This window comes from Sturnus vulgaris, chromosome 17 (genome assembly GCF_052056855.1).
Source record: "Sturnus vulgaris isolate bStuVul1 chromosome 17, bStuVul1.hap1, whole genome shotgun sequence".
NCBI classification, from domain to species: domain Eukaryota; kingdom Metazoa; phylum Chordata; class Aves; order Passeriformes; family Sturnidae; genus Sturnus; species Sturnus vulgaris.
In genome coordinates this window covers 840,628-953,878 of record NC_142259.1, presented here as the reverse complement: position 1 = coordinate 953,878, position 113,251 = coordinate 840,628, and the positions used below count along the sequence as shown (strand labels likewise).

The 113,251-nt window shown below is 42.5% G+C and overlaps 5 protein-coding genes and 1 non-coding gene across 18 annotated transcripts; 5 read left to right on the top strand and 1 right to left on the bottom strand.

Annotated features, from left to right (window-relative positions):
- Nucleotides 1-6,979: 6,979 nt before the first annotated feature.
- Nucleotides 6,980-7,051, top strand: TRNAE-UUC (transfer RNA glutamic acid (anticodon UUC)). Its single transcript has one exon. It is a non-coding gene; the product is annotated as a tRNA-Glu (tRNA).
- Nucleotides 7,052-9,134: 2,083 nt separating this feature from the next.
- Nucleotides 9,135-39,956, top strand: RBM39 (RNA binding motif protein 39). Of its 9 annotated transcripts, none has more exons than XR_015807301.1 (18): nt 9,135-9,363; nt 12,437-12,499; nt 14,354-14,403; nt 17,202-17,396; nt 22,739-22,804; nt 22,914-22,964; nt 24,358-24,475; nt 25,063-25,215; nt 25,692-25,829; nt 27,344-27,409; nt 28,414-28,618; nt 28,825-28,902; nt 30,429-30,609; nt 34,412-34,444; nt 35,492-35,567; nt 35,720-35,825; nt 38,798-38,876; nt 38,964-39,956. XR_015807301.1 is itself a non-coding variant. In XM_014886208.2 (17 exons), the coding sequence occupies exons 2-17, from the start codon at nt 12,449-12,451 to the stop codon at nt 39,062-39,064; spliced, it is 1,566 nt and encodes a 521-aa protein (XP_014741694.1). In that variant the 5' UTR covers nt 9,135-9,363; nt 12,437-12,448; the 3' UTR covers nt 39,065-39,956. The 9 variants fall into 9 exon arrangements, 6 of the variants coding, with proteins under 6 accessions (XP_014741694.1, XP_014741693.1, XP_088030893.1 ...); XR_015807302.1 differs by having other exon boundaries at nt 22,911-22,964; nt 30,486-30,609; XR_015807300.1 differs by having other exon boundaries at nt 22,911-22,964.
- A 1,406-nt stretch (nt 39,957-41,362) lies between these two features.
- Nucleotides 41,363-43,412, bottom strand: ROMO1 (reactive oxygen species modulator 1). Its single transcript, XM_014886215.2, has 3 exons — nt 43,351-43,412; nt 42,665-42,795; nt 41,363-41,554 (listed from the first exon to the last, which is right to left on the bottom strand). The coding sequence occupies exons 2-3, from the start codon at nt 42,793-42,795 to the stop codon at nt 41,446-41,448; spliced, it is 240 nt and encodes a 79-aa protein (XP_014741701.1). The 5' UTR covers nt 43,351-43,412; the 3' UTR covers nt 41,363-41,445.
- Nucleotides 43,413-43,419: 7 nt separating this feature from the next.
- NFS1 (NFS1 cysteine desulfurase) lies at nt 43,420-57,764 on the top strand. Of its 3 annotated transcripts, none has more exons than XM_088174770.1 (13): nt 43,420-43,606; nt 43,704-43,771; nt 44,467-44,583; nt 45,933-46,016; nt 46,669-46,821; nt 47,750-47,843; nt 50,362-50,496; nt 51,865-52,022; nt 53,418-53,523; nt 53,687-53,768; nt 55,138-55,221; nt 55,348-55,437; nt 56,024-57,764. In XM_088174770.1, exons 1-13 carry the CDS (start codon nt 43,456-43,458, stop codon nt 56,085-56,087), a joined length of 1,386 nt encoding a protein of 461 aa, XP_088030896.1. In that variant the 5' UTR covers nt 43,420-43,455; the 3' UTR covers nt 56,088-57,764. The 3 variants fall into 3 exon arrangements, with proteins under 3 accessions (XP_088030896.1, XP_088030898.1, XP_088030897.1); XM_088174772.1 differs by having other exon boundaries at nt 43,441-43,595; nt 43,705-43,771; XM_088174771.1 differs by having other exon boundaries at nt 43,441-43,601; nt 43,705-43,771.
- A 2,721-nt stretch (nt 57,765-60,485) lies between these two features.
- Nucleotides 60,486-109,117, top strand: CPNE1 (copine 1). Of its 3 annotated transcripts, XM_014886204.2 has the most exons (17): nt 60,547-60,604; nt 63,283-63,366; nt 87,692-87,820; nt 88,294-88,473; nt 89,226-89,300; nt 89,516-89,587; nt 90,240-90,323; nt 90,774-90,863; nt 95,617-95,715; nt 96,716-96,802; nt 96,884-96,943; nt 97,385-97,518; nt 98,109-98,163; nt 98,243-98,294; nt 104,348-104,481; nt 106,983-107,219; nt 107,965-109,117. In XM_014886204.2, exons 3-17 carry the CDS (start codon nt 87,692-87,694, stop codon nt 108,079-108,081), a joined length of 1,605 nt encoding a protein of 534 aa, XP_014741690.1. In that variant the 5' UTR covers nt 60,547-60,604; nt 63,283-63,366; the 3' UTR covers nt 108,082-109,117. The 3 variants fall into 3 exon arrangements, with proteins under 3 accessions (XP_088030887.1, XP_014741690.1, XP_014741692.1); XM_088174761.1 differs by lacking the exon at nt 63,283-63,366 and having other exon boundaries at nt 60,486-60,604; XM_014886206.2 differs by lacking the exons at nt 60,547-60,604; nt 63,283-63,366 and adding an exon at nt 67,847-67,989.
- On the top strand, nt 67,869-72,396 carry RBM12 (RNA binding motif protein 12). The gene has a single exon (XM_088174760.1). It carries the CDS (start codon nt 67,869-67,871, stop codon nt 70,506-70,508), a length of 2,640 nt encoding a protein of 879 aa, XP_088030886.1. The 3' UTR covers nt 70,509-72,396.
- Nucleotides 109,118-113,251: the final 4,134 nt, after the last annotated feature.

Genomic DNA, 113,251 nt, shown 5'->3' with positions numbered 1-113,251 from the left:
TGATACATACTTGGGAGATCAAGCCCACCAGTCACAAGGCTTGTTATCAATACACCAAAAATGGCAGCAGGAGGTGAATGTGAAGTGACTTGAGAGCATGGAAAAGAGATTGCAATATCTCTGAGAACTGAGAGACATGGCTTTTTTGCTAATAAAAGAAGAAACAGCCTTCATGGATTGTAAGGCTGTGAACACCAGACCACTGTAAGATGAGGTAAGAGATGTATGATCAATGTTTCCAGGCCAAATCATCTCATTGCTGCCTGTTCTTGGTTGAAGGATATACTGTATCCCTGTCACTTCAGAGCTGCAAAATAAGGCAACTCTCTGAGATCATGCTCGAATTGTTCCTCAGATACTGCTCCCAAATGGAAGTAACTGTATTTGGAGTTATACACCTTTTCATAAAGCTGCTCATCTGGTGCTCATACTTGGGCACACACTTCATGTCAGGAAATGGCAGGTCCTGGCATGAGAGGCCTTCCTCATGTGGAGGTGTGTTAGAACCAGTGATGCTAAAGCTATGGAAAGCTTAGTATTGCAGCACTGCTCTTGTGTCCCAGGCTGAGAGTTGTAGCAACCCCCGAGCAGATATGCTAGAGGTGTGAGCACAGACAGCACATTGTCCTTGAGGTTTGGGCCAGCAGGCACTACCCGTGCTCTGCCTGTGTTAACAAACTGGGTTGCACAGCTTGGAACCAGTCCAGTCTGTGGGACACATATAGAGAAAGTAAGAAAATTACAGCCTGAAAAATATTCCAGGCTGGAGCTTTTCAGCTCTGTTCCCAGCCGATAAGCTGGTCCAGCTCAAGGCTAGGGAGAATTTCTCCCAGGGTGATCATTTGGTCAAAATAAAAAGGAATTAATAACAAAGATAGAACACCTGTTGTGGTGTGTGACCAGGCCCTGGGAATGGGGTGTCTTCTCTCTGAACCAATCACCTTTTCTCTACTCTTAGAATTGCGAGTCATGCTATAAAACCAAGTGTGTTTCTGAATAAACTTGTCTCTTTCTTCTTGTCATGAAAGACGACCGTGTAGCTGTGCATCTTATTTCTGCCGCACTTAAAGGGTTAAAACCCCCTTCCACGGCTGCACAGTCCAGCACCAGAACCACAGTAACTGTCTCCATGTACAGCAAGGAGGGGAGTAACAGCTCCAGTCAGGTCTGACAACGCTTTATTGAGAGACTCGTGATACTGGGAGTAGATGCCTAAAATGCTTGGCAAGGTCTGTATGGCTATGCTTACAGCCAGCACTGCCCCAGTGTAGCTACACCTTCCAGGGCATCAGCAATGATTGGAAGATGAGTTGGGAGATGCTTCACTGGGGCTTCCCTGTGCTACTCCTGAGCTGCATTTGAGCTCAGGTCCTCAGCCTTGATCTCACCTCAGCTAGGCCCAGTGCCTGTGCCAGGCCCACTCATTGAGTCAGCAGTCACTCGACCCTGGTTGACCCTGGTTACTGACACCAAACTCTCTGCTCCTCTTGCATGGTGAGTATGGAGCTGTCGTGCTGTCTCCAGCTCATCTGTCATCCTCTCCTGCCTCCCGCACCCAGGGCTGGAAGGGAGGGCAGGAGCAGCTCTGTGTGCTCTTGTGATGAGGGAGCCAATAATACCAGAAAACATTCTGTGAAAGCCCTGTGTTAAATAGGTCAAACTACTGCCCAGATACTCCTAACAGTGTTTGCATGTGGGGTCACCACGGGGAGCTCTTTGCTGCAACAGATAAAGTGCTGGGGCACAGTTCATTCAGATGGGTGATGAGATCTCTGTTCTTTGAGATTTTCAAAGTTTGGCTATGCAAAGCTATGGTTTACCTGTTCTAATATGATGGTCTCATTTCAAGCAAGAGTTTGGGCTATTGCTCACGAAAGGTCTCTCCCAACCAACATGTCTGTAACTCCATATCAGAAAGCTAGAGGTTTGAGCTGGGCAGACATATGTGGTGAATTCTCGAGTATTTCAGCAGAGACATCTTGTATCTTGTGTCTCAAAGACCTTATTGAATGGAACCAGGCTGACCTGGGTGCAGGCATTGCTGGCTGAAGTTCTTTGGATTGTGTGCCATCACAATTCTTTCTGCCAAATGGTCTTAGCAAGTATGATGAGAAAAACATCCCTGTTCTTCTGTAATCCCGTCTGTTTTGTGAAGATGATGACATTAAATAGCCTTTGGACAGTCCTTTGGAAAAAGATAGTTGGAGATATTTGACCATTTGTAAAAATACATGTTTTTAAGCACAAATCAGCAGAATGTTGTGGTTTTGGTTTTGTTTTGTTTTTTTATAGCAGGCACGATGTACATTTATATAATTAGCCAGGTTCTGCAATGGGGCTTTTTAAACATCATCCTGTCCTGATTTTTTCTGCCTTACCATCTTTAGCTCCTTTTCAGAGTAAGCAGCAGCGCTGTCGCGTTACTGCTCGACAGTGCAGCAGCTGGCTGTAGTCCAACCATGCAGCATGGGACAGGGAAACAGATGGAGCAGCAAATGCTCTCTGTTTCCTCTCCTGCTTTCTAAAACAGATTGTGGGTAAAAACATACAGAGGAGGTTTTTGCCATCTTGCCTGCTACCGTGGCTTCCTCCCTGGCTGCTGACAAAGCCATGGCATTATATAGCAGGGGTAACATCTCCTTGCAGCAAAGGAGAGCTGTGTCCTTTGAGAGGAGAGCTGCCAAGAGGGGAAGGGCATTAGATGCAACGCCAACATGCCCTTGGATGGGAAAGAAGGGTGCAGTGGGTGAAATGGCTGAACTGAGCCAAGGACCCCCCCATGCAAAAAGTCCTGCTTCTCTTGTTGCTCTGAGTCCTGATTCTGGTGTTCATCCGAGCTTGGGTGAACCCCATCAGCTCATTAAACTGGCATGGAACAAAAGTGAGTGGTATTTTGACAGTTAGGAACCTGTATTGGCCTGATGGGTGATCTTGCAACACTGGGATGAGAATGAGGAGGGTAGCCATACACCAGGATGGGCTAGGAGAAGAACAGGGGAGGAAGGTGGAGGTGGGATGTCCCTTGTGAACCAGATCGACTCTGCTGTCCAGGGTAGTCCTTGTCCCAAAGCTAAACAAGACACAGGGGGGTCCATGCTCCCAGGTGACTTTCTATGAGCCAAACTCGGAGGCTGCTAGCAGTGAAGGTAAGGAAAATCGCCCCAGCAGAGGTTTGGTTGCCTTACTTTAAAATTTGCATGGGATGAAAACACCTCAAAATAAGGTACTTCTGTTCCTGACACCAAATCAATTACAGGTTCCCAAAGGTCTTCTGTCTACTGTATCACAGCCTCCCATACTTCTCTGTTTCTGGTAAGCTCTGCTGCTCTCAAATATATGTCTGCTAAGGATTTACTGGTCGAGCTGGGCAATAGTGCTCTCTGCCCTACAGGAGATGTTATACTCTGGAAATTATGAAACTGTTTCCCCACCAGCAGCCTTGAGCTGGGGTACATCTGCCCAGAGCAGAGGAGATTGCTGAGAGGCTTGTGGCCAGGGCTTATGACACAAGACTGAGCTAGTACTTGCAGTGCACCCAAACAGCAGCATGAGCTGTAGAGACAGAGTCCCTGTACCTCCCTGCTTGCTCTCCCACTGGGCTGCACGTGCTGCTTGCCCATCTGGCTTTGCTGTGGCTGATGTTTGTGCCACACAATGTAATATTGTAGGTACTTGGCAAGAACTGAGTTTATTGTTTGGCCACAGGCAGAACCTGTAACTCCTCAAGTTAATCCTACAGTCTGATGATTTTTTCTCACAAGCCTTGACAAACTAATTGAATCCCCATTTCTATGAGTAAGCTTGAAGGAAGATCTCACATTCAGGTCTCATGACATAAAGAAAGATGGGGATTTGTGAGATAATTTTCACTATTTCTGACCAGTGCAGAGGCATTTCTGGAGGTATTTATTTTTGGCCTTGTTGTCTCTTGGGGTGACCATTCAGACATCTGTCTGAAATCCCACCAGGGTGTTTTGCCTAAGTTTTCTTGGCTTCATCCCATTATTCCTGTTCTTCTTAACTAACACGAAAAAATTCTTCCATTTTCTTGTTTTTAGGTGTCCTCAACTGAAACATTGTTATTTCTTACTTATTTTATTTTCAATAAAATAAAACAGATTTCATTTTTTGAAATTCAGTCTCTTTTGTTCTCAGGCATTGTCTTGAGCTCTGCCTGCACACTGCCTGCTTACTAATGCATAATGAAAACAGAAGTCCTATAATGAGCACTAGAAATGGGTTATAACTCTTTATCTGCTATCCTTTCTCTTACAGTCAAGGGTTTGGGGACCAGCCATGTTCCTGCTGAACTCAGTGGGAACAGTAGCAAAATCTTTGCTCTACCACGTAACTGCAGAGGGAAGTGAAGTTTCCAAACCTGTTATTGCCAGCATTGCAATGCTCAATGTCCCCCTGTACTGCACTGACTTTGTCAGGCAAGCTGGGTTGCTCTCAGCATGCAGGTATTCAGCTTTAGGCAAACCCCTCTAAAAGCTGGTCTTTGCTAGTTTTTTAAACATCTTGGAGATCTACTAAGCAGATCAACTCAATGAACAGGTTCTTATATTTTAATTTGAGTGCTGTGCACTCAGGCTGTGTGCTGACAGCTTGAACTTGTGCATCTCTGTCCATGTACCTCTGAGGCTGCTCTTTGTGAACAGCTGCTGTTAGAGGAGAGAGAAAACACTTGGGATTACACCAGAGCATGTCTCAGGGGACCACCCCATGCAACTGTAGGTAGTCCCCCAGAACAGCACATCTGCAAGAGGCCATGGTTAGCCCCAGCATGGTGGGGCTGTCTCATGGGCAGCTCATAGGCAGGAGGTGGGTCTGAGGTCAACCTGGAAAGTCAGTCTCCAGGTTGGGATCAGCATGAAGCCAATGATGGTGACCAGGGACAGACCCAGCCCATACAGATCTGTAGTAACAAGGCAGAGCTGAGGTTAGGTCAGGCAGGCTGCAGGTCAGGGTCAGATAGACTCAGGGCTGGGCACAGCCATGGGCACATTGGTGAGAGCACTGGAGACAAGCACGCCTCAGCACAGCTCAGATGGGGACTGAGCATCTGGGGCTGACCTGAATTGAGGCTCCTGGGCAGGGCTGGGGTGCAAGCCCTAAGTGAGGCTAGCCTAAGGGCTAGTTAGTGCTCTTGGGGCCCTGAGAACAGCTTCACAGGCAGGTGAGATAATAGCATGAGCATGGCCAGTTGAAATGAAGCCAAAGTTCTGTCTCCCCCAGGTCCCAATCTTCAGGGATGGTTGACAAAGGAAAACCTTTGCTCTTCCCTCACATGCAATTCCTAAGCAAGCAAGGGTGGAGGGGTGGCACTGCTGCTCACATTGACATCCCACCAGGCCTTCTGGAAGGAGAAAGATATTCATCCAGTACTAAAACTAGAAGGGAAGCTGAGGACAAGCAGGTTGATACATGGAAGAAACGCAAATCTCTCCACCAGCAGTGTCAAGTCCTTGGGGAGCAAATTGCCCCCTCATGTCAGAGATGGACTAAGATCATTGTGTGCCAAAAAACCTGGGTCCTATGGCTGTCAGCCAGTCCTTGCCTGTGTCTTTAGCAACTTCATGCAGCTCAGTGGGCTGCAGCTGGGATCCGTGTGAGGAAACAGAATTTGCTCAAATCTACCTTGTGTAGTTTTCGTCAGATTAATTTGATAGTTTATAACCTATTCAGGATTTTATCTGCTGGCATATGGATGTGGTCTACACCACCTTCACATTTTGAAGGGTATTTTATCTTTGATTCAATATTTCCTTAGCCTTTTTTATGATGCTTTGTAGCCATAGCTTTTTCTTTGTGGTGATAAAACTGTTCTGGGTAATTTTAGAATCTCTGTGCTTCTTACAACCATGTTATCCTTTTGGTTTATTAATTTTTTAATAACCTCTTGAGGGAGGAATTTCTTTGTTGATATTCTTTCAGTGCCACCAGATTGAATGCATTGTACTCGCTGTTATGCAGGACTGTTCTAATAGCCCCTCCCGCAACTCAGCATTAAACCCTGTTGCTTCTTTTATGTTCTCCAACCAGCTGCTCCAAAAATCAAGTCTTTGTGGTATCTTAATGTAGCAACTACATGATACGCTGATGTGACATTTACCCACTTGATATGGGGGTAATTGGAGACATTTCATAACGATGTTTTCTGCCTTGGTAGCCACTCTGACCTCCTAAACACACCACTGTCACCACCACCGGTTTTACACTCCATTACAATAGTTCTAATTCTCTCCTTTGCCTATTTAAGTGTGAATTTTCCACACACAGGGGTTCAGTATTACATCTTGGAAGATTAAAAAGGTTCAGGCACATTGATTCTGAAGTTTCTTCAACATCCAGCATTACCCCTCCACATGCTCAGTAGTCGGTTCTTCTTGTACCTCTGCGGCCAGCTACTGCAGTGTGCCACCTGTTACCTGCCTTGTACCAGTGTCTGATACGGTTGTTCTCAGTCAAAACTGGATAGTGCAGTTGTTCTGCCTGCTTTTGTGATTGCTCAAATTTGTTTCGGAGCACGTTGGTGGCTGTTACCAAGTTTCTGTGCCTTTTTGGCCGGACTTCATTTGTTCATCTTCCCATTAGTCAATTCCTACTTCTCCGGTTTTGTCAACCTCCAACCTCATATTTTAACTAAGTGAGGGGGCGGCCCTGCACGCCTCACCCCACTCTGACCCTGGTGCGGGAAAAGGTCAGCGAGCAGTGAACGGTGGGCAGGGGGCAAGGAGCGGTGGGCAGGGGGCAAGGAGCGGTGGGCAGCGAGCAGGGGAAACGAGCGGTAGGCGGTGGGCAGCGGACAGAGGGCAATGAGCATTGGGCGGGGGCAGGGGGAACGAGAAGCGGGCAAGGGGCGAGGAGCAGTGGTCAATGCAGATAGGCAGCGCAGCAGGCAAGGCAGGCAGGAAATGGTGCGGAAACGAAACAAAGCAGGAAGCAGTTGCTGCAGGCCGAGCCATTTACTATGCAATCCCACATGGTCTAGCGGTTAGGATTCCTGGTTTTCACCCAGGCGGCCCGGGTTCAACTCCCGGTGTGGGAAAGCATACACTTTTTGTTTTGTTTGCGTACTTACCTTTTAGTTGTTAATTCTGCGCCATCCGTCCTACCCCTCGCAGCGCGGGTAACACAAGAAAACTCCCACCGTCAACCCTGGTGCCTTATGCGAACGCCCTGGCACACGTACACAGCCAGATGTAGAGGAAGGAACATCAGTTTGCATTATGCCCCAGTACTTCAGGGCCAGTCTCTCCTCTAGATCAAGCCATCCCACAAACAAGAAAATTTTTTTTTAGGAAGTATGTTACTGAGAGCTTCACCTCAGCTCCAAAGGTGAATCCAGCAGAGTGCGTAGTGACCACACCAGCAGCCCTGCGGAGCTGAACGTCGACAACCGACAGGCCAGGGTATTGCTGCCATACGCCGAGGCTGACAGCAGCGTTGGACACGCAGCTCGTGCAGCTATTTGCTACTCCAGACCCCTCATTAGCCACCCTCGCCCTTTCTGTGAGTACTCTAAGTGTCGGGGTGCATCCTTTCTCCCACACTGCCTGAGCAGCAGTCAAGTGGAGTAGACAAAAAACCCATGTCTGTGTACTACTTCCAGAGCCTGGCTCCACAGGCAAATGATCACAGAGAAACGCCTTAGATAAATCCACCAACACTAGCCTATGCATATATTTCAGTCACAACCACAAGGTGTGGGGGAACAAGGAACACGGAGGTGTTAGATCAGACCTGGTGGCTGACTGGAAGCTGAGGGGTAAGGGGCAGGCAGCCAGAGCAGTGCATGGGAACAAATACAATAAACCTTGTTTTGCCTGTGAGAAGACTAGTAATTTTATTTACAACCAAACTGTACAGAGATTATTAGGTTGGAAATAACCCTATTTTACACATGCTTTGTTTTTAATTTTAAACAGGTAATTTTTCCTAAATGTTCCAAACTCTACTAGTTGACCACTTTATCTTAGAAAGACTTGGACACTCTGGGCAAGGGCCCCAGGATTATTTCCTGCTATCAACATTTCAGGAACTTTGTTAGAAATGACATTAAATGAGACAGTAGCCTGTGATTTTCAGAAAAATTATCATTTCAGGAGGCAAAGTTTGTTTAGAATTTCTCTATATTGTTTCAGATTTGTAGTACAACAACAACAACAAAACCCTAAAATTCTCCAGCAACAATTTATTTCATGCTGATTCCACCAGAAAATCCACTTAATGTTATCTGTCCTACCTTGAACAATTGCCCTAAACTTACTACATATTATTAAATTTAAATACAAATGAGCCATTCTGTGAGCTATGAGGGAAACAAAGCACTGTTAATGAGACAAGAGGGGCCTTTTCCACAAAACACTATTTCCCTTCTGAGCTAAACTTTCAGATTCAAGGCTCCAGCAACCTGCAATGGCTTGGGCCAAAAGCTGCACCAGAAGGGCAGGTCACTGACAGATTGTCTGACTTGGTACTGAAGTGGCTAAAAATTCTGCAAAACACTGCTAGACCATGAAGGGAGGTGTAATTTCTGGCAGAAGTATATGGCTGAACACCTTCAGACATTGTTAATCCGACTGAACCACATCAAGCCCTCAGCCAAACGGAAGATCAAACCACAGACCTTATTAAATTGTCACATCAGCACAATCTCTGATAAAGGAACACAGTAATTTCACAGTCCTGTCCACTCCATAACCTAATCCACTTTAGTTTGCTGGAAAGCAAGTGCCTATGACAAGAATCTTCCAGAGCCAGGGAAAAAAGAGGTGCTGCGAACGCATCGGAGTCCCTCAAGCCCGCAGACCCTGCGCCGCAGCAGCAGCCCCACCCCAGCGGCCTCAGGTTCGCCCCCTCCCGGGACTCGGCCCCTCCCGCCGGGCATTAGGCGGGGGAGCCAAGCCCTCGCGAGAGCTCAAAGGCGCGTGACAAGGCCACCTGTCTATCCAACTCTCGCGAGCATTTGAACCGCTGCTTCCGGGCGCGATATCTCGCGAGAGGCGGAGAACCTGGCGTGCAGCGGCTTGTTTGGCTGTGCGTCTCGCGAGAGCCCCTGGGCGGTGCGCTGGGTACCCCCGTGCCGTACGCGGAGCCGCGAGCGGCCGGGCGCCATTTCGGGAGCAGCCGCGGAGCCATAGAGGGGGCCGGACCGGCACCGAGATCAACTCACGGCCGCGCTGCCCCTCGCCGCCCGCTCCCCAGGGCTGCCTGAGCGCCGCCGTTCATTTAAGATTCAGACACCTGGAGAAGGTGCTTGAGCCTTCGGGCCCATTCCCCACCGCCAGCGCAGTGACGCCGGAGCCGCCGCTGCCGGACCTCGGGGCCCTAGCGAGGATCGCACTGCCCGCGGCGCAGGTAACTGCGGGTGGGCCATGGGCCCCGCCGCTCAGCGAGTGGCAGCCTGGTCCGCGGGGTGCTGCGCCCCTCCCGTCGCCATGGCCGCCTCGGCCCTTCCCGTGAGGCCGTTCTGCGCTTTACTGAGGCCAGAGCGCCCGACGATCCCCGCCCCGCGGTGCGGCCCTGTGCGGTTCGGTTGTTCCTGTGGCCACGTCGCGGGCAGACCCGGCTGCCCCCGGCATGGCGCTGCCCCGCCCCGGCTCCCCCCGGTCTTGCCCCCCCCGTCCTCTTCCCTTGATGGCGCTGTGCGGAAGGACCGGGCGGGAGCGGCTGCGGGGCTGTTAGCGCTGGGAGACGGGGCGGACCGACTTGGGGGAGCGCCGGTCACCGCGGGCGGGTGGGGAGTGAAGGCCTTTGGAAGGAGCGAGGTGGGAGGGCAGCCACGGCGGGGCAGGCAGCGCTGGGCATCACTGTTCCTGGGAAACCGAATTCGCTCCGCTCGATCGTGTCAGGACGTGGGGGAATTCTGGCTGGGGACCTGGCGGTAGTTGTATGGAGCCTGCTGAGAGGCGAGTTTTCCCTCTGAGGCGTCAGAGTCCTCTGTAAAGTTTCCTGATGCTTTTCTAGGACAGTACATGCAAAACGTATCGAATTAATTGGATTTCTAAAAAAAATAATGTTGAAAACGAGAGTCTTAAAAATTCCTTTTATGTGGTAGAGCACAAAGAGAGTGTTTTCTTTCAGAATAGTGACTAGCTCAGTTGCAGTACATTTCCTGTCCTCTTACGTTTTCTGTAGATCCACAAAGTTTCAAGTGTGGTTCATTCCACTTTTGTTTTGATGGTTTGGGATGGGGTTTTTTTTGGTGTTTTTTGCTTGCTTGTTTGGGTGGTTTTATTTATTTTTTTTTTCTCTGTACAAATAAGTTAGTCACACGTAGCTTTTTTGAGAAAGCTGAAAGGCTTTTAGGAAAATTATTTGGAACGTCGGCGTTTAGTGAAAGGTACTTGAAAATCTGTCAGGACTTCCTAGTAATTTGAAATTACTAGGCTTTCATTTGTGGTTTTTAAAAAGAATACTTCCAACGTTTCAACGTTATATGTAGCATCATTATTGCATTACATCTATGCACTGCAGGCTGATAACAGGACTGTTTTACACATAGAGAGAAGGTATTCTGATAACATGGTATTGTCCCAGTGGAAATGTTTTGTAAAGAGTACAAAGGGTACAGATTGCTGGGGTGAGGCCAAAGGTCCATGAAGCTCAGGAGATTGTCAGTGATGGTGGCCAGCAGTAAATGCCCAGAAAAGAATGAACAGCACAGTGACACATTGACAGTTCTCTCTGTGTGCTTCAGGGTCACGCGGCATGCCTTTGTTTAATGAAAACCTTTTTCTTTAAACTTTTTGTTTTTTAACAATGCATGTGCTTCTTTTTCTTTAAGATCCACAGTGCCCTTCAACAGTGAATTTAGTGGCTATATGTTTTGTGAATAAGGACCATTGTTCTGAATCCACTGGCTGATAGTTCATTCACTTATTTGGGTGAACGCAGTAATAGTCAATCCCTCTGCACTTTACCATGCCCTTCAGGATTTGATGGTCCCTATCCTGACCACTTCTCTTCAGGAAGAATTGCTCCACAAATGTAGCTGGATATGCCAGCTAAATGACACATCTGTAAATGTAAATTTGAGTGGGAGTTGTCACCGGTGGAAATTTTTTTGTAGAATTCTGGGTTTGCCTTTTTCATGGCCTTTAATTGTAGTGATGTACTATTTATACTATGTACTGGTAGAACAGCTGTGAGTTTAATCACGTGCATGTATGTAGATGGCTTGAAAAGCTGAATATAAATACTGTAGTAAAAAGTAAAATTGAGCCATTACACTTAAATCAAGGATGATCAGATCTGTAAGAGATAGCACTATAGCCCAGAAGGTAATAATTTGAAAATGAGATTAGTGTGCCTCAGTTAAGTAATTAAGTGTGAACTTCCAGTATTGTGATCCTGCTTGAGGGTTTTATTCCAGAATGTATCCCTAGGCCAAGGTTAGATGTGCTACAGCTCTGGTAAAGCATTCTCAATTATGACATTTTAAGTGACCAGTGTAAAGGATCTTGATGTGTTGGAGCATTTTCATTATTCTGCTCAAGTCTTGAGACAGCACAGTTCTGCAGCAGTGCCTTTAGACAAGGTGCAAGAACTACCTGTATAATTAAAGTCCATTTTATTGTGTACACACAATTCAGTGTTGGGTTGTCAGACTTGGCTCTAGAGGACTGGCCATTCTTGAGCTTAAGAATGAAAAAGAGAAACTTCACTAAGAGATTTGAGTAAATTGAGTATCTTAAGTTTAATGCCAAGACTCTTGAGAGGTGTTTAATAGCATATCTGGATAGGGAGAGGAGTGTCAAAGTGATTCAGAGTATAGTGAACATAAAATTATATTAAGGGATTGAAATCGAGAAATAAGAGCAGCAGCTGAACCTAAAATTAAAATGTCTGTGGTGTCAAGTGTTACCTGGTGTGGTGGATCTTTTTGTTTTGAGACCTGAAGTTCTGGACTGGATGGACTTTGTGTATGCATTAGTAGCTCTCAGTGCGGGAATCAAAACTGTTTCTGTGACCCCTGTTATGCAGGAGGCTACATTTCGTGAAGCACCATGGTGTCCACGTGCTGAGATGGGTAAATGATGGTGGTAAAGGCTAGGAGCTGTTAACAGGTTTGCCTGATTGTTCATTGTCCTTTGGTGAAGCTCTAGCACTACTCAAGATGGCCACCAGAGCTGTGTTTCTGTCATAAATACGCCATGCTCTTTGTTTTGAAAGAAATTGATGGAATACCTCTGGGGTTTCTTCTGGCTGATGGTGTTTAATCATGTTCTGTTGTTTGCAGCTGTAATTACTTGGCACACATTCGTTATCATCTCGCTGGTTAAAACTTCATTCCAGTTTTTGTTGGAAGTACCTACCAAAGCATGGTTTCGTGAATTTGAGCCAATGCAGTGATGACCTCTTAAGCAAAAGCTTTTGGATATAAAGTGCAAGGGTGTTTTCCAACTCAGGTGGAATTTTCTTCTTTCAGGTGTCCTGAAAAATGGCTGATGATATTGATATTGAAGCAATGCTTGAAGCTCCTTACAAGAAGGTGAGAAAGAATATGCCAGTGAGGTCCTGTTTTCCTTAATTTAGCATTATTCATGAAACTACTGCTGAACTGTAAACTAACATCCCTGGAGCCCTCATGATTTATCTTATTGGACATACATTACATGTAACTTTCAAGTTAATATATACTGTTAATGTAATTATATTGTGCAGTAGTTTCACTTCAGCGTGATGAATAAATGCCCATCTATCTCTCTTTGTAGACTTGCCTAACGATATCTCACCTCTACTCCCATGAATTCACCTTTGATTCCAGTGTGAACTGTCAATCATAAGGTAGTAATTGAGTGACGTATCGCTGTACCGTGGTCCCCTAGGTTAAAAACAAAACCACCAAACACAATCAAAACAAAAGCATTCCACCCAAAAACCAACTAAACAAAGCCAAAACAAAAACCAAAACAAACCCCAGAAACCAAAATCCTAAAACCTTTCCTCTAAAATTGTGAAGTCTAGTTTGGTATAGCAACAAGGTGAATGCAGTGGTTTGGGAAAACAGCAGGGTTCCAAGAATAACCTTTTCACTAGTCCCATGGCAAGTAAATATTTGAACTGTCTGCTCAGTGCAAGAAGAATGGGACTTGCTTTTAATGCAGAAGGCTGCTGGCGGTTAATCTTTCAACAGGGCAGATGAAAATCAATTGCTGAGTGAAGGAATTTACAGAAATTCTTGGATCCCTGAATAGAATGTTCTTAGCAAGTAAAAGACAGTATCACAGTCTGCGGTGTCATTCTAAAATAAGCTCTTTTATTCTTCTGTCCTAGTTGTTTAATTAGGAAATGTCATTTTTTCTGTGAATTTTTTATCAATTAGTTTAGTGATGTCTTTGAGTTAAACCAGCAGCAAATGACTACTGTCTTTTTTTGTTTTCCACCAGATGGTGGTGAAGTGTTAACAGACTGCATGCTTTAGCACTGATTTTGAAAGAAATGTGTATAAGTTTAAGTCGCCTAGGAATTGTACTTTTGATGTAACCAATGTGATTAAACTGTAAAGCCAGTATTTAAGTTATATAGCAGGTATTGTTAGTCTGTTCCACAGTGTTTATTACAACCGTGTCATGAATTTTGGATGAGCATTTGTAAGTTTTAAGTGGTATGTTTAGTTTATGTAATATCTAGCAGTTATGTTTACATCTTGAAGAGAAATTTGTGAACTGTTGTTTTAAAATTCTTGTGTCCTGGCTTAACATGGATATTTTCCATGTAAACAGGTATGGAAATAGGGAATGTTTAGGCTGGACTGGTGGATTATTGATGGCTTTCTTGGGAGTCGACGTTACTAAAGCAGTGTGAATCCCTGTTTGCTTCAGGGCGAGATGTGTGACAGAGGTGACATCAAGCTCTTACAACCCTTCATCGAAAATGAGTGAAGATCTCGGGAATGGCATCGGTCACAGGAAATCCATAGTGGCTGGCTGCTAGTGTAGCCACGGGGCTTAGGCAGAGATATAGCCTTGGTACTAATCAGAGGGGCTCGCAAACACCTCAGACTTCCTCTTAAATTTTATAGAAATAACATTTAGCCACTTGAGTGCTGAATTCTACAGGATAACTTGCTCTCTAAACCATGTAAGGAAGTATCTACAATTTAATACACACTTTTAAATGATGTAAGTCTTGTATTTTGTAATTGTATGACTTAAATTTAAGCAGCAAAGTGGTTAAACATGCCTACCTAAATTTTCTAAAGCTTTCCACATTAAACTGTAAACAAGTAATTTAGTATTAAAATTTTTGTTTTTTATTTTCTTATTCCTATTCCCATTACCCTTTGACTACTTGAAATATTTCCGCTTCGTCCTCACGATGTTCTTCTATCAACCCTGCTTAGGATGAGAACAAATTGAGCAGTGCCAATGGCCATGAAGAACGCAGCAAGAAGTAAGTGTTTTCTCAGCTCTCTACATTTGGGTAGAGGCTGCTGATTTTCGTGGACTTGTGAATCCATGTCAGTAGTATTTAAGGAGATAATTTGAAAAAGCTTAATGTTTGCAGTTGCAGCAATTTGGAAATTTTCTTCTGTTTACAAATGTAATTAATACCCTTTGCAACTGATGTAATCAAAATTGTGGAAACATTCATGTAGCATCAGACAAAAATACAGATTTGGTATGTTCAGCATATTTAAAATTTTGTTACTTTAGCTGTGCAGTGGATTTTGTATTTTAAATTTTCTTTGGTAGAATTGTGTTTTGGAGCAGTTGAAAGCGGTTGAAGACATCAGTGCTTTCTTGAAACGATTTATGATGTTGAATCGCTTTGTTCTATTCTCTGCATCTCTACCCTTTGAAAACTTAAACATTTGTAATACCAGTTTTTAAAAAAACTCTTAAGTCCACCTGTTCAGCAAGCATAATTCCAGGGTGGAAACACGTGCTGATATCCAAGAGGTTTTTAAGTCTGTAAAATAAATTTCTTACCATACAAGCATCATTTGGCCAAGAGGTAATTGATGTAAAAAGAGCAATTACGAAATTGCTAGTTTGACTCGACACTAACAAGTTAGCTATGTGTATGAATGCACTGAAGTAAGCATGTATGCTGTCATCACCTTCTGAAATCATACAGATGACATGCTGAAGGACTCCAAAGGAAGTTTCTTCTCAGGTCTATAAATATTTGGGAAATGATAAATCCCTTTTCAAGGTCAGACTGAGGCTGGAATCAAATTATTTAAAATTGATTATACCTTTTACTTGTGTTCTAAATCATACTGTGAAAATAATTTTCACGCTAAATACTTAGACCTCTAAAACCCCATCAAAAGCAGCTGCTATCAATATTTTAAGCCCTAGAAATACATTTTGGTACAGTTCTTGTTCCCCATAATCTTTAAAGAACTATTCTGTTTGTGATGTGTGACAGTGTACTCTGTTGCTGAAGACAAAGGTGTATGTAGGGTTTGCAATCTTCCTGCTTTGCTTTAAAACAATCCAGTTGTGTGCAAATGATATTCGTCTACTTCAGTTGGGCAAATACTGAAGGAAGATTTAAACTCAGGAAAAACCACAGCAAACATCAGCAACTTAAAAAAAACCAATGTGGAGCTTTCAGTAATTGTCAAATCATACTTAAATGTCTATTTTATTGATTGGACGAATTAAGGGTCTGCATTTTTATTAGATGTCTGTACTGTAGGGTGCAGCTCAGTCGTGATTTGAAGGCTAGATGGAAGTCCATGGATCTGGACTGCTGGGAGTCTGTGCCTGTAAAGCAGGTTTTCTCTGTTGGATAGGGAATAGCTGCTGTCATTGGTGAAGAGTGGCTGCATTTATTAGTTACTGGTACTGGCCAGTATAGTGAGGTCCAGGGAGTGTTTTTCAGAGCTATTTTAGTAGTGAGTGTTTTCGGGTTTTATCTTGGGGAAACGTTGGTAAATTAAGGATCCTAGAGGAGAAGGGACAGTGTGTACCTAGCCATCACATACTGCCTTACATCAGGAAGTGTGGTTAAGTGATGCTGATGACACCACCCAGAAATAGAGAACTATCAGAATTGTGAAGCTTCTGAATATCAGGTTTTGATGCAGCAGCCTCTCTGTCCATACGAAAATATTAAAGAAACTAATGGACTATGGCAGATAAGAAAAAAAAAAGGAAATATTCTGGTGTTTAAAACGTAATTGCAAAATGTTTTTCTTTAGAGATAAATACTAAGATAGTTTGAATGGGCCTTCCTAGGTGGTGATTGGAGAGCAAAAGCTATTAGTACTTAGGCTCAGATGTCGCAGGTGAGAGATTTTTTTACTTCAGAAAATGAAACTGACAAGAAGTCTTAGTTTATACATGGCCATAGAAACTCCAAAGGGACGAGCTTTTTGTAATTCAGATGCCCTTTTAAAAGAGTTTTTAAGAGTGTGAGTGACCACGTTGAAAAAGGATGATATATGCAATCAGAAGGCCCAGAAGGAGGAAGAGGAAAAAATCAATGACAAAGGATATTTCCAACTTCAAAAGTTTAGCAGCAAAGTTTATTATTTGGCTGTCTGAAGTAATGGCTTGAGCATCTGTTTAACAAGTGTCTTGTGTATACATACAGATATATTTTAGAAGCTAGGAGATGGTAAACTTTGGTGGTCTGAGGGCTGAGATGGAGGAAGAAGGTTGTGAACAATCCAAATGAAATAACACAACAGTTGCTCGCTGTGTTTCAAATATGAGGTATAATTGACATGCAGGTTTTAGAAGATTCAGTTTTCTAAGTAAACTGGTAAAGTTACTAAAATCTGCAGTTTGCCCCAAATGTTTAACAGCCATAGACTTGAAAAAGAAGCAAGTGGTTTATGAGTAGGAGTAACAAGTAGGAAGCAAAACTCTTAAACAGCATGTTAAAGACGTTTGGCAGGGAGTATTAAGAGGAAACAACATTCCTTTCCCTTAGACTTGCCTCTTCCTTTCTATTTTTGTTGTTTTGTTTTATTTTACTATATAATTTATTCTTAGAGTCATGATGCAGTGTTTAAAGTATATTTGAGTGCCACATGAAGTCTCCAACTGCATATATTTGTTTAAAAATTTTTAATTGCTAGAGAATGCTATCAGAAGAGCAAAAGGACTAAAAACCTCTTTTCTGTGTTAGAACTAGTACATAGCAGTTGAAGTACTTCATGTGGAACTTGGAATGTGGGGTGAATAACACCGACCTATGTGTGTAACTGAAGGTACGCTTTTCTTTGTCAGGAGAAAAAAGAGCAAGAGCCGAAGTCGAAGCCATGACAGAAAGAGGAGCAGAAGTAAGGAACGCAAACGGAGCCGAGATCGGGAACGGAAAAAGAGCAGAAGCCGGGAAAGGAAACGGAGCAGAAGCAAAGAACGCAGACGCAGCCGGTCCAGGAGTAGAGATCGCAGATTCAGAGGCCGCTATAGAAGTCCCTAGTAGGTTATTTCTTCAGAGTTGCATGTGGGCTGCTTCAGTGTTATAATGTGGAAGGTTAAAGTTTCACTCTCTGCTTTCTAAATTGGTCAATAATTATCATAGAGAAGAAGCTGAGAGGTTAAGTTTGAAGAATGTCAATTAAAAAAGAGTGAAAAAGAGGGGACAGTAACTTTCCTCTTCTAGTTTTCATTCTTAGCCAAACGTGGAGATGGGAAAACAAATGAAGGAAGGTGTACAGCTGAGTGGAAAACAAAGTTTATCACAGAATCAGTATAACAACCAAATTCTCTCCATGTCCTAACGATCTTAAGTATATGAACTTGATGGCTTAACTGTCAAAAAATTAATAGTAGTCTGCTAATTTGGTTACAGGCTCATACCTCCCCCCCCCTTTTTTTTTTTTTATCACTGAAGATTTTTACTGTCTTGCTGTTCTTGAGCATTAACTCCATAAATGGGAGTTCACACAAACATATTCCATGTTTATGCATCTAAACTGGGAGCATCTTGTCTTAGCAATGCCTATGTGTTACATGTTTGCCCTGCTTTTTTCTCGGACTTATTTAGAGGCTGACAAGAATTCTTTTGTTCCTCTCAGATATTTAGTTTGCTAGAACTTCAGCAATAGGTAGTTCCAGGCACTTGTAAATCAATTCTCAAAAAATGTTTTTTCATCAGTATAATTTCTGATGGCTTGTACTGCTGCTCTTCCCTTTGCTTCCCATTGCCTCTTTCTGCAGAAACACAGTGAGAAGTGGGCTGTATGCTTGACTGTCATTGATTACCTGAGGCTGCTCTTTGCTGTTGTCGGGGTCTTATCTCAACTGTTGTCAAATCTTGGAGTGCAAGATCATGTAAAATGAAGGCATTTGAAAAGGATTTTTTTAATCATGACATGTAATGCCATCCATGATAGAGAAATCTCTCAAGATGTTTGAGCAGACAGTGTTTACCTTCTGGTAAATTGTAGGCTTGTGCAATTTTATGCACATGAATGTTTTTCTTGGGGCTTTTTGTACTCTTGGACTACAAACAAAACTTTCTGAGGTCTCAGAATCTCTGCTAAGTCACCCGAATGTTCACATTTTCGTAATGAAAGCCTACTGCAGTTTCCGAGTCCTCTAAGGTGCGGTGGCATGCTGTGTATCATCAGTCCCGTGTGTGTGGGGATCATAAAATATCAGCCCTGCTTTTCCTTTGTCTTGAGTATCAGAGCCTCTGTACACTGCTTGCTCTAGGCTTTCGTTGTAAAGTTTACAGCAGTGCAGAGTTGTTTTCCTACAACTCTTTGGCACCTGTAAGATTACTGTAGCTAGTTGGGTTGTGCCAGTGCCACTGTTGTGGCTCAAGGTACAGAGGCCCTTGATCAAAAGCTTCAGCCTTCTGTATATGGAGCCTGCTGGTCTCCTTCCCTCCAGTGCAGTGTTATGTGGAAAGGATATCCTTTGTCTCATCTTGTAGTTGGGAGTTGCTGCATTCTTTGTGCTGTGTTGGAGGTTTTATTCCTGTCACTGGGTGAGAAGGTCTTTCACCTGGAGAAATTTAGGGAGTTCCAGTGTTCTGGTCTTCCAAAATAATTTCTGCAAGTAGAGGTTGAGAGTATTGATATTACTACAATAACCCACGCCTGTTCTAATGCACTATGTTATGCCAGAAAGGTAAGTAGTTGCAAGGGGTCTTTGCTCTCCTGACACTCTCCCACAGCTGTTTTGGGGATTCCTCGGTGTTACAAGAAGCAGGGATAATGTAGTATGCTCTGAGGATACACAGTTGTGCTTATTCATTTCATAGCTTGTTCGCTGCTTCAGTTGCCAAATCCTTGCTTTCATTTAACCAAGCAGAATTGTAGTGTGTTTAGATGTTTTGTGGAAGACTAGTGTAGGGGCAGGCACATGTGTCCCAGAAGCTTTGGTGTTGACTGCTGGCAGTCAGCAAGCAGTTGCTGTAATTCAGTTGTAGATGATGAATAGTCCTGTTAAAATTATAAACATGCTAATGTGATTCCAGAATTGTAGTTTTGAGCTCTAAATTTGTGAAAGAGGACCTCAGAAGATGCAATTGTGAAGAGTTCTTGTTCCTGGCTCTTAAAATGCAGAGACCCACCTTTAAATCTCTACAATAGGTGCTGAATTTCAGAGGGACAAAAATTTTGGAGATAAAACTTCCCACACCACCAGCCGCCTTTGGGTTTACCAATACTGAGCTTTTATTTGAAGAAGTCACCTCTGTATCAGTGCTATAAGCTCAGTGTTTCAAAAGTGACTGCCAGAGTATTCTTTCTGGCTGGAGAATTTACTTCTGGAATCTCTCCTTGTGGGGCTATTCCAGTGGTTCTAGGTTGGAGTTACTGCTGACAGGTTGTAGCTGACTGCAGCATCCAGATCAAATTGCTTTATAGCTCCTATTTTTTTTATTTTTTTTATTTTTTAACTAGTGGTCTTCCTCATGAGCTTTATAAAGGCACATTTTCAAGCTGAGATGGTTTTGATGCTCGGAGCAATTATGAGGCATCTCAGCAGTAGTGAGAAAAATGTTTAGTATAGGTAGTTTTGAAGGAACAGGAAGAGTGAGTGTTACTGAGAACCTGAAAACTTCAAGTTTATCACTGTAGGCTTGTAATTGTGGTTAAATACTTTAATTTTTTAAAATTAGATTAAAATTAGGTGATTGGCTTGCATTGCTTAGTGTTCACAGGGATTTTTTTTTCTCATGTTATTTTCTCATATGCTGTCCCTTAAGTGTTATAGTGTATCATTAGGTCTCTTAGGAGGAAGAACTTGACTGACTAGTCCTGCTTAGACATCTGTCAGGCAAATCCCAGCTGCTGCTAACATACAGTACAAGTCACTTAGATCATCCTGTTTCTATTCTGAAACCAAGAATTTAGACAAAGCCTTTAGGAAAACGTGTTTATTACACTGATGACTGAAAGCTCCTTCTGATTTTCCTGGACTTGGTTTGCCTTGGTTGGCATTGTTTTGTCAGAGTATTGAATATGAATGAGCAGGTAAAAGCTGATAATTTGCTGGCTGTCTTCTGACCTTACCATTGTTGGGCCTATGTGGCATCACATAGGTTTTGTGGAAGTGTGTGATGTGGCTGCGCACAGGATTTTGGCTTACAAAGGTGACTCCTAGACGTACAGATTAATGGCTTGTGACGTGGTGCTTCTGTACAGGTTAGCAGGAACTGGGCAACAATTGTAGAGACAGTAGAAGCAAAGAAGAAACTTTACTTGAGATCTACAGCTTTACAAGCAAGTCTGCTTAGAAAAAACACAGGGAGAATTCTGTTGAAAAGACATTTTGAGAAGGTAACTTGGACTCTCACTTGGCCTTAGGCAGCTTTCTGCTTGGTCTGTTCCAATGGTCTGGGGTTTCCTAATGTTGCTCCCATGGAGTTCTGTAAATAAGACAGTACTAGTCAGGAGTGAAAATGAAGATTTTTGGGGTTGTGGGGGGTTGTGGATTTTCCTTACCCTTTTTTCCTTTTTCCTTCCCCCCCACCCCACTTTATGCATGTATTTGAAAACTGTTACTTCTCAGTTGTTTGTGTTTTGGTTTTGTTATTCATTAGGTTTAGACAAATACTTAAAATATTTCTTTCACCATTTCTTCCAAAACTTATGATCTTAATTATTTATTATTGTTTAGTTGGTCTGCATGTTAGTATTCTGGAATCACTGTACTTGGTTTGTCTGGCTGCATTTGAATTTAAATGAAGAGCACCATGTTTCAGATGTGAAGGTGCAAGGTAATCCCACGTCTGATAAGAAGGTAGCCTCTGATATGAGTATCAGCATTTCCAGATGCAGTTTTTGGCAGTTGTCCCATAGATACTGAAGACCCTGAAAGGCCATTCCTAGCAATAATTTGTCTGGACTTGAGCAGGAAATGGACTAATTTATCCTAGGCAAAAAAAAGTCTGGTTTTGACCAATACTGAGCTCATCTTGACATGTGTCTGTGTTCTGTGTCTTATTTTCTCTTAATAAGTAGTTACCTTCTCTTAATAACTAGTTTCTAAATGGTCTTTTTTCTTTATTTTTTTTTCCAGTGTTGTACAGGGCCATATTTTCCTTGCTTTAACCTGGCCAGCACGGTTTTGGATCTTGGCCCACTACTTCCACCTGTGTCATGACATGTTTAAAAAATGGGCATCCTCCTCCTTACGGTGGATGCTGAGTTTAACTATAAGCATTACTGCTCCACTGAGGAGCAAGAAGACGTTTTTCAGACAAATTGCGTGGCTAAATGGATTTAGTGAAAGACTACTTAATGTCTTCAGCCTGCCGTGTCTTTCAGGGTGTTTCACATCAATTTGTAGCCACAGCAGAAAGAATCAATTGTGTACAGATGGAAAGCCAAAGCCCAGTGCACAGCATTCAGTCTGTGCAGCAGTGCCTCTGCGTTTGGTGGAGATACAGGAAGAATGTGACCAGGTGTTGTTCTTTGCCTTTTGAACAACTCTCTACCAGGACATCAAAGTCAGGGAGAGCACGCAGGATGAATCTTACTGCTCATGTCAGAGTCTGTTCCTGGGTGCCCCATGAACTAACTAGCAAGAGGACTGTCCTTAACATGGAAACAAAGGGCAGATTAGTTTGTTTGAACAGACTCTTATGATGCCTGGAGAATTAAATTAGATTCAGTCAAGAGATTGGATTCCTTTTGTGGTTACATGTCTGTTTACAGCTGACAGCTGTGTTCACTGCTTCTGTGGTTTGATGGCCATTAGGAATTTTAAGGAAGCTTCATTTACATGTTTGCAGCACTTTGGTGGTGAGAGCCGAGGCAACATTAGTGAATCCCTTGCAGGTGTCTGCATGGAGCTACTTTGGTTTGCTCTTGCCCCTTAAATTTCATGGAACTTTTGATTTTAAAATGTTATACTCAAGCAAGTTATCCTTCCAGTGCCACTTGGCATACAGCTCTCAGGCTGAGTTTCAGGCCATGAATGCTATGCTTTGCAGTCATCAGTATGTAGAACTTGCATGTGGACAAAAAAAACAGGTGAAAATGGTTATAACAGTAGTTGTAGCTCAGAATAGTTTGCACATACAAATGTGCCATGGCTGAATGGCTCATAAAGAATCCTGCATATTCTGGACTTTTGTGATATAGGTGAAAGTGAGAGGGGATCTTATGCTCTCTGCTTTATGATCTGAAGTGCTGCCTGTATTGATAACCAATTGATAATCTTGTGCATGCTGTGGGTGCTGCTAATGGAAATGCTGACAAGTTCAGAGGCAAGGGTGGGTGAGCACTTGCAGTGTAGTGTGAGTACAGACAGACTATCTTGAATTCAAGTACTCAGGTGTCTTGTCTTTTCTTCTGCCATAGTTCTGGTCCAAAATTCAACAGTGCCATCAGAGGGAAGATTGGTCTGCCTCACAGCATCAAATTAAGGTTTTTGACTTTTCTGTTTTTCATTGCATCATTAATAGGTTTTGTTTAGAACCAGGGGTGGTATATTGGAAGGTTTTCTTCTAATCTTGTTGATCTTTCTTTTTAGCAGACGTCGCTCCAGAAGCAAAAGTCCTTTCAGAAAAGACAAAAGCCCTGTTAGGTATGACTATATATATGTATATATATATATGTTTGAGTTTGTTTGGTTTTGTACAGTTGGAGCTGGAAGAGTGATGGTGGAATAATGTATGACTACTTGCTCTCCAGTTTATGTTCATAAGAGATGCTGGAATTCATTGAGAAAGCCAGTGAGAGAAGAGCATTGATAATATGTTGCTTTCTCCCCATGTCATAAAAGGTTGGAAATAATGTCAGTTTGCAAAACCAGTCTCAATTTGTTTGTTTTTTGTGTTTCTGTATTCTCAATCTTTTCCCCATTAATTGAGATTTAAATTTGCTTTTCTGTTAGAGTGCACTTAGTAATCTAGAGTATGGAATGGGGAAGTACGAATGCTTTTTTTTCCTGTCCAGTATTTATTCATGTCATTTGTTGAGAAGCTATAGGCCTTTGCAATCTAGGAGCTGCTTATCCATTCTTAGGCTTCTCATTTAAGGGAATGGGATTTAGATACCTGCTAATGAGATTATTCTCTTACATTAATGCAGTTAAATTTAACTAATCTTTTTGTTTTTCAATGACTGACAAGCTCTTACTGAGATAATTCGGTTTAAATTTTTACTGTGTTTTCTCAGTGATTAGTATCTATGCGATTATTTTAATAAAAATACAAACTGCATGGCTGAAAGCTCAATCCATCCACCATGCTACTTCTTGTATAACTTGTACTTGAGTAGAAGTTAGATCTGTTTAGATTTGAAGCTTTAATACATTAGAAGTGGAGCATCTAATTTCAGCTAATAGTTCAGTATTGAAATAAAATTATTCTAGTTCTTAATGTATCAAGGTTCAAAGTAGTTCACTGTTCATACTTTATGGGTTAACAAAATGAAACTATGAAATGAGGACTGGGAGTTCTGTTTACATGGATATCAGTCATGTTTTAGGCGTTGGCTGTAGTGACTCCAAAGTGACTGGGTAAATGCAAGGTTTGTGTTGGCAAAGCCTAGCTCACACTACTTGTCTGAGAATTTGGACAGCCAGTCTGTGCTAGTTCACCCTGTTTGCCTTTACGTTCTTGTCCTTCTATCTTTTTGATGAAAAGGACATATAAGCTTCATAGCGTATCTGGTACCAGTTCTAGACAGTAGCAAAATAGTACCTCTGTTTAGTTTATGCTTCTGCACTTAAAATAGAATTTTCCAGTAATGTTTGGTACTCACAGTTGAAATAGGATATTCAATCATTTTATAACTTACCATGTTAATACTTGGTACTCCCTACAGTTCTTAACTCTGCCTTTTTTTTGATACACCAGGAATGTTTTTTTCCCATTAGACTGTGAAGTACTGATTATTTAGTGTTTCATGTGTGGTCTAGAGATGAGTTCTCTTAATTCAGTTGATTTTTTTTAACTGAGCTTTACTCTTTCCAGAGAACCTATTGATAATCTTACCCCTGAGGAGAGGGATGCTCGAACAGTGTTCTGCATGCAGTTGGCTGCAAGAATTCGACCAAGAGACCTAGAAGAGTTTTTCTCTACCGTAGGGAAGGTAATTGATAGGGAAGTTAAAATCATTCTGAATTCTGCCTCAAGCTGTCCTAGTACAGCTTAAGTACAAATTAGATGATTTTTCAGAATTGCAAGCATGTGGCTTTTTGGAATGTCCTATACCTGTGCAAAGGGAGATTAGCAATGAACTAATTATTAAAAGCTTTGAACACGAAAATACAGTTTCTCAGTAGTTCATTATTAATGTGATGTGAGGCAAAACATGCTGATGGAATTCTGACTCAAACAACTTCATTTTTCATATTTTTTTTCAGCTAGGTCTGTCAGTGTAATTTGAAAGTTTATGTAACTTCTAAGTTGGAAAAGCTTCACTTGTTCTATCAGCTATAAGTTTCTTGTGTAAGGCATTAGAGTGCTGCAAGCTCTGTCACATACAAAAGCACAACAGCAGTTTCAATGCTAGCTTGCCTCTGGGATATGTTTGTTTAAAAAGGGTGTATGCGCTGTGGAGTTAAAGCTGTTGGCTTGGCAAATAATTGTCCGTATTAATATGTGTCTGAGAAATAAGCTGATTAGGTTTTTTCCTTTTTCTCTAAAAGTATTTCTGTCTGTGTTCTTGCCTTTCAGGTTCGTGATGTGCGGATGATTTCAGACAGAAATTCCAGACGTTCAAAGGGAATTGCTTATGTTGAATTTGTTGATGTTAGTTCAGTGCCCTTGGCAATAGGACTGACTGGACAGAGAGTCCTGGGTGTACCTATTATAGTACAGGCATCACAGGTAAGGAATTGTAAACCACATTTTTGTTAATGCAGCGTTATACCTCTTGTGTCTTGATGAGAAACGTCATGTTTGAAAATGTGCTGACCACTGAATGTTTGAAAAACCTTAACAAGGATGATTATTTAAGCGAGTGATAATGGACTTCTGTTTCCCATAGACAACAGTCAAATTCAAGTGATTCAAAGTAACAATGTTACAAAAATGAAGGCTATATTGTGTATGCTTTCCAGATAATTTACTTAGGTAGAAACCAGAATTCTGCATGAGGTTGTTGAATTGGAAGGCTTTTGGAATCTGTCTCTACTTGGTCATGGTCTTGGCTTTTGTAGCTCTTCAGTTCAAGTCTGATGAATAGACTGCATGTCATGAAACAGCTTCTGTATGTTTGAATCTTCTAGTTTAGGTCTGATAGATATTCTTATATTAGGGTTTTTTTATTTCTAATCAAAGGTGAATTTTTATTTTCTCCTCAGGCAGAGAAAAACAGAGCAGCAGCAATGGCAAATAACCTGCAGAAGGGCAGTGCTGGTCCTATGAGGCTCTATGTAGGATCATTACACTTCAACATAACTGAAGATATGCTTCGAGGAATTTTCGAGCCATTTGGCAGGGTAAACTTTAATTTGGCATGTTGTGTTAGTTTATTTGAAAAACCCAGCTTAGTTGTAGAGCACTGTCAGTTTCTGGAAATAATTCAGCTTCATACTCACAAAACACTTAGTTCTTTCTTGCACTGCTGTGCCTATGCATCCACAGGCCTTGGGGTATGTAGGTAGCATTGGAGAGCAGATGAAAACTTGGATTTGTGGTGGTGTCCAGTGAATTTGAATGGCAGGTCTTAGAAAGTTCAGAATTCAATGAATATCTGGAATTAGGGAACAAGGGAAAAAATACTCCGAAACCACACAAATTCTCTTTGTTGTATCCTGCTCTGGCAACTTGTAGTATCTTTCCCTTTCCGGATTGTGAATGAGAGCCCCATTTCATGGGTTAAAGCATGAAACACAGAACTGGAGCTGAAGTCTCTGAGAAGAGTACTGTCTATCATCTGTTTCTGACGACTTTGCTGCAGCTTTAGCTGATGTTAAGACCATGAAGTAGCAGTACCTATAGACAGCTCTGACTTGGGCCCATTCTCACTCCTGAGCATTGGGCAGCAGGATACAGCTTATTATAATAAAATTATTATATAGAGAGAATTATGGAAGTGAGCAGATAAACCCTAAAGTTTCCTGTGGAGTTACAATATGTTAGCCCTACTGTGCTACAGTACTGGGGTATGTATCATTTAAGTCGGGGAAAAATTAGATATTCAACGTGCTTCTTAATGGGTAAAAAGTCTGTTAATGTTGGAGGTTTTTGCCTACTGTCTTTGGATATGAACTCTGCCTCATATACACATACTATATGCTTTTCACATGCTTTATTCAGACTCAGTATGCACATCCCTTTAAATCTCTTGTGCAAAACCCTCAATTGCTACAATTGATTAAATTTTAATCCACATGGCTTCACTTCTGGTGATTTGGGGTTGTTTTTTGCCATCAAGGTCTGGCAGTAGGATTAAGGTAGTTTAGGCGGCTTATATGGAGCCCTGTGAAGATTTTTCCTTCTTATTCCCTGTATTCGGGTCCTTCCAGTGTTACTTTATGGCTAATGTATAACTCAGAGATGTGTTTTAAATTCAGCAGCTGTAAACTTCTAGGAGTTCCCGTGTACCAATAATTACTAAAATATACAGCTTTTTCTTAAAGATCCTTGTCAGTCGTGCATACTGCTTTTCTTAGCTTGCAATACAGTCTTCTCAGCATATGAGGTGCGATGATCAGTGTGTTTCAGTTACAATCTGATCATGTCTGCATGCTCATTCTGCTAGAATTCTGCATCAGGATCAAGCCTCTACCTGTAGATGAGCTCAAAACCCTTATGTTTACCTGCTTCTGTGTTAATATCCAAGTACCTTGAAATAAGGAAGGAATGTGAAACTAATTAAAAAAAAAAATCATAGTAACAATTTCACATTCACGTGTGTATTTGACACAGAGCTGTTTTCGTGTTGTAGTCTGGGTATCTTGGGGTTTGTTCCAAAATGTCTGATAATAAATAGCTTTATTCTTGTCTTTAGATTGAAAGTATTCAGCTCATGATGGATAGTGAAACTGGACGCTCGAAAGGATATGGATTCATTACGGTATGACTAGAATTGCCACGTTTCTTAGACAATTTCTGAGTGTAACCTTCCCACATAGGAGAGTAACTATGAATCTTCCTGTGTATCTGTGTGGTTATATAGTAGCAATCTAAACATAATGAACTGATCATAATCTAAATTTGTTACATCTGCATAGGAGCTACTAAATTGCTACTTGATAACTCTACATAGCTTATTTTTGAAGTGTCATGTTGCAGGATGCAGCACTGGGCTTTTTCTTTGTTTCTGATGGTGGTGTGGGCATGAGCAATAAATGTGTTTCGATGGGAATAATTTCGTTTGTACTCAGTTCCTGCAAAAGCAAATGCTGGCTTCTGCAGGCAAAGACACTAGTAAAGAGTGGTGTTTTTTATAGCTGAAAATAATTGAATTTGAGCTTGTTAGGGGAAATAAAATTTTAGAGGCTGAAACTTTTAGTTGAAAACCTCTTTCCTCTTTACCCTCAGGCACACAATTTTGTGATCTTGGGTTTCTTGGCTGACCAGATAATTTGTCATGGGGAAAAATGTCTCAGCTGGGACCTCTGGCATGTGGACACAAATGAAACCAAACTTAATATATAGTTCATACTTGATGGTTTTAAAAATGATAAAATGCTTGTATCTTTATTTTGATGTTTCTCAGCATAAAGCAGAACATCTCTTAGGAATAACCAGTAAATACCATGGCAGTTGTAAGGTTGCAAAGGAAATTGAGTGTCACTCTTGAAGGAGAACCACAGCCATGACTTCTATTGATTGCAGTACCTCGATGCTATAACTTCAACAATATATTTAAATGTATAGTACCTACATATGAGAAAGTAAATGCCAAAGTATGCATGTGTTTGGTTTAAATGAAAAATACCAAACACATTTGCATTAGCTTGTTGCTGTTACCTTACCGGGTTTCTCCTATTTGCGTAACTGTGGATATTACATAAATTAGAAGTGTTGCTGAGTCCTTTAGGCAAGTATTTCTGAATTTGTTTTTCCGATCTACAGTTCTCAGACTCTGAATGTGCCAAAAAGGCCCTGGAACAACTCAATGGATTTGAGCTGGCTGGGAGGCCAATGAAAGTCGGCCACGTAACTGAGCGTACTGATGCTTCCAGTGCTAGCTCGTTTTTGGACAGTGATGAGTTGGAACGGACTGGAATTGACTTGGGAACGACTGGTCGCCTTCAGCTGATGGCAAGACTTGCAGAAGGTACAGTGCTGCATAACAAGTGTGTGAAAAAGTTTGTAGAATTTTAGTTAAAACACTTCACAGAATGTTAGCATCAACGTATGAAACTGTTAAATGCATGGTATTTTTTATCTGTTGATAAAAGGAAGATTTTTTTATACTTCTGTTACTGCATCCCTAACTGAGTGAAAAGACTTGTTCCAAGGTCTCTCTGTGTTCTGTTCCAGGTACTGGTTTGCAGATTCCTCCAGCTGCACAGCAGGCTCTGCAGATGAGTGGGTCTTTGGCCTTTGGAGCTGTGACAGGTAAGAAATTACAGCCTATATGTATTTTTTTTAATTACTTTTTAAATTTGAGACAGGAGGTCCTTAATTATGTTTTTTTGGTCTTTTAAAATGAGAACAGAAGTATTGCATCATGTTTTACAAGTGGTAAAACACTGCAAATCCATAAGCAAATAACTAGTGACAGTGTATCACAATTTGGATGGGTATGATTCACTTTGCATATTTTTCCAAATCTGCTGTTTTTCATCCCAAACCTTTATCTCTTCACTATTCTCTGTGCTAGTGAGGATTTGAAAGTTCTACTGCAGTGTAAGTATTGACTGTTAAAAATGGCAGGCTCAGAATTGGAAGGGGATTGACCTCTTTAAAAAAACCAAAGCTGTGAGAGACACAGGAAGGTTATAGGGACTTGATGGAGGACACATCAGAAAGATGGCAGCAGTGTTTTTACAGCATATGTCCTTGTGAGAAAAGACATTTTATGTCAGGGACCATGTGTGTTGCTTGGATTTGGCTGTAATTCTATGTGTATTCTGCAGGTGGGCATGCTGGAATGAGGCTGAGGGATGTGATTGCTGCAGCTTAGTTCATAGCTGGCCTGAAAAACAAACTATTCATGGGGCCTTCAAAACTAGAGCAGGGGGTAACCTCCCTGAAGTTTACTTTTTTTTGCTACTTTTGATTAATACTATAAATAAAAGATAAGCAACTGTCATAGCAGTTGAAAAGACCTGAATGTCACAAATAACCAGATGCTGGAATGTGTGGGAAATGGTAGGAAAGTAGCAAAGAAAAGGTGGCATTGTTGTTTGCCTTCCAGCAGAGCTTGTGATGGAAGTGATTCAGACTTAGTAAGATAGGCCTGAATCATTTTACTGAAGATCAGGTGCAGTCTTAAGAAGAGCATACATATGAAGCTGTAGACAGTTGCTTAAAGAATATAATAGAGTTGTTCTACAGGTGTCCCCTTGGAAGGAAAAGGAACTGGCCTGTGACAGAAAAATGTTGGTTGTCTGTTTGAGAAGGATGAAAAACGTGAGGAAAAGTGTATCTAGTCCAGAAAGAGAAGGAAAGGTAACCAGCGCTGAAGTTAGAGCAACATTAATGGTTATAAAGTAGTGTGGCAGTCTTGTGTAGAAATACATGTTGGCAATTAGAAACGGGTGGTGTTTAAAATAAACACCAGTCCTTTTCCTCCCCTGCATTTGAAACAAACAGGGTCAAAAAAATCCATGGCCAAAATGTCTTGACACAGCTGAATGGTTCAGGTAGGATGAAATCAGCATGAGAAAACATGGCTGCAGAGAAATAAATGATGAGGCTGAATACAGGTGTTAGAAGAATATGCATGTTTAGCAACTGTAGAAGCAAAGGTCGTAGGGGTAGTATTGTTCATTCCGCTTGTATTGTACTAAAGGAATAATGCAGACTTGTGCAACTTAAGTAACTTGGGAAAAAGATAAAGCTTTTTGCTGCCGTAGAGTCATGAGCTATCCCCAAAGTGAGATTTGGTTATGGATTAAAGATCTCTTTACTCTTGTTAGAGAAAATTACTACCAGGAATTATGTCATTGTGGGAGACTTTAACTTCCCCGATACAGATTGGAGAAGAATTGCTAGTAATAATGGTGGGGCCCAGATATTCCTGGATGTGATATCCGACAAATTTCTTCATCAAACACTCACTGACTCATGAAGAGGGGATGCTATTTTAAACTCAATTTGGTAAGTAATGAAGATATTATGGATGAGAATAGAAATGACCATTGACTTGAGGGATCGTGAGTTGCTCACATTTAAATGGAAGGATACACAAATAGGTCTAACTGATGGTTGAAGAAACAAGGCAATTTAGTCTTCCGATCTGAGCAACTTGTGTGTTTGAACAGGCAGGATGTGAAAAGTTTTTGTTTCACATTGTTAATCCTGTGTTGGATCTGTATTCTACAGAAAGAAGTCCTGCCCCCTTTAGTGTGGGCTCCATGGTAAACCTGGGTGATCAGCTACCTTAAAAGAAATAATGAATGACCACACAGCCTATGAAGAATAGGAAAAAAGACTGATAATGGAACAATATTTTTAGTTTGGGAAACAGATAAAAAGATAATTGATTATTGTCTGCCAAACAGATTGAGTTAGACATTGTAAAAGTCTTGAAAGCAATAGATGGTTTATCAACTCTTGAAGGAAAAAAAAAAAAAGGAAGTGGGATGCAGGTGAATGAAAAACTACTCCCAAGATGTTTCTATGTATTTTGTTGCCTTTATTTGTAGTGGGGATACGGGTCATAAAGTTGGGAATTTGAGGAAGGTAAGACAGGAATATGTAGTTCAAAAATGAAAAAAAAGAAAATTACTCCCGAAGTAGAAACAAAGCTAAAAGAAAGAGGCTAATGTAAGCAGTTCAGAGGAGTAAAACTCCCATGAAATGAGTGATGGAATACGTGTGTGAAACATGAGGGCTCATTTCTGGTATTGTCAATAAACATTTTAAGTCCATGATACACGTGACTCTAAATTATGTACACTTAAAGGATGAACAATGTGGTCTGGCCAGATTCTGGTCCTGTTACTGACTAGGCTTTGCTCCTTCAGAAGTCATACCAAAGAAGTACCCTTCTTACCGGAGAACATTATGAAAGTGTAGCACACTGTCAGAAACTGCATTTAAAGACCAACAGTCTTTGATAAAACTGCCTTTCCTTGGCAGAGGAGGAGCAGCTTCTTGCTGATCTTTATACTCCTGTCATTTGGAAGTTATTAAACTGGAAAAGTGGGTAATACAGGAAATACAAGGTGTGTCAAGAAGCTGGCTCAGATTTTTTTACAGGTGAAAGCTGGGAAAGTTGGAGGCTGTTGTTAAAGCCAAAGTTCAGGTGTTGGGCTGGTCTTCTGTATTACTTATATGAATGAAAATGGTCAGCAGTAGGAATAAGGTGAATAAATGTGTAGGTGCTATTGACAAGAAATTCTTGGGGTGTTGTTCATTGTCCACTTCTTCAGGGTTAAATAAAGTTCCAGTCACATAGTCTGGGAGCTTAGCAGTGAAAAAATGGCAAAGGAGGAGACAAATATCTGAATACTTCAGTTTATCAGTGCCAGAATATGACCTGGCAGCATGATGGGTGCATCGTTAAAATATCAGCTGTGTTCCTAAAGGCAAGTACACCTGAGCATCTGAGGTGTAATGTATACATCCACAAACACTTTGGACAATCCATCTTTGAGAGGGAGTCAATCAAACTAAAGCAGGGAAGATGAAGAATTAGTTTTAGGAGACACCTGAGGATTTGGCCATTATTTGTATTGAGAACAGTCCAGCAGGAAAAAGAATTTGAAGCTGAACAGTTGTAACTGTGTACTCTTTGTTCTCTTTCTGAACATAGGAAATTTAAAATAATCAGCCTATAGAACATTCTTCTAATGCTTTGTGGGACAGAGCATTCCTTACTTGTGGAAGGAGCTATCTGTTTATGGAAAAACTGAGACGGTGTGCTGCAGGTGTAAGGGATAGGTATTATCATCCTGGACTTCCATTTGGCCTCTGCTCAAAGTAAATGACTCGGTACACTGGGCAATACTTGGCAGGGTTTGGCCTATTTAAAGCCATCTGGATTTCAAAATAAACTGTGTCTTAAAATAAATAAAAGTGTTTTGATAGATGTCTGTATTTCTGTTTTCTCTGTACACTAAACATGTATTCCCATCATGCTAAACTTGATTCTCTTACAGGTGATATACAAGAACATGAAACTGAAAGAGTTACTTGGATCTGAATTTGGCAGATGTATTAATTTTAGTTTCCGCATACTATTTAAACTGTATGTAGGGAAACGTGAGTTGTCAGTAAAGAGTGACAATGAATTTCTTAATTCCGGATGATTTTTAAAGTGAGAGGAAAGGATCACTCTTTAGTGATGAGCAACAAGAGAGTCCAGTTAGTTGATAAAAGATCTGGTGAGCAGCAGGTTATGTTTCAAAGGTGGTAGATAATTAGCCTATGAAACTGTTGCACAAGACAGTGGTAGCAGAGTTTGCTGTGTTTAGAACACATCTTACTTGGCCCTGGACAGAATTTGCACTGATATGTGCAGGTTTACCATGTTAGGTGCAGGAGTTCTGGAGCGTTTGGCTGTAGGGCCTTGGGCTGACCCATATAGACAAGTTCTGCTGGACATGATGGATTAGAATTGCAGCAGAAAAAGTGTCTGTCCTCATCTAAATTGAGAGAGTTAGGATATTTGTGAATTTCTTTAAAATGCCTTTGTTTTCAAAAGAGTCTGAGTATTAATTAACTAGGTAATTAGTTACAGATTTGGCCAAAACCATGCAGTTTCTGCAGAGAATACAGGCTAAGGCAGCCTTTGCTATTGTGATATTTCTCATTCTATGGAGATGAGGACTTGCTGTGCAGATCTGGATGGAAAACATGCCATAGCCAGCTCTTTTTACAACTCGGCCTTCAGAGCTTGCTCCTTCCAGCTCTTGCTTTTCAGTATGGTTCCCAGTATGTGTTCTTCTTTTTCTTCTTTGCAAGGCAGTTGGAAAGGCACATGAGGAAAATCTAGAGTGAAAACATTTACTCCTATTGCTTCTCCAGTGTTGTGGAGGAGGTTTTATTAGAAAGGGAAAAAGTGTGTTAATACTTGGGGCCTTCAGGTATTTCCAGGTGAGCTTGGAAGCTTACTTGGTGCTCATCACTTTTGCTACTCTCTAAATGAGTGAATTAAGGTAATGGTTTGCTTCAGTCTTCTCACACTTACTGTCTCATAAATGGAACCATGATTGAAGGGGCTTATGCTTACAGTTCATGAATTCTGAAGTTTTGTCGTAGTGCAAAGATGTCAAGTATTAAAGTCATGTACTTGGAATTGGCTAGAAAGTCTGCATTTGTTTGCTCTTTTCACTTTGAATTGTGACAAGTATATGTTGTTAAACAAGTAAATGATGTTTTCTAGGCAAATTACATGTTCTGAACACTTAAAAGCATTTTGAATTTGAAAAATACTGAAGTTACTTGTATCATTATGCCATCTATATGAAAGGACAGCAGATGAAGTACTGCCTTATTCTACTTGAAGTGAAATTTGATAACTGCTTTAAGAATGTCAGGTTTGGATAGCTATGTGCTTAACTGCTTTCTGGTAGTAAAGATGTCAAACCTCTAATGTATGTCAGAATTGCTGTAATTAATTTGTCATGGAGTAAAACATTACTGTCTTGTAAAGAGCTCAGAATCACAGCAAAAGCAAGTTGGGAGTGATACATGAGTGATAAGTTGAATTAAAGGACATGGTCATGTCTGCCCTTTTAAGGTATTGTTTTTCTTTAAAATGCTTTGTGGTCATGGAATCTGTCAAGTACACAAGAGAAGCTGAAATGAGTGAAACTACTCACAACTAGAGAGAAACTGTGGGACTGGAATAAGCTCTTAACCACAGAAATACAAGCTGAACAACCTGGCTGGCAGGTGATGATACTGTGATGCTAGCAAGCATACTAATTAACTTCTCTATATTTTTCTTTAGATTTACAAACGAGACTGTCTCAGCAGAATGAAGGTAAACTAGCATTTGATGTAATTGACTTGTAATTAGTAGGTTTTATTTCAGGTGTCCGCAGGGGAAATGCTCCTGGTATAGGGTTTGCCCATTCCTGAGAAATTGTCCTGTTACTTAAGTATCTGTGGGGAATTATGCTGTGGTGGTTTTTTGTTTGTTTGTTTGTTTGTTTGTTGTTTGGTTTTTTTTGTTGTTTTTGTTTTTTTGTTTTGGTTTTTTTAATGAAAGTTTTTTGTAGCATTCTCTTCGGTGTTGGTAACATTCCCCAGCCATGTCCTAGTCCAGGAAAATGTGTGGGCTGGTTTTTTTTGGTTGGGTAGGAGTGTTCTCTCTGCCTTAGAGGGGTCACTTAGGAATCAGGAGTTCGGGTTTACTGTCTCCAAGTCACTCATTATCTGACTGCATAACCCTTAATAACCCTTAATGTCTGAAGTATATTGGGAAAGGGGCTTCATTGATGGCAGCCTGTGGGACAGTGTTTAATAGAATGTACTGAGATGACAAGCAGCAATAAATTACAAGTAATAATTTCACAGTAATAGGCAAGGGGCAATTTTAGTTGTCAAATGTTTCCTGCAATCTGCATTTTCAAGGGATGAATTATGCTTTTGAAGCATAATTCAACATGCTTAAAACGGGTTTTAAGAATTCCCCAAGGTGTCTGTCCTTTGCTGTGCAGTTAGCTGGGTAGTACTGTCCTGAGCTGCTGCTGGGCATCCATGAGGATCAAAACATTAAAGGTGCTGCTGACATACAACTCAGGCAGACATTTTAGATGCATACCTTTTGATGTTTAAATGGAAAATCTGCCAAAATCAATGTACACGATTGTAGTTTTACTTTTCAGCTTCAACTGTGATTCATAATGTGCTGGTTTTTGTATTGATCAGTTTAAATGTATCTATCATCAGTAGTGTCTGGTTCTGAGTTTTACTTTCCTGCGTTCAGTTTCTGTTTAGTCAGAGCTGTTTCTACTATGCTGAATAAATTAGAGCCATGCATAGCAGGTTCTTAGATATGTTAATGTTTTTTTTTCCATTACCACAGTTCTGGCTGCAGCTGCTTCTGTACAGCCACTTGCAACACAGTGCTTCCAGCTTTCCAACATGTTTAATCCTCAAACGTAAGTGATCTATCATTATCTGTTTGGCATTTGTCAATTACTTTAACATGTAAGAAAGAAATCAGAATGTTGCAAGAGTGTGTATAATGGGTTTTGGGGGGTGGATTTTGTCTGAGTGTTATCTCTGTCCTGTTTTGCCTTCCCCTGTACAGTGAAGAAGAAGCTGGCTGGGACACAGAAATTAAGGATGATGTGATTGAGGAATGTAACAAACATGGAGGAGTTATCCACATCTACGTTGACAAAAACTCAGCTCAGGTATGCCTGCTTCTAGGAGGGACACACTGAGCAGACGTTAGAAGTTCGTTGCTCTTTTTTGTCTAGGGGGAGCATTACAAACATGGAGCTTTTCCTAAACTGTACCTAAATTTCTTCCTTTGTGCAGAATGTAGGTGGTTCCCTCCTGTTGTGAATCATTGTGTGTAACTTGGATTTGTGTATTTCTGGTGCTCTTGGAGGTTTACCCAGCTGAAGTTCCTGTAGAAGAGCAGTGACCAGTTCAGCCATTTGACATTTTCCTTAACCTGTGCCTTTCCCACAAGTCAGGGACTTCTATTTCCTCTTTCTAGAGCACAGGCTTTAGTAGAAAGGGTCCTTGCTCCAACAGAATTATGATGTACAGGTAAATGGGTGCCTCATCCCATGCTTAAAAGTTGTTGTGGTCACTCATAACATTAAAGCTTTGCAGTGGGCAGTCTGAGGGCTTGGAGTTAAAATAGGGAAGAGAGACTGCTGGTGCTGACTGAATTCCAGATTCATGCCTGCATCTGAAACTGCTGAATATATTTTTCTTGTGATTTCACCTTGTTTACATTATCTCCAGAATGATTACCTCTTCTCTGTATTTCAGCTCTTAAAATGTATAAACTCTGGAAGATCTGTAAATAGATTAACTATCTGGAACCCTTTTTTTAAACAATTCACAGCCCAAACAGAAGTTCAGTTTTCAGTTGGTTTCATAGTTGGGTTATCCATCAGACCCTAAAAATGTCCTCTTGTGATCCATGCTCAGGTATAAGGCTGAGACCCACATTCCTATTGGTGTGCTTAGGTGGGATTGTTCTACCATGGTGATCCACTTGGTGCTCATCAACCATTGCTGTCTTGTGCAGCTGCCCCATTGTCACCTGAAACCCTTTCTTGTGGGTTACTGACAGGTTAGATTGGAGCTGCAGTCTAGCACATAAAACAATGTGGTGCCTTACCTGGCATTTTGTAATCTTCAAGATCACAGCTGTGATCTTGGACCGTTGGATTGATGAGAGGAAGAAACATTGCCCACAATGTGTTTGTTATTTAGAGAAAATTAATGGTTCTGTGGGAAGTGTTCTGGGTTGTTGGTTGTTCTGGGTTTTTTCCTACCTCCAGAAAACCCTCCCAACAGCCAAACACAAAAAAAATCACTGCACAACCCCCCAAAAAAACCACCATCCCCAAAACTACACCTGCCCTCAAGATACCTCACATAGGTTCTCAGCACATGGAGCTGCAAATTTGTTTCACCTCACCAGGTGGATTTGAAAGAAGAAACTACAGGCTACTATGTAATGCGTTAATGTTTCATAAAAAAATGAAATCTGTTTTTTCGTAGTAGCACAGCAGTGACCCAGATATAAAATATCCACTGATAGAGTTTCCGTTGTACCATTCTGTTTTTCAGGCTTAGATTCTGGGCACCTTCAGGGCTCTGTCCCAGACAGACTTCCATGCTGAGGACTGTCAGGCTTATGAGGGTGTGATTTGTTGTGGATGAGACAGTTACAGTCCCAGCTGAGTGCTATCTGTGCTGCTGGGTGTTAAGGAAAACCACAGCTTTGTGTTCCTGCACCTCATTTGGGCATTTAAGCAGCTTGGGTGCCTTTGTGGGGGAGGCTGAGAGCAGAGCTGTGTGTGTTAATTGATTGCTTAGTGCCTTAATCACCAGCCCTTAAGCTCAGGTTCACCCCATGAGAAAGGAATGAGTTACATTGCAATGGGAGGAGTTAATACCGACTGACTAAAGCCACTAAGGAAAAGCTGGAGTCTGTTTTCTAATATATTATTTTCCTGAAAAATATGTTTCAGCAAGAATTGATCTTCTTGGGTATTACTGATGGTCTGTTTTCGAGTAGGCAGCCAGAAAAATGCCACGTATTACTGTGGGCATCTGTGTGTCTTGGAGTTGTTAGATGTGACTGTTGCAGTTCTCCTGATTAGGGAGACACAGTGCTTGATCTGCAGATGGGAAACTCCAGGTGTCTCTGGTGAAGTTCAAAGATGAATCTGTCATTCACATTGGGAACCATCTCAGGCTCTTCCTTGCCCTGCAGGGATGGGATTTTCCCTTTGCCTCAGCTCTTGTTCAAGTAAAGACAGACATGCTGATGTTTATGTAGGAGAATTTTTATGCTATCAGTCTCCCTTGAAGTGCTGCTTGTCCTTCCCGTCTGGGGGAATGGGGAGTGCTTGTTTCCTGTGGAATCCAGGCTGTGAGCTTGCATGTTGAGTGAAGCGTATGTGGTTGAGGTTAGTGGCTTATAGACCGTGGTAGCTGAGCTGCCTTGGGGGCAGCCAGACCCCTTGTACTCTTCTCTTTCACATGGTGTTAATGATTAGGAGCCTTTAGATCCTCTTTCTAAAGGGCTCTCAGGAGCAGATCAGCCACCCATGGCTCAGTGATTGTTGTAACTCCCTAGATGTACTGGAAATGGTAGATTCCGTGACCCCTGCAATGTCCTGTGGCCTGGTCCCTCTCCCCTCTGGCTGTGCCTAGTTGGCCGAGATCCAATTTCTTCCTGCCCCCTTACAGACCCTAGAAAAGAGCTGTGCCCCCTGACCTCGCTCTCTTTTTGCTTCTGGAGGACCACAAGAAATAAACCTCAGATTCTCCCCAGGGGGGAAAGAGCCTCTTCTTTTTATCACGTCCATGTGGCGGATCCCAGAGGCTTCATCCTAACATCTGAGCTAGTTGGGAATAAGGGTGAAAGTCCCAGCCGGCAAAGCCACAAGTGATTGCTAGTCAAATGCATGTTTGGGCTGTCTTGCAAAATTCTATTTAGGAAAATTGAATCCTGCAGTAACTGCCACAGTGGAGTAGTGACTGGCAGTTCCACTGTCTCCTTCTTTTGTGTTCGTCCTGTGTTACTGAGGGAGCGGGTGTGCCTCTGTCACAGCCAGGTCTGGGATGGCTGAGCAGCAGTGTTGGGGAAGTGTCTCTGACTCCTTATGAGCTGCACTGTTTTGTCTTGCAGGGCAATGTGTATGTCAAATGTCCCTCCATCGCTGCTGCCATTGCAGCTGTCAATGCTTTGCATGGGAGGTGGTTTGCAGGTGAGTGTTTCGTGTTCATGCCTACATTATCGTCCCTTACAGAAATGACCAAACACTGATTTTTACTTTTTTTCCTCTTGTGATTAGGTAAAATGATTACAGCAGCATATGTACCTCTTCCAACATACCACAGCCTTTTCCCAGACTCTATGACTGCAACCCAACTACTGGTTCCTGTTCGACGATGAAGATTAATTTAGTCAGTTTTGTACATAGGTATTTTTTGGAGGAAGATTGAGTTATCTTTTATTTAGATAAAACTAAAGGAAAGGATTTAATGTCATTTTGTGTACACTTCCTGCTATCTTTAAAAATAAAATGAAGTAAGCAGAAATGCTGTGTGTTCATTTTCCCTAACTAGCATTTCCACTGTATACAAAGCTGTTGACTTCTTGTTCTGCCTTGTAATTCTTGTACATTGACAAAGGTGATCCGTAGGAACTGAGAAGTAGCTCATAGATAACAAGTATTCTGTAAAAGGCAGATGGGACATAATGACATTTTTAATGTTTCATGAGCCTTTCTTTTAATGCAGCAAAAACATTTTACATTTCACTAAATATGGGTGACCTGCTCAAGGGTAGTATCAGAGAGAGACTGGATGAAGTGACATATTTAGTGTTTTTCTATAAATGGAAAATCCAAAAAAGCTACTGAAGGCTGACTTCAGACAGCTACTCAGCTTGCTTTGTGCTGAATAATTGGTTAAGGAGGATTGAAGGGTTTTATTTCTTGATGGTACCTTTTGATTATTGTATCTGTAAAAGTTTCTTTGTAAATACTGTGACGTGTGTCTAAGTTTCCAAACAAAACATCTCTGCATTTCCGGATGAGTTTCCATGTGTGCAGTGGGGAAGAGCTGAAGGATTTCAGCCAAGTCTGAAAATGGGTAGGAAATACAGAAACGTGTTTTGTTCTGGTTGCATATAATCTTTGCTCTTTTTAAGCTCTGTGAGCTCTGAAATATATTTTTGGGTTACTTCAGTGTGTTTGACAAGACAGCTTGATATTTCTATCAAAGACTTTCATATTGCAACAATCTTTGTAAGAACCACTCAAATAAAATTCTCTTAAAAAGGCCTTCATGAAGCTTTATTTCTCTGCTTTCCCGATGTCACTTAAGCAGTGTGTGCTTAGGCCTGGAGGTGAGTGATAGAAGATGTGCTATGCCCAGTGTTTGGGATACTGCTCCCCAGTATCCAGGTATGCCATGGGATACATGATATCATGTGCTCATAGAGTACGTGCAGGAGCTGTTCCCAGCCCTCTGGGCAGTGTAGCCATGGTTGCTGAGGATCTGGGCACAACCTCAGGCATGCTTAAAGTTCAGTCCAGAGATGATCCCCTCCTGCCCACCTTCACTCCCCATCATTCACAAATAGTTGGGAGTTCTGGGACTGGAGGAGACAGTTATTCTGGCTTTCAGTATGGTTTCTAGAGGGAGCCTGCCCCTGTGCTTTGCCCTTTCTACCCCTGTCCCATCTCCCTGGCCTTTTTAACCATTAAGAAAAGGCCACGGTGGAGAGAGTAGGAAGAACGGAATATTCCTCGGGAGTGGGTGAAGATGAAGCAGGCATCAATGCTACTGATGTTCCTGTGGTACTGGGGGGGGAGGACCTGCTCTGCAACCGCTGGGGGCTGTAGCTGTGCTTGAGCTGCAGTGAGACAGGGCCTGTCCTTAATCAAGAAACTGGCAGCAAGCAAAAGGTGGGGAGGGGCTGGGAATATAGCAGGATCCTGGGAGTAGTAACACAGCTGAAGAAGTAGAGCTGCTTCTAGGTGTGCTTCATCTGAGAACAGGCTTTGAGTGGTGAATTTGTGTTTCTGCCTTAAAAACTGGGGAAAAGGCACTTGTATGAGTAGTGCTGCTGCTCTCGTCTTCCTTACACAGAACTAAAGGAGGAGCAGATAGAGGCCTTGTTTCAAAAGGCAAGTAATGGAAGACTACCCACCAACAGTGCTTTTGGGGCTGGTGAGAAGCAGGAAGGATCCCTCTGCTCTCTGGGGGAGGTGCCAACCACCTTGTAGGCCTGCTAAACTAGAATGTAAGAAAAGGCTGTTTCTGAGAGCACAGCTCTTATGGGACCCGCCTGAAGCCTGGGCTCCCTTACTCTGTGGAGGGCATCTGCCCCATGACACTTGGAACTCAGAAATGAAACCAGCTTCAACCCACCTATTTTGGCAAGAGGACAGAAATTTGATCATTAATTTGAAGTCCCCACCATTTAACTTTCCTAGTTTCAGGAATGCATGAAGGAACACAGCAGCTCCACATACACATAGGCAATGTAAGCTGCCAAAGGGAGAAACTTGTGTGGTGTACTTCTAGGTGTAAAACAGGAACTTTAATGTAGTAAAAATGATGATTAATTCTCATTGTTTTGGGAGTAAGAGATGGGAAGAAAGTAGAAATTTTTGTTAAAAGCATGCTTACAATCAGCAGAGCACAGCAGGTAGGACTGTGCTATTTCATTAAGAGCTCTCACTTCCAAGTAGCTAAAGACTTTATTATTGTATAGCAGAGGAATGGCTGGCTGGGGGCACTGTGGGATAAATCCCAAATTCCAGATTAGCAGCGTATTCCCATACCAATGGCCATGAATGTCCCAAATGTCCCTCCGCTTTGCATCATCGTTTTGCCAACTCCACCCATCAGCTCTCGTCCTCTCATGCCAATCCTGAGATAAAAGAAAATCACAGGGATTAAAAGCTGAAACCTGACAGGTCACAGACATGCAGTAGAAAACATCTGAAACAATCAGCTCATGGTTGCAAATTGAACACTTCTTCCATCTAAATTTGTGCAACTGTACAGCTGCTGCCTCCTCAGCACTTCATTCTTAAAGCATGAGATTTTCCCTCAAAAATGGAACAGCAGAAGTATACTGTAGCTGCATTGTTCAAGTACAACAGATCCATTCTCACTGGTTCTTCTAAATGCCCTAAATATGTATCTTCTGCTAGCATCATGCTGCTTACCCTCCGGGAACTGAGAGAAATTAGAAAACTTCAAACTCCCATTGAATTAGGATTTGTGCCTTTTCCTCCCTCACCTCACTACCAAATCATTGACCATGTTTAATCACGGGTAAAAACTATTGAACAGAAAGAGTTCTGCAAAGTATGAAAGAGCTGACTTCAGTGATTCTTTGTCATAGATAATGTGCAAAGCCAGTCAGCAGTGCCAGAGCAAACACAAAGCAGCAAGCACAGCTTGTTTTCACGTCAGCATGCTGGCGAGCCCCAGGAGAAGATGGAATATTGCCCCTCGCCATTGCACAGTGGGACTGTGCCAATGCCAGCCATGCTCTACCCACCCTCCCGCCATTCAGACTCAGGGTCAATTTGGTAACTGCCTCTGTGCAGGGCACGGCACACGAAAAGGGACCATGATGCAGACACTGAGAGCTTACAGAGCACCTCAGGAAGCTTTAGGGCCAGGGGAGGGCTACACATGTATCTGCACAGACAATTCATCCAGTTCCTCTTGGAGCTGATCCTCCACAGTCTCAGCGTCCCAATGAACCTCCCTTACGAGAGGTAAGAAAAGGTCAGTGAAACTGTGACCTCCCGGCATATGGGGCAGCCAGAGGTGATGCCCTGCCAGCACCAGACTCACCTGCTGGAGGCCAGGGCTTACTGCAGGCAGCTGCAGTCACACACAAAGTTCCATTCATGGGACTGGCACAGGACCAGACCCAATCCCTTCCTAACGCCATAGCAGAACCATTTCTCTCTGGCTATCGCCCTGTCACCCCCTGTCTGTGGAAGCCATTTCCTTGGCGTACCTGAGGCAGGAAAAGGTGCCGAACAGCGCTCCTGCAGCCATGCCCACTGCAAAGCCCATCATGAAACCCATCTTTATTCTGTCAAAGCAGCTGGGCTGCGACTGCCCGTACGGGCCTACGGTCACAGGCATCTAAAAAAGAAAGGACAATACCCATATCGATTTACTGCTTTATCTAACAGACTTCTATAACCAAACTGGGCTGGCAGGCCGGCCCTTGCAGCTCAGAGCTTCTCGCGCGTGCAACACTGGAGGTTGTGCTGGCTCCCAGGCTTGTTTCCTTGCCTGTCAGGTAGGAAGAACAAGGAGGGAACGACGGCCTCGTCTCTTCGTCTCCCCGCAACAAGCTCCTACGAGCGCCGCTGTGGCTGCCGAGGCTGTTTCGGGGCCTCATCCTATGTGCTCTCAGTCCCTAGTGAGCAGCGCACACGGCACCTGACCGAGCCTCCTATGATGGTCTGTCCTTCCCGGCTGTTGCCGGTCTCGGAGGCAGAGGAGTGGGCAGTGAACCCACCCTTATGGAGACCGAGGCCAGGACGGGTACGCCCCAGGAACGGCGGCCATCGCCTGCCGTCCGGCGCAAGAGCTCTCGGGGGCGAACCGGGATCCTAAGCGCGCTCTTCACCTCCGCAGCGCCCCGGTCCCCCCTGTTCCCGTTCGTGTGCCCCCGCCCCGCCGTGCACGTACCTCGCTAGGCCGCACCGCGCCTCCGCCAGTCTGGGCCCCGCTTCCGGCGCGCGCCGTGACGTGCCGGAAGAGGCGGGTCCGGCCGCGCTCGGGCCGTCGCGCGCCATGCTGCTGTGGCGGCGCTTGGGGGCTCTTAGAGGCCAACGAGCCCCTCGGAGGCTCCGGGCGGGGGGACCAGGACCAGGACCAGAACCAGGACCAGGACCAGGACCAGGATCAGGATCAGGATCAGGATCAGGATCAGGATCAGGATCAGGTAAGGCCGCGGTCGGGCAGAGCCCCTGTCCGGGTAGGGACAGCTCCCCCGCTCCTGCCGGCCCCTGACAGCGGCTTTTCCTCTCTTCTCTCCTCAGGGCGAACCAGCGATGGCGGCGGTGCTCCTCGGCCGCTTTACATGGATGTCCAGGCCACCACCCCGCTGGTAAGGGCCGCATCGAGCACGGAACGCAGAGCGGGGACCCCACACCCGGTTCTCTCGCCCCAGCGGTCGCATGTGTCCCGAGCTGCCGTGGGGGACAGAGGCGGACAGGCTGTCCCTGTCACCACAGGGCAGTCTGGGCACCCCCCGGAAGGGCTCTAGCTGCGCCAGGGAGCCCCAGGATGGGCAGCCCCAGCGCCGCAGGACGGGAGCTCACCGACCCCTGCGGGAGTGGGGACAGTTGCGAGAAGCAGGAAGGGAATTCAACCAAAATACTGATATGACGTTCTTCTTAACATTTTAAGACCCTTTATGTTTTCTGCTCAGAAGAAGAGCCAGAGTGGATGGGGCTTGAAGTGACCTGATCTAGTGGAAAGTGTGTCCCTGTCCGTGGCAGGAGCGTGAAACAAGCTAAGCTTTAAAGTCTTTTCCAACTCAAACCGCTCATCATTTTCTCAAATGATGCTGTCTTTCTTTGACCTTTGGTGCAGATCAGGGTTACATTCACAGAACATATTTGCCGAGTACTTGTATTACGCATAACATGTAATAGCCTCAAGTTTTCAAGGTCAGGCATAAGCTGAAGCAAAACACTGTAACAGAAGTGCTGCTGATCCTGTGGCAAGAGGGCATGTCCAGAGGGAACAGATATGGTTTCCCTTCTCCTTTTCTAAGGCTGGGTGGTTTGTGTTCCCCAGGATCCCAGAGTCCTGGACAGCATGCTCCCGTACCTGACAGCCTACTATGGCAACCCGCACTCCAGGACCCACGCCTACGGCTGGGAGAGCGAGGCTGCCATGGAGAATGCGAGGCGGGTGAGTCTTTGGCTCTCCACGGTTGTGTTGGTTTTCCTGCTGCTGAGGAAATTCAGGATCAAAAGAACCTGAAAAAAATAAGAAAAATCCTCTCTTCTCTGTGGGCTGGATTTAACAGCTTCCTCTCTGCTTAGCTGTAGCTTTAGTAGATTTATTGCAGGAAAAGATAGAATCATAGAATATTTCAAGTTGGAAGGGACCCACAAGGATCATCAAGTCCAACTCTGGCCCTGCACAGGATACCCCAACAATCCTACCATGTACCAGAGAGCATTGTCCAAACACTCCTTGAACTATGACAGGCTTAAGGCTGTAGCCATTTCCTTGGGGAGCCTGTTCCAGTGCCTGACCACCCTCTGGGTACAAAACTTTTCTCCTAATATCCAGCCTGCACTTCCCCTGACACAAGTCTGTCTGTTCCCTCAGGCCCTATCACTGGACACTGAGCAGAGAGCTGCCGCTCTGCTGCCCCTTATGAGGAAGCTGCAGCCCCTAGTGAGGTCTGACCTCAGCTTCCTTTTGACCCTTTCAGACTGAAAGAACCAAGTGACCTCAGCTGTTTGTTTTACAGACTCTCCTCTAGGCCCTTAACTGTTTCATGGCCCTCTTCTGGATGTTCTCTAATAACTTAATATCTTTGTATAGATTTGCCCGAAACTGTCCCCAGGACTCGAGATGAGGCCACCCCAGTGCAGAGCAGAGCAGGACAGTCACCCCTTGCTGGGCCTGATGTCCCCCAGGACAGGACTGGCCCTTGGGGGTGCCAGGGCACTGCTGGCTCCTGTTGCATTTGCCCTCAGCCCAAACTCCCAGGTCTCTTTCTGTGGTGCTGCTCTCCAGCCTCTTGTACCCAAATCTGTCTGGACACCCATGGTCGTCCAGTCTCAGGTGCAGAAGCTGGCACTTGCTCCAACAGTGAGACTAGAGTAACTGAAATGGCAGAAACCAATACTTTAAGTAAAAATGCCTCAGTATTTTTGGGTTCCTGGAATAACAAGCATGTTGCTGCAGTCATTGGACTAACTCCGTATTTTATCATTCTTCTAATCTTAGGTAAGGGTGTTTGTAATTTTTTTTTTTTTTAAGTAATGTGTAATGAAGTTTCGTCTACTTAAGCTTTTGTCTCCTTTATAACAGGTTAATGCTTAATACCACTCCTAATGACTGTGGATTTCTTGTGTGTTTTATTATGGAGATATTTAGACTGTTTGTAGCCTAACTGTTGGGTACCAGCTGTAATCCCTTTGAATCTTAAGGGAGCATTCCTGAAAAATTTCACATGTATTTGGCTTTAGTGAATTCATTGTATGTTTTCTTAACAAGTCAAATTCGTATTTCTTTTTAAACAGCAAGTTGCAGACTTAATAGGAGCTGATTCACGGGAAATTATATTTACCAGTGGTGCAACAGAATCTAATAATATGGCAATTAAGGTAAAATTCTTATTTATTATGTTACAATTATGTATTTAGGACCTGTATGCATCTCTCAACAATTTAAATGTTAAGATTTTGGAGTATAACATATTTGCATTTCTGGATTTACTTTTTGTGATACTCTCTTACATATGTGGAGAAAATACATGGATTAATGTTTTAGTGGCCAGGACATGATTTTGAGGACAGTGTGAAATATTTGATGTTTATCTTGCATACGCCAAATACAATCCTTCTGCTTATCTAATTAAAATCTTTATTGTGAAATACAGTGGACATGCAGATTAGAAACTTCTTTCTGATGAAGACCAGGTTGTGTATGTAGTATGTAGTTGTTCAGACTTCTCAGTGTTTATGACTCCACTGCAAAAGTTTTCAAAAAAATGCTTTGGTTAATGGCTTCTACAGCTTAGCAGTACTGAACGTTTTCACAGAGTTTTTGAGAAGTGAGATGCTTTGAAAAGCAGATGCTGATGAAGATATGTATTGTGGATTATTAGGATTATTACCTTTTAGATTCATGATTTGGGTCAAACAGGAAAGGTCCAAATGAATTACATCTAAGAAGTAATTTCTTATTTCCAATCATACTGTGTAGTGCCTGCTTTCTTCAGTGGCTAATTTCTGTTTCATGGACCGTGCCTGACAGGGTGTTGCAAGGTTCTATAAATCCAGAAAAAAGCATATCATAACTACACAAACAGAGCACAAATGTGTGTTGGATTCTTGTCGTTCCCTGGAAACAGAAGGTTTTCGCATCACGTATCTACCTGTTAAAAAAAATGGACTCATAGATCTGAAGGTAAGTTGTTTCTGATAGAAAGAAACTAAAAATAAAAAAGGTTTTTGCTTCAAATCTATGCTCAAAACCTTATGTCCTCTAGATGAAAAAGAGGAAAGGATGATAAATATCACGAAGTAGAATGAGAATCATAGTCAAATCTGTCAGATCTGGAGAAGGATTTTCTGTTATGTGTAATGCCCTACGCTTTTTCTCAACCAAAACATCCACCCCTGTCCCACTGTTGAGTTGCTGCTGTGCAGGTTGAGCTGTTTTATACCCTATAAGGAACCCAGTACTCAAGGCAGTGTTTCAGTGATTACATTACTTCCTATGGCTGTCCGTGAGCCACCCCTTCTGTATGTATTGGCTGCAGCCCTGAGATGTAGAAGTTGCATGTTTTTAGTTCATCATTGACGTCCTGTAGCACAGGTCAGCAGCAATTTTACTCCCAGTCCCTCACCTGCCATGGAGAGCGGTGGTGTGTGTGATGGGACCAGTCACGCCTATGGGCACAATAATGAGTCATGTTTTCTGAGCATGTTGCTGCAGGTGTAATGTGACTTTTGTATAAAGAGCAGTTCCTTTACAGCCAGCCTCACCTTGGCTAGAAGAGGCTTAAGCTGTTCTGTGGGTGGTTAATTCATTAAAGAAAATAGTTCAGAGAAATTTATGGGATACAGCAAAGCCTCTTGAGATTTGATTTAATCAAGTGGGGTGGCAGGTGCATCAAAAGGTTAGGACGTGCAGAAATAAAATTGATTCACTCCTCTTCCTACAGACATTTAATGTTCACATGGGTTAGTGTTCTCCCCAGGGCTGTTTTGCAGAACCTCAGGTGTTTGTTGCAAATGAGAGATTGATGGTTGAGTTGCTGGTAAATTGAGGGTATGCACAGGAATCCTGCTTTTCTGTTAGTCACAACTTTTGTCACTCAATCTTTCACTAGGAACTGGAGGCTGCATTCCAGCCGGATACAAGTTTGGTTTCTGTAATGACTGTAAATAATGAAATAGGAGTAAAACAGCCAATTCATGACATTGGTAAGTACACTGTGGCTTCTAGATACCAGCTAAGGTTGCTTCTGCTTCATGTTAGTTAATGTTTTCATCCCCGAATGGTACTGGTGCAAAAGATTAGGTGTAATATAGCTAAGGAAAAAATAATAGCATAAATATTTTAAAATAAAAAATGTAATAGAAATAAATAATACTGCTGTCTCAAAAAAACCTGATTTCAAAAGGGAAATGAGAATGAAATTCAGTACCTTTATGGTGAGCATTGTAGCAGTCACTGCTCTGGATGGATCAGCTGCAATTCATTGGATGGTACAATGGATGAAAAATTGTAGAGAATAACTGGCCAAAACTCAGCTTATATACTATAATGATTTAGTGAGCATTTGTAGTGTTTAAGAGGAGAAATGTGCGGGATTTGGAGTGGGAGAGGATGGTGAGAATCACACTTGACAATCCTTCCCCCGGTATTGTCATATATAGTTATGAACAATTCCTTTGTAGGCCAAAAGGCCACTGAAGAGCTGTAGCTCTTCTGGAACAGGAGGAAGGGAGAGTGAGCCAGGCTCGGAGCCAACAGGTGGAGTGACAGGGACCTCAGAGCAGATGAAGGGAGACATTGGAGAGCCATGGTTGTTACAGCAAGCAGGGTGAGCAGGTGCCTCCCTGATGGTCCTCCAGGTCCCTGGATCCCAGACGATTTGTTGATAAAGTTTCCTGTGACAGTAGCAAAACATATACACATACCCTTTCTGTCCTGATTTCACCCCAGCTGGCAACCAAGCACCTTGCAGCTGCTCACTCACTGCCCCACCAGCAGGATTGTGAAGATAATGGAATGGTAAAAGCTAGGAAACTCATGGGTTGAGATAAAGACAGTTTAATATGGAAAGCAAAAGCCATGCACACAAGCAAAGAAAAACGAATAATTCTATACTGCTTCCCATGGGCAGGCAGGTGTTCGTCCACCTCCAGGAGAGCAGGGCCCCATCCCGCACAGTGGTGACTTGGGAACACAAACCATCACTCCAAACGTCTCCCCCTTCCACCTTCTTCCTCCCAGCTTTCTATACTGAAAGTCTGTGGCATATGTCATATGGTCTGAAATATCCCTTTTGGTAAGTTTGGATCACCTGTCCTGGCTGTGTCTCCTCCCAGCCTCCCACGTACCCCCAGCCCCTTTGCCAGCATGGCTGTATGAGGGGTGGAAGAGGCCTTGGTTCTGTGCAAGCCCTGGTCAGCAGTGTCAGAAACACCTCTCTAAACATCCCTGTGTTCAGCACAAATCTAAAACACAGCCCTATACTAGCCACTGTGGAGAAAGTTAGCCCTACCCCAGCCAAAACCAGCACACCTTCATATTCAAGATATCCTTTCATGAGATGTTTGAGTTTTTAGACAATGTTTTGGCTTTGCTCTGCTCTGGAGTACATACTCCATAGGGTATTGTTTTCTTCGGCTGTGGCAGGCATCTTGTTGTGCACCTGTTTTTTTTGTATACCTGCTGCATTTTTTTTTCCTTCATTGAGCTCAAAGCAGCATTTTTGCCAGGGTTTTTCAAGGTTTTGTTTCTTCGTTGACAAACATTTGACCTCAGCAAGTTGCTTATAGGCCCAAGGATTCTTATTTTCCTCCTGTGCTTATATTGTCAAGGTCCTTACTATGTCCCATGTTTAAATGCCAGCGACAGCTGGTGCCAGCTCTAGTTCCCCCAGTATGTTCTCAAAACACCTTGATAACGGGTCCAACAGGCCAGGCCTGAGGTCCTGTTACCATGTGGCCTGTGGCCTGACCTTGCTGGATAAGGAGGGTTACTTATCTTGTGAAGTATCATGTTGAAGCTCTTGTGCAGAGGACAGCTGTGCAGATTCTGTGCAAGATGTGTTGAGATTTTTTTGATGACAAAAATAAGTAATAGTTACTTTTACTGCCCATGAACAATACATTCTTTTGTTCCTTTGTATATTTTACCGTGGTGATGTTTTAGTCAGGCTCAACTGACTTCAGGTGGTAGTAGTGTGTGTGTGACAATTCTGAAAATGTTTTTGAAGCTGAGTATTGGAAAATTTGAAAAATAGAGGAAATTACATAAAAATACATGGCAAATACAAACTTGAAAGGAAGGCTGGCTTGTACTGGACATTGAGAAGAAAAAGAACCAAGAAAAAACAATTTTGTCCAGCTGCAGAGTCATTCCTGTGTGGAGACTTTGATATTTCACGCAACCATTTATTCTTAAACTTGTTAGGTGTGGGCTTGGAAATAATCTCAGTTCTTAACAGAACACTTTTTAACTTCTCAACTGAAGAAATTCACTGTAGTCTTACCTGCCTAAACCTGTGCCAAGGCATCATCTTGGCACAGGTTTAGCCACTTCACTGTAAAAGCACCATCACAGCCCTCATTTCTGCCTTTGTCACCTCAGATACCTCAATAACTTGCTGTTGTTTTAGATTCACTGATTCTTTAGATCCATTGCCGAAATCCTTGGGATCGTAGGAATTCGTTAAGATAATCTGGTTTTGGTTTGGTGTTTTTATTACAGGTGAGATCTGCCGTGCACATAAGGTTTTCTTCCACACAGATGCTGCACAAGCGATTGGTAAAATTCCTATGGATGTCAACAGCATGAAAATTGACCTAATGAGCATCAGTGGCCATAAAATTTATGGGCCCAAAGGTACTCACTGAAGTTCTTCATAGGGAATTGTTATTTCCATTGTAGGTTCACACACACAACGTGTGAAGTCAAACCCATTTGTCATAGTGTCAGTTACTTAAGCTGTAGAAAACTGTTCTGAGTGATCTTGGACTGACTTCAGAATAGCTCAGGCACTGCTGCTGGAGTAGAGCTGCAGGAAGTGGATCTTTAGTGCTAGATGGGTTAAGGTAGCTTCACTGAAGGAAGAAACAGTGTTGTATAATGGTGGAAGCATTACAGCAGTGGGGTTTTCAGGAGTCCTCTGCTTGGTGTGAAGCAGAACTGATGCTGAAATGATTGAAATGAAATCATTTGGTTATAGGGCAAAGTTTAGACCAGAGTGTGACTTGCAACAAGGAGACCAAAAAGGTAACTAATTGGTGATTTTTGGTTGTTTTATCCTTCCAGTGGCTTTATTCCCTCAACTCCATTTGTGCATTTTCTTTGCAGAATGGGGTTTAATATCCAGTTATGAGTTTTCTGGTTGACTCACAAATACTAAAAGTCCAGCTATTATTATTGTCAAAGTCCATTTAGTTTGTGACAGTGGGTGTTAGAGAGCCAGCAATCAGGTTTGCTGTATGCTATGTGCTGTTTGGAAACAAAAGACAAAATCCTTATTTTTCAACACATTTTTTTTTCTGTATGAGTTCTGCTGAGAACTGAAGACATTATCTCTGGACAAGAGCTTAAGTTTTCAACCAGTAATTTTGCACAGATGACAGACATAAATTTTCACCATTTGTTATACCTGGAAGTTGCAACTGTCCTTCCTGTTGTGACAGTCACTCCTTAAGTGTACCAGGGCACTTGAAGACATGAAAGTTTGGTTTCTAGATGAGGAGAATAGAGCATTAAATTGACTGACTAGCAAAACTGACTTATCTAATCCACTCACTGAAAATTGTTGCCCCTAATGAGTCTTCCTAATGAGAAGAAAGGGAGAGGACTCCTGAAACTGGTGGTGGCTTAGTAGTCCAGGGTAAGACTTTGGAAGTCAGTAAGAGAACATTAGTGAATGCACGTAAAAACTTCAGTGCAGGGGGATGAACTTCAGCTGTGGACAGGAATTGTGGGAAGGAAGGAAAGTGCTGAGTCCGTGAATGACTGAAGAAGAGTGAAAGAAGCTGACCTGCCATGGCTGAAGCTCGCTGGGCTTGAACATGATCACTGGGGATCAACTAGGACCCACTTCCTAGAAAATAATACTGAACTTGTTTGCTTTATTTGTCACCAGTTAAGTGTCCACCTGTATGTTTGCTGTGGAAATAAGGAATGTTACCAAAGCTTGGAGTCATACTTTCAGAACTCTGGGCATATGGTAAAGCAGCTTTCCTTGCTTCCAAGGGGTTGGTGCTCTCTATGTTCGCCGCCGACCACGTGTCAGGCTGGAGCCCCTGCAGAGTGGGGGAGGCCAGGAGAGAGGACTGCGGTCTGGGACTGTGCCCACACCTCTAGCAGTAGGACTGGGGGCAGCATGTGAAGTGGCACAGCAAGAGATGGAGGTATGTGCAAAAAGATACTTGTCCTGGGTTCCAGAAAACAGTATAACCGCACCATTTAGGTCTTGGATTCCTTAGGTCTTTTTGCATCCATGTAACTGAATTAAATTTCATTCTCATGTTTTAGCATTAAGTGAATGTTTTGAGAATTTAAGGGATATTTTTGGGTAATTCTAAGTTCTTTCTAGAGTTTATTTTCTCTTGAAGTGGTCTGAGTCATAATTTTCTACAACTAGGCTACAACTGACAGTCAGTTTTAGTGAAATACGGCTCTTATGTGCTTGTATTTACTTCTTCATTATGCACATGTGCATTAGCAGTATCTTTGAAATGACTGTCATGTTTATGTAATGTATATTGAAAAAATAAGACTTCCTAGTCCATTATTATATGTACTGTACTTATTAAGTATAAGTTAAAGTATACTGCAGTTTTGCAACTAAGAATTTATTTTTGTTTTTCCTGGCTTGGACAGTAAAGTTTACTTGCTAGGTCTGGTGTTTGAGCCTCTACATTGGTTTGTGGGCACCAATACCTTCCTTACAGCTGGAATGTAAAAATACTTAGTGACAATGGGATGCATAGGCCAGATATCTGCACCCAAAGGATCAAGCTTCTTTCCAGGAGACAGGCAGAATTCCACCATCTGAGCTGTATGGTTATGGAAATTGAGGCTAGGGAGCCTGCAGAGTCTGAATTCTGCACCAAGCCTCAGACTGGGATTCTCCTCCTTGCCTGGCATAGTTAAGGCGTTTTAAAACCAGTTGATGTTGGAGCTAACCTGGTTTTCTTTTAACTTTTTCAAGTGTAAACAATCATGAATTGCTTGTGGCCAGTTCTGTGTGCCAAAGCTGATCCCAGACCTTACTGCTTTCTTGGTATAAGTGACCTCATTTTTCAGTCTAGAGCAAGACATTGCACATGGGCAGTTTCTACCATGCAGGTTACTTATTGTAAAAGCTGAGTTCATAGTAATTTGAAAGTCTGTCTTTCTGTGGGTTAGTTAGAGAGCTCCTAGGAAATAAGAAGCACTTGCTGTAATAGGTGCCCTTTCTTGTTACAAAATGCATCATCTTCTGCATTGCCTAACTTGTCTTTAAACCCAAAGAACTCAGTGCTTTAATGAAAGTCAGTTTGGCAGCTTGTGTATGCGGAACTTCTGTAATGGTTTGAAACATTTGTGAAGACTGAGCTAGCTAGGAGCCAAGGGGTTATTCTCTTTTGAAACAGTGTCTAGAGCAGGTGAAGTTTGAGAGTTTAAATTTTAGCTGTGTTCTTTCCCTTTTATGGCCAAACCCAGTTACTTAATTGTGCTTGCAGCTGGTGACATGAAGCAGTTTGAGTGCGGTCAGACTGTACACTGTTTATTATTTGTGTCTTTTCTGACTTCTCTGCTAGTATGACCATAAGCGAATCTCCCAACTGGCAGAACGACTGGTTACAAAAATAATGAGTGAAGTTCCTGATGTGGTGATGAATGGAGATCGAGACCATCGCTATCCAGGTAACTCAAGCAAAATTTGGAGCCCTTAGTACTGTCTGTCTCCTTAATGGCTGTGGCTGAATAATGCACTTGAGCACATGATGCAAGTCCTGCCTTAGAGGGAACAATTTGCCTAAGATTTTAGTTGATGGATTCTTTTTTCTATTTAATTTTTTCTATGTAGGATGCATCAATTTATCTTTTGCATATGTGGAAGGGGAGAGTCTTCTGATGGCTCTGAAAGATGTGGCTCTGTCTTCAGGAAGGTATGTGGAATGTATGGGAAGGATAGGAGTGTATTTTTGAGAGAAAATAGCATCTGCTAATGAAGGTAAAAGCTAAGTAGTAGTCTCCTCTGTGCCCCATATTTCAGTTATTGAGCCAGTTGAATTATATATTCGGTTAATATAAAGTTATTGTCAGCCTGACATTGATTACGTTCTACAGTGGTGTTTAAGTGACATATTTCAACTGAAGGTGAAATTTACTTATCCTGGAAGAAAACAGCAACAAACAAAACCAAAATCAAAAGAACAACCAAAAAATATCCTAACAAAAAGATCCCCGCAAAACCACAAAAATCAGCCCAGAAATTCCAACCTATTAGCCTTGCAAACTGCTTATTTGAGTAGCCTTGACTTGTAGTGGTGACACTTTCATTCTGAAGGCCACCAAGATTTGAACAGCTTCTGTCCTTTGGCAGATTTTAACTGCAGTTAGTGAGGCTGGGCACGTATCTGAACTGAATCAGCTCATAATTCCTGTGTTAAATGCAAAAGCAAGAAAGAAAACTTTCATGTGCTTTTATGGAGCTCTCCTGACTACAAGAGTGATGAGTAATTCAGTTACCAACACAAACCTGATGTTCATGATGAACTAAATGGAGTGTAAGGATTCCCCTCCTCTCCTTCTCTCACCTTTGAGAATGAAGTGGTCAGCATATCCTAATTAGGAACTGGTTGGCAATATGAGCAGGAAGAACAAGTCTCCACATGACCCTCCCTGAAGACAAATACTTCTATAATGTGAAGATCTCTTCTGAATCTCTACTTTGGGCACTGGGGAGCTGTTTACAGCTCTCCAGTGGGCAGTGTGTGTTTCTACCGGTAAAAACGGAGTCACCGCATGTAACCAGTTCTGTACACTGCTGTAAGGTGGAAGCTCTCCCTGTTGACAGCTGCAATCATCTTGCTCTGTGCACTGTTTTTCATTTATTTGTTCTGCTGCCAAACAGCAGCTTGTGAAGTCTTTTTTTTTTCCCTTTTATGTTCCTGGTGTGTTATCTTGTCTGGATGGTTTCTGTCTTTGTCTTTTTTTCACAGCCTCTACTTCAACTACCTCTTAATCTGCATTCCTGCTGCCTCTAAGTGGCGTTTTGTTTATTCTTGTGTATTATCTGTAGTCTCTCTCCTTTCCTTATACTCCTAATTTATTACTCTCATTTCTCGATAATGCCTGCCCCTTGTATTCTTTTTTCTTCAGTAGCAGAAATATCACTTTACTTGCTTGTATTCACTTGTAGTTTCTAGGAGGTTTGGGATGCTGATACAGGGTGTTGTAAAGGGGCAAGTGATCTGTTCCTTGTTGGAGGAGATTAAGTAAGAGTCTGACATTTCCCTGCCTTCCCTTTCCCAGTGCTTGCACATCAGCCTCTCTGGAGCCTTCCTATGTTTTGCGGGCAATTGGAACAGATGAAGACTTGGCTCACTCATCTATAAGGTGTGTGGTGTGGTCTGCCCTAATGCTTCCAAATATTTTTCTTTTCTGATAAAAGTAAATGGTGTATTTGTTCCACCCCTCCATATGCTTGTTACACAGTTCCTTAATGATTTTCTTTTGATTTAGGTTTGGCATTGGCCGTTTCACTACAGAAGAAGAAGTGGATTATACAGTGCAGAAATGCATACAGCACGTGAAGAGGCTGAGGGAAATGAGGTGAGACATTGTCTCGTTGAACACAAAGACTTCTTAGGTGTGATAATCTTGGGAAGAATTGGATTTGTTTAGTTGAAAGTAATTGTTTGCTTCAAAAATCTGGTGGTGTTTCTCTGTATCACCAAGTGACAAACTTCTAAGGAAACAAACCTGAAACCAAACCTTTTCCCAGGTCCTGCCTTTATCAGAGAAAGAATATGACTAGGGCAGGCACTCAGAGCAGAACCTAGGAGGTTTTAAGCCAGAGGTGGTATTACTGAGTTAATGTATTGATAAGTAGTTTTATTCTGGTGAAACTGAAAGACTGGTGACTCATTTGGACAGGGTTCGGTCTCAGAGACACCAGTGCTTTATGCTGAAAGTGGGAGCAAGAAATGAGGTGGAGCAGCTGCCCTCTCATCTCTTGTATTTTTGGTTGAGAACACCGTTGTGGGCTGATCACCTGAAGGTTACTGACCTTCAGGAGGGCAAGACAGGCAGATAGATATCTCCTGATTTCTTGTGTCATTGATAAAATCTGTTTAATTATTGTTGATGATGTCCTGTGCATTTTAGCTAGCTCTCAGTTTTCCCCTTTTCTTTACAGCCCTCTCTGGGAAATGGTGCAGGATGGAATTGACCTCAAAAGCATTAAATGGACGCAGCACTGAGAAAGCATGGCTATCCATGGACTAGATATGGATTAAAATGCATTTTTCTGTACAGTCTTAAGCAAATTATGCAGCACTTCTGTTTTCTGACACTTGCAATTTGACTGGAGAATTGCCCTTTCAGACCACAAAATCTAAGAAGCCAAAAATGAAACTAGTTTTTATCATGGAGAAAGGCAGGCTGATCTGACACCCACTGTGTTCCTATTGACACACAGAAATTTATGCTAAAATGTAATTTATTCAGAAATGTGTTTTCTAATGAGAAAATTAAATCAGCGTGTTACTTCCAGGCCAGTGAGTTCTGGCAAGAGGTTGCTTCTCGATGTAACTCATCCCAAGTCACTGTTGTGTTTGCACCACAGACCTGCTACCAATTTGTTCTCTTTGAGGTGGGTATCCTGCAACATCAGCTGAGTTTTGCTTCTCAAAATGCCTTGTACTGCAAGAAATTCTCATGTAGGAGGACATTTGGATCTCTAGAGGAAAGGGATGCCTCAATGTGGCTATGTGCCTTCACAGATAAGCTGTATGTGCAGTTAAGAACATTTTTTTTCTGAATTGGAGAATTTTCCTTGATTTTTTGTGTGCATCTTTTTTTTAGTGTGTGTGTGTGTGTGTGCATTAATCCATAAGATTCTTCTGTGTTCCAGAGTTTATGATACAATTATGATGCACTTTGCTGTCCCCTCTATTGGGTTTTTCCATGCAATTTTTTCTCAGTGAGGAAAGAAAACTTGAATGACTGGGGGAGGGGATAGGCAGAATATGTCACCTTTTATGGCAGCACCAGTTAGGTGAGAGTCCGAGTGCTAAAGGTGGTGGGGAGAGCAGATACAGTGCAATGTCTTAAGGCGGTGTGGGGTTTTGAGGTTATTTTTCTTGTTTCATTTTTTTTTTCTCCCCTTGTCATGAGACCTTTGATGTTACTTGTTTTGGCTATGGGCCCTTGGTTTCTGTCACTGCAAGGAGTCTGCCCAGCTCAGCCTGTATATTTTGTCTGGAGATAAGAACACGTGGCACTGAACTTGTCTTTGTCTAACAGACTGTACTGTCTGACTAGCGATTCGCATGGGAATCCATTTCCTGCACATGCTGGGGGAAGTGTCTGTTAGAAAGGGGTTCTCCTTTCTTATCTTTGGTGATCTTTCCAGTAGGAAACCATGCCCAGTATGGCAAAGTGCCTTTTATTCAGTGCATAAACAAAGAGCTCTCAAATTAGTTGTGTTGATTGATGGATGCTGTGTTAGCTGTTGAATTTGGTATACCCCATAGACAATATGTTCACCTTCAGTTTGGGATGGGATCTACCTCGAGGATCAACCATGTTGTGTAAAAGCTGAAGCTGAATCTCACAAGATGGATTGTGTTACAGAAGCTTGTGCATTTTTTGTTACAAAAGACAGACTTCGTTGTTTGTAATGCAAAGCTAATCCTTGATTGTTCTATTTGAAATGACTAGCTTTAGCAGTTTTAATATTGTAGTGCTGGCACCTTATATTTCATCACAATATTTTTTAAACTACCGTATGCATAAATGTGTTTTATCCTTGGGCCGTGTATATTTTCTGGATTAAGCATGTGATAACATGCTTTCCTAGCATGTTTTAGAAATACATGTTTATGAATTGTTCTTTATGTTTTGAGATTGATAAAAAATTACAGATAAGAATTAAACTCGGCTGCTGTCAGTCTTTTCAGATCCACCTTTTTGTGTGAACCGTGCAGGACAATCAGTAAGTTGCTGAATTGGAGCTTTCATTAGGCAACAGAAGAGGGTAAACATTTCTGCACTGGTAAAAGTTAGCTGTCATTGAGTCGACATTTGACTTGTGAGGAGTCATTCTTCTCAAACTCAGTGCCTGATTTAATTTTTTTAAACTCAAATAGCTTAAATTGTAGTTATTTTGAAAAAAGGGAGCCTCAAATCTTGAAGATTCTGACCACCTCTTATTTTATAAGATTTAAAATAAAAATTCTACATGTAAAGCTTAGGGAAACTAATTCATACTAGTAACAAATGTTTATTTGAAATGTTTATAGAGCAAGATGAGGAAAAATGTATAGTGGAGATACTTGCCCCATGACAGAAAGAAGTAATGCCAAGGATGAAACATCTAGCTGTACCTCACTGAATGCAGTTAAAACCTTTGGGAGGTGGGAACCTCAGTCTATCCCACTCTTACTGATTGGATGCCAATGTATGGTGGTGCATCGTCCCACCCCCAGGCTGCACCATGATCTGAAAAATGCTCACTAGGCCTTGGCCTTGATGAACAGCTCTTGGGTTCAGCTCCTCTTGAGCTTGTCAGAAACACTACTCCAAGGAACTGGTGCTGTCCAATGAGCTCCTGCTTTTTTACCTTTTTTTTTTTTTTTTTTTTTTTTTTTTTTTTTAATGAACAGCTTGGGAAACTTTTTTCCCCCCTGAATGGCATAATATTGTTGTTCTCACACTTTCAAAGAAAGTTTCTGACCCGAAGTGGGGCTAGGGTGGAAGATTGTGGCCCTGCAAACAGTGGCCCTGAGTGACACACTTGGGGCTCTCCTGGTTTGCAGTGATCTCCCTGTGCTGGGGCCTCTCTGAGCTGGGAGCTGTCCTGTTTGCTGCACTGGGTCCTGAGCCAATCCCTCCACTCCTCAAGGCTCTGCCCTTCGCCCAGTGAAAAAAGCAAAGGCATGTGAAGTGAGCATTTCAGTTAGAGCCATGCATGTACCTGCAGGGCTATGATCTTATTAGCAACAGAGAGACCTGTTGGGATGACTCTTGTGACTGGAGGGTTGAAATGGAATGATACAGGCAGGGGAGAAGAGAGGCAATGTTGCTCTCTATGCAAATAACCAGCAGGAGTGCACAGAGCTCCACCTGGGGATGAATGAGGAACTGACTGAGAGTTCAGGAGTCAGGATTAAATAGAGGGCAGGAACAGGTGACATCACAGTGGGGGTCTGCTACAGGCCACCTGACCAGGAAGATGACCCAATGAGGGTCACCACAGACAAATAGGAACGGCTTCATGTTTACAAGCCCTAGTTTTCATGGGGGAATTCAACCACCCTGACACCTGCTGTTGGTAACCAGCTGCATCATGGTGCTGACTTGTCTTTGGTACCCTTGGTCCCTTGGCATGCTCCTAATGGTCCACACAGTTAATCCCACAAGTCTCTTCACCATACTTTATTTGAACAACAAAAAGTAATGTGGTGACTCATCACATTGCACAAAAGCTGAAAACTCTTCTTTTTCCCCTGACCTGGGGTATTCCAGCACTGTCCTTTTGTTATCCTGCACTGTCTCTCCACTGCAGGGTGGCTGGGGCAGCTTGGGACGTGCTGTGGTGTCGCAGAGTGAAGCCCTGAGCTGCAGATGCTCCTGCTACCCCTCACATGTCACAGGCAGCCAGCTCTCCAGTAAAGCTGGCAAGCCTGGCTGTTGATGTCTCTGGTGATTTCAACCACCTGCTTTTCTGGACTATGTCAGGGTGCAATGGGGACAGCCAACCCTATCTATTGTCTCTAGTGCTATAGAAAGGTCAATTACAGGATACTGCATACACTTGCCAAGACAAGAAGGAGGTATCAGCTTGGCAGAACTGGTATTTTCAGACGATCTGTTATCATAAATACCAAATAGAATACAAAATCTGAAAAACTGGCATTAATAGGGAGAAGATAAACAAGTGTGTGCTGTTGCCTGGGAGGAGATGATTAGTAGAATTTGGGAGTAGAAAGAGGGGTTATATAGGAAAGCCGATGATGGAGTGGGGGTTACTGTGCTGCTGAGCAGCCCCACACTGGATCCCTCTGTCTCAGGAGAGCACAACCATGACAATTTGGTGGTTTTCACCTCTTAACAGAAACCAAGGCCAAAGTTAACTGAGTTGTTGAACTCCAACATTTACTACAAAAGCGTTTGCAAAGGAGGCAACGATTTATTTTTAACCTGTTTCTTGCAGAGGGCTAAACAGTGGTTTGTTTTTTTTTTTTCATTGGAAATGGCTAGTGTTGATGTGCCTGTGTCTGCTGAAGCGCAGTGACAGAGAAACCAGAAGAGTCCGGGAGTCTCTCAGCGCAGGGCACTGCCTCGTTATTGGTGCTGTATTCAGTCAAACCAAGGACAAACACAGCATGGGACATCGGCCCCCAGCAATCTTTCATTTTAATTCTGCAACTTGGTCGTACGTCAAGAGGTTGGAAACAGCCGCTCTCAGGGTTCTTTTTTTCGTTAGGAGTTCAATGCTCGCCCCGAGTCCCCGTTTCCTCATGAGCCTCCCTCGGCGACTCGGCCAGCGCGGGGTAGGTCCGGCCCGGGGGCTGGCCCCGCCCATCCCGGCGCGCGCCGTCCGCCCCTCGCGGCCCCGCCCTCCTCGTGCCGCCCCTCCCGGACCCCGCCCTCCCGGCGGCGCCGCATCGCGGCGGCCATTTTGTGCGGCTGCGGTCGGTGCGCGGGGCTCGGGGCGCCGCGGGCCCGGGCGGAGCGGCTCCGTTCTAACCCTTTTTCCCGTACAGATCCCTCGGTAAGAGCGCGGCGGCGCCCGGGCAGGCCGGGCCGCCTGCCCAACCCCGCGCTGCTGGCCCGCGGCGCGGCGGGGAGACGCGGGGAGGGAGGCCAGGCGGGCGCGTCCCCGCGCACAAAGGGCCGGGCCGGGCGGCGCCTCCCGCCTGCAGCCCCGGAGCGCCGAGCGAGGCCGCTCCCGCCTCGCTGCGGCCCGGCGCTCTCGGGCCCGCGGCTCGGGCCGGCCCCGGCCGTTCCCCCGCCCTTGTCTCCCGCCCTCGCCCGCCGGCCCGCAGAGCTGCGCGGGCAGGTGAGTCTGTGCAGGCCGAGCGCGCACGCCGCGGGCCCGTCCGGGGGCCGAGTGACCTTGCGGCGGCGCCGGGGCCCGAGCCGGGGCACGGGCCGCATGGCGGGGCCTGTGCCGGGGCCCGAGGCGGGGACTTGCCGGGTCTGGAGCGGCGCCCGGCGGGCTGGGTGCGGCAGGGAGCCTCGCGGTCCCGTTGTCGGTGCGGGGCCCCGGCGGGTCTGGGTCCCGGGGGTGCTCGGCAGGGAGGCTGCGCCTTGCCCGGCCCCGTGGGACGAAGTGAGGCAAATGCTCCACACTTTACGGGGAGGAAGGCCCCGGTGTGTACGGCGCTGCCACCGCTTGTTGGGGGTACCCTATAAACACCTGCGAAATTGCTGTTCCGTAAAGTGACGCTCTCTTCTGCTAGTAAAAATCAACTCCGTTAAAACAAGAACAAAAACGAAATAGAAACAACCAATCAAACAAAATGCCACCTCCTCCCTCAAAATCTATAATCTAAGAAAGCAACTTAAAGCTACCCTTCCCAGAAAAAAACGAATTAGTGTTCAAATGGGTCCCGAAAATACACAGTGTGAGTTTTCTTTCGAAAAAACCTCATGGCTCTGGTTTTACTCGTTCTTAAACTTACCTGTTATTCTTAGTGGTTTGCTTCCCCACCTTAGTCTATTGGGGTTAGGCAGGCAAATCGGCTGATTGTTTCCTTGGTGGATTCCTCTGGTTTAATCGTTTGTTGTGTTCAGCGGATGCTGAGCCTTTCTGTACAGCTGACAGGGTGTTGTGGAGTTTCTCCGGAGAACTCCCAGAGGTGTGGGAACACCTGTGCTCTAGCCGGTGCTTGTGTAGTTAATGTGCTCTTGCGTATTCCATTGATTGGAAAGGTTATTTTTGCCTACAGAAGGCATTGATGGTTTTCTTTAAAGTTGAGATATTTGAGACTCGAAATGAAAAGTAGATGGTATTTGATGGAGAAGTTAAACATAGCAGAATGGAGTTTTGCTGAATTCTATTCTGAATGCTGCCTGGTTTTGTTCGTGTTGCCTTAGTACGTTGCCAATCTTCAGCTTGTTTTCAGTGTTGTGAAGAGGAACGAATGCAACGCTGTGGTTGCTATACTGGAAATCCATCTAATAATTTGCGTTTTTCTTCTAAATGGGAAATTCCTTGTGCATGAAAGATTTATCTGCTGCTTGAAGCAGGTGTGGTTTTGCATGAAACGGTTTTTCAGGTGATTACATTTCTTTCTTTGTAAACTGCTACTTGATACTGCTATACATGAAAGTATATAGTTGAGTCCTTCTAATACAGGATTGCATGTTTCTCTTAAAGATCTAATAAAGAAAATTCTTATTTTTCTAAATGCATTAGCCGTTTTAATGTAAGTCTGTATAGTGTAGTTGTATCTTTCTCACTTATAAATCTGCTATTAATGTCCTGGAAGATGTGCAAATAGCTATGTTTGTTTTAATTCCCTCTGTTAGGGAGTTTGTGAAGGGTTTATTAGTACTTTTTGCTCTAAGTTCACTTTGGTAATGATGCTTGTAACTGAAACCAGCTTGTTGGGGTTGTGTGAGGTGTAGGAGGCATTTATCTGTTCTTAGTGAGATTCATTCCTCAGTGGCTTTCCAAAGAATTTTAGTGTGAGGTGGTCTGCCAAGTCATGAAAGAGCAAAGGTCTTCCATGCCATCTTTAAATACAAAATACATGTGTTGCTACTTAAAGTGCTTGGCTTTTTTGTCGAGTTGTAAACCTGGGAAGGTAATTTTTATACAGGGATGAAAAAAATGGGCATTTGATGAGGATTTGGGTAATGAAATAGGTCACGAACGAAAGTAGAGTGTCTTACGGTAGTTCTTGCTGTGTGTTCTGTGGAGTTGACTGCCTAGACATGGCTGTGAAATGTCACTTAGTTTCACCAGCTGGTGTGACTCTTGATGGATTCTTCAGCTGCAGCTCTAGGGTGGTTTTCTTAGGCATGGCTTGCTCTGTTACTTTGTTCGAGTAAGTAGATGCACAGTTGGAGGAAGGAATATCATTATTGATGGAGCAAGGGTTTGGTAAAATTCAGGGCTTTCAAGTATTTAACTCTTGTTCTTTGCCTTTGAAAGAGAGATTTTGCTCACCTTTGAAAGACTCTTTAAATGCTTTCTGGCTCTTTCTATATTCTTTGTGGAAGGCATATTTTTGTCTTGAAACCATACAAAAGCTCTACAATGCAATTTCCACTAAGTCATATGGAGATAATGTATAGAAAATGCACCCTTATTATTCTTGTAAGTTGCAGTGCCTTGTGGTGGTTGCAGGTTTGAAATTCTATGTATACAGTTCTTTGTGGGCTGTTACTGCTGTTGTGTTGCCTGCATTGATTTTTGCCTCCATTTATTCTTTATTGCAGTCTAAAAGTTGGTTTTAATTGGTTGCCCACAGGATTGGCTTGGCTTCTGCTACTTGTTAAGAAAAAAAACATCTGTCTTTGCAGGTAAGAGCTTTTGAATTGAAGACTTCTTTATATGCATATTGAATATATCCTTGGAAACACATGAAGCTTTTAGAATCTGTGAATTTGTGCCCAAAGACTTGAGTCAAATAATCTGTAGCTTTTCTGCTCACCACTGGTGATGGTGGTTTTGGCAATGCTCTTCTTATAAACAGAATTTTCTGCCAAACTAATGTTTTGTTGTTTCATCAGCATGTGGTGGTCTGGAACATGCTCCCATTTATTTTGCACTGTTGGAAAATGCAGTTTCTTTGCTGCAAGCCGCAGGTCTGTGTGTTTGTAACTGTTGGGAGTGTAGAAGTGTACATCAGTTGGTTCTAATTAGGTTTTGCAGCACTTAAAGGGATCAGATAGTTTCAAATTGGCTCAAAGATGACTATTAACAGGTCGATTTTAGCCTTAAAAAAGTAAAAGACAAAATTGTAGTTTGCAGTTTTAACTTTTGCAAGACAGTCTCACACTTAAAATTCCTCCTACAGTACCAGTGTTTCTGCATTTCTTAGTCTTCACCCAAGAATTGCCAAATACGCGTGTGTGCATGTGTATCATGTGGGTATTGTACTTTAATACACCCCAGGGACAAGGATGAATCTTCTGAACTTCTCTATTGTAAAATCCATACATCTTAAAAGGCTAGCCTGGTGTGCTTATGAATTTATATGTGTGACCCAAATTATTCTTATTTTACTAACTAGCACATTAATGAGATAAATAGTATAGTCATCTTTTACACCTTTTTTTTTTCCAGTGTAACATCAACATTTTAAAAGCTATTACTGTGAAGACATGTTAAAAATTCATCAAGTGAGTTGAATCAGGTTGATTGTCGTCAGCCTGTAAATCTCCAGCTTTGATTGCGACTTGCTAGTGGGAATTGGATTGTCCATAGTACACCCCTAGGATATTGTCTTTTCACAAATATATGAAACACACAAATGACAAGAAAACCCACTTTTGCCTTGAAGTATCTTTTTATACCAGGAGAAAAGCAGGCAGCCTGAGAACATGTCTGACAGCCCAACAAAAAGCCTTCAGTGCCTCCTGAACCAGTGTGCGGCCTGTTTTGTGTCTGAAGTTAATGTTGCCTCTGCATGTGCTGGTCTTAGAAAGTGAACAGTGAAATATTTGAGCAAGCTTTGCATTTTCATTGCTTGGAAAATTTGAGCAAGTGGATTATAGTCTCCTAAGTGCATTTTGCAAAAAATGTGGTTTGTAAGTATCTAGAAGTTTAAAATTTGGCCCTTTTGGTGCTTGATTTTTCCAAAAATCACAGAACTGACACTACTATTTTGTCTAAGCATCAAAATTCTGAAAAAATTGAAGCAGCTGTTTTATGTGTTCCTTTGTAAAAAATATTTGTTTAGTCAAGTTCTTAAAATTCTTTTAATTCAGACCACGTTACTGTCAGCTCTTGCTTAGTATTAAGCAAGCATTTGCTGAATACTCTATGTGGAATTAACTACATGGAAGTCGTTGCAAATAGTTTTTCTAGTGACTATATGCCTAAGCAGCTCTTTGGATTTTTTTTTTGTCCATAGTGATTTAATGGATCTGAATAGAGTACTTAGTAACAAGACTTCAAGTACACCCTTAGCATTTATTACGAAGTTTTGAATTTAATGCAAAACTGAAAGATTTGCATTATCCCAGAAGTAATGTAAGTGCTCAAATACTTGAACTCTTCTGTGGCTTTATCTGTTGATTTGTCTTCTGGGCTGGATTCATGAAATAATTTATAAATGCAGTTATCTAGCAGGTGTCAGTTCTGTTAAAGAATGTAAGGTGTTCTAAACCAGCAGACCCTTAGTACACACACCTTCCCAAGTTGCCTTTATTTAACCAATGACTGTATCAGGTTGTCATCTCTTTTGCATTAAGAAAATAACTAAAAGTAGTCTCCTATTTAACACAAGAAACTTCAAATGTCCTTAACTTCTGATAAATAAAAATTCCTGAAACGATTTCTATGTGTAATAGGTAGTGGAAGAAATCTAAACCTGCTGGCAGTATTTGAGTAGTATTCCAGTTTTGAAAGCACAGATGCAAAGCTAGGGATACTTTTGTACTGCCTGCTTGCCTCAGGATCATCTAATTCAAAAGCAGTTCTGTAGCACAACATAAACCTTGTGTTTACAATGCTCTCTAATATAACTTCTTTAAAGGAGATAGACTTTCTATTTTAACTTTAATTTCAGAGATTGTCATCAATATTAGGGAAATTTAAAATAAAACAACAGAATCATTATGAAACACTGCTTTTTAAAACAGTGCAAAAAGTCTTAGATACGTTTTTAGATGTTTTAGATAGTATAGGTAGTCCTTACTTTAACTTGTGGTTTTTTTCCTTATGGGCAAGTTATTTTGTTGTTGGAAAATGATTGGGCAATTAATTGTATTTTCAGATTAAATGTAATTCCACTGTAAGAGCTAAAGGCAAGGATGTTGCTTGTTACCTCACCATGGAGATGTGAAAGTTGCTTTCAAAAAAAATTGTCCCCGAAGCTTCGTATACAGCATAAACCTTTCTGTTGCTGTCTTTCCTTGGTGGAGTAGGGGTTTTCTTAGTGATGTTTTTTCTTTTTAAAAAATCTTACGTTAAAAACTGCAATTCTAGTCTCTCTCTCTCAGGGTGGTGCAGTAAGGAATCCAATATTCATGCATAGCGACTAGAACAGCAGAGCTGATTTGGTGCAAATGGGCTTGTTTGCTGTTTCCTTCAGGGAGAAAGGTCCTCCACACTTTTCTGGTGTCTGGTATTAGTTGTGGGGCAATGCCCTGTAATACCACAGGATGCTGCTTAAGTTCAATAGTGTGTTGAAGGGTTTAGCTCTGGTGTGTTGGTCAACAGAAGCAAAATACTTAAGGACTCATTTTAGTAATCCTAGGTTCCATCATGCAAACAAAAGAGCTGTTGCTTTTTTACCCCATAGAGGAACTGTTACTTTTGTTTTCATTAAGTACTGAATTCAGCTGTATCTGGTTAAATTGTGGCTTTACATAGTCATTCAAGACTTGTCTTCTCTAATGTGTTTGGATGACCTGGACAAACAAATGGAGCCAACTGAGAGATTTAACTGTATGCTGGGATATAGCTGAATTGCTGGGAGATGGTTATTGATTATAGTTGGTCAGAGCTTTGGTAATGATCAGGATTCTTTGATGCATAGCTTTGTGGCGTTGCATTGGGGCATCTGATTGGACTTGATCTTTTAGGTCTTTTCCAGCCTAAACAGTTCTATCATTCTGTGATCTGGTTCATCCTTGATTTCAAATGCTGAGTTAATACTATTGGTATGTGACTTATGGGAGCCTTGGAGATCTTCCATACAGATATTGAACTGGCTTGTACTTAGGCAATGAAGACGTTTCAGAGATGAAGTGGCTCAGGTGAAGCATGGTGCTATTGTGGATGGTTTAGGATGAGAGACTGGCTTCTGAACTGTTGAATTGTGCTAATATTATTAAATATGATGCTTTCAGCCTTTGCTGGAGGTTTGCATAAGTGACAAGTATCTAGTTTCCTCTTTATCTTCAACTACTGATAGGACCCTCAGACTTCTGAGGTCTCAAGGTAACTGTTCAGATCTAGCTGTTCAGAATTAACTTAAGTATTTACTAATGCCAGCTGTGGAGATAAAATTAATTTACCTATGTCTGAGATGTAAGGGGTCATGCTAGACAGAATATCTGCAACTATTAAAAAATACCTTGTTTTTGTAAATTGTAAAGGTCATATATCTAGCTAGATATGTATGGATGTTAATTTAGGTGAGGTCTCTATTGGCACAGAATGTCTGGCGCTAGTTTATAATAGCAAGCTTCAGGTCACCTGGACCTCTTGCCTTTGCTAGGAGAAAAACATGAAGTCAGTATAATATAGATGGTCCCTGTCAGGATGTCTTGTGAGTCTCACAGTTGCTAGTTGTCAGAATGGGGTTTTGTTCTTAACCAACCCACTGTTACGTTTCTAGTTGTCTTCACCTGGCAGGAGGTAAAATCCGTCCCCAGATTAAAGGGACCTGTTTGTTTCCCAGAGCTGTGCAGAATTTTTCAGTCACGTCAGTTGTCAGGTACAGTGGATACCATATCAGTGTATAGTAAATTAATTTTGTTTTGTGTGGCTAAAATACTTTTGCATACATTCCACTAAATATTGAACTACTGATGTAATAGTTCTGATTTTTGATGTTCCTTTGTGTTTCTAAACTGACACTTGTGGGTCTTAGTATCACAGCTATTTTGGAATTTCTAGTGCAAAAATGTATGGTGATAGTAAATGTTTAATACTTCATTCTGTATGAAGTAAACAAACATGAATAAGGAACTTGGAGTATAAACACGCTTAATCTGTGCAAGATGTTATTAGGTGTATATAAACAAATATAGTAGATGGTGTCTGTAGGTAATTGCATGGTGTCACAAACAGTAGTCTGACATAGCCGTTGCCTTTTCTCATCTGCAGGTGTGTGTTGTTTCAGCGCAGCATGGCTGTGGTCATCCGCTTGCAAGGTCTCCCGATTGTGGCGGGGACCATGGACATTCGCCACTTCTTCTCTGGATTGACCATTCCTGATGGGGGCGTGCATATTGTAGGGGGTGAACTGGGTGAGGCTTTCATCGTTTTTGCCACTGATGAAGATGCAAGGCTTGGTATGATGCGCACAGGTGGTACAATTAAAGGGTCAAAAGTAACATTGTTGCTGAGCAGTAAAACTGAAATGCAGAACATGATAGAGCTCAGTCGTAGGCGTTTTGAAACTGCCAATCTAGATATGCCACCAGCAAATGCTAGCAGGTCAGGACCACCACCTAGTTCTGGAATGAGTGGAAGGGTTAACTTACCTACTACTGTACCTAACTTTAATAGTCCTTCTCCTAGTGTAGTAACTGCTTCTACTACGGTGCATGAAAGCAATAAAAACATATCCACATTTTCTACTGCCAGTATCGGGACTGCACCTCCAAATCTTGGGAGTACCTTTGGTAGTCCAACATTTAGCTCAACTATACCTAGCACAGCATCCCCAATGAACACAGTACCTCCTCCACCAATCCCTCCTATCCCAGCTATGCCATCTTTGCCACCAATGCCTTCTATTCCCCCTATACCTGTTCCACCTCCTGTACCCACACTGCCTCCTGTTCCTCCAGTTCCTCCAATACCCCCTGTGCCCCCTGTACCTCCAATGACGCCTCTGCCGCCCATATCAGGAATGCCTCCTATGAATCCTCCACCTGTAGCACCCTTACCCACTGGAATGAATGGGTCTGGAGCAGCAGTGAATATGAACAGCGGCTTGAATCCATTGTTTATTGGTCCCATGAATCCTGTAAATCCTATCCAGATGAATTCCCAAGGTAGTGTCAAGCCAATTCCAATCAATCCTGATGATTTGTATGTCAGCGTTCATGGAATGCCCTTTACTGCAACAGAATCTGATGTGAAAGACTTTTTCCTTGGGCTCCGTGTTGATGCAATCCATATGCTGAAGGATCATGTAGGTCGAAATAATGGAAATGGACTAGTTAAGTTTTTTTCTCCTCAAGATACATTTGAAGCACTGAAGCGAAACAGAATGCTGATGATTCAGCGGTATGTTGAAGTTAGTCCTGCAACAGAGAGACAGTGGGTAGCTGCTGGAGGCCACATAACTTTCAAGCAAACCATGGGTCCCTCTGGACAGGCACATGCTCCTCCCCAGGCTCATCCTAGGTCCAAATCTCCCACTGGACAGAAAAGGTCACGGTCGAGATCTCCCCATGAGCATGGTTTCTGTGTTTATTTGAAAGGTCTTCCCTTTGAATCGGAGAACAAACATGTGATAGATTTTTTTAAAAAGCTAGATATAGTTGAGGACAGCATTTATATAGCTTATGGACCTAATGGGAAGGCAATTGGAGAGGGGTTTGTTGAGTTTAGGAATGAAGCTGATTATAAAGCAGCTTTGTGTCATCATAAGCAGTACATAGGGAATCGCTTCATTCAGGTACATCCAATTACTAAAAAGGCAATGTTAGAAAAAATAGATATGATTCGTAAAAGATTGCAGAACTTCAGCTACGACCAGAGAGAAATCTTGATGAATGCTGAGGGAGAATCTGGCTTGCCAAAACTGTGCGCACATATATCTAATATTCCATACAATATAACAAAAATTGAAATACTTCAGTTTCTAGAGGGACTGGCAGTAGAAGAAAACTCTGTACAAATTCTTGTTGATAATAATGGGCAAGGTTTAGGACAAGCACTGGTTCAGTTTAAAGCTGAAGAGGATGCTCGTAAGGCAGAGCGCTTGCACCGTAAAAAACTGAATGGAAGAGATGTTAATTTGCGTTTGATAACTGTAGAAGAAATGAGAGATATTGAGAGAAACCCACCATCTCAAGGGAAGAAAATCCTGAAAATACCGATCCAGGGAAATGCGGCTGTGCCAGGAGCACAGGGCCCTGGTGGGGATGAGCATGCCTTCTTGGGGGGAAATGCTAAAGAAGCAAATAATGGTCCTCCGTTCAATTTCCCTGGTAACTTCAGCGGGTCTGGCACATTTGGTCCCCCTTTACCACCACCTGGAATAGGTGGCTTTCCTGATTCTAGACCAGGAATACCCACAGTTGCAGCTAGTGGTTTACCTGGTGCGAGTATTGAGGTACCAGGTTTTGCAGGTGGTCCTGCTAATTTGAGTGGACCAGCAGGTTTTGCAGGGGGTCCTCAGACGTTTGGTAATGGTCCCGGCAATTTAAGTGGGCCCCCTGCCTTTGGTGCTGGTCCTCCAGCAATTGCTAGCGGTCTTGGACATTTAAGTGGACCTCCAGGGTTTGGACCTGGACCAGGAAACATACATATTGGTGGACCCCCAGGTTTTGGAACAGGGTCTGGGAAGCCAGGGCCAACTGTCATTAAAGTGCAGAATATGCCCTTTACTGTTTCGGTGGATGAAATTTTGGATTTCTTTTACGGTTACCAAGTGATCCCTGGTTCAGTGTGCTTGAAATACAATGAAAAAGGCATGCCCACTGGAGAAGCAATGGTTGCATTTGAGTCTCGTGATGAAGCTATGGCAGCTGTTGTTGATTTAAATGACAGGCCTATAGGTTCCAGAAAAGTAAAACTTGTATTAGGGTAGCTGTTCATCAAGTAGTTGTAGAATAGATATTCATAGTGCTGTGACAAATGCATCTGGATTGGTTTTTATAGTATTTCCAGGATAGAACCTGTGGATTGTTTAAATTGTAAAACAGATCGGTTTTGATATGACAGAGCACTGGGTTAGCCATTACATAAGAAACATTGCAAGGAGAGAGGTGCGGTGGATTTTCCTCATACAAATATGCGGAGAAGCTGGACAGTTTCTTATTTGTCATAAAAGTTTGGTAAACTCTTCTGGACACAGTGCTTATTGAGAAACTGAGATTGGTTTGACATAGTTTTGGATAAGGGAAATAGATGAAGTCAGTGAAGCTCTTCAGTGGTGTTCTTGTAAGCCATTGTAAAATAGATAGCTATTTTTAGATTTGGTTGAAAGCTGGCTGAATTTGCTTTGTTCACAGGTCAAAGCTTTGTTTAAAGTCCTGATTTTATTCTGCAACTGAATGAATTCTCAGTGTACACAGATCAATTGTTTTGTGTATGTATCTTTATTTTTTCCAAAACTCTCACTGTATGAACAGTTGAATTATGCCCTTTGCTGATGTGTCTACCGAACTAATTCCTATGAGTATGAGCAGAATCGTTCTGTAAAATTCAAGCTGTTCTTTGTGGTATAACCTTTAGTTATTTATATATTGCAATTATAACTGTGCAGAATAAGACTTTTGCCACAAGTATAGCTAATCTCAAACATAAATCATATGAGTTTTATAGTACATTTAAAATGTTTTCAGTTGAAAATAATCATTATTGTTTAAGTAGCTTGATTTGTTAGGATTATACAAATCAGTTGGGAAAGCATCTTTGATACTAGTTGGACATTGGTGTTTCTCACATGTCTCTCGAACTCCTCACATAGAGTCTCTGCTAAGAGAACCAAAGTGGTGATTATTAGTAGAATATTGGAGTCTGGATAAAGTTTTAAATTAGGTTATAATGAAAGAAATTTGTATCTTCAGCAACTCTATTGTGAATTACTGCTATGGGTGAATTCAGAGATAAAATTTATTTTTCTCCAAAACTTGAAAATACTGAGTTTACTATATATTTTTGCAATAAAGTTGTTGTGTTGTATTCAAAGTCTGTAAAGAGTTGCCATTTTCTTTGTTGTGCAGTGAAACCTTCCATGGAAAAACAGAAATGGAAAGGAAGTAATTATGCAAGTGAAAAGTAGATTTTTTTGGTTCATCCTTGCTTGGCTTATGATAAATTTTAACTCTTGGGCATTGCCTGAAAAAAATCCTGCTGTTCCCTGCAAATCATTGTACTTAAACATAGTAAACTTCAAACTGGTTTTGGGTTTTTTTGACAAAGAAGAACAGTGCCTTTTGGTGTTGCATACCATGGAACACTGAAGTGTATGGGCAGGCAAAATTGAGAGGTGCAAGTGGCAACAGTTTTATTCATGTGGTGTGTAGGAGAGATTTGCAAACCTGTGCAGCGCTGCGTCCTGAGAGGATTTCACAGTACAGGAATCCATGGAAGGATTGTATAAAGGTGTACTTCAATAAAGAGGTGGTTGCATTACACAGATGCTTCTGTAATTCATTAGCATAATTTTGTTTTGACAGATTACTAGGTGGTCCCAACTTTGGAAAAGTCATGTGATTTGTATATACTGTTTAAAATTAAGCCTCCTGTTAATAAAACTGTCTGTCTCTGAAGCTTCATGTTATGCATTTCAACAGTCTTTGGGAGTAATGTTTCAACAGCAGATCTCTGTTTCTTTCTTTTTTTTTCCGACAGTCTGAAAGTACTCTTCCTGATGTCAGAAAGATGTGTGATTAGGAGTCAAGTCAGTTTATTTTAAAATTTTGCTCTTTGTTTTTTAAGCAACTTTTATTAAAGTTTCATACTATATTGGAGTTTTTTGGGTGCTTGTTTCTTCATGTTTCACATTAGAATAAAATTACTGAAAAGGAAAACTTGGCTTCATTGTTCACAGAATTGATTTAAGATATTAGTGTGTGTTGACTCACCAAAACTGGTGAGAACTGCTTTTTCGAGTTCAAATGCATCACAACAATGCTTGCTTTGTTGTGAAATGTAATTAAACTACAGGTGTCTGGAATTAGATACACAGTTCTGTGTTACTGTCTTTTGATTTCACATCGTGATCCTCTTGGTAATGTATCCAAGGCTTCTAGTGTTTGGGTTAGACACAGCATATGCTGTGAAACACGCTTGTGTACCTGTTCCTTTGGACTTGCTAAAAGTGCAGGTTTGTTTTGGAAAGCTTTTTTTTCTCATTCTTGATTTTTCTGTATGGTCTAAAGGTGTTTCAATGCTTATCTGAAAGAAAAGCACAAACCAGAAAGCCATGGGTGTTGGGAATGTTGACTTGGATGGAATATTTAAATGGAGGATTTGGGGTGGGGCAGGGTCTCTTCATTTTGCCAAGCAGTTGGTTCTCCTTATCTTCTAGCATAAATTAGTTAGTAAATATCCCCTCTTCTTTAAGAGTAGGCTCTTGGAAAAAATAGGAAGTCATGGCATGCTTAGGTTTTCTGTTTGTATGAAAAACAGTACATCAACTCAAATAGTTGATCCTTATACACAGACAAAAGTTCGTTATCAAGGGTCAGTGCAAACTTTACTGTAACAACATGGTTTCATGTTAGAAGTAGCCTTAAGTTGCATGTTATGCTAAATCACGAGCAATACTCTTAGACTACATGTCTAGAGTTCATAAAATTGCTCACTTAGCACTTGTCTATATTCATGACCAACCTTAAAAATAAGGGGTAGGACCTCTGAGGTCCCATCTCCAATGTGGAAGGTACGAAACTGCGTTGGATATAATGCTTCAAGCTGATCACTAGCAAGAGGTAGCAGTAGACAGAATCAGCTGATGGATGCTGCTCAAATTCCTAGTTGTTTTGACCTTGATGCCTTGAATGTCAGGAAATTACATCCTTCTTAGCCTTATTGGAACAATACAGTCAGTGACACTTGATGTCCTGAATTCTCCAAATAATGGCAAGAGGGTACTTGAGTTTATATAACTGGCTAAGTTGTTTTTTTACCAGTTCCTTATGTGTGTAACTACTACTGCTTAAAAATAAAAAAGTGGTAAAAGGTTACATTCAGAACATGATTTGTTTAATGCATGGGTTTTTTCCCATTCTAAATAGAAATGAATGCAATTAGTCAATGATAAAATTGTGGCTTACATGAAAGAACTTCAGTAGATGGATGAACGTTTGTTTGACTTAGTATTACCAAATTTCAAGCAGTTACCCATAAATGTCACAGTCAGATTTTGTTGGCATTCTGTAATATCAGCATTAAAACCAGTACTTTACCAATGAATTGTTGGTCTAAATACAGGTTTATGAGATGCTTGAGGTTTTGTAGGTTTAAAGAAGCCTGAAGGATGCTTTATTTTAAATAGCATTCCTTTCATAGCACATAGTATTTTCCTTGAGTGTCCATGCTCTGAATTTGTTTTGAGTGGAGAGAAAGATTGATGCAAAAATGAAGACTTTAGTTGTGTACCAGATGACATTGAAGGTCTGCCTTTTAAATAATATATGTGCTGCTCATTTCCACATTGCTCATGCTGCCCCTAAAGTCATTGCCTGAACTTGGTGAAATCAGCAGTTTGTTTTGCTGAGAGTATTTTGGAGCGCTGAAGCCTGTAGACTCTACAAAAGAGGATGTTTCCAGTTTCTAGGCACACCAGTGGTGCATTATATATAATAATTGCGATTTCTTTATTTTGTTTCTCCTCATTCTTCTACTGTGCTGGTTCAGAAGTTGCTGCTTCCCGTATCAAGTGCTGTTGGCCCTCAGCAGGTTGTTCAGCAGCACTGAAGTGTGCTGGCCTTCTGATCTGCAAAACTGAAACTGCTGTGTATTATGGACCACTTAAAACCTCTGGTTGGCCAATGGACCAGTGTATGAGAGCAGTTGGTTTAGGTTCATTATTCGGATACGTGGATTAGACCCTGAAACAAAGGATTGCAATTCCTGTTCAATATGGACTGCAGTGCAAGAAGACAACTAGTTGTTATATTTCCTAATTGGTTGGAAAGAAGCAATTTTGAAACTGGACATATTAGGAAACATTTAGTTGGAATTTAGGGAAATATACAAATTGTTTTATGTCAGTTTGCTGCTTTAGATGTGCATGTCTTTGAAAATGAGACACTGTAAGGTTTTTCATAAACTCTGCTTTGGCCTGGAGGCAGAGTTGCCGAGTACATTTGGTTGTCTTTGCTCTTTTCCAGGTTTGCTGATGCTCCTTGCTGCTCTGTGGCTGTATTTTTTTCATGGCTTTGGGAATACTGAGCCAGAGTTTGTGTACAGAGGGAGAGGAAGGGAATCTGTTTAATGCTTCTGAAGGAAGAATAACCGCACAGGGTTCTCTTCCTCTGTTTTTGGCAGTGAGAATGTCATTGCAGTTCAAAGATTTGTTTTTTCCACAGTCTGGATTTTCCGTGGAATGAAAACCTGTTGGTAGTATGCACATTGATTTGTGGCTGTGTACTGAAATCTACCTCTCTTTTCCTATCTCATAATCAGGTAGGTCTAACTGTGGCTAGTTTTCTATATAGATGGCGTTGTTACTAATTTTCTTGGAGCTTTGTTGCTATGTGGAATGTTTGGGTGTTGTTTGTGCAGGGAGTGTTTCCCACTTCCCTGACCTGGATGCCTTTCACTCCTGGCTGTAAACACCAAGTGGAAATAAAACAGCCCTGAAAGTGTTCCTGTTTGGTAGTTCCAGCCTGAACATGGGTGTCAGATGACTTAGCTGTGACTCCTTTCACTTGCTGGTATTCACTTTTGTGTAGATTCCTTTGTTATCATTCTGGGTTTGCTTGTGTATTCACAGCATGGTAGCTTCAGAGAGAATTAACCAGACGAATTCTACCTGAGTTCCTTTGCTGCTCCTGCAGAGGCAAAGCTTACTCCTTTGTGGCTGTCTTGTGTGTTCTCGTGTCTACAGCCTGAAATTCAAATGGTCTTACTAGTTGCTTCGCAAATACATTTAGGTAAGCTTTCAGAAACCGAGAATGTGGGGTTTTTTTCCAGCATGAGTCTGAGTTCCACAAAAATCGTTTGTAACACTTTGTTTGCTATTCTCACATCAGCTTCACCATTTTCTTCAGCTTTTGAGTTCTTTCACTATGAATTGCCAGTGAATTAGACCTGGTTGATCATAGATCATAGCCAGGAAAGACTCTGTGGCCTGGAGTGGGGATTGCCTTTACAGTGCACAGTACACAGGAATGTTAATTAAATTTCCCTGTAAAGTTTAAAACCAAAAAGTAAGGACTTGTAAGGTTTGCACAGGGAAAATAGAAATTAATCCTGCCTAATACTGCCTCTGACATAGCCTGGCCTTGTGGGCTGGTCACTACTTCAGGAAGGCTGGTGACTCTTTGAACTTGGTGTTGTAGTTACAGTATTGTTAAACAGGGAATCGGTATGGCTCTGGTTTCTGACTATCTGAAGGAAGGTGGAACTTCCAGCTAGCAATTTCACATTTGGAACAAAGAGTTTAATGTTGACTGTTTTCCGTCGAATGTGAATATGTGCATGTAGCACTGCTCTGTGTGACAGTAGAAAGCTTAGAAATGGTTTCTAGTCACTTAGGCAGATTTGGGGAGGAAAACAGTGATATAGTCAGAACCTTAACTACTTCAAGAATTCCTTCTAGATAATTTTGCTTGAGTGCCTTTTATGATGAAATTCATAGGATCTCTGTCAGTAAAATTTGAAACCTCTGTGTAGCACTCATTTGTTTAATCACCTTGCTGTGGTGGCATTTGCCAGAATGTGCTTCTCAATGAGCGTTTTGTAAAACTTCTTAGTTTTCAGCAGTATAACCAAAGCATTGCTGCTTGTTTTGACAAGTGGATGGATATGGATTGTGGAAAGCCCTTGCTTGTTTGAAAGAAAGCTCAGCTCTGAAGTGAAAATGATGGTTGCCAATACTGGGCAAATGTTTCTAATACAAGGGCAGAATTTATAAACCGTGTATGTTTGAGCAGCACTAGTGCAACCAGCTATAAAAGCGAAGAGGCTGAGGGAAGTAACATTAGACACTGGCAGTCCACTGACTGAATGTATGTACGGGAAACCCTGTCCCTTAAGGAGGGGAGGCATAGTTATTAAATATCACAAATTCATCTGCCTAGGGTTCCCCCACTACATTCCAGCATTGCTGCAGAGCCAGTTTTCTGTTTTGCAGGTCCAGTCTTCTGTGAATACATACGAGTTTTTAGTAGCACTTAGAGCTCTTTTCAAATATTAACTTGAATGCTTTTGGGAGGTATGTGTGCACACTGGTGGTGGTATAGCTAAGAACGTTTTCTTCCTCACTTTAAGGGAACTTTATCAGCAGAGATGGGGCGTTAGGGGGTAAATTGAAAGGTTGAGGCCAAACTGTCATGCTTTAGCTATAGTGAAAATAAACAAGTGCTGCCCTAATCTAATGAAGAATGTATGTGGGTTCAGAAACTTCAGCACTGAGTTTGTGTGAAAAGGAGCATAAGCCAGTGACTAAATACTTATATTTTTTAACTGACTTGAAATGTAAATTCAGCTGTTATAATACAACGTAGGAGATAGGTAATTGATCTAAATGAGTTGCTGTTAAACAGTAAAACTTGAACTCTGCAGAGTTTTAGAACAGTTTTTGATGGTAAGTCTTTTTCAAGTTATTTTAAAGACAAGTGTAGTTCTTATCACTTAAGTCAGTGTGTATATTTTAACTGGATGCATCTCTTTAAAAAGCCTTTCAAGCATATGTGGAAAACTACATGCACAACACCATGACCTACTGCACAAATGTCCTGAATTTTTTGAAGGCCTTTTTTTGTTATCTGGACACTCAGCCCTCCCTTTGGGTAACTGACGCTATAGTTTTGTTAGGACAACCCAAATGGCATTTCTTCCTTGCAGCACAAGCACTGTATCATGCTGCTTCTTTGAATGAGTAGGCAGTATTTGGCTACCTTAATGTCTCCAGGAACAGAAGACTTTGTAGTGTTTTCCTTCTGCTTGTTAGCTTGTGTTACTTTTTGTATTAAATTTGTCATTAGTTAGGTGTGTGGAAACAGCTTCAAGCAGAAACAACAGTTTTCTGAAACCTAAGGTGCTTAGTTTTAAACTAAATAATAAGTTAATATACTATGAATCCTAGTTAATCTGTGCGTAATGTATCTGAAATTCCAGCTATTTCAGTGCAATGACAGGAATTAATAGAACCATAATATCACTTAATTTTGTTATTATGAAAGGTGAGAGGAATCCCTGTAACTGTGTTCTGTGCCAGCCCTGTGTGGTCATGTAGCGTAACTTTCTTCTCTGTCTTGTTTAGGTTTGAAGTAGTTTAGGTAGGAAGTATGTGGTTTTTGAATTTTTTTGGGGCAGCTCATAGATACTGTTTTAATCTTTTTGAGTTTTCCAAATCCCCCTGCTACATTAGGTTCACATAAAAGCTCTGAATCTGTGATGGGACAAATGACTGTGGTGCCCAGTCAGTCTGTCTGTCCTGACTGCTGCCTCGTTGAGACAGGTAGTGCTCTGCCATTTGTAACCTAGATTGCAGGTTCTACCTAATGGTGGTAACTTTGGGTTTCTCTGCTTAGAGTGAGTGTAATTTGTTTCATTCTTTTGTAGCTGTTAAATTTAATCTAGATTTTTCATCAGGGGGATTTTTTGCTTGGAGAATTCTGTCTGCCTCAGTTCAGTCATAGTTCTTAAAAGTTGATTGAAACTATCATTGCACTTTGAGAAAAGAAAGAGCCTCCCTGGTGTGGGAGTTGTAGGGGTTTTCAGGTGCTTGGCTTGCAGAGATGTGTTTTCTCAAGCATGTGGAACACCTTTGTAGGATATTCAAGCCTAATAACAACATACTTCTTCAGGATATAGATTGGAAACTATAATTACAGTGCATATACTGTGGATAGTAAACATGGAAGAGCACTTGTGGAAATAGTTGTCTGCCTGCATTTGTGTGATCTCCCTTAATGCAGGAAGATTAGGTGTGATCATTTTGACCCACTTGTCTCTGGCACAAATGGGGTGGCTTGAACCCACTGTTGTAACTGGTTTGTGCTTTTGTGAAGGTGCACTGGTAAGAGAAGTTGTATCTGGAACAGAACTGAAAAGGAACATGAGGTCTCTTTGGTGTTTGTGGCCTTTAAATTGTTCTATTGTTAGTCTGGATGGGCGAGAGAAAAAACAACTTTTAAAATCCCCTGCCATATCGTTCTCTTTATTCTGCTTCCTTAATGCCAGGCTTTTGTGGTGCTGGGAATTTTTAGTTTGTGGTGTGTTTTTTGTGGTTTTTTCTTTCTTTTTTTTTTTTTTTTTTTTTTTTTTTTTTTTTTTTTTTTGGTTGTGGGTTTTTTTTGTTTATTTGTTTTTGTTGGTTTTTGTTGGTGTTTTGAAATGTCATTATTTTGCAACAGATTCGGAGGGAGAAGTTAAGATGTTTATACTATAGGTGGTAATAATCAGTGACAGAAAAGTAGTATCAGTGTGAATCTCTCTCTTAAAAGGAAGCATACACTCAAAAGCAGAAAAAACTGAGAGTGTTGGAAATTAGGCTGAACTTGCAATGAATAAGTCAAAGAAGTCAATTTCTTGGGAGTACTGCAGAACTAATATTAAGGTTTGGTGTTTTTTCCAGATCATATTTTGTGAGCTAGGTTCAATATTAAAGTCCATAAAGAAGAAAGCCTGACTTCTATAATGTGAAGGGGTAACATGGCTCTTAAAGTATGAGGAATTGGAAGGTCACTTCTGCTTTATGTCCTTACTAATTTTTTAGGCAAGAATTGTCACTGTGCCATAATAACTGCAGGGTGACTGAGAATAGAGTAAAAAATTCCTCTGTAGTATTTCAGTCTTTTCTGGTGATGGTTCAACAAGTGCAGTAAGAGGAAGGTATGACAAACTTTTCATTGATTAAATGGCTGTTGGTACAATGTAGACATCAAAATTCTTCATATGAGTTTGATAAAATAGCAAAGATCAGTAAAATGTATTGCTGACATATTTGTATTTAAAGTCTTACTTTGAACTCCTGCTTCTCACACAGTATGGACTAGTCTGGATAGATGGCCTTACTGAGTGCCTGCCTTGAAGTCACCATGCCTAGTTTTGGAGGAATGGGTAAAATTACATGGATGTAGTATAACTACAGGATAGTAGTACTATAGTTTAGATTTCTAGAGTTTGGGAAGGGTAGAGGTTGTGAAGGAGCAAGAGAATGAATGCTGAGGAATCACTTCAAAAATCACGGGTGCATGTAAGTAAGAAGTGATGTGTGGAGGTACTTGCTGGTAAAACTGCAGTGTAGTTGAAGAACCAAAGAAGAGGAATATGGTGTAGTCTTTGATCTCAGATTAAGGAGTTTGGATGGAAAAATGGAAGATTGAGTGATAGCTGGATTTACCTGGGGAACGGGACAGAATGTTTAGGCCTGAACTAGAAATAGCAGGAGTTCAAGGGAAAGAACAAGACCTTAGAGGAGAAAGGCAAAGATGATTTGTAATGTAAAATACATGTTTGGGGTTTTACAAAGGTTGTTACAAAGTCTGCTTTTCAATTAAGTTGTTCTTCAGGTTTTGGTAATAAATACTTGAGAATCACAGTGAGGGGAAAGAAAAAGCAGCTGAATAAACATGAAAGGAATAGGAAAAAAAAAATCTTACTTGGTGAGAAGAGTCAGTGAACACTTTTAGGATTGCAGTTGCTATTGTAGCTTATTAAGTCTAGTAACTGACTCCAAAGCCCTAGCCTGTGTGAAGTTAGGTTTTCAAGGAAATGAAAATATTGATATTCTACTATTAAATACTATGAGGAACTTAGAAATAGTTTTCTTTGCATGAGGAGTTTAGTTTAGTAATAAGTTTTGCTTAAATCCAGGTGTTAAATTGAAACTTTTTGTAATTTAATATGTTCCAAACGAATATTTGAAATAGTTTTAGTTTTGACTTAACAGTTTCTTATTTCTCAGAAAACAGGAGAATATATCTATAGTGAAGGCATGCATGAACATTTGAGTTTATTGGTCGTGATTAAGGGGTGTATTGGTGGTGTACAGGTTAACAGTGAACATTGTACAGGTGGAAAGGTGAATTTGTAGAAGGTGCTTTTTCCCTAGAGTTGGGACTTGGCTCTTGGATAGGGGGAAGCTGCACTAAAGAAGATGAACTGATTGAAGTTCTTGTTCGCATTTTTACTGGAAATTACCGAAATTACCATCCCATTTTTGACTGTTGTGCTTTGTTTCAGCTTTTTTTTTTTTTTTTTTGTTGTGTGTGTGTGTGTATTTGTTTGCTTGCTTGTTTATTTTGGGTTTTTTTTCTTAGAAATGAGAGCTTTGTCTCCTCAGTTTCTGGGAGCTTTTTGGAGGTTGGGTTGTCACAGCTTGTACCCATGGACTGACTTTGGACACACCACCCCTCTGCCCCCCATTTTTTCTGGGGTGGTTCTGCAGCCTCAGGGTTCACATGGAGACAACTGTGAATAGAGCCAGGTTGTATCTTGCTGTGTGCTCAGCAGGCCCAGAGGTACACAGTGGTCAATAAATAAAGGTTTGATGAGTCCTGCAGTCCAGTTCTGAGCTCAGGGGCTGGGCTGGGAGTCTTAGCCTTGGTCATGGCTCAGAGTTTCAGCATCAGCACAGCCCTGGAGGAAATGTGTCTATCCTCCCTGGGAGCTCTCACCCCTGGAATTAAGGCTGGCTGATGAACCAAGGGCACTCTTTACCAGGACTGAATCAAGTTGACAGTGGTTTGTTTAGAAAGTTGTTCTTCATAGTATTCACCGTTCTCTTTTGTAACAGTTAGGAGATGCCTTTTGTTTCAGGTTATATGTCAAATTTGTAATAGCAGTTAATTAACCCCTTGTATGTATGGTGACAGCTTGGAACACAGTGTGGAGAACAGTGATTTATTCTCTGCCTGTAGCAGCAGTGATCTTAAAGCACTTGCATCCCCACTGCAAACTGCCAGAAATCATGAAATGATAGAAAAAATTGCAGCCATTTATATTTTCTGCAGAATATCTAGAGCTGTGGGATGAGGCTTTGTGGCCCACAGATGAGCTGGAGTGCTGGAAAAGGCACTATTTATTGACTAAATTTGTGGACTGTGGTCCTTCTCATTAGATTCTCTTAATCTCAGTTTAAAATAAAGAAGCATTTTAGTGCATCTGATGTTACAAACCTAGCTATATGATTTCTTTTATACCTTATGGTATTCAGGAAAGAAGGATCAAATTATAACTTTATTCTGATCACACATTCAGAAAGTGATCCTGACCTCAGCACTAGGATCAGCTTTGTAGTATCAAAACCCAAAATGTAGCAGGCTGCCCCCTCAAAATTGAACTAATAAGAGAAAGCATTCCTTCTTCTGGTCTGCCTGTTTTGAGATCACAGCAGAAAAAGAGAGGAGGAGCTTTGAAGGAAGTTGGGTGATAACTGGAATATGTGGGATTAAACTAGGCAAGTGACAAAGGGGAGGGGACAGGTTTTTGATAAGTGCAAGATTAATAAAGGAGATGCTCTGTTACATGTGTTGGGTTAATTTCTTGAGTTGTTGCATAGCAAAAGGCCAAGATGATGAAAATTGCAGTAGGGATATCCTGCTGGCACAATTGCTGACATTTGTGGTGGGTTTGTAAGCAGAATGTAAGGCAGGAGTTATGGCCAGTCCAGTACAGAGTAAATTCTTTGGAAATCAGCTGTCCTGGAGCATTTGCATTAAAACCTTAAGTTTGAGTTAAATGAAGTGTTAAATTAATGTGTAAAATTTGGTGTACACTGAAATAGAGGTGGTTGAGGATTTCGTACAGCATTTAATGAGAATTTATTAGTGTGATTAAATACAAAAAAACCCTGCCAGTTTTCTTGGGCTGAAACCTTGTTTATATTTCATTTTATGTGGAGCAGTGAAACCAGACTAACCCACAAGGCTGTATCCAGTGGTAGTGCTACTGTTCTCTCTCAAGAAAATATTACCTCCTGGCACTGCTAAAAATACTGCTGATGGTGTTTGATGCCATGAAGTTACTAGATTTTTCATGTCCTCTGGGTGACTCTGGGTTCTGTGAGCCATCGTGCTGGGATGATCACAATGCCCCTCTTGCCCAGTGCTCACTCATCTTCACCTCATCCTCCCAGCCTGAAGAGCAGCCTCTGGCCTTCAGGCTTACTGAGGGATGGAAGTGTATAAAACAAACTATGCAATTCAATAATTCTCACCTTAAAGTGTCCAGCACTTGATCCTTATTTGACTAAATGGTGACCCTCATACAGGAGGGATAAGTAAAGAGGAGTTTGTTTATGCTTCAGGCATCCATATGTGGCATTTTGGGGAAATGGGAGACCCTCCAAAGCTCTGAACTTGGGCGAGTTAAAGCCTTCAATCACTCGTGGAGTTTTCTTCAACTATAAGTGTACAGTGCTTTCTTCTCTTACAATTGACTTGCTTTAAGCTTTGGTTGAGCTCAATCACTAGAGGAATAATAAATTTAATATTATAGACTTGTCAATGTGTTGATTTTCTTTGTGTTGGAAAGTGTTCTTTTCTGTGTGGAAGGATGTTGCTTTTTCTGCAGAAATATGAAAAAGGTTGGAAGTTCTGAAATGCTTATATGAAACTCCAGAAAGTAGCAGGTACTTGCTTATTCTTCTGAGTACGTAGCATAAATGTCCTCTGTGATTTTCCTAGAAAGCAGCTTAGCAGCTTTTTATTTTTCATCTTGATTTGATTATTTAGGACCAACTTCTGTTCTGCTGTGCTTAATTTCCGTGTAGAAGAGCTCTATTGAAAAGTTGAGATTTATCTTTTCATATGTATTGAACAACTGTTGGAGTTTATGATTATCTTTAGAGGGAAAAGCTGGTATGCATAGTAAAAATGATTCTGACTTTTTAAAACGGACCATGGTTTGGTTGTCTGAGCACCTAGTATGGAGCCATTTACTTGAACAAATGGGAATGACATCTGTTTGGGTAGTGAAAGACTTCCCTGGAGTATGTGCTTGGGATCTTGCAGATTTCTATGGACAGTGTTTTGCTCTAGTGTTGGTAGCAATAACATGGGTGATGTAATTTTTTCTTCTTCAAAATGTGGTGTTATATCATGTGCAATTCTAAATAAGAGCAAAAAATAGAGGTACCTGATGGATCTGAAGCTGTATGTTGGAAACTCTTCCCTTGAGGGAATGTCCAGAATTTGTCTCAAGATGAAATTTCATGAGTGATGCCTCTCACCAGTGAGATCCCCAGGTTGTGGGAGCAGTGGATCAGATGTTTGTGGCTATTGTCCATATAATCATTGATCATGGGGGTGGGGTGTAGCACAACCTCAGCTGTATTTTACAAGCTATTTCAAGCAACAGCATTTAGCTGGTGGCTTGCTTACTTACATTGCCTTTTCATTTGAAACCACTATAATGGGATGTACCCAGTAGTTCTGTTTTCTGCATTTTAAAGCTAGTTTGAATTTACTACTGCTTTTGGACTTCATTTTCACTTGGTAATCTGAATTTCTGTGGCTAGATTAGTTTTGAGACTTCCAGACCGTGCTGTACTTTAATGTACTAGTGGCAATTGGAGGTTGTTAAACTGTCATTATTGCAAGCTGATAAGGATCAATGTATAATAAAGTCTTCTTAAATGAAATGTGATAACTTGTGGAAAGTAGTTTGCTTTAGCTGCTGGTTTTGCTTTGGAAATATCTACTGTCTCCTGTAAAGCAGAAGGTTCAAATGGTAGACATCAATATTAATTATCAAGGGTGGTTGTGAGGGGGAAAATAGGAAAACCGTGCATTTTAGAATTTCTGAAACTGTTGGAAAAATTTGTGTTGCAACAAATGTAAATAATATTCTCCCATTATAAATACTGTCACAAGTTTAAAAACTAAGTTTATTTTGTGTGTATGAATGGATACAAATAAGTATGCTCTGTGAAAACTCAGTGAAACAACATGAAATGTTTGTTCCAGTCTGCAAGCTGAATACAATAATACAGTTGGTATTCTTGAATGCATGCTGAGGAAAAAAGAGGAAGGCTGTTAATAAAAAGAATAAAACCCCAAGTTCTTTCAGTGTAATTGCAGCAAACTGTATGCTTAGCCTGAAATCAGAACCTTCATGCAGTGTTTGAGCTTAGTGACCACTAGAAGATTGTTCTGTGATCATGTGTCTATTGCACAGCACCGGTAAGTGGTGAAGTGTTACTGCTCCGGGTGATGCTGCAGTGCCTGTCCCTCGCATTGAGCTGGCAGGGCCAGCTGGGCAGCTTGGAGCAGTGAAATGCCAATGATGTTGCAGCATTGTGTGGAAGTGCAAATCAGAGAAAACACCATAGGCTCCTGCTTAAAGAGGAACCGAGTGGGGGGTTGTGTTATGTGTGGCATGGTTCTAAGTCCAAGCACTAATTGCTGGCATTTTGAAAACTTTTGGAATTGTCACTTCTCTCGGAGGAAAGGAACTAGGACTCTATGGAGAGAAATTGTCAGCTGATAGATTTCACATAAACTATGCACTTTTTTTTGAAAGAGAGATGCAATCACTACGGTTTACTATGAGAAGTGAAAGTAAATTCCAGAAATCTTGCTTTATGGAGGAAAAGAAAAACTTTGAGCCAATATTATCATAATGAAATCCCATTAAAACATCAAGTTGGAGCTAGTTTTTCTAATTGGTGAAGAACTTCACTATTTTTTCTTCCCATTGAGATTTAAAAAAAATATGTGTGTGTTTGGGGATGAAAATATATTCAACTTCTGATCTTTCTAAGCTTTTCAAATGCAGGCAGATTTCCAGAGATCTGTGCTGTTCAGTTAACTGCATGAGCAGGGTAACTGGGCCAAGTTGCTTACCTGGGCGCTAAGCAGGCCTTCAGGCTTGACTGAAATGGATGCTGTGTCTTAGCAGACCAACTACTTGTTGTTCGTGCTGCTGGGATGTCAATGACCAGGATTTTCTTCTGCTGCTATTCAAGGAATGGACTGATACTAGAGAACATCATACAGTGTGTTTGGGTAGCCATGAAATGAAAAGAAGGTTGTGTGGGCTCTTTGAGGCCATCTGTAGGCAGTAATTACTGACTGAGGTCCAAACTGGTGTTTTCAGGTTAAATTATGGTTTTTTAAATCTGAATCTGTTAAGGATCTCTCCCTCTTCTTTTCACAAGGATTCAGTCAGTAGTTAAACTTGCTTTCTTGTTATCCCCTGAGTTGGTGAGGAAGGGCATACAATCCAGTTAGGACAGTTCCTGCTCAGCCACTCCAGCTGGCCTACTTGTGCTCTGTGGTGTCTTGGTGCTTATGTGCCTCAGTAAGTGCCCTGTGATCTCCTGATCCTGCAAGAGGATGCAGCAGGAAAGGATCCCTTGTAGTTAGTAATATCCCTAGTGCTTCAGCAGAGCATCTGGGTTGTGTTTTAAGGGAAATCCTATGCCATTACTAAATTTAAAACAATCAGATGAGACAGCCTTCTGGGTATTAGGGTACTGGAGTCAAATCTTTGGAACAGTGGAGTATTTTTATAATTTCATTGCTGCTGATCTGGAGAAGAGATTCAGGTAGCAGGTAAGAGGTGATAGGGTTTGACGACTTGCATCCCTTCACCTCCTGGCTTCGTTGTGTAGTTTAACAGTTGCTATCTCAAACTCTTCCTTTTTGGTGTCTTTGTAACATGGAATAAATATGTATGGGCTTGTTCTGCATGCAGCTTAAGATCTTCAGTAGTAGTTTTCTCCCAGAAAGGAACCACTCCACTGGGGATGCTAAAGATTATGGGGAGCTGTTTTTCTGAGGTTAACTTTAGTCCTGATGCTTTGAGCTCTACTGGGGAGGAAAGGTGCCTTCTGTTAGTACAGAACTCTGTTGCAGTAGAGAAAAACAGGCAAAATGTTGGCAAAGGAGTCCAGACTGGATGTCCTAATCTTGTTGTCAAATATTGGGTGTCAAAGAAATTTTTGCTGTTGCCTGTTTGCACAGATGTGAGTCTGTGTGAGATGAAAGCTGGTCTGGTGGAATGATATGTGTAGGCAAAGAAAAAACTTGATACCTGTGACTTGGGATTTTAGGAGAAATGTATTTATTAAAGTCAGTGGTTTCTTTGTTAATCTTACTTGGGGTTGAAGGCAACTGAGTGGAAAATGGATGGCTCCTGCCAGTAGTTTGAACAGCTGATCACCAGACTACTTCAAACAAATTTTTAATATGCTGGTGTTAAACCAGGTGATGATGATCTTAGTTGAAAGCTGCACTATGATTGTCTTTGCCTAAAGCTTTGCTAATTTTTACTGACTGCTGATTTTGTCCTGCCACCATCATTGGAGCACCGTGCAGTGCACTTGCCTTGCAGTGGCATATTAAGTGACTTTGTTAACATTTTTCCAGGGTAGGTTGCTGACTGGTATGTCCAAGGGATTAAATGTTGTACAATAAAAGCTCATCTCTTTGAGTTAAATGTATTTACCCTGCAAGTATGAGGAAGCTATGAAGTACTTGGGTACTAAAAAGCCAAAGCAAGTATTTCTTTATTTCCAGACTCAGAAGAAGCTTTTCTATGAAATATTCCCATTTAAAGCTCTAGTCCTCAAATTGTCCAGTCTCTCTAATATTTTGATGCTTGAAGGCTTATCTTCTAATTCAGTTTTGAGAATTATAGCTGTTCCTCAAACAGAAGCGTCTGCAGTTAAATGTGTAATAAAATTTGGTTATGCCCTGGTTGCGGGATGATGATGTTAGAGTGTTTTGGAAGCCAGCACGGCAAAGCACGGGGGCTCTGTGGCTGCCGTGGCTGAGCAGGGGTGCTTTGGCGGCGCTTTCTTACCGCGTGGGGCGACTCGTGGGCGCGGACGGGACGGAGTCCCTGTCCCTGTAAGCGGTCCCAGGGAGGGCACGCCAGGCCCGGCCCTTTGTAGAAACCTGAGGCAGCAGCGCTCACCGTCAGAGGGAAGGGCTCCTGTGGGGGGGAGCGGGAGCAGCGGGGAGAGCCTGGTAGAAGTAGGTGAATTCAAGAGCCGAGGGACGGCGGCGGGGCGGGGCGGGCCGCGGTTGGTGCCCGTGCTCCGCCGGTAGCCGCCGGGTCGCCGGTAGGCCCCGCCCCGCCGCACCGGGGCCGCGCGGGGTCCGGACCGGGCCGTCTGACGCTGTGCTCTGCCCGCAGATGGCCGCCTGCGTGTTCCGGGTGGAGCTGTCCGTGTCCTGCCGGAGCCTCCTCGACCGGGACCTGGGCTCCAGGTCGGACCCCCTGTGCGTCCTGCTGGAGGACGCGGGCGGTGGCCGCTGGGCTGAGGTAAGAGCGGCCGGTGGCCGCAAACACGCCGGGTCTCCCCGTTCCCATCCCGTAGGTTTTCCTGGGAAGTGCATGACATTCTTAGTTCAGATTTACGACTGGTGAGCAGTCCCATTGCCCACATTCGAACCTTCAGTGGTTTCTTTGATCGTTTGCTCGGAGTTGCATCAGGAGACTTATTTGACTGTAATGATATGACTGGCCCTAGAGCACACACTCCAGAATACGTTGTTTCAGCAGTCTTTCTCCCCTGTTTTCAGAATTTTCCCATACAGGAGTGTTTTTCAATGCCATTTCCTTTCTCGGTGAGCCGTCGGTCAGCCTGGTTTGTTACTGAGTATGAGCCATGGTCCAGGGTCCATGGTCCAAGCACCTTGCTTGTGCCTGTGTTCACCTGGTGCAGGTAGAAAGCTGGATGGGACAATACAGGCTTCTTACACATTGTCAACCGTTTTGTTCCTGTGTTTGTGCAGCTAGATCGCACAGAAAAGGTCAAGAACTGCCAAGACCCTGAATTCTGCAAGAAACTGGTTGTGGACTACTACTTTGAAAAAGTGCAGAAGCTGAAATTCGGCATATATGATATTGATAACAAGTCCTTTGATTTAAATGATGATGACTACCTGGGAGGGATTGAGTGCACACTGGGGCAGGTATGTATACATGTGTTAAGTGATGTACAAAATAGCATTGAGAGTTGGCTTTATTATGAAAACTGAAGTGAAAATCTGCTTTGTCAAAGGCTTCAACATACTCAAATTTGTAAAACACTGTTAAACATGTTCATTTGTGTTACCATTGAACACTTTAGAAAAATCATTATGTCGATCACAAAACAAAGGTTAGGAATACACATATTTTGTAATTAATTGCTTAATTTAGGAGGCACTTGGAGCACTAAAGGCAGTCTGGGAATAAGGAAGCCTGGTGCTTGGAGGGCTCTCATGGAGTTTCCTTTGCACAGAGTGACCATCAGGTGGTAAATCAGGGGAAATAAGGCTACTTGAGATTCCATGTTCATTTCCTGAGAAGGGGTTTGTATAGCTAGGTAGGAGAAGAAAAGTGGGATTCATATTATTAAAGAAAAACTCTATAAATTAAATAGTATTAGTATAGTTTTAGTAGCTTTTTGGCTGCTTGTGATGACAATGCCTCTCGTGTCTAAGAGGTAGCAAAATAGGAAGCTAAAGTTAAGTTTTGAGATGTGTTTGTGGGCACTGTTTCCTTGATAGTGAGAGAAGATGATTTTCATATTTTCAGGAGCACAAATTGATGGCTGTCACTGTTGGAAACGCATTTAAATCTTTTTAGAACTTTTATGAGAGTTTGAAAACTTTGCGCTTGAAGAGTACTTCTTTCCTCTTTGTCTAACCTGATATTTTTATTATCTGTCTTCTAACCTTAGGTTGTGTCCAGCTCAGTGTTCACCCGACCACTGGAACTGAAGCAGGGAAAGCTAGCAGGAAAGGGCACTATTACGGTACATAAGGTTTTTGTTTGAAAAAAAACTCTCTCAATATGCTGTCTGGGATAAAGTGGCTTTTCTGGTTTCCTGTCAGTATATCTTGAAATGCTACATATATACAGGAGATAGATATTTAAAAGAAAGTACAGTTTCTTTTATGGACAAAATAAAAGCAAAACTCTGTGATTACTTGTTTAACATTCCCCCTCCCCAAAATTTCCATGGCACAGATTTCAGCAGAGGAGATTAAGGATAACAGAGTTGTGCACTTGGAAATTGAAGCCCAAAACTTGGACAAAAAGGTATTGGTTTTTAAAAAATTTGTATTTCATGCTTCTCCAGTAGTTACATTTTCTGCCTTTTGGCCAGGAATCTCTGTGTTTGCATTCAGCTAAGCCAGTAATCCATGTGTGAGCAAAGGCTCACTGTGATCTGTGTTATTTACAGTGGAGTAAATTGGAGATACAATTGCATGTTGAAGTCCACAATGTCAAACTAGAAATTCAACTGCCAGGTTTAGGTTTTGAGGTATTATTGTGGCTTTGGAGCATTCTGTATATGAACACAAATCACTAACATAATTGTCTCCCGTGAACTGATATTTCTGTATTTTTGTTAAAGACGAAATGGTGGTGGAAATTTAGGTCTTCTGCTCAATGTTATTTTAAGCCAAAGACCAATACAGGAATTTAGTGACCTAACTCTCATTTAGCAAAATTGTGTGATTTATAGGGACAAAAGTGGTCTGAGGAGGAGGTCTTGGAATTGGAGCTAAAAGATGCTGATGGCTTACAGAGTGCAGCAGTTTTAAAAAGGAAAATAAAATTAGGAAAGAAAATCAATGTATAGTTTGACTTCATTATTTGTTTGAAGTATTGCCAACTAATTAGTTATTTTTTACTAATTTTGGTAAAATACAGAGGAGGCTGATTACTTCTGGGGTTTTGTGTGCAGGATATCTTTGGTAAATCAGATCCGTTTTTGGAGTTTTACAAGCGGAGTGATGCTGGAACATGGCAGCTCGTGTACAGATCAGAGGTAAAATTTCCACACAATGTTTTCCTTGAGTTGATCAGACAGCTTTCTCTTCCTAAAAGTGAGAGTCCCACTCCTGGTCACATTTTGCACCAGTTTTTCAGAGAAAGTATCCTGTTAAAAGGTATTCTGCTCACTATGTCTGCAGCAAATTGTTTATTTGCTGCCTGGTGACTGGATGGAGATACCTGAGTGAGGAGTCTGACCATGGACAGCAAGTGAGAAGAGGGTCTCTCTTCCTTTTCGGTGGTGTTGAGCTTGGCTGTAAAATTTAACTTTACTGAAAGCATCAGACTTTTATTTCTTACAGAGCTGTTGCTTGGCCATTGATACGTGCCGTGGTTGAACTGGTTGAGGCTGCTCTTAACTTGCCATGAAGAGCCATCATGTCATCATTGTTAGTGAGTTGCACACTGTATTCTTTGTGTGACATAATGCTATCATTTTCTTAAGGTCATCAAGAACAACTTAAATCCATGCTGGAAGAAGTTCAGTGTTCCCTTGCAAACTTTCTGTGGTGGAGATTTTAATAAACCTATCAAGGTACAGTCTTTAGAAATTCTCTTTGTTGTTCCAAATCATCCATTCTCTGTTGATGCTAAGAGTGAGTTATCAGGTTGTCTAGTCATACTGAAGTTATTAGATCGCTTTTCTAGAATTGTAGTGTGGCAGATAAGTGATTATATGTCTGTTTTAAAACACTAAAAGTTGTCAAATTGAGAAGTCAGGAAATGCAGAAGTGACACATTTTCCAATGATTAGTCATAAGAAGAATTGTATCTGTTTTTTTTTCACTATTCTGGCCAGGGTTTCAAGTTGAGCTTTGGTGGTAATCTTTTGTTTGGTTGGGTGGTTGGTTGTTTTGGGTTTTTTTTTCATTGTGGCTTTCTAGCACTGTTTTTTAAGTTAACTGAGAAACTTGCAGATGTTGGACAAACTTGAGTACCTTTGGATACGGACCCAGACAGGAGTTTGAGGTAGCTGTCAGATTTATCCATTCATGAGACTGGAAGCTTTCCCCAACTCTTTTTCTATCTATTTCAAGTAGAAATTTAGTTTTGAGTCAGAATTGCATTCCCACATGGTCTTGTATATGATCACTAATTCTCTGTGGCCCTGGCTTGCAGAGGTGTAACAGAGCAACTGCATCTTATAATATGTTTCTACAAAAGGAAATCTGATAACAACTTAGTATGTTTATTTTTCTTCTAAGCAATGCATTGATAATTTAAAGGCATTTAAATCCATAGATAGAGAGAAATTATACTCACACAGAACTACTTTTCTAACACCTAAATGTTTTACATTTGCAGAATTTTACTGTTTCATCCTCTCTGAAGAAATCTCATGCTGAAAGCTTGATATGGAAGATATAGCAAAAAGCATGCGTGCTAATGTTGTTCTTTGTGCATTATGGCAGTTCTTAAGAATTACTGAGATTATTAACCTGGAAATAGCTGTTCAGGTGTTGTCTTGGTTTGAAGGATAGGTGTCTGCCAAGGAAGGTGGGAACCTTACTAGCATGGAAAATATGACCTCCTTCCCTCCGAATTATTCCAACTTTGAAGTGCTGGGGCTGTCAGGCAGAGCTATGGGAGAAGGAGCAGCAGTTGGTTGCCAGTGTGTGTGTGTATAACAAGGCAAACAAACAGCAGCCCCGGCACAGCCCCGAGCAGAGGCAGAGCCCCAGTCCCAGCCTTGTCCAGGCTGCGGACACCTTCCCCTGCGGTGCAGTTCCGGGCACAGCCGGCAGGGGCGCTGCTGGCTCCCGGCCGGGCAGGGCGGCTGCCATGATTCCCCGCGCCTGCAGGGGGCGCTGTGGCGCGAGCTCGGCCGCCTCTCTCCACACGGGAATGGCGGGCGGGCCGGCGGGAGGGATGGAGAAGGGGCTGCTGTGGGAGCTCAGGGCAAGCAGCCGGTCCCGGTGCTGGTGCCCCTCCAAATGGTGAAATGGGCTGCAGCAGGAAACCTTGGAGCAGCAGCTGGAACGGCAGAGGCAGGCAGACTCCAGGGAAACAAAGTGTAGCAAAATACCCAAAGCTGTGGCAGGAGCAATGGGGGTCCCACAGTGGCAGTCGGGATCCTACAGGCAGCAGGGAGGTGCTCCCTCCAAAGAGGGAGAAGGGGTCCTGGGTTTCCCCTGAGGTATCCAAGCAGTTGATGAGGTTGGGTGTTGAAAAGGTCCCAATTCAACAGCTGCTCTTATAAGTAGAGGCTTACCCATGGTAAGGAGAAGCAGTGAAGGACAAAACTCTGCAGTGGTAAATCCTCTGGGCAACAGCAGCCCAAAACCACAACCCTCTGATCTCTGATCCCAAGAGCAACAGTGTGAGAGAGGACTGAGCCCAGGCCCTGACCCCAGCTAAGTCTCTGTATCTCTGCACTTTGCAAGAGAAAATCCCCCCCAGCTATCAAGCTCACTCCCCAGCTAAGAGACTGCAGCCAACTACACCTCTTGTCCCCTCCTCCCCATCTTGGCCACGTCTTTTGTCTCTCTTACATATCATTGTTTTCATCTTTTAGGCAACAAATAGGAGCAAAATTCCCCGAGGGAAAGAAAAAAAAAAAAGGAAAAATTCTAACCTCCCAACAGCTGTGCTGGGCTTGTTGATAGGTGGCGGTGTTTTAAGTGGTGTTTGTGAGCTCTTGTTGGTGGGGAATCAACAGTCTTAGGTCAAAAAGAAGTCATCTCGGTTCAGAAGTGTGCAGCAAGCATGTAGAGAAGGTGGCTAAGAGGTTCATATTGTCATTTGTTAGAACTGAAATGACGTGATTTACACATGCTGTTTTGTGGGGATATATTTGCTGTAGCCCAAAGGTATTTGTGTTATTTTATTTTGTTTGTTTTCTAGAAGCTTTCTGTGCTTTGGAATCCACTTCAGAGTGACCTGCTTCTTACAAAGGATAGCTTTGCTGTTAGTTCATTTAAGCCAAAATTCTTGATGCATAGGCAAATAATCTGTGAAGTTTCCCAATGCAGCTGTGAAAAATGATTAAGCTGTTCTTGTCCTTAACAGGCTGGGGAAGTTAGTCAGGAGAGTCTAGAGTGGCAGACAGGAGTTTCACTAACAACACTAAAGTATATAATATTGCACTATTGTTTTATTTTTCTTTTGGAATTTGTTCCTCAAAAACCTTTTGTTTGAGGCTTCCAAAAATTTACCTAGGACCAATTATGTATGAAATACTCAGTGAAGGGAGAAGTTGAACTTCAGCACAGTGGAAACAGCTGTTTTTGTCTATCCCCTAAACAACAACTTTGCCAGCTGTGTATGAGGATTATATGCTGAATATGTGGGTGAACATAAATCTTTTGATCAAATGCTACCTAGTGTTATGGTAATTCTTTCTTCATTGTGATGCAGAGTGATGTTCTCCTTATTCTGTGTTAAGAACAGCTCATATTTGTGACACAGCCTAATCTTTGTGACAGTTTTGTGAAAAATAAGTGAAAGCAGCCGCTCACCCCCACAGTTATGTAAAAGGAAATAGCAAATGTAGTAAATAGAAGTTACAAAATATAAATTTCTGGGTGTTGGTATTCATAGGTTTCATGGCATGTACACAAAAACAGAATAATTTTCTGTGGATTTTGGAAGTTCCTCCTGTAGATGATAGGGGCCTTTTCCTTGCTGACTGTATTCCATGAATTGTAATGAGTATTGGACAGTTGATTGCAAAGAAATAATCAGTAAATAACTCTATACATTGTCCTGCAATATCGGAGGGTTTTGTCTGCAGCAACACCACTCTTTGGACTGCCTGCAGTGAATCTTGGCCAGTGTTATAAAAAACCCTTGTAAAAAGAGATTTGTTTTAAGCTATACCATATTGTGAACTAATAACAAAACTGGTCCTTGGCATGGCTATGAGGGGAGTGGGAACAGGAAGGACGGGAGAGGAGGTGTGTGGATATGGTAGCTGCTGGATTCCCTGGAGCTCTCCAGGTGTACTGGCATAAAGAAGATCCCTCACTGGGAGTCTGCAGCCTGGCTTCTGCACAAAAGAAGGCCTGCCTGGCATGATCCAGTTGCTTTTGGGTGATGTGCAAACGTCAGAATTGCTGGGAGAAGCTGAGTAAAGTTCAGGCAGGAGGGGTGGAAGTTGCTTCATGGTGGAGTGTCTAGAAGAGAAGATCAGAAGTGAGGTGGGAAGGATGGAGGACGAGAAGGGGGAACAATCTCTGTGGTATCTTTTGCCATTAGGACACTGAAGGATGTTGTGATGCTTCCTGTTTAGGTGACTGCATTAGGCCATAATTCACCTGTCTGTTTGTATGGATTTTCCACTGATACCAGTGGAAGATCCCCAGTGGATCTAGGGGATCCTTTAAAGAACCCTGTGTCAAATTCAGGTATCTAGTAATTGAAGTTGACATCCTTATCGGGGTGTTACCCGTGGGTTCATCTTGTCCCATTGTCCTTAGGAGAAAGCTTACACTGGTTTATACTAGAGTAACATCAGTTTCTTGATTACTAGAGGCAGATCTCAGAAAGAGAGTTCCTGAGTCTGTGTGACATGTGAGCTTCCAAGGAGGAGGAGGTGGCTGCTCACAACTGTCCCTTAGTTGACTGCTTCTGGAATTACTTGTGTTCTGCAGTCATATGCACTGAACATGTTAGAAATGCTCTTCACCGGTGATTTTGTGGAGAGCTATGACACCATGTTGCTGTAAGCTATAGTTATTAGTATATTTTTATTTGTAAATGCATTGCTCTTTTGCATTATCTAGTTCCTCATGCTGATATAAAAATGACTGTTTATTAATAAAGTATTTATAATTTGGTTACCATAAGATGTAAAAAGAGACAGTCTCATTGTTCCATCGAAATGAGTTTCCTTGTAAATTGATGTTATCATTGGACAGAAAAAAGCACATTGCTTAGATAACAAAGTTGTAATTACTTGTTTCTCTTACCCCAGTTGCATATCTTATCCTGAATGACCTCACATTTACACATTTGGGCTGTGAAATGTTGGGGGTTTTTAATGTTTCTTTTAAAAAATTATTTATTTATTTAATCTCTTACATTTAAACCAGGGAATGATTTTTTTTTTAATTTTCACCACACATACTTGAATAGATGAGGAAATAAGCATGTTCTTTCTTGAGATTCACTCTGGTTGTGTGTCTTTGCTCCTGGGTTTCAGTTAGTGATGTGGTCAACATCCCCAGTCCTGATGGCGTGGGGGAGCTCACCAACATGGATGCAGAGCTGTGAGACAGGAGATGGGGCAGTGAGCCATGGACACTGTCCCTAACGTCTGCCCGTGGCCTGCTCCCTCCTCCTTTCAGGTGCAGTGTGCAGATTACGACAGTGATGGCTCTCATGACCTGATAGGCACTTTGGAAACGACCCTGGCGCAGATGCAGACAGCTGGTGCCGGCTCTCCGGTGAGCTTCCTCAGCCCCTGCTAACTGAGTCCGCAATCCAGGCATTCAAACCCCTTTCTAATACTGACCTCAGACATGCACTTTTAGTTGCTACCTCCAAACCTGCATATTTTTGTCTGTGTTTTTGTTTTACTAAACCAACATTTGGAAAGAATATAAACTGGTGTGGGAATGATATTTCTTTTCTTTAGGTTCTGTTACCATTCCTATTTCTAAAAATATCCTTGAGCCTGTTATCTGTTGGCCCTATTGTCTGCTGAGCTACTTTTCCCAGCAGTTCAGCTTGGTTCGGCCTCTGCTGAGTCAAGTGAAAATAGAAGTGCTTGTTGGTGCTCCAACAGATGAGTCCAGAGGCACAGCTTGTCTCAGATAATGTTTGTGCTGGAGTTAGTCACCCTCCTGAGCACTCTGGTCACCTTGCCAGCTAACAGAGAGCAGCAGTCCTTCCAAGGAGCACTTGTCTTGATCATCCAGTCTAGAGTAAGTTGGGTCACATGCTGGTGGTAGTGGTTTTGGTTTGTTGTCTGCAGTGAAAACTTGACATCTCATTCTCCTGGAAATGTCCCACCTGAATTGAAGCAGATGTATTTGCACACAGGACGTAGCCCAGGACTACTCCAGTGTGCCAGCCAGCTTGAATAGTCATCCAAAAGTAGATGGAAGGTTCTTGCCTTTTTTCTAGCCCTTGTGAATTCAGAACCATTGCAAGTGAATCCAAGGAAGGAGACACTGCCCCTGGGAACCTATGGCCTAGGCTTTTCTGGCCTCCCCACCCCGAGAGTCTTGCCTCCTCTGCCCACTGCTGCTGGCAAAAGCACCTGTTTAGCTTCTCAGATAGCGGCCAAAGTAGTTGCAGATATTTAAAAACTAAATTTCTTAATTCTATTGGGTGTTTTTGTAACTCAGAAATTGTGGAATGTGTGATGCTGTCTGTTTCAATAATTTGTTCTCCTGTAAATGCACATATTTTGGAACTTGCTTCTATGCTTGCTTTCTGTAGGTGGAATATGAATGCATCCATTCTGAGAAAAAACAAAAGAAAAAGAACTACAAAAACTCTGGCATTATTAGGATAAAATCCTGCAAGGTAGGAAGATTTATGTTGTTTTTTTTTATTTTCTGATTGCTTGAGATGGGTAGGTGTAACAATGTCTGTCTGTTCCTCTAGATTGAAACAGAATATTCATTTCTGGACTATGTGATGGGAGGCTGCCAGATTAACTTTACGGTGAGTTGTTCTCCACTGTTTGTATTGGTAGATGACAGGACAAAAGCAGTGAGGTTATGTTCGGTACTTTTATTGGCGGCATGAGTGACTGCAAATGCAGTGTGAATTTACAGTGATGAAGTCTGCAAAACACTAAGGATACTGTATTTTTGCTTTTTTGTGATCAAGCAGCACTTTAATGGAGCTAGGGCTTCTTAAACTTCTTTTGAGAAATTGGTTCAGTCTGTCAGTGGAAAGGATTGCTATGGCTTGGAAATACCTGTACCCAAGTGGGAAAAGGGGTGCAGCTTGTGTGCATGTCCCTGTGTAGGGCTGCTGTGTGCCTGGGAGGAAAGGAACTGTGTGGCTTGAGCTAACCCCTTGTTTCTGGATATAGTTAGTTCTTCTCATTTGTTTGTGCTGATGCATCAGTGATTTGCTGCCACCATGTTGCCTGATCAGGTGGGTGTAGACTTCACTGCCTCCAATGGGGATCCCAAGTCACCAGATTCTCTTCACTACATCAGCCCAGATGGGGTAAATGAGTACCTGATGGCCATCTGGAGTGTGGGAAGTGTAGTCCAGGATTACGACACGTATGTAATGATCTTGACTGATCTAGTCACCGTGAAAAAAATGTGTCACAGCTTGTTCTAGCCCTGCACTGTTTTCGTGATTGGGGAGCTGCCTTTCCTTGGAGATCCCTTTAGAAGCCTGCTACTGTTTCCTCTTGCTTCTGTCAGTGCTAGGGAGGCAATGGCATTCCTTCATAATTTGGCATATTTGCTTGGCTTGTCCCTTCTGAGTCTCTTGGTGCTTCAGCTGGGCACTGATGCCTTGTTGCAGATGATGCATTGCAAACATGAATATCCTATTTAGTTCAGTGGGAATGGGAACATGTTTGTCTGCTTTGTCCTGTAGCCAGGCTTGGTTTGGCTTTTCTCCTACTTTGAGATTTCCTGAGAGTCCTGTGGGGTGCTGCACTGAAAGAAATTATCTGACTCTCGAGCCCAAGCCTGAATCCATTGGATGCCTGGTGCAAGGCCAGGGGCAGCTAGATAATATACTAATTCCTTATGGCAGGAATTCTACGTTGGCCTCCAGTTACTTTTGGTGAATAAAATCAAAGAGTGAGTTATTATAGAATTGTTCTTTCTCATTTTGTGTTGTTGCTATTTCTTTCCAGGGACAAGCTGTTTCCTGCATTTGGGTTTGGAGCTCAGGTTCCTCCTAGCTGGCAGGTAGGGCCTTCACAACACTGGACCCTTGCTCTGTCCATGTCTGCATTCCCTAACTGTTTGTAATGTCTCATTTCCCAAGGTATCTCACGAGTTTGCTTTGAACTTCAATCCCAGCAACCCTTATTGCCAAGGTGAGGACACCTCTTTATTAATAATGTCACTGAGTGGGGGAGATGTTTGAAATGCTGTGTATTTCACAACTGGTGAAAATCAAATGTAGCATCAAGACATCACCTTGATGCTGACAAAAGCAGATGTGTGTTGATGCAGATTTCTGTGAAAGCTCCATAAGCTTCAGTGAAGGGGTCTAGATTTAATTGATTGTCAGGCTGTACTAAAATTTTTGTTGCTTCAGTTTGGTTACTTCTGCTGGGTTACAGGTGGCAGTGGATTCAGCTCAGCTCTGTGCCTGTGCTTGTTAAGATTCTACAGCCACCATCTGTGGAGGCTGATAGAAACTAGGGCTACTTCACCTGCAATGTGGCTATGTTTGACTAGTGTCTTTTAAAGTTTGTCTTAAAAGCTTGCTTTTTTTCATAGCCATCTTCTTTAGTGGAGGTGGTTTCTGTCATGGTTGCAGCTGGCCTGTAGCTACCAGATTAATTTGGCCATATCAAACACCCAAAAACAACCAGCCTAGAAGTAAAACAAGTCCCTTGATAAGGCTGGGATAGACTGGATTCAACCCCAAGCAGGGACCTCAGCCAACCCCATTCACACGACTGGTCAGAGATCTGGGTGGGGCAGAGATACCAATCAATCAGCTATCCAAGCCTGGAAAATTCAAACCCACTATAAAAGGGGTGGCCGTAATAAACTCAGTGCCACTTGTTGATGACCCTTGGTGAGTCCTTTGTCGTTTCTGTCTCCAACCAATGACTGCATCGTAATAGTTTCAGGTTATATTGGATTTGTATGGCAAAGTTTTGGTAGTGGGGGCTGCAGGGGTGGTTTCCCTGACAAGCAGCCAGAGGCTTCCCCAGTGTCTAATGGAGCTGATGCCAGCCAGCTCCAAGACAGACTCATCACTAGTGAAGGCCAAGCCCTTCAGTGATGGTGGGATAATAGATTTAAGAAGGGGGGAAAAAAGCCCCCATCAGAGCAGCAAAAAAGCAGCAATCAGAGGGAAGGAGTGAGAATATGTGAGAGGATCAATACTGGAGACACCAAGGCTGGTAAAGAAGAAGGAGGAGGATGTGTTCCAAGCACTCAAGCAGAGATTCCCTTGCAGCCTATGGTGAGACAGCTGTGCCCCTGCAGCCCATGGAGTCCATGGGGGAGCAAATACCCACCATCAGCCCATGGACAGCCCACCCTGGAGTAGCCTACTCCTGAAGGAGTGCATTTTTGGGAGGGACCTAAACGGGCAGTTCATGAAGATCTGCAGCTTGTGGGAAGGACTCACATGGGAGAAGTTTGTTGAGGATTGTTTCCTGTGAGAGTGACCCTATGCTGGGGCAGGGGAGGAGTGAGGGGAGACTTTCCTCTGAGTGAGGAAAGGAGTAACAGAGATGACATGTGAACTGACTTCAGGCTCCATTCACTGTGCCACTGAGGGGGGAGGAGAGAGAGAATTCGAGAGTGAATTTGAGTCTCAGAAGAGGGGAGGTGAGGGGAAGATGCTTTTAATATTTAGTTTTTACTTTTCTTTATCCTATTCTGATTTGATTAGCAACGAATTCAGCTGATTTCCCCACGTCAAATCTGGTTTGTCCATGGCAGTGGGTGATGAGCAATCTTCCTGTCTTTACCTTGACCCATGAGCCTTATTGGATTTTCTCTCCCCTGTCCAGCTGAAGAGTTGGGTGATAAATGGCTTTGATGGGCACCTTATATCCAGTCAGGGTCACCCCAGCACACAGCTGTATTTAAGGGCTGCTCCCAATGTTAGATCATGACTTTACGGCTGAGATGTCTCTCAGCTTGCTGTCACACGGAATTGTTCTTGAACAAGCAAGTTTTTCTCTCTGGTCTTAGGAATTAGAGATTCAGCGCTAAAATCTAAGCATTTCTTCTCAGTTCAGCCTTGCCTGCCTCACTGGCATCTGGGTCTGTGATGTTTTAGGGTCCTTGTGCAGCAGTTCTGAGTGGTACCATGCTAAAACCTGATGGTGGACAATGTAAGTAGCAGTGGCAAATGAAGCTGCATTGATACAAACCAGGAATAGGCCAATTTAGATGGTTCCATAGAAGACTATAAATTTTTGTTTAGCTAACCTGAGAAAAGCTTTTTACATTAAAAAAACCCTTAGAGATTGCTATTTCTGTTACAGAAATGGTTGACTCTTCAATCAGGGATTGTTTTCTAACTTCTGCACAAAGAAAATGAAAAGTTAGTATTCCCAAGAGCTTCTGACATTGTCTAATTAGAACATAGCCAATTAAACAAGGTAAATTGACAAGGTAGGAAGGATAAATTAAACACAGTCTTCAGTATATCTTTGTTAGATTATTTTTCCTGCAACTTCATAGAATCACAAAATGGTTTGAATTGGAAAGGACATTTAAAGATCATCTAGTTCCAAACTCCTGCCATGGGCAGGGGGACCTTTTGCTAGACCAGGGCTGCTCAGAGTTCTATCCAACCTGGCCTTTAACACTTCCAAACAAGGGGCAGCCACAAATATTCTGGGCAAATGTTCCAGTGCCTCACCACCCTCACAGCAAAAAATTTCCTCCTAATATCTAATCTAAACCTCCGCTCTGTTTGAATCCATTCCTCTTTGTCCTGTCACTACCTGCTCTGCTCTTGTAAAAAGTCCCTGTCCATCTTTCTTGTAAGCTCCCTTTAGGAACTGGAAGGCTGCAATTTTGTTACCCCTAAGCCTACTCTTTTCCAGGCTGAACAAACACAATTCTCTCAACCTTTCCTCCTAAGAGGGGTGCTCCATCCCTCTGATCAGCTTGGTGGCCTCCTCCGGACTGGCTCCACCAGGTCCATGTCTGTCTGCTGCTGAGGACTCCAGCACTGCAGGTGGGGCCTCACCTGAGGGGAGCAGAGGGGCAGAATCCCGTCCCTTGACCTGCTGCTCACTCTTCTTTTGATGCAGCCCAAGACATGGTTGGTTTCTGGGTGCCAGCACACACAGCTAGGTGTGTGCAGCCTCTCATCCCCCAGCACCCTTAAATCCTTCTCATCAGGGCTGCTTTCAATCTGTTCTTGTCCCAGTTTGGATCGATACTGGGACTGATACCCAACCCAGGTGCAGCACCAGCATCTGGCCTTGTTAAACCTCCTGAGATTCCCATGGGCCACTTCTCTAGCTTGTCCAGGTCCCTCTGGATAGCCCTGTCCTTCAGCGTGTCATCTGCAAACCTGATGAGGGTACACTTGTTCCCCTCATGTACTAATGAAGATATTAAATAACACTGATCCCTGTACAGACCCCTGAGGTGTGGTTACTGTTCTAGAGAGAGAGAGAGAAAGCAAGGACAGCAACACACACGGGCTTCCTTAGGGAAAAGAAGACAGTCTTTATTGAGGGGACAAACCGTGTTTAAAGCATGTTTCACAGAGCTAAGACAAGACAGTAGCTCATTGGATAACTGGGAAGAACACCCGTGGGACAGTACTTCAGAATGAGTCCCACGGTCTACACCAGGTGTTAATCTTTATTATGAATTCAGTTCTATTTTGACTAGATTATCATCCTGGGAGAAATTCTCCCTAACTGAAGCTGAGCAAGCTTATCAGCCTGGGAATGGAGCTGAGAGAGAAGGAGAAGCTCCAGCCTGAGAATGATTTTCCAGGCTCTCATTTTCCTAGCTCTCTAACAGTGTGTCCACACTGAGGGACCCCACTTATCACTGATGTCCATTGGGACTCTGAGCTGTTGAGCGCTACTGTGCTCACTACTGTGACTGTCCAACCACTTACTTATCTGTCTAACAGTCCACTCATCAAATCCATCTCTCTCCAATTTAGAGAAAAGGATGTTGTGGGGATCTGTGTCAAAGGCTTTACAGAAGTCCAGATAAATGTCATCTATGTCCTCTGCCTTGTCTACTGCGATACGCCATCGTACAAGGCCACTGGGTTGGTCAGGGAGGACTTGCCCTTGGTGAAGCTGTGCTGGCTGTCCTGAATTACCTCCATGTCCTTAGCAGAGCTTCCAGGAGGGTCTGTTCCATGATCTTCCTAGTTGCAGAGATGAGGCTGACAGGCTGGTAGTTCCCATGGTCCTTTCTACCCTTTTTAAAGATGGGGACAGTGTTTCCCCTTTTCCAGTCACCTGGGACTTCACCTGACTGCCATGAGTTTTCCAGTATCATGGAGAGTGGCTTGACAATTTCATCAGCCAATTCACTCGGGGCTCTGGGATGCATCTATGGGTCCCATAGATTTAAGTACATTATACATTTAATTTAACTTAATTACATTTACATACCTCAGATGATCATACACCTGATCTTTACTTACAGTAGGAGTGACTTTGCTCCTCCAGTCCTCAGCCTGCTATCCATCCACTCAAGGGGTGTGGAAAGAGAGTCTGCCATTGAAGACTGAGACAAAAAAAGCTATTTGGTACCTCAGCCTCCTCATCTGTTGTTACCAGTTTTCCAGCATTGTTGATCAGGGGCTAACACCTTTGATTTTTCTTTTCTGGTTAATGGGTCTGTAGAAGCCCGTCCTTTTGCTCTCTGCCTCCCTTGCCAGGTTCAGTTCCAGCTCCACCTTGGCCATCCCTACACAACCAAACCTTATGTCTATATTCCTCCTGGGTGACCTGCCTTTAACTGTCTATGCATTTGGTTTTTCCCTTTAGTTTGACTAGCAGTTCCCTACTCAGCTATACTGGTCTCTTGCCTTCCTTGCTCCTAGGATTGCTAGCTCTTGTGTTCTATGGAAGGCTTCCTTAACAATCTGCCAAACTCTTTTCTTCTCCCTTGTCCCAGACAGTATTCTAGGGCATCCCACTGACTATCTCCCTGAAGTCTGCTTTCCTAATTTCAGAGGCCTAACTTTACCTGACCCATGTTCCTCAGGACTGCCAATTCCACCAGTGCATGATCACTGCAGTGCAGGCTGCCTCTCATCTTGATGTTCCCGATTACCGGCCTTGCGTTGGTGACCAGCAGATCTAGTAATGCATCCTCTCTGGCAGGGCTGTTGATTACCTGGCTCAAGAAGTTATCCTCCATGCATTCCAGGAGTCTCCTGGATTGCCTACAGCTCACTGTGTTACTTTCCCAGCAGATATCAGGACAGTTGAAGTCCCCCAGCAGGACAAGAGGCTGTGAGTGCAATGCCTCCTGTAGGTGGAGCAGAAAGTCTTCATCAACAGACTCCCCTTGATCAGGCAGCCTGTAGTAGACCCCAACCATGAAGTTTCCTTTGTTGCCTTGGTCACTGATTTTTACCCACAGGCTTTCTTTGTGATTTTTCCCTCACATGGCTGTTCTTCAGAGACAGCTCTTCAGACTCAATCCACCTCTTGGTATAGAGGACAACCCCTCCACCTCTCCTGTTCCTTCCTCACAGCCTGTAGCCATTAATAGCTCTACTCTAGTGATGGGATTCCAGTGGGTGTCCCACCAAATTTCAGTAACTGCAGAAAGTTGTAACTTTCTAGCAGCACCAATGGCTTCCAGGTCCTCCTATTTGTTGCCTGTGCTCTGTGCATTGGTGTTTAAAGCACTCAGCTGGGCTGTTGACTGTATTGCCTTCCTGGAGGAGCACTCATAATTCTTTTGAGATAATTTTCTGCTGTTTCCCTTTTGGCTTTTATTAGCATAGGAGTCCATGGCTTGTCTCTGTAAGTGTGCACCGGTGATACTCACTGGTCAGCAGAGTATAGATGCACTTCAGCTGGGCTTTTGATTTCATCCCTGATGCGGGTATGCCTCATGTCTGCCAAGCCTGATCTTACTGCCTTCCCCCTTCAAACCTAGTTTAAAGCCTTCTCAATTTGCCCTGCCAGCTCAAAAGATAGAATCCTGAACTTTGTGATGTTAAAGGCAGAAAGACTCGTGAAGAATTGTAGAATGGGGAAGAAATGCGCAAATACAGTCTCTGCAGCTGTCCAGTGTTTTCATCTCTGTGCTTCCTGTATTTCCCAATATGCTGCTGCTTATTTGCCCTTCAGTTCACAGCTGTTTGAGTTGTCTTTGGCTATACTGCTTAGTAATGCTTATAATAACTGAAGAAATTGTGGGCTCTTGTGACAACTTCCTTGTGTTGCAGGGATCCAAGGAATAGTGGATGCCTACCGCCAGATTCTGCCTCAAATCCGACTCTACGGGCCAACCAACTTCTCTCCTATTATAAACCACGTGGCAATGTTTGCAGCACACTCGCTGCAACAAGGAACTGCTGCAGTGAGTGCAAAGCCTTTATTGTGGATCTACTTTGGGTTGATGTTTCTATTTTCCATGTTTATGACTGAATAGAATGGAATAATAAATTAATGTTATCTTCCTTCCTTAGAATCCCAAGTTTGGTCTTCTGTTATCAGCCTACAGAGAGTGTGTTGATGCTCTCTTGGTACATACTGATGTAAACCTGTACTAGGTAGATACATTAATTTAATTGCTCAAGTGATATTTGTTTCTCTCCCAGTTTGCTGGCACTGTACTTACTGTTGCATTGTAAGGGGTGCTGTGTTGGCTGTTAGACTAGTTGGACTGAGGCAGCAGTTGCCTCACTCTAATCTCTCTTACCAAGCTCTATTACCTGTTGGGCATGCATATGAATTAAAGTTTTGTGCCAAACAATTTTTCTCTCAAGAATGCTGAGAAAAAGCCTCTAAGAAACTATCGGAGGGCTTGACTATCAGTCCCACCATAATGGGATGGAGTCTGAGAACTGTTCAATTGGTGTGCTGATTTGCAGAGCATCTGTGCTTCTCTATGGTGATGGGCTCGTTTGTATGCTGCTGTGGCCATGGTTGCTGTTAAAATTTTACTTCATTACTTTAAACTTCATTGGTTTTGCTTGAGGATGAAGGGCTGGGATGTCCTGATAGATTTTAGATGATTTCATTTTGACAGACCAATCAGAAAGAATTTTGACATATACTGTGCTACTTGTTTTATCACCTAGCTGTGTCAGTATTTTTGGTGCTACTTATGTTTGTGTGTATATCAAATACATTTCCTGTGCTGTGAGGCACTTGGACTAAGGAGATCCATTTCTTACATTTCTGTGGGTATTTTTTAACCTTGCCAGCACTTTAGGGAAATCTTCCTAATTCTCTTAATGTGTTAAATATCTCTGGTTTTGTTTTTCTTTCAGATTTAAACCTAACTGTTTAAAATAATCTGTTAGCAATCATGTACAGCAGTTTGTGTTAACCGTGCTTTGGAATTGGAAATTATGTTTTCTCTTGTTTTTGTTGTGTTTGCCTCCTTTTAAGTCTGTAAATAGCTGCTATAAAACAGCAGTTGCTGATTTCAGAACCAGGCACTAAACTTCAGCTTCTGGAAAATGATAGAAATTTTAAACACTTTACCACACTAAGGCATTGGTTTGAGGTACTCCTTTCTTTCTGGAAAAGTGTCTGTATTTTTCCCTTCATATTATCTCTAGAATGTCTCATGTTATTTATCACTGCTGTGTTTTGAGATTTCTAATACTTCTAATGCTTCTAATTTAAATTATTGATACCAAATGAACCAAGTGTCTCAGTTTGAAAAAGACAGGTGTCTGCTAGGGAAAGCAGAGTCTTCTTTTGAAATGGAGACTGTAAACTTCCTTCTTCTGAATTAGTATAATTTTGAAATTAAGGGGGTCTCAGGCAAAGATACGGGGGTAGGAATAACAGTTCTTGACTAGTGTGTACAGCAAGGCAAACAGAACAAGCCCAGCTCTGGCATTAACAGCGAACAGAACAGGAGCCCAGTCCCAGCTCTCGGCCGCGGGCACTTTCCCTTGGTGCAGTTCCCGGCACAGCCGGCAGGGAGCGCTGGCGGCTCCCGGCGGGCAGGGGCGATGATCCGGGCGCGCCTGCAGGGGGCGCTGTGGCGCGGGCTCGGGCAGCGCGCGGTGCTGGCGGCGGGGCCCGGACGGGAGGGGATGGAGGAGAGAGGCTTTGCTCAGGAACCCTGGGGCAGGGTCGGCCCGTGCTCAGCAGGACGCTTGGAAACAGCGAACTGAAATGGCAGGGTGTCCTGGCAGGGCAGGGGTGCGGGGTCCAACAGCAGAAGAAGAGGCAGCTCCTGGCTGGGCTATGGCAGGGGTAGCAGTGACCTTCCTCCTCCGAAACCAAGAGCGAGAGAGAGCAACTGCCCCCCCCCCTCCTTTTAGCTGCTTCTAATCTCGTGGTGTCCCCGTCCCCCACCTCCCCTAGAGAAACTCCCAAAGAAATCAGGGAGGTTCCCCCTCTCCCATCTCAAGTACTTAGACATCAGTGCTTCTTTAGCAAGTCAGTGGGAAAAATTCCATAGGCAATGAGTAAAAGAAAAACCAACCCCCAACCCCAAGGTTTTTTTAATTATTCTGCAGGGATATTAAATAACTCTAGCCTTTCTGAGCACCAGTCAGTAAAACAGCTCCTATCAGTGAATTTTGTATGCAGTTGTGTTAATACTTTAGTAGTTTTTGTCTCTAGTACTTTTTGCCAATTGATGTAACTGTTCTTTATAAATTGAACTTAATCCTTTCTCTTTTTGTAGTACAGAGAATATTGGAAGTATACAATGAAAATCATTAGGCATAGGAAAAAATGCAAATGAACATAAGTTTCTTTAATGTTCTCGTTTTGTCTCAGGCACAGCAACATCTGATTTCTTTCTTAGCATAAGGGAGTGCTCTATCTGCCTTCGGTTACGTGAGCCTTGGTGTTGAAATACCTAACTGGATGCTTTCTCATGTTTTTCAGCAATACTTTATCTTGCTGATCATCACAGATGGAGAGATCACTGATCTAGACCAAACTAGGCAAGCAATTGTTAATGCCTCGAAGCTGCCCATGTCTATTATCATTGTTGGTGTTGGTGAAGCCGATTTTAAAGCAATGGAGTTCCTGGATGGAGACAGCGGTGTTCTGAAATCGGTGACAGGAGAGCCAGCTGCACGGGACATTGTCCAGTTTGTGCCTTTTCGACAGTTCAAAAATGTATGTTGATTTTAAATTCAGAAGAGTCCCGGTGCCAGGATGTATGCCTCCAAAAAATTACCATGATCTTGATGAGGCAGCAAGCTGCATGCTCAGAGGGCATGCCTGTGCTGCTTGTTCCCAGTGAGAGTTGAGATGTTGGCTTCTGTGTTCAAAGCTGTGTCTTGCTGTCTTCTCGTTCTTGAGACCCCTCATTGTATAACTGATTTTGTATTAGATTTTGTTAAATCTCTTGGCTATTGCAGGGTTAAAGAGTATGTTCTCCGTCCTGGGATGTGAACATTTAGGCAAGGAACTGAGATCATATTGTCAGTCTCTGATGTTGAGGCTCATGAGTGATTGAAGTTGAGATCAGTCTTCCCTGCTGTGGAAAGCAGTTCCGTCAGGCACCAGCTCCCCGACTTCCACTGTTGGCTTTGGCATTCACACAATGCATGGTCAATTGGGTTGAGTGATTCAAATGAAAACTCAAAATAAGAGACATTGCTAGTGGCTGGGGCAGTTTTTCACGAGGACTAGGGCCATATAAAGGCTATATGAGTCTAACGTTGAGGTGAGAACAAGTGTTTTTCATCAGCAGTGCTCACTGAGACTGACTGGAAGTGCTCCCGAAGGTGTAGCAATCAGTTCTTAACACAGAGTGAGTGGGGCAGGTGTTCTGAATTTCTCTAAGAGAGTTTTTCACTAGGCTACCAAATCTGTTCTTTGTGGAATTTCTGATTTATTCTCCCCATTCTCTTTTCAGGCTCCCCGGGAAGCCCTTTCCCAGGTGGTTCTGGCTGAAGTGCCCAAGCAGCTGGTGTCATACTATAAGTGGCAGGGGTGGCCCCCCCTGAAACTGCCAGAAATCAAGGCAATGTAGATTCAGGCTTGCCCTGGCTATCTGTAGCACTGGGGTGAAGGAGGGCTGGCTGCAGCCACACTCTCCCTTGCACACTGTGGGTGCTCAGTGCCTTGAGATTGCACCATACACACCACTTCTTACGCCTCCTTGCGCTGAGTCTTTGATCTTTCCTATTTCTGTCAGAAGAAATGTAAATACATAAAAACCTCCAAAGTGCTAGAAGATTTTGTCGCAGGAAGATCGACCTTGTTGGTTTTCTGCCTTGCAACAGTGACACATTGTGACACATCACACCACTCATAGCTTGACACAGCCCATCTGCTGCTGCCTATCAGGGTGGGCCTCTGAACTGAGCTTCTCTGGTGCTGAGCGTGGTGAGAGAAATGTTGCAGCTATGTTTGCTGTAATGACACTTATCATTGCGCCTTGATAGGTGTCTTCTATCAAGCTGCGTTTGAAATGGGGACCCTTCTTTTCTGGATGTGACCAAAGAATGTTTGTTGGATGCCTGAGGTAGATCCTGCTGTGCCTTCATAAAGTGCCAGTGTATTTTTTTAATGTTTCAGTGACCATACCTTTCTGTGGTTTTTTTAACTGCATTTTTCTATTAGCAAAATTTTTTTCAGTGATGAAATGCTTGAAGCCATTGTTACAATTCAAGAACACTGCACTTTGCTTATTTATGGGGGTTAAATGAGGATTAATCATTAATTAATGGGATTGCAGTGAGGTTAATGAGTCATATTAATGTAACTTTTAAAATCCCACGACTGGAAACACTGAAATGAAGATGCTTTGAGTGAATTCTTTATATCACACAAGTTAGAAAATGAAGAAGTAACTTATCTGTGGAACTCCAAGGAGGTGCTTCTTTATCCTCAGTAGTGTGAAGTGTGCATTACATGATCTGGGGACTGTAGAATAGGCACATGATAGCAAAGCACAAATATTTTGAGGAAGATGGTTCCAAGTAGAATGAAGAAACTTGCGTTTGCCATTGTGCTACAAGTCATCACTTTCAGTTACATAAATAAATATTCTACTTTGACTTAGATAACATGTCTGGACTCTTATTTCCTTCCTGGACTTTTCCCCTTGTTTTCCAGCAATGTGGATGGTAGTGTTTCAGTATCTGAGTGAGCCTAGGTTTAGTGAGATCCAAAAAAAGCAGAGCCAGTTGTCCACCATTGTTAATTTTGTTCCCCTTTAATCATTGAGGCTGTTGAATCCCACAGCCCTTTCCTGCAGCAAGATGAGATGTTCCTTTACAGTGAAGTTACAAAAGAATTTGTGTATTCTACCCAATAAACCAGAAAATGGTGAGAATACATTGGCAGACTGCATCTGTGATCCAGGCCTTAAACTGGTTAAGTTACAAGCTTGAGTGAAGGCAGAATTTGGGATTGAATTCACATCCTCAACTAGACATTGTTCTGGGTGGACTCTGCCACCAGACCCAGTTTGGTCCAGTTGGTGGACCAAACTAACATTACATAGCTTGGGCTTGAAGGGCTGTGGGGTCAGGACCACTGCTGAGCCAAGATGAATCTATTCTTGTTTTTTATTCAAACCTATTTTGACCATGATATGTTCTCTCAGGTTACATAAACAGCAGCTAGTTTCCTCTAGAGAAAGCTGGACTGTCTTTCTTGACACCTGGCCTGCAGCACCCCATTTTCTTCCACTTCTTGCACTAAGTCTTGCACTTCAAGACTTTGTCTTGAAGGAAACCAAACAGCCTCTCTTCTTGAGTGGCTGCCTAAACTAAAATGTGTTACAAGTGTGGAAGAGAGGGAGGAAAACTGTCAAGTTGTCTCTGAGAAACTGCTCTTGTGGTTGAGGACATCCTTCGCTTGTGTTTTCAGCTGCTTTTGCAGCCTGTAGACAGGGCTCTCCTTCTGTGGTATGCATAAAGAAACCTAAGGCTGGTTTCTGGTGTCTATGTGCATGTTTTGAAGCCCATTTTGCCTCTCCTTTTTAACCTCTGCCAGCTCCCATGCAAAAGGGAGTGAGTCCTCTGTGTCTGCTGAGTGGAGTCACTGTTCTACAGTGAGGTGAGGTATCTCTGGATATAGGACTCATTTATGGTAGAAGAGACCTTTCCTATTTTGGGGAGGAAGAGGCCAAGGAGAGTGGTAGAGACAGGTCTGAGTGGGGAGGAAGAGGAAGAAGTTGTAGAGGCAGGTCTGAGGAAGTTCATTCCCCTGTGGGAGCAGGCCAGAATTTGAAGGAGATGCTCTTAACTCACAAGTAAGTGGCTGAAATGTGAGCAAGGGACATGAGTCCTGTAATTGTCACTTAGGACCAAGAGTTTCATGGGTGCGGGCCCATGGAAAAAGCCAAGGGAAGCTAAATTTTGAAGCTACTGACCTGGCAGTATTACAGAATTGCTTGTTTTCTGTCTTTCCTCAGGGCTCCAGGTTTTAGGGGAAATGTAGACAGGTGGATGGAAGGCTGGCGGGTCTGTTTCCTGCCACATGCTGCCCTGGGTGTAGCTGGAATGCAGATTGAATGCGTGACTGAGTTAGAGGAGCGGTCAGGTTATTTTCATCAGGACAATATGTTGTGCACGCTCTATTTCCCTCAATCACTGGCTTGATTTATCTTCCTGGTGAGCGCAGGGAACACCTCAGAAATCTTTACCCTTGCCAAGATTAAACAAGCACCTTTATACTTGTGATCTCCAAAGGTATTTCAGCCTCAGGGCTTTGAAAAAATCAAAAGCTGCACATGGGAGCTCAGTGGGGAGGGTTTCCTTTTATTCCTGGACATGTGGCAAAAAATAGTGGTGACATTTCATGCCAGGCTATGTCACACTACCTAGCAAGTAGTGGGAGATAATGCCTTTTTTGCCTGGATAACTGGTTGGGTTAGTGGCCCTCCTTGAGATGTAAAATACACAAGGGATTGTTTTGCTAAAAATGAGGCACTGTCTTCAGGTGAGTGCAGTGATGAGACTGCTCTAGGTGTTTGAGGAAGCCAGAGAAACTCCATAGGGAGATTCTGTCTTCTGACCAGCTTTGAGCAAGTACTGGATCCACTCAGCAGCAGCGTACTTTGGTGGTCTGGCTGTCTCATTAAACCACCTAAGTTGCACTCCTTGCTCCACTCTAACCATGACTGGATTTGGGGTCAGCATATTGAGCCTTCTGAGCTCACTTACTTGGGTTCACAAAAGTGGTGCCAAATGCTGCCAAGACTGCTGTGTTTTGTTGTTGCGTGGTTGTGCTGGTTTGAAAGTAAACTGGTGTTATAAATGGGTAATGTGATGATTGGCTCTTGCAATTAAGAGATTAATATTATGTGTATGTTAGAAGTTGTTTTGTTGATGTATGGTTATGTTATTGTAGTTTGTTGCTTGTGCGCCCTCTGTTCTCCCCATAGTCCCCTTTCCCCCCTCTTTTGTTGCCACCAGGCAGCTTTGGTTGTCAGGGACATGTGGAGGGAGGGCATGTACATGTGCCCCTTGCATGGGGCACTCGAGAACAGGGAAGGCTTGTTGCTGGGGAGGTGTGACGACACCTGACCTCCAGTCAAGTTCCAAGAAGGTCTCCATCAATGGACAGCAAAGGTGAGTTGACTGGCAGACTTTAGGAGGGGCCAGAGTTGGCTGATGCCACACCAGGGGTATAAAAGGTACAGCAGCCATTTCGTGGCTGAGCCTCTGGCAGTCACCTACGGTCCCAGTGCTGCTCCTTTTTTACTTACTCAGTCCTTTGTTGTGTTTTTTGAGGTTTAATAAACCTTTAAAATTTTAAAGTGAGTGGTTGTTTCTCACAACTGGTGTGAGAAATGAACCCTACTCAACGACCTTTACAGAGATCACAGGTCAGAGTAACAATGTATTAAAGAGATTATGATAAATGCAATAATCCAGAGAGAGACTGAATACAACCTGGCACTCTGTTGGTCAGGGTGATGGTACCAGTCCTGTCGAAATTCTAGTCCTTCAAATCTATCAAGTGGTGGTGCTGTAAGTCCCCAGGCCCAAAGATTTTATATACTCAGGTTTGTTAGGAAAATTAATCCACAAGGCCAGAGGTTTATAACCAAAAAGGAAATAGAGGAGTCCCATCGCTTTCTTCATGAATGAAGGGAGAGACCATAGGGCATTTTCCATAGGGTCTCTCAAAATGATGGAGGATGCAGCCTCCTTTTTATCTTAATTTCCCAGCCAGATTTCCCTCTCTTTCCCCACTGGCTGAGGTACTTGAGAAGTACCCCCAAATCATCTAATGCAGACTTCTAATGTGCAAACCACACACCCCCTACGCCCCTACTCCTCTTTCCTTTGTATCTCTCTTCTGTTTCTCTTTAAGTCCAAGAATTTAGCATAGCCTTGGGTGAGCAACAGTGTCAATTGGTGGAATTCCTCTGGAGTTTATGGTTCTTCCCATTGTTTTTTCACCAATCAGTATCTGGCCTTACCTACAAACAGTCCCACAGTTTACAAAGACACATCCTTCTCATTGCTTTCAGGTTCAGGTGGGAATGCTCAGTACTTCCCTCAGGGCAGGGAGTTTCACAATTCACGAAGAAACACTGAGCGTCATGGGATATTTTGAGAGTCCTTGATAATTTAAGTCATTGCAGCTGCCCATTCTGTGGTCCCATTGAGTCCTTTATGGCCCATTAGCAGAGATGACCCCTCAGGCTGGGTGTGACTGCTGGTGCTTCCTCGGGAGTTGTCGTAGCTGAGTCATTGGGGTGAAGAAAAAGAAACTGCCCGGTGTCCAAGGGTTTACCTCTCCTTATCTTATTTAACACCCAGCCCGTATTCATAGCCTGAGGGGTCAGATGTGCACTGGGCAGCTCCTGCCAACGACCCATCAACAGCTCATCAGAAATGATGTAGAGGGGGGTAGAATACTCCTGTAGCTAGGGCAGTGGTGAAGCTGCATCCTCCACCACACCAAGCTTCCACCACCCCCAGAACTGTCTTTCAGGTGATCCAGGAAGTGCTTGTGAAAAAGGGGAATAAAGGGAATATCCACAAGACTTGCTTTGAAGCAACTGGCATTGTTTAGGTATGATTCACTCCTTGGTGTTTGTGGAGCTGAATAAGCCACCTTGGCCTGCTGCAAGGCGCTCTGTATAGCATGTATTGATGCAGGTGTATGGAAAACCATGCTATGAAAAGCCAATGTCCACAGAGGAGACAGAAGAATCCTGAAACTTTATTCAAATA

Coding starts and splice junctions, on each gene's coding strand:
- RBM39 (XM_014886207.2), top strand. CDS start 12,449: ATGGCTGATGATATTGATATTGAAGCAATGCTTGAAGCTCCTTACAAG. Junction 22,805..22,910: donor CCTCACAGCATCAAATTAAG/GTTTTTGACTTT, acceptor CTTTCTTTTTAG/CAGACGTCGCTCCAGAAGCA. Junction 34,445..35,491: donor ACTGTCTCAGCAGAATGAAG/GTAAACTAGCAT, acceptor CCATTACCACAG/TTCTGGCTGCAGCTGCTTCT.
- ROMO1 (XM_014886215.2), bottom strand. CDS start 42,795: ATGCCTGTGACCGTAGGCCCGTACGGGCAGTCGCAGCCCAGCTGCTTT. Junction 41,555..42,664: donor GGCACCTTTTCCTGCCTCAG/GTACGCCAAGGA, acceptor CTTTTATCTCAG/GATTGGCATGAGAGGACGAG.
- NFS1 (XM_088174770.1), top strand. CDS start 43,456: ATGCTGCTGTGGCGGCGCTTGGGGGCTCTTAGAGGCCAACGAGCCCCT. Junction 47,844..50,361: donor ACAGCCAATTCATGACATTG/GTAAGTACACTG, acceptor TTTTTATTACAG/GTGAGATCTGCCGTGCACAT. Junction 52,023..53,417: donor TGGCACAGCAAGAGATGGAG/GTATGTGCAAAA, acceptor CTTCTCTGCTAG/TATGACCATAAGCGAATCTC.
- RBM12 (XM_088174760.1), top strand. CDS start 67,869: ATGGCTGTGGTCATCCGCTTGCAAGGTCTCCCGATTGTGGCGGGGACC.
- CPNE1 (XM_088174761.1), top strand. CDS start 87,692: ATGGCCGCCTGCGTGTTCCGGGTGGAGCTGTCCGTGTCCTGCCGGAGC. Junction 87,821..88,293: donor GCGGTGGCCGCTGGGCTGAG/GTAAGAGCGGCC, acceptor GTGTTTGTGCAG/CTAGATCGCACAGAAAAGGT. Junction 97,519..98,108: donor GTAGTCCAGGATTACGACAC/GTATGTAATGAT, acceptor ATTTCTTTCCAG/GGACAAGCTGTTTCCTGCAT.